Source organism: Natrix helvetica (genome assembly GCF_964273705.1).
Source record: "Natrix helvetica genome assembly, chromosome: W".
In the NCBI taxonomy this organism is placed as follows: Eukaryota; Metazoa; Chordata; class Lepidosauria; order Squamata; family Natricidae; genus Natrix; species Natrix helvetica.
In genome coordinates, this window is record NC_138555.1 from 39,610,069 (window position 1) to 39,754,247 (window position 144,179).

The 144,179-nt window shown below is 44.4% G+C and overlaps 1 protein-coding gene across 3 annotated transcripts; it reads left to right on the forward strand.

Annotated features, from left to right (window-relative positions):
• The first annotated feature begins 17,041 nt into the window (after window positions 1–17,041).
• LOC309400475 (histone acetyltransferase KAT7-like) lies at window positions 17,042–106,378 on the forward strand. 3 transcript variants are annotated; one of them, XM_081968993.1, is made up of 15 exons: window positions 17,043–17,343; window positions 28,324–28,471; window positions 31,072–31,248; window positions 31,716–31,955; window positions 32,055–32,137; window positions 32,437–32,526; window positions 33,248–33,346; window positions 36,779–36,889; window positions 58,448–58,639; window positions 78,808–78,897; window positions 81,248–81,388; window positions 89,195–89,288; window positions 90,069–90,215; window positions 91,570–91,676; window positions 103,283–106,378. In XM_081968993.1, the coding sequence occupies exons 1-15, from the start codon at window positions 17,329–17,331 to the stop codon at window positions 103,382–103,384; spliced, it is 1,836 nt and encodes a 611-aa protein (XP_081825119.1). In that variant the 5' UTR covers window positions 17,043–17,328; the 3' UTR covers window positions 103,385–106,378. The 3 variants fall into 3 exon arrangements, with proteins under 3 accessions (XP_081825121.1, XP_081825119.1, XP_081825120.1); XM_081968995.1 differs by lacking the exon at window positions 91,570–91,676 and having other exon boundaries at window positions 17,042–17,343; XM_081968994.1 differs by lacking the exon at window positions 58,448–58,639.
• The last annotated feature ends 37,801 nt before the right edge of the window (window positions 106,379–144,179 follow it).

Consider the following 144,179-nt stretch of genomic DNA (forward strand, 5'->3'; position numbering starts at 1 on the left):
GTAGGAAATTGTCAAAGGCTTCCACTATGCTTTTTAATACTGGAGAAATGTATTTCTTTAAAAAATAGATTGTTTTACCAATCCAAGGTTGTAATTTTTCTCATTCTAATATTGTTTTTGATATTTTTTTAAAAAAATCTGAGAAAAACTTGTGGGAGCAAAAAGAGACATGTCTAGATTTGTTTTTTTAATAAGTCCTGTTTGTCACTGAATTATACTGTTGGAAGAAATGTCCTTCTGGGTTCGGCTCCAAGTGGGGAAAAAGACACTGGAGACATGGAGGCTGCTTGGAAAGATGGTTTTAATGGTGGACAGGACCACATGGCTTGAGCCCTTAACAGAAAAGGTGATCACATGCTTCAATGTTGGTGGAGAAGAAGAGAAGGGAAGAGAAGGGGTGAAGAAGGGCTTGCAGGGATTTTTATAATCTGTTCGGCCCCACCTATCTGTTTCCTGTTCCTGTGTAAGAAATGTATTCTGATTGGTTGTCAGACTCACATGGGCCCATGCAGGGGCAACCCTCTAGGCTGGTTTGAATTCAGGTTTGATTGAGTTCAGCTGCCATGTGGTCAGTTGAGTAAAAGGCAATATTATCCTGCCTTAATCCCATCACAGCTGAAGAGGAGAACTCTTTATTATGTAAAGTGGACTAGCTTGGTCTTCTTAATGGCCCATTGACAAAGTGGGGATGGGCTGGAAGCTGCAGGAATTTACTTAGTTTTTTAAAACGTGTTTCTCCCTTTTTCACATCCAGGAAAATATAATATTCTGCCTTATCAATATTTCCTAGGATATTTCATTTTTCTGGGAGAGGGCTAGGTGATAACTTCCTACAATACGTACTTTATACAAGTGGCATAAATGGTGTTCATCAGTGTAGCCCAATGCTTATTTTCTGTGTTGCAGTTCTTTCTTGAAAGTTAGACTACCTGGATTCTTTGAACCTAAACCAATATGACTTCAAAACTTCAAATAACTTCAACTGTGAGGATGCAGATCTAAAAGCAGTAGAATTGCAACCCGATTTAAGACTTTTTTCCTAACTACATGAATTATGCAAAAGGAAGCAACTCTGCTATAATTAATAGCATTACTTCTAACCAAACATGAATGAGTGTAAATCCCACATTCAGCCATGGTTAGCTTCCTTGAATATTAGTAAAAGAATGAACTAAAAGTATAGCTGCATCTAGTTTAGTCTGCATAAAATTAATGTATAAGGTTTTCCATCAGGGAACAAATACCACTGAACATAGCACAATTTTTTTTGTCTGGAAAACATGCATAGATACCAGTGTGTTACATTGGTTCTTTAATCAGCATCAAATATAGATGATGCTATTAGACAATATTTGGATGATGCCATACATTTATTAACCTTCATAAGAAATACGTAGGGAGATGAGATACTTTTATCCATTGTTTTTAATGTACAGTAGAACCTCTGGTCATGAACGCTTCTGACCACGACCAAATCAGGGTTTTTTGTAAGCGCCAAATTTCCTGTTGTTTGTTTACAAACAGCAACCCACGTGTGGCCGCTGCATTAATTTTGCATTAATTTTGGTTAGGTTCAGGTCACGACCAAATCTGGTTTCGACCAAAGTTATGGAATTAACTATGGTTGTGATCAGAGGTTCTACTGTATAAGACAATATCAAGTGTTACACTCCAGGACCTACTCTAACAGATGAAGTGTCTCTTAAGAGAAAGCAAATAACAATGCTGTTTCAGAGAATCAAAAGCCACTTGCCGTTCTCTAAATACAGATAGTCCTTGACTTACAACCATTTGTTTAGTGGCTGTTTGAAGTTACAATGGCACTCAAAAAAGTGAGTTACAACCATTCCTTGTGTAAGAAACTGATGGAGACAGTGTTTTTCCCCAAAAAAATCATGTATTGTTTTGAGAAATGTGTGCTTAGAAGTTCAATAGAGCATTGGAATACTAGGGAAGAGGTCAAGATTAGGGAAAAAATACCCAGAAAAGGTCTGCGGTTCTGATAAGCAAGTCAGCTTGTGCACAGACTAGCCAACAGTTTTAACCACACAGTCTGGCACATAGTAGAGAAATTAACCACTTGCCTCAATTTATTATGCTTATGCTGCTAAGATAATGAATCAGGAAACTGTAGTTTAAGAAATCAATTTAAAAAGGGAAAAAGGTAGTCTAGGAAAAAGGGGAACTGGGCAAAAGTTGGGGAGACAGATAAAAATGGGGAAGTTCATGGAGAGGGGTATAGGTGTTCCGAGAAGATAGTGACCTTGTAGTCTTTGTCAAAGGGGGCTGCAAGGGAGGTACTTGTGCTTTGGGTTGAGGGAGTAAAAAGCTGATGAAATCTATTCTTGGGTGTGTCTGCTTCGCTAGCCACCCACTCTTGCAAGAACATATTTTACATACAATAAACTGCTTGCTGCTTCACTTAATGACTCTGTCAAATTTCTGACTGGTGAGTCTGTTTCTCACACTTGCACTTAATACTTTCATAGCACCCCCATAATCATGTAATCAACATCTGGGCACTTGGCAGCCAGCATGTATTTTACAACAGTTGCAGCATCCCATGCTCTTAAAGACAGAAAGCAGACTCAGACTTTCTTAATAGCCCCCAAGCAGAAACTGAGGAGGCCAGCTTTTAGAAATTTAGATTTGGTAATCCATTCAAGACAGGATATTTTGAAACTCCTTGCAGCAAAGCTAACAAAGGCAGAATGATGGGATTAGAAAGCAGCCCCTTACCCAAGATCCAACAGAGGATGAAAGCCATTAGCCACAATAGGAATTGCCAAACACCCTTTCAGAACACAAGCCCCTTCATTGCATGACCTCCAGAGCAGTTCAAACTTCAAAGTCACAGAAATCTGGGAGCTGAGATAAACAATAAACCAGAGGTTGACCAGATTAGCTCAGACAAACACCTAGGACAGCGATAGCGAACCTTTTTTGGCTCGCGTGCCATAAGTAGGGGAAGCGCAGGGGGTCGTGTGTGGGCGTGCCGCACCCATAAAGCAATGCACGACCCCCCCCCCAGTGCGCATGCGCACACTACAGGCAAGACCCCCCATTTTTTGCATGCTTTTTTCACGCTCCCCAGGCTCCAGAGGCTTTATAGGAGCCTGGGGAGGGTGAAAACAGCCTCCCCCGCCCCCCGGAAGCCCTCCGAAGTCTTCAGGGACCTTCAGGATGTTTCCCTGAATCCTCCAGAGCAGTCAAAATGAACCTCCAAGCAAACCGGAAGTCAGTTCCGGTTTGCTCGGAGGGTCGTTTTGAGCGCTCTGAAGGCTTCAGAGACCTTCAGGATGCTTCCCTGAAGTCTCCGGAGCAGTGAAAATGAACCTCCGAGCAAACCGGAAGTCAGTTCCAGTTTGCTCAGAGGGTCATTTTAAGCGCTCCGAAGGCTTCAGAGACCTTCAGGACGCTTCCCTGAAGTCTCCGGAGCAGTCAAAATGAACCTCAGAGCAAACCGGAAGTCACTTCCGGTTTGCTCGGAGGGTCGTTTTGAGCGCTCTGAAGGCTTCAGAGACCTTCAGGACGCTTCCCTGAAGCCTCCGGAGCAGTCAAAACAAACCTCCGAGCAAACCGGAACTCTGTTCCCGAATTTCCGTTTTGCCCATAGGGCTGGTTTTTTGCACTCCGGAGGCTTCAGGGAAGCTCCCCTCCGGGGAGGGGCAGGGGAGGCTCTTTTCGCCCTCCCCAGGCTTCTATGAAGCCTCTGGAGCCTGGGGAGGGCGAAAAATGGCTTTAAAAAAGGGTGAACTCAGCTGGCCAGCTGACAGGCCAGGGCCTCGCGTGCCCTGACAAATGGCTCCAAGTGCCACCTGTGGCACGCGTGCCATAGGTTCGCCATCACTGACCTAGGATTTGCATTTCCTCTTTTGCCTATAGAGCAGGGATGTCAAACTCAAAGTTGTCACATCATCATGTGACATATCGTGACTTCCCCCCCCCTTTGCTAAACTGGAGGTGGGCATGGCCAGCGCTTGATGCATCCAGGCTGCGGGCCGTGAGTTTGACACCCATGCTATAGAGCCAGCTATGACCCCTACATGACCCCCATAGGAATCTGACAAGTCAATGGAATATTAGACATTTTCTTGCACAGGAACAGGAAGCTCAAATACAAAGCCCAAATAAGGTATAAAATCCCACCCACTCTCAACTCCATTTTGTCAGCTGCCCAGAATCACATGTGGTTCTGCTTCATCAATAAACCATCTTTCCATTCAGCCTCCATGTTTCCAGTGTCTTTCTTCCAGCTTGGAACGTAACCAGATGAATATTTCTTCCCACAGGGGGAAACCTGATTTGCTTTGTTGGAAGAAATGTCCTTCTGGGTGCAGCTCCAAGTGGGGGAAAAGACACTGGAGACATGGAGGCTGCTTGGAAAGATGGTTTATTGGTGGAACAAATGTCTATTAAATGACAAGTTTCTACTTCATATGATGATACTCATTACCTTTTTTAAAAATTACTTTTTTTTAAATTACTGTACCCCTTCATTTTTCTCCCTTTTTCTCAAACGATAGAATTATTTCTATCATGATGAATGAGGGGTGCATATTTAGCAGGGATAGTTTGGAGGACCATGATATTTGCAGGCTTATTATGAGGGGTGGCAGGCACCAGAGGATGCACCGAGTGCCATCTCAGAGGACTTTCTACATATTGTAATTTCTAACTCATCTCTGTAATAATTCCAAACAGGACAGCAACTTGTATTGCAAACAAACAAAAATATCATAGAGTAGAGCACCTTGACTCATAAGCATTTAAAAATGCACTCAGGCGTAAAAGAGGGAGGGAACAACAGCTTCAAAAAAATAAAATAAAACTACCGTGTTTCCCCGAAAATACAACCTGTCCCGAAACTAAAGCCTTGCCACATTTTTCGCGTGGGCAAAAATATAAGCCCACACCCGAAAATAAACCCCCTGGACAACCCCCCCCTCCGGCCAGGCAGAGCACCGCTCACTGACCTAGCGTTATCCTGAAAGCGCCAAGTCGCAGGAGCCGGGGGGAGGGGAGCGCTCACGTTGCTTGCCACCTTCGGGATACCGCTAGGTTGGGGAGTGGCGTTCTGCCTGGCCAGAGGGGAGAGTTGCCGGGCAGCTGCTCCCTTGTGAACTGGCTCCCGAAGAGCCGGGCACAGCCTCAGGGGCGAAGCAGCCATGAGGTAACCATGCTCACGAGCAGCCGCCCGGCAAATCCCCTCTCCAGCCGGGCAGAGCGCCATTCACTGACCTAGGGGGTATCCCTAAGGTGCCAAGCCATGTGGTGCTCTGCCCGCCCCCCAGCTCCCGCTGCTTGGCACATTCGGGATACCCCCTAGGTCAGTGCATGGAGCTCTGCCCGGCTGGAGAAGGGGGTTGCGCGAGCGCCTGTTCCGCCCGCAGCCTCACCAAGCCCTTGCACAGCTCTCCCAGGCCACTGCCGCTGGCCGCTGCTGCCCGCTGCCGCCCCACTCCGAGCATAAAAATCAAAATTGTATTCAGGGCAGAAAAGGAAATGTAACTGCATAGCTTTTATATGCAGATGACAAAGATCACAACAGTGAAAAGTAAAGGTGCAGGAGCAGGTCACCCATTTACCCCGAATTCCTCAGAAGAGAGAGAGAGAGAGAGAGAGAGAGAGAGAGAGAGAGAGAGAGAGAGAGAGAGAGAGAGAGAGAGAGAGAGAGAGAGAGAGAGAGAAGTGGTTAAAGTGAGCAGAAAAACTGCAGCCCCCTTTAATGACCCAAAAGGAAGGAGGGAAAGAACGGGGGGGGGGGGGGGGGGGGAGAATACACACAGGCAATCACAGGTCTCTGGATCCCTTCCACTTATCACTCCCTTGGGCATCAGGGACACACATTCACATTCATACTGCAATCAGACCTTCATGCTTACTCATGCCAACCAATCATTATAAGTATTCCAGGGAGCTTTTTCACAAGCCAATGAGCTCCATTTTGTATTATTAGAGGCGCTCACCCTCCCTTCATGTTTGGAAATGATAACACACATACACACACACATACCATTAAACAACCTTGCAACTTACTGTTTCTTTATATGAAAGGGAATCAAAGTACATTAACACCAACTTTTACCATCAACATACTCACATTTGCACTGCAATCAGACTGCTTGTGTAAATTAATTTCACATACAAAAATCCCATTTCATTCTTTCTTCATGCAAAGCAATTATTACAATTATTTCAGGGAGCTGTACATAAGCCAAGGAGCTCCATTTTCTATTATTAAAGGACCTAAACTTCCCTCCAGGTCTGGAAATGATTACACACATACACATACATGCACAAATACCATGGAACAACACGTTCAGACCTGGGGGAGGCTCTGTCCCCTTAAATCTTCAATTTTTCTTTCCTTGGGGAACCTGTGGCTCATTCTCAAAGCAGTGGGAAAACTCAGAGAGCAGTTTAAATCCTAACTACTCTCCCGTTCCCCACAGCTTCAAGCCCAAGCTGAGAAGCTTACTTATTTTGCCAGCTGGTCAAACATCACAATCAATTCAATACTATTCAATTCTATATGCTATTAGTATAGATGCACACTTAAGAATTTTAACAGAAATCACATCAAATTAATCAAGTCCAATTACCTAGGTCTTCCCATTCAGACAGGCTTTACCTTTTTTTTTTCTCTACTAAATTTTCTTACTTTTGCTCAAAGTTACAACCATTGTTCTCTCTCCTTAAGCACTAGATCAGTGGTTCCCAAACTTTTTCAGTCCACCACCCCCTTGGTGCTACAAACTGATCCTCAGTGCCCCCCACCCAGTGTTGGAATTCAAATTTTTTTACTACTGCTTCTGTGGGTGTGCCTGGGGGGGGGGGGGTCATGTGACTGGGCAGTTTGCACAACAGAAGGAAGATAGTAACAGTAAAATTCAAAACTGTAACAATTAATTGCACATTTATTCAAAATACAATTTAAAAACCTTTTTAGTTAATGTTAATTCAACAAAATTGTTGAACATGATCCAGTGATACCAGGTTTTCAAAGTCTGATAGTCATTTATCAAGAACCTTAGTAACTAGTAACTTAGTAAACTCAGTAAAATTTAGTAACTACTTCACTGTTCAGTAAATTCTTAATGTGATGGATGGGCTTGATGAAGTGATACCAGTTTCTCAATGTCTGGTTATAAGTCACTTAGCAGGAGTCTTAAATCACCACGTTCAGTAATCTGGAGTCAATTTCTTTGCTTGAAGAGAAGTTGGATGACCACACTGAAGCCACGTTCCACCAAATATGATGTTGGAAATGCAACAAGGAGCTTCTTAACCACTGTCCATAGTGCAGGATAGCGATCAGAAATTTCTTTCTGTAACCAAAACTCTTGGTACGATTTCTTAAACTTTGGCTTCAGCTCAATGTCATTTTGCAGCTCTATGAGTTGTTCCTCCACTACCCCATCTTCCTCAGTATCTGAAAATGGATTTATGACCCAATCTGGAATTTCCATCAAAAGAAGATTCTGATATCGCTCAGACATACCTTTATGCAGCATGTCCAAATGGTCACAAAAAACTTGAAGGTCATCATCTTGTATCCCACCTTTCTCTTCTAGCTCAAGACAAGCTCGGAAATTGGTATAGCTCGCGATGGCCTATATTGCGCTTGAATAGAGTTAACTTTGAAATAAACGTAAAGATGACAGATTTGGCCTTAATAAGATTGACATCATTTCCTTGCAACTGCAAATTCACTTCATTGAACGTTGCAAATAGTTCTGATAAATAAGCAATGTCATGCCTGATCTCTTTGCGTTCACCACTGAGCAAAGCATTCTTGTCTTCAAAAAACTCCACAACAGTGTCAAAAAGATTGTAAAAGTGTCTCACACAGTTGCCTTTTGATAGCCAACGAACTTCTGTATGAAGCAGCAAACGATCAAAATCTTCATCATTCTCAACACAGAGCTCTCTGAATAGTCGATCATTGAGAGCATGTACTTTAATTTTGTTAACTGCAGTAATGACAGTGTGTAATGACTTGTGCAAGCGATCACTGAGGTTTTTTGCAACCAGATGTTGACGATGAATGACACAGTGAATGGTAAAGACATTTGGCACTGCTTTTTTCAAGTAAGCAACGCACCCACGGTAGCGACCAGTCATTGATGGTGCTCCATCAGTTGCACAAGCTAGTATGTTGGTAAGTGGAATTTCCTTGTCTTTGAAAAACTGCTCAACAACATGAAATATTGACTCCCCTTTAGTATCTGTTTTTAGTTGCCTCGCAAATTACAACTCGAGTCAAACTTTCATCTTTAATAAAGCGCACATAAGCAAGAAGCAAAGATTCATTGCCTGCCAAAGTTGATTCATCCAGCTGTAATGCAAAGTCTATTGTCCGTAGTATGCTGCACAATACATCTTCCACATTCTCAGCCATTTCATCTATGCGTCTTTGCACCGAATTGTTGCTGAGAGGAATTGTTTTAATTATATCATGTGGTGACTTATGCAAAACAGTACTCAGAACCTCACTAATGGCTGGTAGGATGAGTTCTTCGCCAATAGTATGTGGCTTTCCAGACTTAGCAATCAGAAATGAAATGTTGTATGATGCATGCAAACCATCAGTGTTTTGTTAGGAAGCATTGTAAAACATGCGTGACAGTGTTGGGTGCTTTTGCAAGTTGTCACAAAGTGATTGAAAAAAAGTTAGGTTCTTGTCTGCCTTGTCAGGATGTGCCTTCTTCAAATGTTCATTCAGTCTGGAAGGCTTCATTGCCTCATTAGAAAATACTTTTTCACATAGTAGGCACCATGGCAGCTGCTGGTTTGATGGTGCTGGTATAAATCCATACTTCAGATATTCCACACTATATTGTCTACATTTCTTCTTTGACTTTTCTGCTTCTGCCATTTCTGCTCTGAAAATCAGAATACTTACAATATGTGTGTGTTCACATCTGGCTTAAGGCTTTGCTAAGTGAATAAATAAACCCTACCAACTCCCTGCCTGCCTTCTCTGTGCAAATAAACCAGGATGTTGCTCTTTACTCTGTAGCAAAGCAAGGATTCTGAAGCATGAGGAGATGACCAATTAAATAAAGTTTCGTTTTACAAAGTCATTGTGGGCACATTGTTTGCATTGGTGTAATTAAGAAAGCACAAACATTTGCTTGAATTATTTGATGACATTATTGCATGGTACCTAGGGATTCCCAATATGGAAAGTGAGAATGGGAACATTTTAACAGATCTATATGTTCTTGGGTTATAATTTTCACTAAAGAACCATGGGGATGGAAAGGGAAATATAGACAATGGAGTCCAATCCCCTTCCTCAACAAATTGGAAGCAAAGAATAACTCTAGCAAAATGTAGCATTTTACCTGTCTGGGGAATCATTTTCTTTTTTTAATTATGATTTTTTTTCCCAATACAACTCATGCAAAGGGTCATCCACATGTACATTACATTTTCCACACTTTTAACTTACATATTTGTGATTCCTTATAACTTCTTTAAGCTAAACATTTTAGTACAAATCAACATATTGACATATATATCACTAATGCAGTTTCTTATCTGTTCCATTGACATAATTAGCACCTTTTCATAAGTGAAGTTCAGTTGTCTCTCTCTCACCTCTCTTCCTCCCTCTCTTCCCCTTCTCTCTCCCTCTTTCTCCTTTCCTCTCTTCCTCTCTTTCTCTTCCTCCCTTCTTCCCCCTTTCTCTCCCTATCTCCTTCCCACTCTCCTTTCTTACTCTCCTCTCTCTCACTTTCTTTCTCCCTCCTCCCCTCTCTCACTTCTTTCCTCTTTCCCTCTCACTTCCTTCCTCCTTTTCTTCCTCTCTCTCTCTGACTTCCTCCTTTCCTCTCTCCTTCTCTTTCTCTCCCTCCCTCTCTGCCTCCCTCCCTCCCTCCCTCTCTCCTCCTCTCCTTGTGAAAAAAGAAATAGCTTGGCAAAAAAGAAAAACTTTTTCCCCTTCTCCTGGCTGCGCTGTTGCCCCCCTCCCCCACCCTGCATTTTAAACTGAATGCTAGGCTCAGCTCTGCAAGGGAGAGCCCAGACGGAGGGAAATAGCTTGGGAAAACAATAGATAACTTGGCTGGGGCGTGGGGGAGGTAGCTAGAATAGAAGGAAAGGAAGACTCACCGGGTAGAGATCTGCTGGGCTGTGTGGTTGAGATCAGCGAGGGAACCAGGGACCACCAGCAGCAGCACCTGTGCCTCTAGGCAGGCGAGGTACGAAAAGGAGTGAGTAGGAGGGGCGGGAGGTGAGGGCGGAGCCAGTCATTGGTGCATTTTAACGGTTCTCTGAACTGCCCATAATTTGTCCTACTGTTCAGGAGAACCAGTCAGAACCGGCTGAATTTCACCCCTGCTGGAAATGCTGACTGGCGGCCAACAGAGCCCCAGGCAGAATTGCACCCTGCGAGGGGGCGACCTCCAGCACTCCTCTGCCACCTCCCTTGCCTCTTAGCTCCCCCTGCCACACCCCCTTGCCTCTAAGCACCCCCCTAAGTCATCCCTCCGCCCCCCTAGCGGGCGGTACCACCCATTTTGGGAACCACTGCACTAGATTGTTAATAACTGTCTCTGCCCTGGGGTGGTCAGTGTCCTCTCTTTCTAGTTTGGATCTACGAGCAGGCGCTGGCTGATTTTTTAAAAGATCCAAACCTTTCTATATCTATCTTAGATCTCCCAGCAAGCACTGGCATATTTTTAAAGATCAAGATGTATAGAGACGATGTATAGAGACGTTCACACATTGTTTGCATTCGGCCAGGTTTCTAGGTTGGATCTTCCAGCAGGCACTGGCTGAGTTTTAAAGAGCCAAACTCTTATCTTAGATCTCCCAGCAATCGCTGGCATATTTTTAAAGATCAAGATGTATGGAGACCTTCATTAACACACCGTTTGCATCTGGGTAGGGCTCTTGAGCTCTACTTTTCTTTTTAAAGACAATGCCCTGTTTAGGGTGACCCACTCCTTACTTAACCAAGGAACTGGGGAAGACCCCTTGCAGGGTAGGGCTGAAGAATTTGTTCAGTATCTGCAGGATAAAATCGCTCAGATCCGGACAGGCTTGGACTCTGACTGGGTAGATTCGGGCGAGCCGACGGGGATGAATCTTGAGGAGACAATCTGGGATGGGTTTGACCCTGTGACCCCCGAAGGCATGGACAGGATTATGGGGAGACTCAGTGCTGCCACTTGTGTGCTGGACCCGTGTCCCTCTTGGTTAGTTTTGGCTTCCCGGGAGGTGACACGAGGCTGGCTCCAGGCGATTACCAACGCTTCATTGAGAGAGGGGTTCTTTCCCACTGCCTTGAAGGAGGCGGTGGTGAGACCCCTCCTTAAGAAGCCTTCCCTGGACCCAGCTTCTTTAGCCAACTATCGTCCGGTCTCCAACCTTTGCTTTGTAGCAAAGGTTGTCGAGAGTGTGGTAGCATGTCAGCTTCCCCAGTACCTGGATGAAGCTGTCTACCTGGATCCGTTCCAGTCGGGTTTCAGGCCCGGGTACAGCACGGAGACGGCATTGGTCGCGTTGGTCGATGATCTCTGGCGGGCCTGGGACAGGGGCTGCTCTTCTGTCCTGGTCCTATTAGACCTCTCGGCGGCTTTCGATACCATCGACCATGGTATCCTACTACGACGACTCGGGGGGTTGGGAGTGGGGGGCACCGTTTTACGGTGGTTCTCCTACCTGTCGGAACGGTCGCAGTTTGTGTTGACTGGAGGGCAGAGATCGACCCCCAGGCGTGTCATTTGTGGGGTGACCCAGGGGTCGGTTCTCTCACCCCTCCTGTTCAACATATACATGAAACCGTGGGTGAGATCATCCATGGTTTTGGGGTACGGTATCATCAATATGCTGATGATACCCAACTTTTCATCTCTACCCCAAACCACCCAAATGATGCCCTCGACGTGATGTCCCGATGCCTGGAGGCTGTGCGGATCTGGATGGGGAGGAACAGGCTCAAGCTCAATCCCTCCAAGACTGAGTGGCTGTGGTTTCCGTCATCCCGATTTGTACATCTTGTCCCATCTTTGATGATAGGGGGAGAAATTTTAGCCCCCTCAGAGAAGGCTCGCAATCTGGAAGTCCTCCTGGATACGCGGTTTGTTTAGAAGAACACCTGATGGCCGTGACCAGGGGGGCCTTTTGCCAGGTTCGCCTGGTACGTCAGTTGCACCCCTTCCTGGATCGGGATGCTCTGTGCACAGTCACTCATGCCCTCATCCTTTCTCGCCTGGACTACTGCAATGCTCTCTACATGGGGCTGCCCTTGAAGAGCACCCGGAGGCTTCAGCTGGTCCAGAATGCGGCTGCGCGGGTTGTCATGGGGGTACCTAGGTGCTCCCATGTTACACCCCTTTTAGGCGGCCTGCACTGGTTGCCGGTTGTTTTCCGGGTGCGATTCAAGGTATTAATTATGACCTTTAAAGTGGTCCATGGCTTAGGCCCAGGGTACCTGCGAGACCACCTACTGCCATCAGTAGCCTCCCACCATCCAGTACAATCCCACAGAGTTGGCCTCCTCAGGGTGCCGTCGGCCAGACAGTGTCGGCTGGTGACCCCCAGGGGGAGAGCCTTCTCTGTGGGAGCGCCTTCCCTCTGGAATGAGCTGCCCCTGGAGCTTCGCATAATCCCTGACCTCCGGTCCTTCCGACATGCCCTAAAAAGTTGGCTTTTCCAGCAAGCCGGACTGGCCTGTTAATTTTAACTTATTTTAAATGTATTGTCTTTTAAATTCGGTTGTTTTTTTGGATATGTATATAATTTTTTTTACTTTGGGATGTGTGTTTTTTTAATGTTGTACGCCGCCCTGAGTTCTTTTGGAGAAGGGCGGCATATAAATCCAAATAAACAAAAACAGAAACAGATTACTGCTGCAACAACTTTTTAACGTATCCCTGTGGGCTCCTCAGTCACTTTGGGGAGCTTTCCCCCCTTTTTTGAAAGTGACAAGGGGATAAATTTTAGAAGAGCGTCTGGGAGTTAGCCCAAATGCTTTCTGAATGTCTGGGCAACAAAGGAGATTGGAGAAGAAACTTCAGTTTGTCTGATGGTGGCCAGAAAATCAGTAAATTTCTTGACAAAAATCTAAATCAAAACTGCCTTCTGGAGGCCAGACCTTAGGACCAATGGAGTAGGTTGGCCAGATAGATGTGCAGAGGGTTTTTAGCTTCACTTTTGTAAGGACAATAGGTTCTGCAATAGGTTTTATGTCCCAATGAGCTAGCACGCTGTCAAGAGGTGAACACGGCTCTGTTTTTCTTACAAGGTTACTTGTTCTAAAAAGGCTGCCAGTATGGTTGCCTATTGCTGCAACAGCCTTTAACATGTCCCTGTGGGCTATCCGCTCTGGCAGATTGGAAAAAAACAGATTGGATCTCCTCACTCAGGTCGAAGGCAAACCTCTAGTAGGAATTTCCTTCATCTCATACATGCACACGCAAGGCAACAAAAAAAAAAAAAATTCTACTGGTTCCGGTTCCGGTGGCTGACGGCGACGGGCAACTCGTTTGCTCGCTCCGGCTCCCCGGTGGGCTTCCCCACTCCTTGGGGGGCACAGGATGCCCCGAAGAGGCGTCCTGCCGGAGGGGCGGCATCGCGGGGGATCCCTGCATCGGCGGCGGCTGGTGGGGGGCCCCCCGCCTCGCTCCAGGCACCAGGGAGCAGTATCGGAGGGCACGTAAAGCGTCTTCGCAACAGGCTGATCGGAGAATGAAAAAGCAGAAGGAAGCAGCGGCGGTGTGGTGAGGCGCATACCCCCCTTCACTCCCTTTGTTGATTTGAAGAACCTTTCAGCATTTTAAAACTTTTACTTTTGGCTAACTTTGGAGGCGCGGCTGGAGGGAGGGGGATTTCCCCCCCCCCTCGGACAGGCGGCTTGGAACAATTCTGCTCTCAGCCCCAGGGGAAGGAGGAGGGGGGAGAGCCAACCAATGATGCCACACCCTTGCTTAAAGTGACTTTCATTGAATTTAACTCCATAATTTACTGATGATCTGAGGACTTTGGGAGTTTTTGAAAACTTTGTTATGCCTCCGAGCCCGAAGCTGGCAGGGCAAGATGGCACACTTCTGTTGTCTTCATGAACTGTGAAACCTGACTCCACCTTGAAAAATTCAGGGTTCCGGTCTTTGTCTCCGTGCCAACCAGAAGAATCTCTTGTGGATTGTTATTCTTTGAACTCTCTGGGGTGAAAAATTCTACTCTATTGCCAGGCTGACTAGAGAAATTCTCTCCTGCTTGGACCTTCTGCCTCCTGGACTCATCTAGCTGCTCTGCTGCTCCAGCTGTCCATTCTCTACACTGACTGAACTCTTTATTCTATAAACTATGTCTCCTAAAAGACCACCCCCTGGAAAGCCTGGCTTTGCTACCTCTGCCCCGACATCAGCAACATCCAGTCCTGCTACACAATCAAAGATTACAGACCTGATGCAACCTAAAAGTACAGAGATGGATTGGCAACAAATGTTTCAGCAACTATTACAGGGACAAGAGGAAATTAAGAAACAATTAAAGGAAATGAAAGAAGAAATTAAAGAGAACCAAGTCCAAATTTATAAGAACTCACAGAGACTGGACCTTGTGGAGGGTGGGGTGGCGGAGGTGAGGGGGGGGGTAGAGGCGGTGCAGAAGGGAAACAAAGAACTTGATAACCAACAAATGAAAACAGAATTTGAGAGAATGTCCTTTTTTCTTAGATTTCAAAACGTGATGGAAGCAGATGATGAAAACATAAGGGACATCATGATAAACATTTTGGCTGAATATACACACAAAGAAAAACAACAGATGGAATGGGAGATAGATCTGGTCTATAGAGTGAATTCAGCCTATGCCAGAACACACAATGTACCCAGGGAGGTTCATATTAAATTTCTTAGAAAAAGCACAAGAGACGAAATTCTGGGTGTACAAAGAGGGCAGGCCCTGACATACCATGATAGGGAAATAACTATCTTGAAGCAGATCCCCAAGAAAATTAGGGAAAAAAGGAAAAATTATTCGCAACTAGCGAATAAATTATACCAGAAGGGGGTGTGGTTTAGATGGTTGATGCCTGAAGGTATGTTGATATTCTGGGAGGAGACAAGAATTAGAATTAACACACCCATAGAGGCACAGGCCTTTATGGAAAAAAACAAAATACACCTAGAAAAAACAGAAGATCCTACAACGGATATGCAGGACACGGGAGGGGCCGGAGCTCTGCCAGCGGGGGGAGAAGGGGCAATACCAAGAAAGCTCAGATCACAAAAATGAATAAGAAAATCTTGTTGATATAAACTGACCGAAAGTAGTAATGGAATTAACATGTGGATCATATATTACTATGTATTAAATTGATTGAAAGTACCAATAGAACTAATATGCTGATTATATATGACTATGTATTAATGATTTATACTCAGATGTATACTGTGAGTTTGGAGGGAGAGGGCGTCTACCACACTTTGCAACTGCCAAAATTTGTACACCTTTCCACTACCTTTTTCCTTGTAAATTTTAAAAAAACCAATAAAACTTTGTTTTTTTTTTAAAAAAAAATTCTACTCACCTCAGAGAGTACAATCTTCCCCACTACCTAATTCAAGCCTCTTTGGCATTCAGGACCAGATGGATTCAGGATCTGCTGGCGTCCGGCCAAGCCCATGTCACTGGTCCAAACTCACTGGGAGCACTCTTTGACATCGTGTCAGTGTTCCAAATACCATGCACAAGTAAATCAGAGTCCAGAACAGAATCATCCTTAAAGTTCCAATTTAATAATACACATCGTCTGTGGCCCACGCCAGCTTCTCCAGTCCACCATGTTGAAGGCCTGCCGAACCTCAAAGGGGTTCAGCTCTATGGGAAGCCAGATGTGGCTACCTTGAAGGAAAATGGGGCCTCCAAGTTCCATTCACGTTTGAGAATGGAAGGTTTGAGAATAAGTTGAGACCCATAGAAGTTTGAGAACACATCCAAATCACAATGAGCCAAACATGAGATTTAAACGGAGGCTTATGGAAGGTCCCCTCCCCTACAGAGAAGGCATTGTTGGAGGATTAGAGGTAAGGGGGGCTTGCAGACAGAGCTTGAAAAAAAAACCCCATCAGTATTGCAGTTACTAAACAGATAAACTGGTAACAATATGGGGATATTACAGATGAGAAATGGGGTCTGGATTCACATGCTTCAGGAAAGAAATGAACAGGTAAAATCATTTAAACACACAATGGATGAAACTTTTCTTGTAAATGAACTTAAAACCTTCCCTCATAACCTCAGGTTGATACTTTTAAGGTACAGGGAGGGAAGGAAGAATGAATACTTCTCTTTACTCTGTTTTTGTTGGCCAAACAAACACAAAGTAGAGGCTCCCCCCCTTTCACTCAGTTTTCTTGGGAGAAAATAAGAGGGGGTGGGGAGAGAACATCCAGGGAAATATAATATTCTTTTCAATATTTCCTAGCATATTTCATTTTTCTAGGAGAGAGCTGGGTGCTAACTTTCTACAGCTTAATGACCACAATTAACTTAACTGCATTGATTTGCTTAACAACCATGGTCACAAAGGTCACAAAGTTGGGCATGACTCAAGCACCTTGCTTAGCAACTGAAATTTTGGTCTCAATTGTGGTCATAACTCGAGGGCTACTTACTACTTTTTTAAAAAAATATTTTTTTTTCAGTTGGTCAAGACCATTTTTCTAATCAGAAATAAATTGTTCTTCACTTATCTGACCTATTGTCAACACGTAGCTTTGGTTCATAAATAATTCAATTCTTCCCTAACAGAACTATTTTTCTTATTATAAGATAATAATGTACCCTTTCGGTACAAACTGGGACACTGCAACCGTCTTTCTCTCCCAGATATAGTTTTTGATCACAAAAGCCAGCTGAGTCCCAAAACAAAGATGGTGAATCAAGACGTCAATGAGAATCGCTTTACGGCTGTAGTCTCGCTGCACCAGCGATTCCTATTACAGGAGACTATTTGCCCGACAAAAATATGGCCGCTTTCCCTATTCATACATAGGGCTGAAGCCCACAGTGAAAATGGCCATTACACGTCACCGGCTAGATTCGCTAGGAGCTCCTCCCGATTCCAAGACAGAAAAGTGTCGTTGGCGTGAGGGTGAGAGTTGTCTGTGTCACGTGATACTCAAGACCCCCGTCGTGAAGGGAGTCGACTGAAGGGTAACATCTTACAGGAAAGGGAAAATAAAGCGGCGCGATTAGCGCTGGAGAACCTGTCTCACGTCAGTCACCACGAATTCATCCGTAGCCAACACAGCCGGGGCACAGCCACCTTCACTGTTGTTGTTGCTGCCGCCACCTCCATCAAGAATGTCGCGCAGAAAGGTAAGTGCCGAATGAACCAACCTTTCCCCCTTTTTACGAGCTGAGACCGTCAGGCTTGAAAACCAGTTAAAAGCGTAGGCCTTCAAGCCCCCGTTTCATCTTGCGGTGTGATTGGCTATTCCTGCCTTCCGCAGCATCTTCGCCATAAATTAAGCGCAACTCCTTCCCTCAATGGTTATTTGTTTCCCTCCACCCGTTCCATGATTGTTGTAGCCCACCTCCTTTCGTTTTTAATTGATTCGCATCTGAACTGGTTGGTTTCCTTATCGTTTCCTACTGGCGCGGTTTTTCCCCCTCCTGTATCCATACATGGCTGTATGCTTTGGCAGTGGATGTTGAGGGAGACATTGATTCTGAATCGGTGTCCCTGAAATCCCGTCTTGCAACTGTTTCTCATTGGGGAAGAGAGTGTTACAAAAGTCAGACCCTCTCTCTGAAAGGATTGGAGGCGAGAGAAAATGTTAGAAATGATTCAAAATATGGTAGACAAGGGTGAATATCGTGAAATGCTGGGCTAGATGAATCACAAGCCGGAATTAAAAGTTTGCTGGGAGAAATATCAACAACCTCAGATATGCAGATGATACCACTCTAATGGCAGAAAGTGAAGAGGAACTAAATAGCCTCTTAATGAGGGTGAAAGGGGAGAGTACAAACGTTGGCTTGAAACTCAACATTAAAAAAACTAAGATCATGGCATCCGGTCCCATCACTTCCTGGAAAATAAAAGGTGAAGAAATGGAAGCAGTGACAGATTTTATTTTCTTGGGCTCCAAGATCACTGTGGATGGTGACTGCAGCCATGAAATTAAAAGATGCTTGCTCCTTGGGAGGAAAGCTATGGCAAACCTAGACAGCATATTAAAAAGCAGAAACATTACCTTGGCAACAAAGGTCCATATAATCAAAGCTATGGTTTTTCCTGTAGTAATGTATGGCTGTGAGAGTTGGACCATAAGGAAGGCTGAGCTCAAGTCAGTCAGTCCTAAAGGAAATCAACCCTGATGGTTCTTTGGACCGACAGATACTGAAGTTGAAGCTCAAATACTTTGGCCACCTAATGAGAAGAGGACTCATTGGAAAAGACCCTGGTTTGGGGAAAGATTGAAGGCAAAAGGAGAAGGGGATGGCAGAGGATGAGCTGGTTAGATAGTGTCATCATCACAATGAACATGAAGTTGGGCAAACTACGGAAGACAGTTATGGTCCATGGGGTTGTGAAGAGTCAGACACAACTTAGCAACTGAACAAGAACAATAAGATTGAATGGGCAATAGGTTGGTTGTTGGGTCATTCTAATTTTATTTGCATGTCTGCTGGAAGTCAATTGGGTTTGCCTGTAAGTTAAATCTGTTTAGAATGGAACTGCATTTTTTAATATGCCAAACGTTTTGTGAGATTTTAAAACATCCAAAATTTATACTCACTAATTTGACAGACAACTCTGATGTACAAACAAAGAAGGTTTATTGAATTGTGTTTGCAAAGGCAGGCCTCCACGTCCCTTCCCAAGTTGGATTGAGATCGTGAAGCGTGCTCTTCAAGTTTCACACAAGGCATTTATACATTTCCACAATATACATGTTCCATACAATATACGTCACGCTTAAGATCCCTTACATTCTGTGTTCATGACAAATGTAATTACCCCTGCCTAGTTACAACAGGATCTACCTTATCTTGTCTTTTACAATTTGTCTGGAGTGTGGGCTTATTTCCTTGAACATTCAGATCCTGCTGACACACAGTGACCAGCTCTTTATCATTTGTGGTTTTTATTTGGCCTTGCTACTGAGGCTTGCAGTAAGAGTCATTGACTTAAAGTATTTTATAATTCTTCTGATACATTTTATAAAAGAGTAACTTTCCATCCATTCTCACAGTTTTAATGAGCTATAAAACCAGGTTTTTGTAAGAAATTTCTAGTTCTACTGAACAACATGCAAATTGGATAGGAGTTTTTCTGGCAGTCATCCCTGCAAGAATGAGTATCATGATACTTAATTTAAAGGCTAGCAAATTTAATTTGGCTTACATTTTTGTAAAATTGTCACTAGCTTTGCCAGCTCTGTGAAGAATTATTCATGTTTAGTTGAGAGTTTTAAATATAGAATCTTTGTACAATACAATACAATACAATAGTAGAGTTGGAAGGGACCTTGGAGGTCTTCAAGTCCAACCCCCTGCCTAGGCAGGAAACCTATACCGTTTCAGACAGATGGCTATCCAACATCTTCTTAAAGACTTCCAGTGTTGGGGCATTCACAACTTCTGGAGGCAAGCTGTTCCACTGATTAATTGTTCTAACTGTCAGGAAGTTTCTCCTCAGTTCTAAGTTGCTTCTCTCCTTGATTAGTTTCCACCCATTGCTTCTTGTTCTACCCTCAGGTGCCTTGGAGAATAGTTTGACTCCCCTCTGGTAGTTCCCCGGTGTTCCAGGATCTCTGAAAGATATAATTCAGTGGTTCTGAGATCTCGTCTGCTAGTTCCTTCAGAACCCTGGGGTGTAATCCATCCGGTCCTGGTGATTTGAACTTGTCTAGGGTAGACAGGTGCTCACTTACCATTTTCTTCCCTATTTCAGTTTGTGTTCCTAATCTGATTTTTGTGGTGCTGCTTTTGATAGGTTGGACTGTTTTATCCCTTTGTGTAAAGACAGATGCAAAACATGAGTTAAATAGTTCTGCTTTCTCCCTGTTGCTTGTCACCTTCTTGCCACTTTCTCCTAGCAACGGACCAAGTTTGGGTTGGACCAAGTACAGTTTGGGTTGCTTTATTTACCATCCCTTCCTCCTTTTGTAACACCTCCTTGTTTTCCCTTTCTTTTCTCCCTCCCTCCCTTCTCTACTTTCTTCCTTCCTCCTCTCCTTCCCCTTCCTTCTTCCCTTACCTTTCTCCTACTCCTGCTCTTCCTCTTCCCCTTCCTACCCTCTCTCCTTCTCTTTTTCTCCCTTCCATCCTCCTCTCCTTACCTCTTTCTTCTTCCCCCCGTTTTCCTTTCATTCTCTCCTCCTCTCTCCCTTTCTTTTTCTATTATTGTTGGTTTATATGTCAAAACTCAGTTTATGTTTCCTTGGGATGGTATTTCCGCCAACCCAAATATAATTTAGTATCATTTCTTATTCCCTTACCTTTGCTAGTCTACCCTAGTTATGTTGCCCCCCTTTATTTCTCGCTCTTGAATATATACTTAAATATTTAATATTTTCTTTTCTGTTTTCCCCTTCTCCCCCCCCCCCTTTCCATTTAATAGTGCGTCATCTGGGTACTTTATCTTCTCCCTACTTTCTTTTCTAGTTTGCTTTCTCTAGCCAGTCATAGTACCTTCCCCATGCCTTGAAGTACTCCGATTCCTCTTTATCCTTTACTTTCATTGTCAACCTATTCATCTCTGCACAATCTAATATCTTTTTTATTATCTCTTCGTCTGTTGGTAGCTTATTTAATTTCCAATTTTGGGCAAATACAATTCTCGCTGCTGTAGTTACATGTATAATCAAATAAGTGTCCTCTTTCTTGAATTTCTCTGGGATAATAACTAGTAAAAATATCTCTGGCCTAAATTCTATTTCTTGTTGTAACATTTTCTTTAACCATACTTTTATTTTAGCCCAATATTTCCTTGCTTCTGCACATGTCCACCACATATGATAGTATGAACCTATTGCTTGTTGACATTTCCAAGATTTTGCTGACTTGTCTTTAAACATCTTTGTTAGTTTTCTCGGTGACATGTGCCATCTGTAAAACATTTTGTATAAGTTTTCTTTGTAAGCTGTTGAAATGGTTAATTTATAATTCCTTTCCCATAGTTGTTGCCACTTTTCTAGTTCAATCGTATGGCCAAAATTCTTTGCCCAAGTTAACATTGTATCTTTAACCACTTCTTCTTCTAGCATAATTCTTAATAGGTAGCTATATAGTTCCTTGATTATTCTTTCTTCCGTTCCCATAAGTATTTTATCCAACTCCGAACTTCCTATGTTAAAACCATATTCCCTTTTTTCTTTTTCATATCTTGATTGCATTTGCAATTCTGAAAACCAACCTATATCAATCCCTTGTTTTTCTAATTCTTGTTTTTGTTTTAGTTCCCCCCTTTCTGTTAAGATATCTTTGTATCTAATAATATTTTTCATACTACTAATATTTGGATGTGTCAATGCTTCCATTGTTGAAAGCCACATTGGTATTTCTAAATAATGTTTCCCTTTTACTCTTTCCCATATTGTTAATAATCCATACCTTACATAATGTCTTTGAAAAAAGCCCTGTGCCTTACTTTTATCATACCACAAAAAAGCATGCCAACCCAATTGCAAATCATGACCCTCCAGTGTCAATAATCTTGTATTTCTCAATAAACTCCATTCTTTCATCCAAGCTAGTCCCGCTGCTTGATAATACAATTCCCAGTTTGGTAATCCAAATCCACCTTGAATCCTTGCATCTTGCAACATTTTTATATTAATTCTTGCTTTTACCCCCTGCCATATATATTTCCCCACTATTTTATTCATGCTTTCAAAGAATTTTTTCTCTAGTTTTATCAGTATTGTTTGGAATAAGTATAGCAATCTTGGTAATATATTCATCTTTACTACTGCTATTCTGCCCATCAATGATTATTGTAGGGTTTTCCATTTTTCCAAATCTATTTCTTTTTGTTTTCTCACCGTATAATAGTTATCCTCCTTTAGTGTTACACACCTTGATGTCAATTGAATACCCAAATATTTCACTTTTTTCACCACCTGTATGTCCAGTTTCCCTATCAACTTTCTTTTCTGTTTTTCTGTCATATTTTTCACCAGAATCTTTGTTTTATCTTTATTAATCTTCAAGCCCGCTACTTCTCCATATTCTTCTATTATTTTAACTAAATTTGGCCCTGTTTCTCTTGGATCCTCCATAATAAACACCAAATCATCTGCAAACGCTTGTAATTTATATTCTTCTTTCTTGACCCTCATACCTTTTACCTCTTTATTTTGTCGTATTTCTCTATTCAAAATCTCTAGTGTCAGTATAAATAATAATGGTGATAGTGGACATCCTTGTCTAGTTCCCTTTGTAATTGCTATCTTTCCTGTCATACCACCATTTATCATTACCTTTGCCGATTGGTTATTATATATGTTGTTTTAATCATATTTATAAATCCCTCACCAAATCCCATCATTTGAAGTTGCATTATCATGACTTGCCAGTTCACATTATCAGAGGCCTTTTGAGTGTCCAGAAACAACAATGCCATTTGCTTTTCTGGGTGGGCTTCATAGGACTTTAGCGTGTTCAATACAATTCACATATTGTCTCTTATCTGCCTCTTGGAGAGAAATCCATTTTGGTCTATGTGTATAAATTCATTTAAAAGGCTCTTCATTCTTTCTACCATTATTGATGCAAAAATTTTATAATCCACATTTAATAGTGAAATAGGTCTATAGTTCTTTACTTGTGAATCTGACTCTTCTTTTAGTATAAGCATTATACATGCCTCCGTCAGTGGTGGGTTTTGGATCCTGTTGCAACAGGTATGGTGCAATGGGGCTGGGCGTCCACATGAAGGCGCGCAGCACGCGTACTAATTGCCCGTGATGCTTCACGACACCTCTACGACGCTCCAGCTGCTCGGCGGAGCATCACACAGGCGCCGTACGTTCCGTGCGTGCGCGCGGCAGCCCCAAACAGCTCAAATACCGGTAAGGAGAGCAGGCGGGTCGGAACAGTACCTGGTGCTCCCAGCAGGCACTGGTACGCCCGTACTGGGGCGTACTGCCTGCAACCCACCATTGGCCTCCGTCCATGTTTCTGGCATTTTTGCCTCCCTTAATAAGTCATTGAATAGTTTCAACATTACCTTGCTTAATACTTCTTGTAATGTTTGGTATAGTTCTGCCGGTAATCCATCTGGTCCTGGTGTTCTTTTGCCTTTTGATGTTACCTCCATCATTGTGATTCTTTCTTCTAGTGCCTTCTTACATTTTTCTGGGATTTTGGTTATTCTAGTTTTCTCTAAATATTGTCTTATTTTCCCTTGTGGAACCCTCTCATGTTGATACAACTTATTGTAGAAGTTCTCAATTATTTTTCTCTTTTTTCATTTAAACGTATATTCCCTTCTCCATCCACCAATTGGTTTATCAGCCTTTTTTCAGCTTTTTTTTAATCAGCCTTTTATCAGCCTTTTTCATCTTGTAAGCCAGCCAACATCCTGGCTTATTTGCATTTTCAAAAAAGTTTTGTTTTGCCAATTTGATTTTATTTGCCAAGTCCTCATTTTCTATCAGGTTCAATTTATGTTTTTGCAGTTCCATCATATTTTTTACTTTTTTATTTTGTGGGTTTTTCTGCAGCTCCATCTCCAAATTTTTGTACTCTTGATTCCAATTTATTTTGAGTTTGTCTGTTCTGTCTATTCTTTTTCCCTAAGTATGTCATTGCAAGGCCTCTGATATATGCATACATTCTGTAATGATGTGTCTTCGTTTCTATTTTCCTGGAAGAAATATGTCAATTCTTTTTCCATATATTGCTAGTAACTTTTTTCTTTCAATATTCTTGAATTTAAAGTCCATCTCCCCTTTTTCCTCTGTCCCTTCCAAGTCATTGTTATTGGATTATGATCTGCCCATGTGCTTATATCTATGTCTATCTTAATTGTTTTGAGTGTTAACTCTGTTGACATCCACATCATATCAATTCTTGACCATGACAAATGTCTGTTTGAGTAGAATGTATATTGTCTTTCTTTCGGGTGTTCTTATTCTCCAAACATCTTGCAAATTTAATTCTTCCACCATTGTGAAAAATGTTTTGGGTAGGATTTTTCTCAGCTTCTTGTTCATCTTTGTGGATTTATAATTATTCCATTATTTACGATTGCATTAAAGTCTCCTAATATACATATATCTTCATAGTCATATTTGATTATCTTTTTGTGTAGTTTCCCAAAGAATTCTTCTTGTTTGTCGTTTGGGGCGTATATTGCCACTAATAATATCTTTCTCATGTTCATCATTATTTCCACCATCAGTATTCTCCCCTCTCCATCTTCAAAAATTTTATTTGATTGTATTGTCTTTCTAATATATAATGCTATTCCCTTTTTGCTTTGGTCAGCCAGAGTCGTATATAAATTACCTAGTTTTGCCTGTTCCAAAAATTTTCTGTGTTGCTTTCTAATATGTACTTCCTGTAAACATATAATGTTCAATTACAATTTCTCTAATTTGTTGAATGTTCTTCTTTTTCTTGCCAATTTTAATTTAATTTTAAGTTTAATCCATTTATGTTAATGGAGATTACTTTCATTTCTTCCTCCATGTCATTGGTTTATAGGTTTAGTTGATCTAGTCATTCTTAGCTCCCTCTGCACCTTTGTCTCTTTGGCCCTTGCTCCTTCTCTTAGCGCTTTCTCTTCCTGTTCTTCCTCCATCTCCCTTTGATCTTTCCCCTTAGCTTCCTGGTGTTTAGCTCCTTCCTCTTCTCTTACCAGCATTCCCTCCTGTGTTGCTATATGTTGTTCATAAAATAATTCTGCTTTCTCTAGTGTGTCTAGTCTGTACCTTTGTTTGTGCCAGTTTACCAAAATCCCTTCTGGGACAAGCCATCTAAAACTCACCCCTCTTTTGATCAGACTCTTAGTCAGAAAGTGGTATTCCTTTCTTATTTCGCTGACCTTCCTTGGGACTTGCTTCAATACCACTATCTCTCTAGACTTGTATTTTATTGTGGTACTTCTTGCTGCTTGCAATATTTCATTTTTTAGAGGTTTTTTTTTTGACAAATCTTACATGTACCTCTCTGGGCAAGTTGTTTCTCATTGCATATCTTTTATATACTCTGAAAGTCTCATCCATTCTGCCTAGGATATATTCCTTACTCATTTCTGTAGCCGCTGAGAGAATTTCTGCGATCTTCTCTGCTATGTTCTCTCCTTTCTCCTCTTTTATGTTCTGGAGTCTTAGATAGAATTTGGATCTTTCCATCTCCCACAAAACACTGGCTCCATCTTGCTTTTTATCAATTGCTGTCAGCCTATAATCCATCTCCTCCATTTTTTTTCTGTTATCTCTGTCTTTTCTTCCACCTTCTGCAGTCTCTGCTCATTTTCCCCCATCATTTCCTTGACTTCTTTCAGTTCATCTTCCACTTTGACCACTTTCTCTTCTACTCTGTTTGTATGCTCCTTGATATCCACATGCGTGTCTTGCAGCATACTTTTTAGTTTCGAAATAGCTTTGTCTTGTTGTGTTCCTGTGCCTGCTCCTTTCTGTGTCATTGAACTGGGCAGGGTGGCTGTTGCAGACGCATATGATGTTATTTTCTTCATCTTGGTATTTGGTTATGACATTATTGTATTTAAATTGTAATCAAGTTTTGTAATCCAAAGAATAGATTAGTAGATTAATTGTAATCCTGGAGTCGCTCACACCGGCCCAAACACTGGCCTCCAATAAACCGACCCCTATTCTTGGGCTCTGTCTTCAGGTTCTTGCTACCTTAATCCATTCGCTTTATAATGTCCACGTGAAGTAAAAAAAAAAAGGAGAAAAAAAATAGGAAATAAGGAGAAAAAAGAAAAAAATAAATGCATAAAAGAAAATTGGTCAAAAAGCACTCACCCCCACATTTGTACTAATGTTTTATACATAGATGTATCTTATGAGTTTGGAGGGAGGGGGCGTCTGCCATACTTGCAACTGCCAAAATTTGTATACCATTCCACCTACCCTTTTCCTTATAAATGTTTTAAAAAACCAATAAAAATTTTTGGAAAAAAAAAAAGCACTCACCCCCTCCAGGAGAGAGAAAAAAAGCAGGGGGGGGGCAAAATTAATTCCACAATGGTAATCCACACCTCATTGCAAGAGGTAAAAAAAAGGAGATTTAAAAAAAAGAAGGAAAAAGATAAAAATTGAGTACGTAAAAAATGACCCAAAGTAACCAAATGAACAGGGGGAAAAAAGGAACCTTTAGTATGAGTTGTCTGGGTTATCCAAATCCCCCCCCCCCCCCCCCAATAGGAAAAAGGGGGAAAGACACACTATCAGGAAGACATTCTCAGCAGCCAATTATAATGTAGCCAGGGAAGGCAAGACAGTGTTTACACAGCTGGTCTTATTTCTTTCTTCTAGAGGACTTTTATCAGTTCGTTATCCACAATGGTTCAAGGTGAACTCTTCTTAGGCAGCTTTTACTAGGCACCATTTACTACTAGACAGCAGTGCAGACAATTAATTCAACATATTTTCTTTTAAGTTCCTGGCTTCGAAAGCAAATCTCAGCGATTCTCAAAAGTTACCAAGAAAATAAAAGGCATAGAGTGAACGTTAAATACCGAGAGCTTCTGATTTGCTTTCTAAAATCATTAAGCAGTTCTCAAGATCTATCACTTCCTTTCTTCTATCTATTGGCTCTGTCCATTTGCTGCTGGCCCGAGGGAGGGAGAGTTTTGTAATGTCCGCTCCCCCTCTTTCTTTTGCCACTCTCTTTAAAAAGCTTTAACCACAGGAATGTTGCACTTTCAAGCACTCTTATTATCTCACCGAGACGTTCATCACGTTGATTCCCGTGCTCTGTCTGGCCTTCCAGCTGCGGTAGCTCGCATTGGCTACCTTTCCTGTTTTGGGTCCAAAGGCAAATTCAGGTATTTTAGGGGAGTTGCAGGTTCCCCAACCACACCTACTTGCACCCCCCTCTTCACTGTCCCCCCAGGACAGCTATGGTAGGGTTAAAAAATAACCCCTCCCCTGGTACAGCAGGAATCTGACGGTTCTTCAGAGAGCCCTCCGGAGAGCACGTCCTGTTGCTGGGATTCAGGCCACACCCCATTATAACTTATTAAATGAAATAATAAATGTATAAGAATGATAAATGTAAAGAAGAATAACAATTATGTGAATGTATACTTAAAAGGGTGTGTAAGACAATAAAAAAATAAAAACTTCTTTGGAAAAAAAAGATATAGAATCTTTTTTTAAAAAGAACATTGGTATTTCCCTTAATAAGATGGTTCATGTGATCTGCCAGTCTAAATTAGAGGGAACTACCAGTAGGTCTCATATATAATATCCATGGTGACCTAGAGGTAGAGCTCTTGCCTCACAATCAGGAAGCTGTAAGTTCAATCCTAGGTAGCGGCAGATGTTTCTCTGGGCACAAAGAGAAAATATCTGGTATGAACTCTGCATAGGCATCAGGAAAGGCATCCTGCCAGTTAATGCTCAGCTCCATTCAGTCGCCATGACTCCACCCCAATGCAAGGGATTACAGGGTCATTAAAAGAAAAAATATAATATCCATGGCAAATTGACTTAGGGGTTCCTTTATGGTATATTGTTGCAATCTTCAAAATTAAATGAAATGGCATACAAAGGTTGGATACAAAGATGACAGAGAACTCTGAAATTCACCTAGGCTTTAGCCAGAACTAAATGTCTGTTAGGCACGTGAGCATTATTTTAAATTTATAACATGTATTAAATATAGTGTATCCTAATTTTTGAGACGAGACCTGGTTTGGTGTAGTGTATAAGGCACCAAGCTCCAAACATGGAGACTGGGCCTTCTACTCCAACTTTAGGCACAAAGCCAGCTGGGTGACCTTGAGCCAGTTTCTCTCTCTCAAACCTAGGAAGGAGCCAATGGCAAACCACTTCCAAAAAACCTTGCCAAGAATACTGCAGGGACTGGTCCAGGCAGTTACCAGGATTTATTTAGCGTATGGCACGTGTTAGCCAGGGATCACCAAGGTGACTGGCTGCCTCTGTGAAAGGATTTTTGTGTGTGCAGTGTTATCTTTACCCACAGGACGCTGACCTCAGCAGTGCGCAGGCCCAGCGTCTTACCACGTGAGCCACCATGGCCCCAGTCACCAGGAGTCAAAAGCTGACTCAAAAGCGCACACACACACCCAAAAGGTTGAGCAGATCTGCATTAAAGAATTTGCCTTATGTGTTGTTGGCCTTTCAGAGAAATGCAGGAAGCAGTTCAGATGGAACAGAAGACTCAGATTTCTCTACAGACCCAGAACATACATACAGTTCAGAAAGTGATGGTGCATCACGCCGGTCTGCCCGTGTGACACGATCTTCTGCTAGGCTGAGCCAGAGTTCACAAGGTATATCTAGATGTTTCAGAATTCTTCATTTTGGATCTTAAAGTTCTGCTTTTGGGGAAAGGATGCCTGCAATGATTAGAGGTTTTCTCCTAAGCTTTGTCCAAATGAGAGGAGCTGCATCATATGCCAATGAATCTCCACCCACCCTTCATGGAGTGATGTTTTGAAGGGCTTTAGTTGTCTTGTGTGCTATGCTGATTCCATGTGGTTGTAGTAGTCTGTTGGTGGTTCCTGAGATGTTCTTGATGTACATCTTGGCATTTTGATGCCTACTAAAGTCCTTCAAAACATCCTAAGCAAACCAAAAGACCCAGCAACTCCAGAAGAAAAAGCAGTGTAATGACTGCAACAGCCACTACATAGGACCAACAGGCAGAAGACTAGGAAAATGCATCAATGAACACCAACTAGCAGTCAGAAGTCATGATGAAAACTCTTTAATTTCACAATATATGGACAGACTTTACCATAGTTTCAACTGGGAAAGTGTGACCATTCTAGACCAAGCCAAGTCCAAAAATGCTAAGGAATTTCTAGAAACTTGGCACGCTGACAAAATAGCTATCAATAGACACAGGCGTAAACAACATCTATATACTATGCAAAAGAGACAATCAAAAAGCCAAAAAGGGAACAAAAAGACCAAAACACCTCCCCATCAATCAGCACCCAGATGAGCATAGATTATAACTCCAAGATCAGACCAACAGTCAAAAAGTAAACAATACCCCAATCAAGGAACTGCCAAACAAGCCATCAGTGAGCAGCCCAACCAAAGAACCTCTAAGACCACCCTGACCAACACTGACAGTGCAAGCCACTAGAATATAAACTGAAAGCAAACCACACTCCTTACTAACACTGCTGATGTTCCCTAGTTTGGGTAATGAAAAGAAAACAGCCAAGCTCAAAGAGTACCAAGGACCCCTCAATTCAAACCTGAGCTACAAATATTCTCCTTTATTGGTGCCAGTTGCTTCTTCGGTGAGCCAATAGCTCAGTTAGTTCATGGGCTAGTCTTAAGTCTTGAGCTGCCCAGCCACTTTCCTGGTCCACGGCACTCACCTAGCTGCTGCCACTACTTGACTGCTGCTGGTGACTGAAGTTCCGCCTGGTCTCTCGCTGGCTGGTTCGTCAGCAGGGTTCCAGGTTGGTTTTGGGCCTCGAACTGCTCCGTTTTTCTCCTGCTCTGCCACCTCCTGTTCTGTTGCAGCCCAGCTGATTGTTGTCTTGGCTGCAGCCACCCAGCTGTTTCAGACAGCTTAGATATTTACCGGCATTTTGGTGCTTGCCAATGTCACAGCTGTAGGCTTGCCAGTCAGGCTCTGCAGGATCTGAAATTCCATGGGTCGGGTGGCCAGGTTTTTTGTCTGCTCCCCTTGCTGCGCCACCGCTCACCTGACCACCCTAGCCATTATTCAGCTGCTCCAGGTGGCTTGATGATTTCTTGGCATCTGCCAGCAGGGCATAACAAAGCAGGTCTATCACTTCAGGGGAGCCTCCAGGGAGCAAGAGAGCTCCCTCCGTGGGGTGGCAGGCAACCCCCTGCAAAGTAAACAGCTTTACTCCCACTCATCCTTGTGGCAATTTATATGTGAATTGGTTCAAACTCTGTTCCTTGGATAAATACAAAAAGACAGTTTATAACAGAACATCCTCTGAATCGTAACACGTTTGCACAAATTTTGGTGTTATTTAAACATACTGTTGGTTGTCAACATTTCAGGACAGGAAAATTCAGGTTATCAAAGTGACGAACCTATATGCATTTTGGAAAATACACCTTTTGATAAACAAGCATTTAGGCAAATTAAGATAGCAGAGTAAAAAACAGTTTCCATATATATTCTGTATTCCTCTATTCTAGGGGTGTCAAACTCGATTTCATTGAGGGCCGCATCAGGGTTGTGTTTGACCTTGGGGGCGGGGAGCGTGGCCAGGGTGGGTGTGACCAGCACAACGTCACTCATGTCGGGGACGCATGTGGTGGACCGAGCACTCTGCCAGTGAAAACGGGCTCCTGAGCTCCGTTTCGGCTACGACGGCCTCCTGCAACCCTCTGCCAGTGAAAACGGAGCTTGGGAGTGCCACTCGCAGCCCTTGCAAGTTCCGTTTTTGGCTGTGATGGCATCCTGCAATCCTCTGCCAGCAAAAATAGAGGTCAGGAGGGCCGCACACAGCCCTCCCAAGCTCCGTTTTTGCTGGCAGAGCAATTGTGGGCCGGTCCTTCGCTGTTTTCCAGGGTGGCCCAGTGGCCCAGATCTAAGCACCCTGCGGGCCAGATTTGGCCCCCGGGCCTTGAGTTTGACACCTCTGCTGTATTCCAATACCATGATGAACTGAAGATTTATATTATAAACTGATTTACATTGTCTTTTAAACTTAATTTAGATATGCAATAATGCAAGGAAGTAGGTTATAATCAGATGAAAACTGTGTAAAACATGCCCATTTTAATAGCTTCTAAAAGAATAGCCATGTTAATAATCTACAGTAAGAATCACAAATAATATGGCAACACTTAATGTGGGCTCTGCAATGATGTTTCCTAAAATGAGATGCTAGGTTTGCCCCTTAAAATCCCTCCCAATCCTTCATAGATTCCAGCCCAGTTCGCAGTCCACCATCATTTGGAGCAGAAGAACCTCTTTATTCTACTCGCAGAGTAACCCGCAGTCAGCAGCAGCCCACACCTGTAACTCCAAAGAAATATCCACTGCGACAGACTCGTTCATCAGGCTCAGAAACAGAGCAAGTGGTTGATTTTTCTGATAGAGGTTTGTACATTTGAATGGTTGGGGAGGACACTCCTAATAACTTACAATATGGGGAGATGGAGAATTCATTCATACAGTAGTATTTGCTCAGCTTCCTTTGTAGAATGTTTTAGTCGTAATATACTAGGTTAAAAGCAATATCTTTGCTAAGACTGCGTTCGACATCCAATGTAGGCATTGCTTGATCCCATAATATGTGTGAGAGAGATGGAGATAAAGAACAACAGTGTGGTGGTGTCCATTTTAAGTCACCCTTAATTACAACTTAACTTTGGCTGACTGATTTTCTTGTTCAACTCCAGAGCATCCTCGGTGACTGGCTAGGAAGGAAACAATATATCTCTGGCATTGTGTTCCATTTTTTGTGTAATGGTGACATACAGAAATGATTCTGGAAGTATTTATTCTTTGTATATTTTCTAACTTAGCAACTTGTACACTATCCTAATTTTCTCCCTTCTCAACAGACACAAAAAATGCAGGTGACTGTGATGAGTCTCCACCTCGCACTCCAACTGGGAATGCTCCTTCATCAGAGTCTGATATTGATATCTCTAGTCCCAACATGTCACATGATGAAAGTATTGCCAAGGATATGTCCATGAAAGATTCAGGGAGTGATCTTTCCCATCGCCCCAAACGACGGCGTTTCCATGAAAGCTATAATTTCAACATGAAATGTCCCACCCCTGGCTGCAACTCATTAGGTACAGTGGAATGAGTTTTAATTAGGATTTTCTATTGCCAAAACTTCCCATATGTTCTTTTTGGCAAGCCATAAACTACATTTCTTTGGCTTTTCACAGGACATCTGACAGGAAAACATGAGCGACACTTCTCTATATCTGGGTGCCCCCTGTATCATAATCTTTCAGCTGATGAATGCAAGGTAACTTATTCCCCCAGGATGTGTGTAATGAAGGAAAGCAAATGGAGAATGGAGCAAGAGTTCAAATGCTTCAACACATCTTTGCAAATTACAACTTCTGAAAGACAGTACTTTTTATACATTGTACCAAGACATGGGTCATTTTAACCATAACTTGAGGCTTGGTGGCCCCAGGAAAATGCTGTCATTTCCAGCAGTTTCTAGGTTCAAGACCAACATTGCTGCAGGTTCTTCATATTGTTCCTTTAAAATGCATGATGTGGGAAGGGGATTTATATAATATTTCTCTGGATTTCAAGGTGAGAGCTCAAAGCCGAGACAAACAATTGGAGGAGCGGATGCTTTCTCACCAAGAGGATGACAACAGTAGACATGCTACCAGACACCAGGTAGTTTTTAAAATTTTTTATATGTATTGTTCAAGTATGTGCTGGCTTTAGAACCCCAGCTGGCAATTGTCTTTCATAGTGGTCATTGTACATCAAACTGTTTTCAAACATTAAAGTAATTTTGTGATGAATAAGATTCTGTCTGAATATATGACCTCTTAATTTGAAATGCATGCATCTTTTTATTCAATTATTTATTTGTTAAATATATTTTGTTCTTTTGTGACTACTGCACACACCTTTTTGTGTGTTTGTTTGCTCAGAAAGAGGGAAGGGAGATGATTCCATGTGTGCTTATTACTTAAGAGTTGCCACATGGCACTATGACAGCCATGGACATATAAATAATATTTCCAGCTCATAATTTCATGCTGTAGTGCAGCATTATAAAGAGCTGCTCTACTGATAAACTGGGGGGAAATGTATAAAACAGGTGCCATACAGTATTGGAGAACCCATGGAACATTGGTGAAACAAGATACTGAACTTCATACAATATGGTGCAATAATTAATGGTCCTGTTGTACCATGTTGTGCGAACTTCAATGTTCCAGCAATGCTGCAACTTGAAGGGCATGGTTATGCACCTAAGTTTCACAGATACCTCCCAAAATGTAACAGAGCCATGTAGCTGGTGTCAGGCAGATTTAAAAATAGTCCCTAGGTTTGTCTGTGTGTGTCCCTCTACTAAGCAAATGTTTTGTTTCTTATTCCCTGCAAGGCACCAACTGAAAGACAATTGAGATACAAAGAGAAAGTTGCAGAGGAGAGAAAGAAGAGGAATTCAGGCTTAACCAAGGAGCAGAAGGAAAAATACCTGGTACAGAAACCTCATTTCTTTTCCTTAGAGAGCTGAGCATGGGAGATTGAGTCAAACATACATAATGTCAGGGTTCCAAATAACATCCAAAATTAAATCAGAGTCCAAGGCAAAGTATTGTTCAAAGTTCCAATTTATTAAGAGAGTCATGTTGGCACATCTGTGGAAACCCAAATCTGAGCTTCCTGGGGTTTCCCCACCCAGTTGAAAGTTCATGATCTTGCCCCATACCCACAAGTCCATTACATGGTCCAATCTTCCACTGCCACGCTGGCAGTTCCACCCATCCAGTTCCGGTCAGGCTCAGAGGTGTAGAAACAAAAGATGACCTTGGCTTCTAGAAAGGAATTTTATTTTGACAACAACACATTCTACTCCTTACTATTCCCCCTCCCAATTCCCCACTAATGAAACAGCATAGTAGAAAAGAATATTAGTGTGGCAGGCCAAAGATCCCAAAATTAACCGCCTGCAGGCCTGACACATACAGGTGAAACTCGAAAAATTAGAATATTGTGCAAAAGTTCATTTATTTCAGTAATGCAACTTAAAAGGTAAACTAATATATGAGCTAGACTCATTACATGCAAAGCAAGATAGTTCAAGTCATGATTTGTCATAATTGTGATGATTATGGCTTACAGCTCATGAAAACCCCAAATCCACCATCTCAGAAAATTAGAATATTCCATGCAATCAATAAAACAAGGATTGTACATAGAACAATATTGGACCTCTGAAAAGTATAAGCATGCATATGTACTCAGTACTTGGTTTGGGCTCCTTTTGCAGCAATTACTGCCTCAATGCGGCGTGGCATGAAAGCTATCAGCCTGTGGCACTGCTCAGGATGCTTCAATAGCGGCCTTCAGCTCTTCTGCATTGTTCGGTCTCATGTCTCTCATCTTTGTCTTGGCAATGCCCCATAGATTCTCTATGGGGTTCAGGTCAGGCGAGTTTGCTGGCCAATCAAGCACAGTAATCCCACGGTCATTGAACCAGGTTTTGGTGCTTTGAGCAGTGTGGGCAGGTGCCATGTCCTGCTGGAAAATGAAGTCAGCATCCCCATAAAGCTCGTCTGCAGAAGGAAGCATGAAGTGTTCCAAAATCTCCTCGTTAGACGGCTGCATTGACCCTGGACTTAATGAAGCACAGTGGACCAAAACCAGCAGATGACATGGCTCCCCAAATCAACACAGACTGTGGGAACTTTACACTGAACTTCAAGCATCTTGCAGTGGTGCCTCTCCATTCTTCCTCCATACTCTGGGTCCTTGGTTTCCAAATGAGATGCAAAAGTCGCTCTCAACAGGAAAGAGGACTTTGGACCACTGAGCAACAGACCAGGTCTATTTTTCTTTAGCCCAGGTAAGAAGCTTCTGACGTTGTTTGTTGTTCAGGAGTGGCTTGACAAGAGGAATACGACATTTGAAGCCCATGTACAGGATCCGTCTGTGTGTGGTGGCTCTTGATGCACTGACTCCAGCCTCAGTCCATTCCTTGTGAAAGTCCCCAACACTTTTGAATGGCCTTTTCCTGACAATCCTCTCCAGGCTGCGGTCATCCCTGCTGCTTGTGCACCTTTTTCTTCCACACTTTTCCCTTCCACATAACTTTCTATTAATGTGATTTGATACAGAACTTTGGGAACATCCAACGTCTTTTGCAATTACCTTTTGAGGCTTTCCCTCCTTATGGAGGGTGTCAATGATGGTTTTCTGCACAACTGTCAGGTCAGCAGTCTTTCCCATGATTGTGATTCCTACTGAACCAGACTGAGAGACTATTTAAAGGCTCAGGAACCCTTTGCAGGTGTTATGGCTTAATTAGCTGATTAGAGTGGGACACTTTGAGCCTAGAATATTGCACCTTTTCACAATATTCTAATTTTCTGAGATTGTGGATTTGGGGTTTTCATGAGCTGTAAGCCATAATCATCACAATTATGACAAATCACGGCTTCAACTATCTTGCTTTGCATGTAATGAGTCTCTCTCATATATTAGTTTCACCTTTTAAGTTGCATTACTGAAATAAATGAACTTTTGCACAATATTCTAATTTTTCGAGTTTCACCTGTACATCTTTCTCAGTCTGGTCCCTCCAGATGTGTCATCACTGTCCTTAAGCACAATCTGTGGTAGGTTAGAGAAATTGTAGCTAAAGCATAATGCACCTTTAATGCCATGGATTCGCAAAGAACAGTTCTGTATGCAACAAGCTTCGAGATGGAGAATGGTGGCTGAAATGTATAATAGCGATCTGGAGCTAAAGTTATAATTTAAACATTGAGCTGAAGTGTTAACTCTATTATTTAAAATCCATATGTGAATTTCACCCTTGTTGTTATAGCCCTTTTTTCCCATAGGATACTGTCCTCCCTGACCTGTATCTCATCTGAGATCGCAGAAGTGGAGATAGTTTTAGAAGTTGTCTAGTCCTGGCCTCCATTTGAGGCATGAGAAATAGAGCATTTATTAAATGGACTGTTGAGTGTTTAAGCCTGATGCTTAAAAGGTCTTCAGCCAAAGAGAAAAAAAGTTTTTCTAAGTTCATAGTTCTATCCTTAAACTGCTCATACCGTTTAGATGTTTCTACCATGTTTAAGCAAATGCTAGTGTCCATTAACTTAAGTCTGTTAAGATATTCTGAGGCATCAGAAAACCTTTCTGTGATGAAAAGGAGCAAGTGGGACTGTAGTCTTCTCTCAAGGAACCATGTCAACATTCCCTGTACATTTTTTTCTCATTATCCAGTCACCTGAATGTTCTTTTAAACACATTTTAATTAATTTACATTTTTCAGCAACGTTTTTCCTAAAAGCCTTTCAGTTCTCTGAAAGTAACAGGGAATATAGTGTCACTACTGAAAGGAGTGGGGCTGAATTTTTAGTCCAGTTTTTTATGGCAAGAAAGTTTATAGAAAACAGGTTAATTTTTCAGTGTCTTTCATGTACTATTTACAGCTTATTTTAAAAATGGAAAGATTGTACTACTGAGAAATAGTGGTTTACCAAGCAATCTTCACAATAGAGTCTTGGTGGTTTGGGGGTGCTGCATAGATCTGAATGGGCATATAGCAATAGCACTTAGACTTATATACTGCTTTACAGCCCTCTCTAAGTTGTTTACAGAGTTGTTTATTAATAACAACTTATCTTCATTCCTTTCCTGCTTCCTTGCTTCCTCATTTTCAGCATACTTCCCTGTCCATAGATCCTATCTGTAGTTTATCTTCCCTCCCCTCCTTTACCCCAGCCAGCCCAACTTTTCTTTTTCTCAGAGCAATGTTGCTAATCTTTCTTATGGCTGATTAGCCATCCACACTTACCCTCTAAAGAAATAGGATGGTGGCTACCAGGAGCTGATTCCCCAAGGCCAGAGGAATTTCTTTCTGTGTGTTTATGAGATATTTCTTCTGTTGTTGCTTCAGGAACAGAGAAAAACCTACGGCAACACTAGAGAGCCCCTTCTAGAGAATCTGACCAGTGAATATGACCTAGAACTATTCCGACGAGCCCAAGCAAGAGCGTCTGAAGATCTAGTAAGTAGGGCTGAGCTAATTTCATTTCATGTTGCAGCTGTGAAGTAATAAGCCACTTATACTTACTTCCCTGTAATGTATGCAAATTCCTGTAAATTGATAAAACCAAACTGATAGAAGGAAGCAAAGCTAAAAGGTTGATTGTACACTTCATAGCAGAGCTCAACTTTTTGAAGGTTAAAGTTTGGTCTTGTCCTATTATATTGAGGATACACACTCCAAAAGTAGACAGGAACAGAACCCTAGATGGCGAACCTATGGCACGGGTGCCACAGGTGGCATGTAGAGCTGTCTGCGGGCACGCGAGCTGTCGCCCCAGCTCAGCTGCACTGCGGATGCGTGCACGCCTCCTGGTGGCCACCTGGTTTTCGGGTCTCTGCTGTACACGCACGGGGGGCGGGGGGCATGTGGGAGATGTGCGCATGCACGGGGGGTGGGGCACACGGGTCACGCACGCATGTGTGGGGGCAGGGGAACGCGGGGGTTTGTGTGCTCGGGGGCGGGGGAGCATGGGGGGGCAGGGCACATGGGGGGGGTCGCATGTGCATTGCATTATGGGTGCGTGTGCATGCGCACACTTTCGGCATGCAACAAAAAAAAGGTTAGCCATCACTGCCCTACTATGTGTTTACATTTTATTACATTCAATGTAATTAAATATTACTCTCAGGGTATTTATCTCTTTGGTTATTTAAAAAAATAACCAAAGGGACGCCCGATCTGGCCGTGGATGCACGTCAGTGTCGCGGGCTGGAGCCATGCAAGTAGCCCGCTCTGGTGGGGGGGAGGGAAGCCCTTGCCCGTCCTTGCCGCTGTTTTCTGGAGCGCCTGAGCCGGCAAGGCACTTTGGATCAAAGATGAGCCAAGGGCTGGCGGGCTGGGGCCACGCAAGAAGCCCACTCGGGCGGGGAGGGAGGGAAGCCCTGACCACAGCTCTGCTGTGCTAAGAAGCGATGGCCGGGAGCCCCTCTCCACGTCTTTTGGCACTCTCTGCCGTTGCTCTTCCTGTTGCTGGTTTTTGCATGTGCATGCGCTCCAGGAACCAGATCACCAAATGGCCGACGCGCATGTGCACCCTGGAAACCAAAAGATCATTTTCTTGGCATGCACATGCGCACCGGGCGGCTTCTCTTCTGCTTTGTGGCACACCAATACGTGTGAATACCAGGTGGCTGCTGCGCCCAAACCCGGAAGAGCAACTGGTGATGGCTACGCGTGCCAAGAGAAATGACTCTGTGTGCCACTTCTGGCACGTGTGCCATAGGTTCGCCATCACGGACCTATAGGATTATGGCTAATTTTAAATTAGAAATGCATTAGAAAAACCATAAAGAACAGATGAGTCTATAAATGAATCACCTCATGTGCTGGTGACCTTTTCTGGTCTGATGGCTGTGATAAATGGTTGGCCTACCTAAATAACATTTTTGCCAGTCAGACTTGCATATGATGAACCTGCAACTACTGAGCGGCAGGACCTGGTTAGCTCCTGAAGCTAATGCACTGTATATAGTCATCTGAAGTGCAAAGGTCAATCAGAATAGAATATTTGATTGCTGAATAAAGAAGGGCAGTGCAGGTCTACCCAATTCCTGAGATCTAGAAAGCTAAGCCAAGCCATATTTTCAAGTTTCAGGACTCAACAGGTTACTATTAACAAAAGGACAGCAATGCTTGGTTTTATATTTGCAAGTCATACTGTTTTGCATTTGTTGGCTTCAGCCAGGTTCGCTTTAGTAGTTGATACATACAACATTACTACTGATAAGGCCTGCTGCAAAAGATCCCTCTTGATCTACTCATGGTTATCAATCAATCAGAATAGAGCTGGAAGGGAGCAAGTGACGTCCTGGCATCTACCAGCAGCAGGGGAACGAAGCTTCCTTGTTCCTTGCCTTGGTCGTAGGCTTTGAAAAAAGCCACCCCCCACCAAGAGGGGGGGGGGGTGAAGCTAAGGGGAAGCGTCCTGTGAGGTTCCCGGAGAGATAACAACTCTCCTGCAGAGCTTTTTTCCTTTTTGCCACGTCGAGAGAAGAGACAGCCTAAGATGGGTTCACAAAGCCGGCGACAGCTTAACATCCAAGAAAATTGCTGGTAAGGATTTGGTGAACAGTGTTCGGAACTGGGTGAGAAGAATCCTTTTTAATTCAAAGTATAACCCCAAAAGAATATTCAGGAGAGATAATTATTTTTAAATTGGCTGCGTTCTAGCTATTTTGAGTAAAAGTTTAGAACTTTGAAACGGAAGTCAAAAGAATTAAAGGAAGAAAATAAAAAAAATGTTAAACTATAGAAGATTGGGTTTTTAAATTGGACAGGAGTTGACGTTGGATAGGCATTTTAAAATGCTGGAACTATTTATATAAAAAGCTAATACCACATTTAAATATTGGAGTATTACAGTAAAATTGTATAAAGAAGAATAAGATTGAAATCCGATTTAAGAGTGCCACTCTTCAAGGAAGGAAGGAACAACATACCCCCAAAATCCTGGAAAGACTTGGCTTGTGGAAATTCAAGTGTGAGATCAAGAAAACTTAATTACTAAAAAGACCTCTAAAAGCATCAAAGTAAGATTGAATTGGCAAAGGGAGTTATGAAGGTTCATTGTTGGACTAACTCAGTGCTTCTCAATTATTTTCTGTCATGCCCCCCCTAGGAAGAAGAAAACATTTTGCGCCCCCCGCGCGACTGTAAATAGTATCATTTGTCTATAAAATTGTTATAAGTACACCTCTGTATAACACTGTATCCTTATTAACGTATAAGAGAATAAAAAAAGAAAGAAATGTGGATCAATTTACAACAAAGAATAGCTTTATTAACTGTAGCAGAAAAGATTTAAAGGAGCACAGGATTTAAAGGAACACAATATTAAAAAAAACTTTAACCTGCAAAACAAAAATATATAAAATAATTTGAGCTGAGCCCCCCTTTACGGAGCCTCGCGCCCCCCCTGGGGGGCCCGCCCCACTATTTGAGAAGCACTGGACTAACTAGAGCAACCGATTGATTAATTTAATTTCGAGATACAAAGACTCTTGGACATTGGATATCGAATCATTTGAGAAGTGGCTTTAGGTTTGAAAATAAGATTGTTGGACTGTTGGACAAAAAGAAACAAAATAAATAAAAATAAAAAATAAAAATGAGTGGAACCTGGGAAGAAATTGCATCGTTAATCCAGGGTATTAAAGACACCTTGACAAGAGGATGTGAGGAGATTATGAATAAAATGCAGAGCATAGATGAAAAGCCGGAAACTATAACACAAAAGACAAGGAGAAACCAGGACACTCAGGAAGAAGATGAGTCAACTGAAAGAGCAGCTGGGAAAACAGAACAGACAAAACAACAAGCAAGAAGACAAGACAAAAAGGCGATAAAAATAAAAATAAGAATGATTGATGAAATAAACCAAGGGGAGAGTATTTTAAGGGAAGTTAAACAGAAACTGGAAATACAAGAAGAATTTTTTGGGAGAGAAATAGGGGCAAGAGTAGATAATTTGAAACTTAGACAATGGAATAAGGTAGAGAAGGGAGAAAGATTTAAGAGGATTGCCCAAGCAGTGCAAGCAGATAGAGAAGACCCAAGACAGGAATATGGGAGACAAGCTAAGAAATGGAAAATTAAAGCCTTAAAGCGGGTGAGAGATGATGGATAAAACAAAGGGAGTATTTCTTAAAAATAACAGTGAGATAAGTTAAAATAGGGCTGGAAGTTAGAGAAAGGAGGATTAATGTACTATATATTTTTCAGGTGGATTAATAAGAAGGGAATCTAGGCTTTCAGTGATGAAAATTTAGAATATGTTTGAATAAAAGAGTGATGGCTATAAAAATAACATAGAAATATTGAATAAGCAAAAGATTGAAGATTATAACAATATAAATATGTGTATTATTAGTATAACTATAAATTTGTCAAAATATAACAAATATGATTATCAACATTTTATGCGTAGTAAAAGGAATGATAGGTAGAATGTGTATTATTATTAGAATTATAGAACTTGTCAAATATAACTAAGATGAACATTGTTTTATTTGTTTTAAAATGTGATTGGAAAGGGGATATTTTTTAAATATAACAGTGGCATAACTAAAAATTAGAAAGGGGAACAAGGGAAGATTATGATTCAATATAAATCTGTGTATTACTATTAGAATTATATAAGTCTGTTAAACATAAATATGATTATTGATATTTTATTTGTAGTAAAAGGAGTAATATCAAGAATATGGAGATTGGCATTAAATATAATGAAATTTGCACATTTTCTGGAAGACAAAATTGCTCGACTTCGTTCCCAGTTAGATGCCGGCTTGGTTGCTGGTCCAGTGGAGGTCCCTGAGGCACGTTTTTTCCCTGCTATCTGGGAATGTTTTGACCCTGTTATGCCTGAGGAAGTGGGCAGGATCCTAGGGAGTATGCGTGCAAGCACCTGTGTTTTAGACCCATGTTCCTCTTGGCTTGTGAAAGCTTCCCACTGTTCTGACCTAGGGTTCCTGGGAAAACATAAATCACAAACTTAGTCACAAAAACCCTCTTTTTATTTAAACGGCTGTGAATTTTGTTCATTCACAGCCCATAATGATTCATAAACAGTCTGTAAAGAGTCTAACGGATGTCTGCTTGAGTTGCCGCAGTCTTTTCAGGGCAATGTTGATAAGCACCCACCTTTATCTCCCTTGAAATGGTGCCAGAGACCTAATTGCCAATTAGTTTTGCAAGGCCAAACGGAGCACAGAATCAAACAGGACTTCTCAGAGCTTGAACAAACTAGATGAACTAATTGCTTCCTGCAAAGGCTCATGTCCAGTTCACTTCTCTTTTATGTCTTATGGGAGGGGCCAATCATCTCCAAGCCTTACTCCCGAGTCACCCTTTTTGTCTTAACTGTTCTTGCCTTCTGGCATCTCTGCGCATGTGCACACTGAGAACAGGCTCACACTGTTCTTCTGCCTCACTGATGTCAGGCTCCGGAGACAGCACGTAACTACCAGATGGCCCTGGCCCCCTCTCTGCCTCTGACGCAGAGCCCTCGTCTGAGCCTTTCCCAGACTCCAAGACTGGCCCATGTTCCTCCCCAACTGCCTCACTGTCTGACTCTGCTGCCAGCTCCGCAGGCTGCTGGCAGACCACAACACCCGGGAGGTGACAGGCGGGTGGACTCTGGCAGTGATTAATGCTTCTCTACAGGAGGGGTAGTGCCCCAGCACTTTAAGGAGACTGTGTTCCGCCCTCTTCTCAAGAAGCCATTGCTGGATTCCACCTTGTTGGATAATTTCTGACCTGTGTCCAATGTTCCCTTTTTGGGGAAGGTGGTTGAGGTGGTGGTTGCATGGCAGTTCCAGAGGTTTCTGGATGAAACAGATTATCTAGACCCCTACCAGTCAGTATTCAGGCCTGGATGTGGGACAGAAGCAGCATTGGTTGCGCTTTTTGATGATCTCTGGCAGGAGTGGGATGGGGGTAGTGCATCCATCCTTGCTCTACTTGACCTCTACTTTCGATATTGACCATGGTATCCTTCTGGAGTGGCTTCGGGGATGGGGGTGGGGGGCTCTGTGCAATCCTGGTTCACTTGCTTCCTCTGTAGCCGCTCTCAGTCAGTGTTCATAGAAAGGGTCCAGCCCTTGCCCACTGCTTTGCGGGGTCCCACAGGGCTCAGTACTCTCTCTGCTCCTATTTAACATTTACATGAAGCCGTTGGGTGAGATCATCCATCACCATGGACTGAGATATGTATCATCAGTTACTCAGCTGTATGTCTCAGCCCGTGGTGAGTTAAGCGATGCCATGACCTCCCTCTCTCTTTTTTTTTTTATTTTGTTTGTACAAACTTCACATCTTTGCAACACTTTACATTTTTTTTACATATCTGTTGTGATTCTTTTGTTTATACAAATAAATCTTTTATAACTATAACTTTATATATTTGTGCATTTATATTATTTCATACATTTTTTTCATTCTATATATAATATTCTATATATTCTATATATAACAGTCTTTACTACATTTACGTCATTTTGTTTAATATTTATTTGCTACAATCTATCTCATATTTCTATCTTTTAATCATTTTCCGGTTTTGTAGTTCTCTATTGATTTGTTGATCTTTCTTCCTTTCTTTTTCGCTTTCCTGCTTCCCCCACCCCCCTTTCCTCTAGCCAATTAAACAATAAATCCCATACGGAGTAATATTCAGATTCTTCTTTCTCTTTTAGTTCTTTCGTGAGCCTATCTAACTCTGCTCATTCCAATATTTTTTTTTATTACATTTTCTTCTGTTGGTGTATAATTATTTTTCCAATTTTGTGCGAATGTAATTCTCGCTGCCGTAATTATGTGTAGAATTAAGTATCTAATATTTTTTTCATAATTTCCTTTTATAATTCCTAACAAAAATAATTCAGGTTTTAGTGCAATTTTGTGTGTAGTAATCTCCGCTAGCCAATCTTTTATTTTTTTCCAATATTTTTTTGCAGATGTGCATGTCCACCACATATGGTAGTATGTTCCATGTTGTTGGTTGTATTTCCAACAGATAGGTGAGCACTCCGGGAACATTTTCACAATTCTTGCTGGTCAAAGATGCCATCTGTAGAACATCTTGTACATGTTCTCTCTATATGCCGTTGCCATCGTTAGTTTGTAATTTATTTCCCAATTTTTTTCCCATTCCGCCAATTCTATGCTATACAAAAAATTTATCGCCCATACAATACAATACAATAGTAGAGTTAGAAGGGACCTTGGAGGTCTTCTAGTCCAACCCCCTGCCTAGGCAGGAAACCCTATACCGTTTCAGACAAATGGCTATCCAACATCTTCTTAAAGACTTCCAGTGTTGGGGCATTCACAACTTCTAGAGGCAAGCTGTTCCACTGATTAATTGTTCTAACTGTCAGGAAATTTCCCCTCAGTTCTAAGTTGCTTCTCTCCTTGATTAGTTTCCACCCATTGCTTCTTGTTCTACCCTCAGGTGCCTTGGAGAATAGTTTGACTCCCTCTTCTTTGTGGCAACCTCTGAGATATTGGAACACTGCTATCATGTCTCCCCTAGTCCTTCTTTTTCTTAAGCTAAACATACCCAGTTTCTGCAACCGTTCTTCATATGTTTTAGTCTCCAGTCCCCTAATCATCTTTGTTGCTCTTCTCTGCACTCTTTCTAGAGTCTCCACATCTTTTTTACATCGTGGCGACCAGAACTGAATGCAGTATTCCAAGTGTGGCCTTACCAAGGCATTATAAAGTGGTATTAACACTTCACGTGCTCTTGATTCTATCCCTCTGTTGATGCAGCCTAGGACTGTGTTGGCTTTTTTGGCAGCTGCTGCACACTGCTGGCTCATATTTAAATGGTTGTCCACTAGGACTCCAAGATCCCTTTCACAGTTACTAATACTGAGCAAGGTATCACCTATACTGTACCTGTGCATTCCATTTTTGTTGCCTAAATGTAGAACCTTACTCTTTTCACCATTGAATTTCATTTTATTAGATAGTGCCCAATGTTCAAGTTTGTCAAGATCCTTCTGTATCTTAAGCCTATCTTCTGGAGTGTTGGCTATTCCTGCCAGCTTGGTGTCATCTGCAAATTTGATGAGTTCCCCATTTATTCCCTCATCCAAATCATTGATGAAGATGTTGAAGAGTACTGGGCCTAAAACAGAGCCTTGGGGTACTCCACTGCATACTTCCCTCCATGCAGATGCAGTTCCATTCAGAACTACACGCTGAGTGCGGTTGGTCAGCCAGTTACGAATCCATCTGGTGGTGATGCTGCCTAACCCACATTCTTCTACTTTATCTAGTAGTAGGTTATGGTCTACCTTATCAAAAGCCTTACTGAAGTCCAAGTAAACTATATCAAGGGCATTCTTCTGGTCCACTAATTTTGTCACATTATCAAAGAATGCAATAAGATTAGTCTGGCATGATCTGTTTTTGACAAATCCATGTCAAAAACATGGACATGGACAAATCCATGTCAAAAACCATGTTATCATAGTTTCTTTCACGTTTTCTTCTTCCATTTTAAATTTTAATAGATAGTGATATATTTTTAATCAATTTTTCTTCGGTTCCCTGTAGAATTTTATCCAGCTCTTGCGGCTCCTTATAGAATCCATCCCTTTCCCTGTCTTTTTTATACCTTGCCTGTATTTGTAAGTAGGGCCACCAGCCTATATCTATTCCCTCGTCTTTCAATTCTTGCCTTGTTTTTAGTCTTTCTTGGTTGTCTAATATGTCTTTATATCTTATATCAGAGCTTCCATGGTGGATAGCCAGATTGGGATTTTGTTGTAGTGTTTTTTTTTATTTTTAACCATATTTGTAGTAGAGCTTTTCTAATTAAATGTTTTTAGAAATAGCTATGGGTTTTGTCTTTCCCATCCCAGATAAAGGCGTGCCAACCCAGTTCCAAATTATAACCTTCTATTGTTAGTAATCTTCTGTTTTTTAGATTGATCCAGTCCCTTATCCAGGTGAGAGCTGCTGCTTGGTAATAAAGCTCCCAATCGGGAAGTCCAAATCCTCCTCTTTCTCTACTATCTTGTAACTCAGCTGTATGTCTCAGCCCATGGTGAGTTAAGCAATGCCGCGACCTCCCTCTCATAGTACCTGGAGGCTGTTAGGGGCTGGATGGGGAGCAATCGGTTGAAATTAAACCCTTGCAAGACCGAGAGTCTCTGGGTTTGGGGTTCTTTGGCCCATGGAGAATTGCCACCTTTGGCCTTGGATGGGGTGGCACTGCCCCAAACAGACACTATGTGTAATATGGGGGTTCTCCTGTGCGCTGCTTGGGGAATCCAAGCATGGGTTAACTTTGTCCATGAGCCTAGAGACTGAGTTATGTAAATTAGATGACCACGCCTCCTCTGCCTGGAAGATTCAGTTAACTCAGTCCAGGCTGAAGAGACGCAATTCTAATCTCTCTAGACTAATTGACAAAGGTAACTAAAAATTTGGATTCCTCCAAGCCTGGATTTACTCTTAGATCCCTTGGAAATAGAACGGAGCGTGCATTCAGCAGCCCAGCACAAGACGCTCGCCGTTTGATCTTACCGGCAAAGTTCGCACAGCAAGAAAACGCTGTTAACTCCTCCGGCTGTAATAGAGGCTGGTTCGCCGCCTCTTTAGCCGCATTGCCGCGCCCAGGGGTCGGTTCGCCGCTCCGTGCCGCGCCTTTACGGGAGCGATCCACTTTGCGAAGTGAGATCTTTCTCCCGAGCCCGTTGCCATCGTTGCCTGGTGAATTTCGCTGCTCTCCGCTTCTGTTTACAGAGCGCTGCAGTCAAGCCGCATATTTAAAAGTCCCGCCTAAGTAGCGGGCGCCATTTTGTTTGCCTTCTTCGTGCGCTTTTACAGGGGGAAAGGAAGGCGGAGCCTCCTTTCCCGCCTAATAAGCGACGCTGCGTCAACGGCTCTCTCCCATTTCTCTCACTTGCCTGGTTCGCTCGGCTAGAGATAGATCGTTGCAGCTGCTTCTCAGTACTACTACTTGCCTTCGCTAAGGTTTTTTGTGAGGAGATTGAGCCTTTCATTTCATTCGGCTTTAGTATGGCAGAATCCACTAATTCGGGAGGTATTGTAAACACCACCAATGTGGCCCGATCTGAATCCGAGGCGGATGTTCCCTCCAGGGTGGGTAGAGCCACAACCAGGGCCTCCACCCATGCTTCCTGGGCCTCATCTGCGGCCCCGGACAGGGCCTATAGGCGCAGGGACACCCTAGGACAACATCCAGGGTCCCCAGGGTGGTCAATGCCTCGCCTCCGATGCTAGCCCCTCAGGGGCCTACCTCGCGCTCCCCCCCGCATTCGCCTGGCAATCGGGGCTGGTCTCCGGACCTCCCCTTACCACAGGCCCTGGCATCTGAGGAGGGGGAATTGGGGGCCCATTCTCCCCCGATTTTACCAGAAGAGGGCATGGCTTCGGCCCAATCCAGCGCTGGGCCTTCTGCAACCTTTACACCCACGGCTGCAGGCCTCAGGCCTGCGGAGGGCCAGGAACTGGGCCTTCCCCCAGATCTTTACCGTATGATTTCTGATGCCATCTCAAAAGGTGTGGATGCAGAGTTGCATCGTAGAACCAACACCCCCAGGGTTCCAATAGCGCCTAGGGATTTTTCTACTTCCCAGGCCCAACCCTCCTCGCCCTTACCCTCCGACTACAGTGAGGAATTGGCCTTGGTGGAGGAGGGCGAGGTGTTGGATATTGAATTATCCGATGATGAGGGCATACCATTGGACCAACCTTCCTCAAGGTTATTTCGCCCAACCTTGTTTAAATCTTTATTATTTAAGGCCAAGGCTACCACTAACATGGGTGGCCCCACCACCCAGGATAGTACAGCTGTGGGATTGGATGCCACTAAGCGCCTGTTTGCAGAACAGGTCTCGGAACAGGAAGTCATTCCCTTTCCCAAACTCTTTAGCGACGTTATTCAGAAGCAGTGGGCGCAACCTACGGCTGTAGCCCCCCCTAGCAATGGGGACAAAAAATTATACATCTCCACCCCGGAATTGGAAAAGATCCTTCAATTTCCTTCCGTGGATGCACCCATTGCGGTTCTGGCTTCCCCAGCACTCATTCCTTCAGAGATTTCTGAGGGATTGAAAGCTGAGGACCGCAAGGCCGAAATGGTCATTCGTAAAACACATCAAGCCGCGGCCTGGGCCCTACGCGCCGCTTCTGCAGCGTCTTTCTTCAACCAAACATCTTTGGTCTGGCTCAGGCAGTTGCAGGCTAGGCTTGCCCCTGAAGACATGAGACTGCACCAGGACGTCACAAAATTAATGGCGGCCCTGGAATTTTCAGCAGATGCCACTCTCAATGCGGCCAAATTTGCATCCCGAGCCGTAGTTTCTAATGTAGCATCTCGTCGCCTACTATGGCTTCGTCATTGGCAGGCGGACGTACGTTCGAAGTGGCGCCTGGCTTCCACGCCTTTCAAGGGTGAGGCCCTGTTTGGTTCAGTCCTTGACCCTATCCTTATCGAGACTAGGGACAAGCGTAAGGTCCTCCCTTCCACTGCCAGACGCAATGACAGGAGACAGCAACCATATAATAGACGCCAAAGCTTCAGGGCAGGGGACTCCGGTTTTACGACCACTCCATACGTTCCCCAGTATAACAGGAATTTTAACCAATCTCAGGATAGGAGCCAGGACCGTTTCGGATCTAGGGATAGAGGCCGCCAGCAGTCCCAACCACAGGCTCAGACCAGGCGGCCATTTCGTGGGGGCGGCAACCGGTCCTTTTGGAGGTACCGGTGACTCCCACAGGGAAGGGGCCATAGGCGCTCGGCTTCTGGCCTACGCTCATCAATGGGCGGAGACCACATCCGACGCCTGGGCCCTTCAAGTAGTGAGGCAGGGCCTCACTCTGGAGTTTCTGTCCCTCCCCCCAAGACGCTTTATCCGTTGCCCTGTACCCAGGTGTCAGGAGAAAAGACGTCTCATGGACGCAGAAATACAACACCTCCTATCCATCGAGGCAATAGAACAGGTTCCAAAAGGGCAGGAGGGGCTAGGATTTTATTCCATCTTGTTTCTAGTCCCCAAAAGCTCAGGAGGATGGCGGGCCATCCTCGACTTGAAACGGCTCAATCTGTTCATAAAATACCAAAAATTCAAGATGCAATCCCTCAAGAGCATCTTAGCATCCATACGCCGGGGCGACCTGATGACATCGGTCGATATAAAGGAAGCGTACCTCCATGTCCCGATCCATCAGGCCCACAGGAGGTTTCTACGTTTCCACTATGCAGGCCGCCATTTCCAATATCGGGCCCTGCCCTTCGGCCTATCATCGGCCCCTCGCACGTTTACCAAACTCCTCGCAGTTGTGGCGGCCTCGCTTCGTACAGTTCCCATACGGGTCAACTGTTATCTGGACGATATCCTGCTTCTTTCAACAACGCATGCCCAGGCGGTACAGGACCTGGAGGTCACGATGGACACTCTGCGATGCCACGGGTTTAATAATAATAATAATAATAAATTTGGATTTATTAGCCGCTCCCTTTCCAGGTAGGACTCGGGGCGGCGTACAATGGAGCATAAAACAACAACACCAAACGTACATACATATACAACACACATACATACACGGAGGAGGAAACAAATTACATCAATAGACAGTTAAAAATCAGCTTTAAAATACCCCAATTGTAAAAACCCAAAAAATTAATATTTACGGACAGTTTAAAAACAGTTTGGAGGAATGGGAAGATTACGATTGCGATTGAGCCAGGCCGGATAATTGAAAGAGGTGGGTCTTCAGCTGTACACGGAAGGAGCGGAGGTCGGAAGTAATCCTGATGTCGCGGGGGAGGTCATTCCACAGGGCTGGGCCCATCACAGAGAAGGCTCTGCTCCTGGGTGTCGCCCCCCGACACTGTTTGGCGGACGGCACCCGGAGAAGTCCCTCTCTGTGTGCGCGAATTGGTCGTAGGGATGTGTGGGGCAGGATGCGATCCTGCATATAACTAGGCCCTGTGCCATGGAGCGCTTTAAAGATCATAATCAAAACCTTGAAACGCACTCGGTAGACCACAGGCAGCCAGTGCAGCTCGCGCAGGAGAGGTGTTACAGGGGAGTATCTAGTCCTCCCCATAATCACCCGCGCGGCCGCGTTCTGGACCAACTGTAGTCTCCGAGTGCATCTCAAGGGAAGCCCCATGTAGAGAGCATTGCAGTAATCCAGGCGAGACGTCACTAGCGCATGGGTGACTGTGCGTAGGGCATCCCGGTCCAATAAGGGGCGCAATTGGCGCATCAGGCGGACCTGATGGAACGCCCCCCTTGCCACGGCTGTTACATGGTTGTCCATGGACAGCCGGGCATCCAGGAGGACGCCCAAATTGCGCACCTGTTCCATGGGGGCTAGTTGGACGCCCCCGATGGCCAGAGATGGAAGCACCTGGTTGAACCGGGAGGCCGGAAGCCACAGCCACTCCGTCTTGGAAGGGTTGAGTTTTAGTCAGTTGCCATCCATCCAGACCCGTACGGCCTCCAGACACCGGGACATCATTTCGACGGCCTCATTGGGGTGGTTCGGAGTGGAAATGTATAGCTGAGTGTCATCAGCATACAGATGATATCCCACTCCAAAACCACGGATGATCTCGCCCAACGGTTTCATATATGTGTTGAACAGGAGAGGCGAGAGCACCGATCCCTGTGGCACTCCACATGTGAGTGGCCTCCGGGTCGAACTCTGCTCCCCTGTCAACACACGTTGCGTCCGACCAGAGAGGTAGGAGCCAAACCACCGTAAAACGGTGCCCCTGACTCCCAGCCCCTCTAGCCGGTGCAACAGGATACCATGGTCGATGGTATCGAACGCCGCCGAGAGATCTAATAGGACCAGGATAGAGGAACAACCCCTATCTCTGGCCCTCCAGAGATCATCAACCAATGCGACCAAGGCCGTCTCCGTGCTGTGCCCGGGTCGGAAGCCGGACTGGCGCGGGTCTAGATAATCATTTTCCTCCAGGTGACGTGGGAACTGCTGTGCTACCACACTCTCTACAACCTTCGCTAAAAAAGGAAGGTTGGAGACTGGACGATAATTGACTAGGTCCGTTGGGTCCAGGGAAGGCTTCTTGAGCAGGGGCCTCACCACCGCCTCTTTCAAGGCGGCCGGTAGAGACCCCTCACCCAACGAGGCGTTCACCAGGCCCAGGAGCCAGTCGTGCGTAACCTCCCAGGATGCCAGTACAAGCCAGGAGGGACACGGGTCCAATAAACATGTGGTGGGTCGCAGACGTCCACGCAACCTGTCCAAATCCTCGATGGCAACCGAGTCAAACTCCTCCCAAAGCGGTCCCTCAAGACTCGCAGCGGACGTCTCTACTGAACCACTGAAAGGGGTCCATCCCATCCGGATTTGAGCGACTTTGTCCTGTAGATAATTCCCAAACTCCTCTGCTCTGCCCTGCAGTGGGGCTTCCCGTGGTCTCTCAAACAAGAGGGAACGGGTCACCCGAAACAGGGCGGCAGGGCGGTTATCTGCAGACGCAATAAGAGCGGCGCAATGTTGACGTTTGGCCGCTCTTAATGCCACAAGGTACGTCTTCAAATAGGCTCGTGCCTGTGCTCGGTCAAATTCGGAACGGGAGGATCTCCAACGACTCTCTAGGCGTCTCTTGTGGCGTTTCATCACCCTTAGCTCCTCGTTAAACCAAGGTGCCAGGGTGGTTCGTCGCCGCAGGAGAGGCCGCAAAGGCGCCACCCGGTCTAGGGCCCCGGTAGTCGCGCTATTCCATGCGACTACCAGGTCCTCCACTCAGGGGCGGGTCAGGTCCGCAGGAGGTGGCCCAAGCTCCGTCTGGAACCTATCCGGTTCCATCAGGCGCTTGGGGCGGAACCATCTAATACCTTCCAGTTCCGCCTCCTCGCGGCGGGGGGTAGCACCAGGGAAGTCCAGCCGGAGAAGTGAGTGATCCGACCATGACAGGGGAATAGTGTCTAGATCCCCTATTCCCAGATCACTCGTCCACTGGCCAGAGACAAAAACAAGGTCCAGGGTGTGGCCTCCCTCGTGAGTAGGGCCCTGAATTAACTGGGTCAGGTCCATGGCTGTCATGGAAGCCATGAACTCCCGAACCCCCTCAGACGCTTCTCCCATCGACGGCAGGTTAAAATCCCCCATCACTAAAAGTTTGGGGGTCTCAACCGCCACCGATGAGATCAGCTCAAGGAGTTCGGGCAGGGCCGCTGAAGTATAGCGAGGAGCCAGGTATACTATCAGCAGGCCCAACTGCCTCCCTGGGCCCCATCTCACGACGAGGGACTCACACCCGGATGTCTGCGGCACAGTGAACTCTCTCGGCTCTAAGTCTTCCCGGATAATCACTGCTACCCCACCGCCCCTTCCCTGGGCCCGAGGCTGGTGAAATGCTCGATAACCTGGAGGGCACATTTCCACAAGGGGTAGACCTCCCTCGTGGCCCAACCAGGTCTCGGTTATTCCGGCGAGGTCCGGGTCCCCCTCCAAAATTAGATCGTGAATGAGGGGGGCCTTATTGACAACGGACCTCGCATTGCATAACAGCAGTCTCAGGCCTTGGGTCTGTCGATCCTGACCACCTAGTATGCAGGGGTTGGTACAAACGACCGGGAGTGACCAAAAACCCCGGTCTCCCAACCGACTACGTGCTCTTAAACTGTCCTCGCACCTGCCCCTCCCCACGACCGTTGGTATTAAGGTGCCCTGCACAGGAATGCTTTCTTCCCTCTCCTCCCCCACTCCGCTCCCTCCTCTTTCGACCACACCTAGGTGCCTGGCTCTTCCATCCCTCCTAACCAGTTCCCCCCCCCATCCCTACAACCCCTCCCCCCCCATCCTTATAACCCCTTACAACTTTTAAAAAACATTTAATTAAAAAGCCCCTCAGCCTCCGTTTCTTCCACCTCTCGGGGTTCGCAAACCCGTCATCAAGGCAGGCCCTTGAGAGAGCCAAGGGCCACACCTGCGAGAGAGGGGCCTCCCGCAGGCGGAGCAGGTCCAACCTCGAATAAATAGTTCGTTAAAAGTCCAATGGAATCAGGATGCTAATAAAGGTTGATAGAAAGTTGTTAAAAGTTAATAAAAGTTGATGGCTAATGAGTCGGGGTCTTAGAGGGAGGAAGGAGATGTTAAAAATATCTAGATAGAGAAGAAGGGGGTGGGAATGATCGAATACCCTTAATTTCATAAAATTGTATAAAACGACGAAAATGACCACAAGGTGAGAGATTGTTCAAGGTGTTCAAGATGTTCCATGGCAGGATGACCCAGAAGTGGGAAACTGTTCGAACTGGTTCAGGATGGTTCCTTCCTAGAGGTCCACAGAAATTTATAGTTCGAATTTGGTGTCCCCTGCTGGCGTTGGCAGGGCCTGGGGGGGGGCATAGGAACGTTGGGAGCAGCCAGAGTATGATAGAAAAAGCAGAAGTCCAGGAAATGGCGACCTTCCTTTCCCTCACCCGTCGCCATAGCCGCCTCCAATTGGTCTCTCCTGGCTAACTCACCAACTCCTAGCCATATCTTGGTCTCTTTATTCTCCTCCCCGGTCTTAGGCCAGTTGCCAGCAGCGATGCAAATCTCTTGCGCCTCAAGCCTCACACCCATCCGTCCTTTTTTAGTTGTTATTATTTTGTTGTTATTCTCCCCAGCGCTATTCATGCCAGTATCTTTTTCACCTTGCATCATTCGCCCTGGGGCAACCCGCAGTCCACCACGCTGCGTTCCGCTCCGAGCTGCTGTTCCGCTCCGTGCTGCTGTTATCGCTGCTATCGCTGTTGCCGCCATTGCAGCCCCGCCTTCTCCTCGCTCTAAACAGCCTTCCTTCCGCGCTCTCCGCACTCTCCGCCAGACTCCGGACTACTCCGACCACCCTGGCAGCCCAAAACGGGCTCAAAACAAGCCAGGGTGGACAGGCTATCAGACCCTCGGGCCTCCGATGACATGAGGCCCGGTAGCAGTCCTAACCCATCGGGGAGCTCCGCGGCGTTCTCCGGAGCTCAGGAGGTGACCGCCATCACCGGAAGCTCCTCCTCCTCCTGAACCTCGCCAAAAGCCACCTGCAACCAACCACGTCGTTGCTTCACCTGGGCACGATCATCAACTCCAGGACGTGCGAAGTGTTCCTGTCCCAGGACAGACGGCAGAGTATCCACGCTCTGGTGAGTCGCATATCATCTCAAAGACTCATACCTCTGGCCACTCTCTCCCAATTACTTGGGAAGATGATATCGTGCATCGATGTGGTCCCCTGGGCCCGATTCCACTCTCGCCCTCTCCAGTGGTTCCTGCTACCCTTCCAGAGAGCTCACACAAGTCACACCCAGACCAAGGTGCGCTTACCACCCAAGCCACTCCGGTCCCTCCGGTGGTGGACTTCCTCCAAACTCCTCAGGGGGAGTCCATTCAAGGAGCCAGACCGCATCCAGGTGACAACAGATGCCAGTCTTTATGGGTGGGGAGCTCATGTCTTGGATCGTGTAGCGCAGGGCCGATGGTCGAGCCAGGAACTCAACAACAGCATCAACTGGCTAGAGTTGCGGGCCATTCGGTTAGTCCTACTGGAATTCAGGGACATTGTGTCACACAACCACATACTAGTCCTGACGGACAATGCGGCCTCCAAGGCCCACATAAATCGCCAGGGGGGCACCCGCTCCAAGGCCCTCATGATGGAGGCGGAGAGGTTACATCATTGGGCGGAAGCCAGACTACTGTCACTGAAGGCGGAGCACATTTCGGGCGACTCCAATACGCAGGCGGATTGGTTGAGCCGATCAACGGTCGACCAGGCAGAATGGCAGCTACACCCCACCCTCTTCCGGGAGCTAGCTCACCGATTCGGCACACCGGAGGTGGATCTTTTTGCCCAGCCCTGCAATGCCCAGACATCTCGCTTCTACACCAGGTTCCGGACTCAGGGGGCAGAGGGCACGGATGCTCTACGCAGCCCCTGGCTGCCCGGTCTCCTGTACGCATTCCCGCCTCTACCGATTCTTCCACTGGTCATCCAGAAAATAATCTCGGAACAAGCGGAAGTCCTACTAGTGGCGCCGATGTGGCCTCGCCGTCCCTGGTACGCCGATCTCGTCCATCTGTCAATCGGCCGCCCCTGGCGCATCCCAGACAACCAGATCCAGCTCAACCAGGGGGCTCTCATCCATCCGCACCCCCAGCTGTTGCAGTTAGCTGTGTGGCACGTGAGCAGGCTATGTTAACCGGCCTTCATTTCTCCAACAGAGTTATCGACACCATTCAAGCGGCCCGCAGGCCTTCCACCACTCGTATTTACGAGGCCACATGGCAGGCCTTCTGCAGGTGGTGCCGTGGCAATTCCATCACTCCGGTCAGAGCGTTGGTTCCACAGGTACTTGAATTCTTGCAAACGGGCCTAGAGAAGGGATTGGCACCCAACACTCTACGCCGTCAGGTCGCCGCCCTGTCCACAGTCCTTAGTGGCGGTCGGGCCCGCTCTTTGACTCAACACGCACGGGTCAAGGCCTTTCTCAAGGGCGCTGCAAACATTCGGCCTCAGACTGTCCACCGTTATTTTACCTGGGACCTCCCGTTGGTGCTCAGGGCGCTTACATCCTCACCCTTTGAGCCCATCCGCTCTATCAGCCTCCGCCTACTCACACTTAAGACGGCATTCCTGGTGGCCATTACGTCTGCCAGGAGAGTCTCAGAACTAGCCGCTCTCTCAATTCGGCCTGACCTATGCATTTTCCACCCCAACAGAGTGGTCCTCCGTTTGGATCCGTCCTTCCTGCCCAAGGTCAATACCTTGTTTCACAGGGCACAGGAGCTTATTCTCCCAGACTTTTGTCCGCATCCCTCCCATCCACAGGAGCGGCAGTGGCATCACCTGGATGTTCGGAGAACCCTTCGCCGCTATGTGAAGCGCACGGCAGTATTTCGCAAGTCAGAGGCACTTTTTGTCTCTTTCCAACCTTCCTCCATGGGACAGAAAGTCTCGCCCAACACCATCGGGCATTGGCTAAAGGCATGCATTGCGCTCGCTTATGACTCTCAATCCCGGCCGGCTCCCAGGCGTATTACTCCTCACTCCACCAGGAGCGCAGCTACAACAGCGGCCTGGGCCACTCAGGCTTCGGTTGAGGACATTTGCAGAGCGGCCACTTGGTCGTCACCATCTCCATTCATTAGACACTACAAAGTGGACTCATACGCTTCAGCCGAAGCATCCTTTGGGCGGCGTGTGCTGCAACAGGTGCTCGCCTCCTCTGCGGGCCCTGACCAGCCTGCTTCCCGCCCTTAGGTCTACTGCTCTGGCATGTCCCATGCTTGGATTCCCCAAGCAGCGCACAGGAGAACAACCGTTGACTTACCTGAACGGTCCTTCTATGTGCGCTGCGAGGGGAATCCAATCCCACCCGCAGTTTGGGCTGGTCCGGGTCTTCCTTGAACTCTGATTCCTGACTACTCTTATTCTGGACGTGACTTTATTCTGGACGTGACTTATTGATACCTACTGACTGCAGTCGTGATTGACCTTGACTCGCATCTCCAACGGCTGTCCTTCGTACAAAACTGAATCTTCCAGGCAGAGGAGGCGTGGTCATCTAATTTACATAACTCAGTCTCTAGGCTAATGAACAAAGTTAACCCATGCTTGGATTCCCCTCGCAGCGCACATAGAAGGACCGTTCAGGTAAGTCAACGGTCGTTCTCCTGGACTCGTGACTCCTGCTCAAAGAGCAGGTGGCAGTCATGGCCAGGAGGGCCTTTGCGCAACTGCGGGTTGTGCACCAGTTATGCCCTTTGCTGGACCAGCAATCCCTTCTCACGGTCACTCATGCCCTAGCAAAATGCAGCGGCCCACATGGTTTTGTGCAGACCTCAGTATGGACATGTTTCACCTCTCCTGCGGGAACTGCATTGGTTGCCAGTTTGCTTCCGGGTACAATTCAAGATGCTGGTTGTCACCTTTAAAGCCCTTCATGGCTTGGGTCCAAGTTATCTGAGGGACCGTCTATTGCCGGTCACATCTGCCCTACCCACTAGATGGGGAAGGCAAGGAATGTTGCGGGTCCCATCTGGTGGGACCAAGAAGAAGGACCTTCTCCATGGTGGCTCCCTCTCTCTGGAACATCATTTCCCAGTCTCAAAGGTCTGAGCTTCAGACCCAAACCAAAATCAGGACGCCACTAGCTGTGTTTTCCCCATTGGTTTATTGAGCCGGAATCTCAGCACACAGTGAGTTCCATTGCAATGAGTACAGGAAAAAAGTTAGTGCTGGGAGCCTCCGCCTCTCAGCGCCCTTTGAAGGCTGGAACCCCACCCTTCTGCCACTGGATCAGCCAACCATCCAGTCATCTCGATCAACTGTTCTTCGACCAGCCTGCAGGCATCCATGATCAGCTGATTGTCGGCCTCAGGCAGGTGGAATCAGCTGTTCATTGGCTGATTGTTGGCTCTGCCGTGCTTGTGCTGCTCACCGCCTCCGACGTCCATGATGCGTGCACCCCACCACCTACCTTCCAAGCTAGGGGTCCCTCCCCCACAGGTATGGCAACCCTGAGATGGTGTTTGATGATGTCACCGTTTCGGGGGGTTATCACCCAGAGATTAGATTGGCCCCCACTCTAACACTTTTCCAGAAGGCGCTGAAGACATGGTTCTGCCAGTGGACCTGGGGAACCCAGAGCAGGAAGGAGCCCATTAAATGACTTGTATGAATATGTGTTGTTGCCAGGATGGGGGTGGGGGCTACTATTTTATTAATTTATTAGTTTTCCTTATTTTCTTATTTTATTTTTATATGATGTTTTTATATTCGTGTAAGCCACCTTGAGTTGCCATGGGCGAATAGGTGGCAATATACATTTTCCAAAATAAATAAATAAAATAAATAACATCAGACTACCTACATCTAATGAATAATAAATAGGGCAAAACTGGTCCTTGCCTCTTCCATATAACTGCATATGATCAGTGAAGCCTAGGCACATTGGCATAATGTCCCACTATTTATTGTGTGTTAATACAATACACATACACTGTTTGTGTTTATTGTGTGTAAGTTGTATATAATTTTATCTTTTTAATATTATAAGCCACCCAGAGTTACCCTGTGGTAAGATGGGTGGTCAATAAATAAATGGTTCATTGAATATGATAGCATTGTGCTGTGCTGAGCTGCAAACTCATAAACCATGTTTAAATTAATGCAGCTTGTAATTCTGTGTTCGTCTGATACGATTGCATGTTAGTTGTTACCTCAATCCCACATTTCAATAGGACCAAAATTTTCTGGAGCAATCCTAATAGGTTCACTTTTCTCTTGATTATAAAACAGGAAGTCTATCAATCAATTTCTATTACAGTCACAGACCACCATTACAAATAAAAACAATAATAATAAAATAAAAATAAAAAACAGACAAAGTAATATATTACAATTAATGGTGAATTATCAGTGGGCAGTGAGAGTCTGCCTAATTTTGCATACTATATAACAACATTTGGCTACGTTCAAAGAAACTGCTTCATACTGATCTGATAACAGCAGTTGTACATAGAAGAGATCAGTGTTTCCTGGGTATTTTATCAGGTGAGGTGTTATAAAGTGGGTCCATGAGTCCTTATAGAAGACACATGAGCTGTATTTTTGATAGCCCCTTGTCCACAGGGGCACAATCTCAGCTCATATGGTATTTTTTTGTATCAGTCCTCCAAAACCACTGTGGGAAGTGCATTGCAGTGCGTTAAACTTAATGCCCTTTGGATTTTGGGGACAGTTACACAATATAAGTGTCTCGCTGCTTTAAAAAAAAGGGAGGAGGGGGGTTGACTGCTCAAACATTCTTGGGAAGAGATAAAACCAGAAGTTTGTATATCTAATGGCAATGTAAAATAAGCAGTTACCTAGGAAGTATCTTACTACAGCTTTTCTGAGGGTTTAATATGAACTGTAGTGAATTTTCTGGCATAATTATAAGATTTTACAGTGGCTTAAATAATTTTATCTTTTCTTTTCAATAAACGAGCCATTATTTCTGTAACTAGGAAAAGTTGCGACTTCAGGGCCAAATCACTGAAGGCAGTAACATGATCAAAACAATTGCTTTCGGCCGCTATGAACTGGACACCTGGTACCATTCTCCCTACCCAGAGGAGTATGCCCGGCTTGGGCGCCTCTACATGTGTGAATTCTGCCTCAAATATATGAAGAGTCAAACAATACTTCGTAGACACATGGTAAGTTTTTAACTTAAACGTGTAAAACAGAAAATTATTTCTTTTTTCAAATTTGTTACAGCTACCCAAACTCCAATGCACTCTGGATAGTATACAGAACCCAAAAAATCTAAAAACAGATAAAACATAAAAGCACACCGACTAAAACAGTCTAAAAATAACTCTGATAAATAATAAAATAAACCTGCAAACTCTTTTCCAAACTCTCCCCTTTTTTTCTTTGTTTCTCCTTTCTGCCTCCCACCCAGTGGTGGGATGCAACATTTTTTACTACTGGTTGTGTGGGCGTGGCTTGGTGGGCGTGATGTGGCTTGGTGGGCGTGGCAGGGGAAGGATACTGTAAAATCTCCATTCACACCCCACTCCAGGGGAAGGATACTATAAAATCTCCATTCCCTCCCCACTCCAAGGTAAGGTTACTGCAAAATCCCAATTCCCTCCCGATCAGCTGGGACTCGGGAGGCAGAGAATAGATGGGGGCGGGGCCAGTCAGAGGTAGTATTTACCGGTTCTCCGAACTGCTCAAAATTTCCACTACCGGTTCTCCAGAACTGGTCAGAAACTGCTGAATACCACCTCTGCTCCCCGCACCTCTCCTGTTGCAAACTCTTTCACCGTTTCCCTCTGCTGTCCTTGCTTCCCCCCGCCCCCCTCACTTGCATATGTAAACTAGACCAGCCCCAGGCTAATGTGTAACTAAAACATGGCTATGTTTCCGCTGCCGAACTAGCCTTTTAATTTTAACAGGAAAAAAACAGTGAAAATTCCTCACCTAAAATAAGTTCATCTAGGAAGCAGGAGGTAACAAACCACAGATATCCCATCCTCTTTACAATGGAATCCTTAGCAACTTTGCTTTACAATAGAAAAATACATTTTCCTTTGTTTCAACAATTATCTCACTTGCTCAAAATATGTCCACAAATCAGCTCCTTCACATTTCTTGTCCCTCAATCCCAAAATATACAAAAATCTCTGTTTTTTTATTGTTCAGGGTCCCTCTTTCTTGAAAAGCAGGCACCCAATGATCATTGAATAAAGTTTGGCTATTTTTCCTCAGTGTTGTGCTCCTTTGTTTGATGAAAATTCCATGACATAACACAAATAAAATAAAACAGGGACTCCAATAATACATTAATATATTTTGTATTGTATTCGGAAACTACAGCTGGTGTAGACTATGGCGGCGTGGGCAGTTCTTGGAGCCTCAAGAATGGTCCATTTAACAGCACTGCTCCGTGAGCTGTACTGGCTGCCTGGTACAATTCAAAGTGTTGGTAATCTCCTTTAAAGCCCTTCATGGCATGGATCCAGGCTACTTGAGAGACCGTCACATCCCACTGGGATTGATCCATCCCACCTGTGATGGCAGAGGAGGCATGCTGCAGGCCCCGTCAGCCCAATTATTCCAGCTAGTGGGGTCCAGGAGAAGGGCCTTCACTTCTGTTGCACCTGCCCTCTGGAACATCTTGTCCCCCGATGTGAGGTTGGCCCCAACCCTCCTATCCTTTCGTAAGGGCCTAAAGACCTGGCTCTGCCAGTTTGGAATGGGACAACTTGCCACAGCCAACTTGCTGCAGCCAACTCGCCATGGCCATCTTGCCATGGTCAATCCATTGCAGCCAACTCGCCATGGCCAACTCACAAGACAACTCTCCACAGGACAATTCAGCAATTCAATTTAATTATTTTAATTTTTGTCATTCACATTTCATTTTGCTCCTCCTTTGGCATGCTTTTTAAATTTATTCTAAAATTGTCCTGCAGTGAGTTTTCCTGCGACGAATTGGCCATGGCGAGTTGGCCGTGGTGAGTTGGCCATGGCAAGTTGACTGGTGAGTTGTCTGCAGCAAGTTGTCCTAGGCCTCTTCCAGTTGACTTGGGGCCCCAATGGGGGAGCAACACAGTGGAGTTGGTTGATTGAGTAAAACAGATCCCACCTCCACCCACCTTAGATATTTTTTATAATTGTAAGCCACCCAGAGTTACCCTGTGGTAAGATGACCAGCCAATAAACTTTATAAATAAATAAATTTGTATTAATGTATTATATATATATATATATATATATATATATATATATATGTGTGTGTGTGTGTGTGTGTGTGTGTGTGTGTGTGTGTGTGTGTGTGTGTGTGTGTGTGTGTGTGTGTGTATATATATATATATATATATATGTGTGTGTATATATATATATATATATATATATATATATATATATATATATATATATATATATATATATATATATATATATATATATATATATATATATGTTTTCTGAGGTTTTCGCGGGTGTTTGTATGTATGTCTTTGGTTGTTCGGGTTTTCTCCCGCGTAGAATTGGAAGTATCTTCACAACGTTTCGATGAAGTCTCATTCATCATCTTCAGGCTGGTGCTTCCGGCTTGGTGCTTCTGGCTTGGTGCTTCCAGGAGCAATGTGAGATCTCAGCCGGTTCCTCCTTTTAACTGCCAGTGGGGGTTTGTGCTGATTGGGTGGGAGCTTGGCTGCATTCAGATTGGTTGGAGGTGTATTTTGATTGGTAGGGGGCTTGGCTGTGCTCTGATTGGATGGGAGTTTGGCTGTGCTCTGATTGGATGGGGGCGTGTTCTGTTTGGGTGGGGGCCTGGTTGTGCTTGTGTTAGTCTGAGTTGCAGAGGGATTTGAGCTGGTGAGCTGCTTTACTGTTGTTTGGCTTCGCGTTTGTGGTCGTGCCACATCTCCGTGGTGGGCATCAGTTTGCTTCATGTATGGATTGGAGGGGTTTAAAGTGGCTAATAATGCAGCTGTGGTCTGGCTTCTGGTGTTAGGGTTCTAAATACCATGCAGAAATAAATCATTGTCCAAGGCAAAACATCCTTAATGGTGCAATTTATTCCACAGGCATGTTAGTACTGCTATGGAAATTTCAACTCTGGAAGTACATTCTCTAAGTTCAACCAGTTGAAAGTTCATGATCTCTCCCCACACCCACAAATCCATCACATGTTCCAATCATCATCTTCCACGCTGGCATGTACACCCATCTTCTTCCGGCCAGGTGTCGAGATGCGAAGACAAAAGATGACCTTGGCTTCTACAAAAGAATGTCAACAATCCATTCTACAATCCTACTCCTTTCTATTCCCCCCTCCCAACTACTACACTAATGAAACAGCATAGAAAATTATAAGAAAGTGTGGCAGGCCAAAGATCCTAAAAAGAATATAATTACAGGCCTGACAGGCGGCCTCTCCTCAAAAGAAAAACGTTTCCTGCAAAGAGAATAACATAAAAGTTAACATAACAAAATTAACCACCTCTTCTCCACCCAGGGGAACCCCTTGACTTCTCGGGAAACTTCCCATTGAATTGCTTTACTAACTTCTCCACTTTCAGGTTCCCACTGTTCACCCAATTAGCTTCAGACCAAGGGTAACCCTTCCAATGCACTAAGTACTGTAAGCAACCCCTATTCAGCCTGAAATCTACAATTTTTTCCACCTCAGATTGTGTTTCCCCTTCTATCACTAAAGGAGGAGATTGAGCTTGGGTGGATGCTCTTCTGTTAGACCCAATTACTGGTTTCAACAAGCTACAATGAAATTCTGGGTCAATTTCCCCTAGACTTCTGGGTAGACTGAGTTGAACTGTAACTGAGTTAACTATCTTCACTATTGGGAATGGACCTAGAAATTTTGGACCCAATTCCTTGCTAAGCATTTCTAATCTTATGTATTTGGTAGATACAAAAACATTGTCCCCCACACGGTAGGGGTTTAGGAGTGAGCGACGTTGATCATCTTGCTTCTGGTAGGCTTCTGCCGCAACTGCTAGAGCCTTCTTCGTATTCTCCCATCCTTTCTTTAGCATGTCCATCCATTCACTCAAAGACATGAAAGAAGGAGGTTCTCTAGGCAACTCAGGCATGGCAACAACTTCCATGCCACTGGTAATCTGGAAACCCGCTAATCCTCTGCTGCTGTGGACCGCATCGTTGTACGCCACTTCGGCGAAGGGTAGCAAGTCCGACCAGTTGTCGTGCTGATAGTCCACAAAACACCTGATGTATTGTTCCACCACCGCATTGGCTCCCTCTGCTGCACCGTTCATGCTGGGATGAACCTCTGAGCTCAGTTCTTGTGTGGACCCAATAGATCTCAGGACCTCTCTCCAGAACTTGGCTATGAACTGGACTCCGCGGTCTGAAATGATCTTCTTGGGTACTCCATGCAGGCGATAAATGTGTTTCACAACCATTTTCGCTAATTCATTTGCGGATGGCAATCCTGAGCAAGCAATGAAGTGTGCCTGCTTTGAAACCAAATCAATAACCGTCCAAATTACTTTATGCCCACTGCTGTCTGGGAGTTCCATGATGAAGTCCATTGCGACCTCTTCCCAAGGCCGTTTCGGGCTCTCTGCTGCAGGTGCTGTAGGTTCTGGGCTCTTGGATTCAATCATCCACGGCTGGCCTTGTTCCTCCTCCGAGGCCTCCCCCTTGGTAGGACTCTTCATCACCTGAAGTTGGGGGTTCTCTTCCAGAGGTTGGTTGGGCATTTCCCCCTCCGAGGCCTCCCCCTTAGTTGGACTCTTTGTCACCTTCAGTTGGGGATCCTCCTCCGGAGATTGTTTGCCCTTTTCCTCTTCCAAGGCCTCCCTCTTGGTAGGACACTTTGTCACTTTAAGTTGGGGATCCTCTTCCAGAGGTTGTTGGCCCAGATGACTTTTCTGTGCAGGCATCTGGGGCCCTCTCTTAACCACCGTGGCAATTGGTACACACGTTTGTTCTTCGGCAATTCCCTCCTCCGAGGCCTCCCCCTTGGTAGGACTCTTCGCCACCTGAAGTTGGGGATCCTCTTCCAGAGGTCGTTTAGGCTTTTCCCCCTCCGAGGCCTCCCCCTTAGTTGGACTCTTTGTCACCTTAAGTTGGGGATCCTCCTCCGGAGATTGTCTGCCCTTTTCCTCTTCCGAGGCCTCCCCCTTGGTAGGACACTTCCTCACCTTAAGTTGGGGATCCTCTTCCAGAGGTTGTTGGCCCAGATGACTCTTCTGTGGTGGCATCTGGGACCCTCTCTTTACCGCCGTGGTGGTTGGTGCGCACGTTTGTGGCATTGGGGCTGGAGCCAAACACTCTGACGCTCTGTGGCCAAGTTGACAACAATGGTGGCATTTAATTGGCCCCCACGAGGAATGGAACCTAGTTACATCTCTAAACTTAGGAACCGTTTCATCACACTGCCTTGCTCTCCAACTTGCAGCTGCCCCCTTGGTAAACCCTTCTTCCATGGTGGAGATTGCTTCTCTGTAGGAAGGTGGAGTAAGAACCTTTTGGGGCATTGCAGATGCACCTTGTCCCGCTTCCCATCTTGCAGGCCTGGCTTTGGTAATCCCTTCTTCCATGTTGGTGATTGCTACTCTGTAGGAAGGTGGGGTAAGAACCACTTGGGGCCTTACAGGCGCACAATTTCCCGCCATCCATCCCGCAGGCCTCCCTTTGATAATACCTTCTTCCATGGAGATTTCTTCTCTGTAGGAAGGTCTGGTAAGAACCTTTTGGGGCCTTGCAGGGGAGACTGGAACCGGTGGGGAGGTCAATCCCTCGGTTGGCCACTGCCCAGCTTTCTGCCATGGTGCCATCTGCTGAGGGAGGGCAGGTGCCCACTGGCATCCCTCCCATCCATGACCTGGGGTTAAGACCCATCCCGGGGTTGCCTGCTTCACAGGTTGCAGCTCAACCAATGATGGCTGGCTAGGGGGTTTTACGTGCCAAGGACCCTCCTGCTGGCTTGGAGGAGTTATGGGCCAAGTAGGTGCCCTTTGCTGGCTTGGATGAGTTATGGGCCAAGTAGGTGCCCTCTGCTGGCTTGGAGCATTTCCCCATGCTGATGGCAAAGGAGTTTGTAAGTAGCATCTTTTCCATCCAAGTCCTGGGAGGAAAGCCCAATTTACTGCCCAATTTGCTTCATTTACTGGTTGCAGCCCCATTTGTGGTGGCTTGCAAGTGACAGATGCTGGAAAAATTCCTTCTTCCTGCCTCCTTTGAAATTCCCATTTTGAAAGGGAATCTCTCTCCCATCTAGTTGCAGGGTGATATGCCATTTCATTTATTGCCGTCTGGAAGGAGCCCAAACCTCCGTTCTAAGGGTGTTTTTTTTTTCCAATCTTGCTTCTAAGCTGGGGGGGAAGGAGGGGGAGCATGCACTCACAATTTTGCTGAAGAAGTCCGTCTGAGATTTCCTTCGTCTTGTCGCGTCTCCTCCTGCATTCCTCCAGATGCAATTAAACTGGAAACAGCATTCCATTGCCTTTGAAGTTCCGTACTCCTCTTCTTATCACCAAAAGCTTCTCATTAATTCTTCGCTGATATTTACGCTGTCTCGGTCAGCATTGAGAATGCCGAGACCTCATCACCAGATCTTTCATCACCAGCCCTTCCCCCTTGATAGGGGGAGGGAGCTAGTGAAAAAATTTTAAAGTAGAGAGTTGAAATAATGTTAGGGTTCTAAATACCATGCAGAAATAAATCATTGTCCAAGGCAAAACATCCTTAATGGTGCAATTTATTCCACAGGCATGTTAGTACTGCTATGGAAATTTCAACTCTGGAAGTACATTCTCTAAGTTCAACCAGTTGAAAGTTCATGATCTCTCCCCACACCCACAAATCCATCACATGTTCCAATCATCATCTTCCACGCTGGCATGTACACCCATCTTCTTCCGGCCAGGTGTCGAGATGCGAAGACAAAAGATGACCTTGGCTTCTACAAAAGAATGTCAACAATCCATTCTACAATCCTACTCCTTTCTATTCCCCCCTCCCAACTACTACACTAATGAAACAGCATAGAAAATTATAAGAAAGTGTGGCAGGCCAAAGATCCTAAAAAGAATATAATTACAGGCCTGACATCTGGTTTGTGGTCCGGCTTCTGGTTTGTGGTCATTATCGGTGTGGGTTTGGGCTTGCTTTTTGCGTGGATGTGTGATAGTGACATCCTGTGTGGTTTTCATGAGTGTGGGTCTGGTATCATTCTTTGTGTTAGGGACTCGTTTGTCAGTGAGGGCGGGTTTCCAAATGGCTGGTAGGCGGGAGGTATCATCTCGTTTATTCATGCTGTGTGGTCGTTTTTCTATCTCAATAGCTTCTCTGATTATTCTGTTGTTAAAGTGTTCAATTTTGGCAATAGTTCTGGTCTTTTTAAAGTCTATATCATGTCCTGTGGCTTTGAGGTGTTGGACCAGGGAAGAAGTTGGTTCCTCCTTTCTGACTGAGTTTTTGTGTTCTTCAATGCGTGCCTTTATTCTTCTGTTGGTTTGTCCGATGTATGTGGTGGGGCAGGTGGTGCATGGGATTTCATATACTCCTTGATTTTCTAACTCTATTTTGTCTTTGGGGTTTCTCAGGATGGTGGATATTTTTCGGTTTGTGTAGAATGCTGTCTTGATGTTGTGTTTGTGGAGGATCTTGCTGATTCTGTCTGTGGTGCCTTTTATGTATGGGAGGAGGGCTTTGCCGTTTTCTTGTTCACTGTCTTGGGTTTTAGTGGGGTTTTCTTTTTGGATTAGGTTAGTGATATTGTTTCTTTGGAATCCGTTGGATGTTAGTACGTTGGTGAGAGTGTGTAGTTCGGTTTTGAGGTGTTGTTCGTCAGCTAAGCGTTTTGTTCTGGAGATGAGTGTCTTGGCTACAGAGTTGATCTGTGCTGGGTGGTGGTGTGAGAGTGCGTGCAAATAGCGGTTTGTGTGTGTTTTCTTCTGGTAGATGGTGTGTCCTAGGGATCCATTGGATTTCTTATAGACTAAGACATCCAGGAAGGGGAGTTGGTTATTGGCTTCTGTTTCCATGGTGAACTGTATTTTGGGGTGTAGGCTGTTGAGGTGTGTGAGGAAGTTGTCCAGTTTATCTTTCCCGTGTGGCCAGATTATGAAGGTGTTGTCTACGTATCTGAGCCAGAGTTTGGGTTTGTGATCGGATTTTTCTAGAGCTTGGGTTTCAAAGTGTTCCATGAAGAGGTTAGCAATGACAGGTGAGAGGGGTGATCCCATGGGTGTTCCTTCTATTTGTTTGTATTTTTGTCCGTTATAGATGAAGTATGTGTTGGATAGGCAGTGGTAGGTCAGATCTAGGATATGTTTGGGGGGGTTGTATTTGTTTTGGATAGCTGTCAAGGCTTCTTTGATTGGTACTTGGGTGAAGAGGGATATGACATTGAAGCTCACGAGTAGGTCGCTGGGCTGTAAGTTTTGTTTCTTTATGATCTCTATGAACTGGAATGAGTTTTTTACGTATGAGGTGATGGATTCTGCATAGGGCTGTAGTTGTTTGGCGAGAAATTTGGCTAGGTTTTGTAGAGGTGAGCCTATGGAGCTGACTATGGGTCTGAGTGGGGTTCCTTCTTTGTGTATCTTGGGGAGACCATAGAGCTTAGGGCATCTGGATGATTTTTCTCTGGGAATGATTCTTTGCTGGATCTCTTCACTGATGGGGGAGGCTTTTATTTTGGATCTGGTGGTTTTTTCTAAGTAGGTGGTGGGATCCGTGCTTAGGGGTTTGTAAGTGGAGTCTTGGAGTAGGTTGGTTAATTTGGTTTGGTAGTCAGATGTGTTCATGACCACCGTGGCGTTCCCCTTGTCTGCTGGAAGGATTATTATGCTAGTGTCTTCTTTTAGGTTAAGTAGTGCTGTCTGTTCCTCTTTGGGTAAGTTGCTTTTGTGGGGCTTGCTGGTGCAGAGGATGTTGGTGATTTCGAGTCTGATTCTGTTAGCGTCATCGGGGTTGATTTTGGTCAGGCTGGTTTCAACTCCGCATATAATGGTTTCAGTGGGGATGTGTTTGGGAGCGACCCCAAAAGCAACTTACCCAAAGAGGAACAGACAGCACTACTGGGAGAATGATTACCCAGCAGACAAAGGAAATGCCACAGTGGTGATGAACACATCTGACTACCAAGCCAAACTATCCAACCTACTCCAAGACCCTGCTTACAAACCTATAAACACAGACCCCACCACCTACCTGGAAAAAACCACCAAATCCAAAATAAAAGCCTCGCCCTCCTCCCTTATATCAAAGGCACCACAGATAAAATCAGCAAAATTCTCCACAAGCACAATATCAGGACAGCCTTCACCACTGACCAAAAAATAGCCAACATCTTAAGAAACCCCAAAGACAAAATCCAGCTAGAAAACCAAGGAGTCTACAAAATACCATGCAAAATCTGCCCAGCAATATACATAGGACAAACAAACAGAAGGATAAATGCACGCATCACAGAACACAAGAACGCAGTAAGAAAAAAAGAAAAAACTTCCTCCCTTTTCCAGCACCTTAAAGCTACAGGACATGAAATCAACTTTGAAGGAGCCAGGTTAATCTCCAAAACAGAACACCTCCACAAGAGAATAATCATGGAAGCCATCGAAATAGAGAAACACCCCCACAACATGAACAAACGTGATGATACCTCCCGCCTACCAAACATCTGGAAACCAGCCCTAGCCAACAAACGAACACCACCCACCACCCAAGCCGTTAAAATACAAAACAACAATGCACACACAGCCTGCACCAATCAGCACCAATCTACCAATCATGATACAACCACACAACCAATCATTCCACTTACTGAAACAAAGCCAGCACCCCATCCCCTCCCACCAAGACTTACAGAAAGACGGCAGCTCCGATCACATTTTAAGCCCACAGCTTGAAGATGGCAGGTGAGATCCTGCCGAAACGTTGCAAAGACAATCTCAACCTTACACGGGAAAAGACCCGAATACAACAAAACCAGCATATATATATGCTGGTTTTGTTGTATTCGGGTCTTTTCCCGTGTAAAGTTGAGATTGTCTTTGCAACGTTTCGGCAGGATCTCACCTGCCATCTTCAAGCGTGGGCTCAAAATGTGGGCTTAAAATGGGAACGGAGCTGCCGTCTTTCTGTAAGTCTTGGTGGGAGGGGATGGGGTGCTGGCTTTGTTTCAGTAAGTGGAATGATTGGTTGTGTGGTTGTATCATGATTGGTAGATTGGTGCTGATTGGTGCAGGCTAGAAAACCAAGGAGTCTACGAAATACCATGCAAAATCTGCCCAGCACCCCATCCCCTCCCACCAAGACTTACAGAAAGACGGCAGCTCTGTTCCCATTTTAAGCCCACATTTTGAGCCCACGCTTGAAGATGGCAGGTGAGATCCTGCCGAAACGTTGCAAAGACAATCTCAACTTTACACGGGAAAAGACCCGAATACAACAAAACCAGCATACCTACACCCGTGAAAATCTACGAAAATATATATATGTGTGTGTGTGTGTGTGTGTGTGTGTGTGTGTGTGTGTATATATGTGTGTGTGTGTGTGTGTGTGTGTGTGTTGTAATTGTACTGATAAATAAATAAAGGGAGACTAGGATAGATCTATTTTGAGCTAATTAGCTCTCATCAGCTAGCCATACCCTTACTGGGATTAGAACCCGGGCTGTATATATCTTAGGCAGGAGTCTTAACCACTAAGCCACGGGTTCTCTTCCTTATCAGTTGAGCCAGGGAAATAGGTATGTATTTGTGTTACAACCCCTGGTATGACTAAATATGGGAGGAAGGTCACTACTCCCTCTTTCTGTCCTTCGGCTTATCACAGAAGACCATGCAGGCAGAAAACCATATTTTTATTTTTACTGTTGCCTTTTTATGTTTGCGTTGTAATTGTACTGATAAATAAATAAAGGGAGACTAGGATAGATCTATTTCGAGCTAATTAGCTCTCATCAGCTAGCCATACCCTTACTGGGATTAGAGAAATAGCTCGAAATAGATCTATCCTAGTCTCCCTTTATTTATTTATCAGTACAATTACAACACAAATATAAAAAGGCAACAGTAAAAATAAAAATATGGTTTTCTGCCTGCATGGTCTTCTGTGATAAGCCGAAGGACAGAAAGAGGGAGTAGTGACCTTCCTCCCATATTTAGTCATACCAGGGGTTGTAACACAAATACATATATATATATAAGTGTGTGTGTGTGTGTATGTGTGTGTATGTGTGTATATATATATATATATATATATATATATATATATATATATATATATATATATATATATATATATATATATATATATATATATATATATATATATATATATATATATATATATATATATATATATATATATATATATATATATATATATATATATATATATATATATATATATATATATATATATATATATATATATATATATATATAAATATGCATTAAACAAAATATTTTTTAAAGTCTTGAAACAAATATCAACAGCAAATCGTATCTCTCTGATGTCATCTCCTGGTGATCTTGATTTTTGCAGCCCAAATCTGGTAGCTTTCATTCTAGCCCTTTTTGTATTTAGACCCACTTTTTGCTCTGGTGATATACTGTAATTGAAAATAATACAAGGAGAGACAGGCTTGCTCTGTGTTTTTGATCTCTTACATAAGATAGGACCTTTTCACTTTCTTCTACCCGGGTAGGAGGATGTCCTGGTAGAAAATACTAAATTAATTCCATTAAGGCAGGGGTGACATTCAATTTTTTCCCTACCGGTTCTGTGGGCGTGGCTTGGTGGTGGTAGGTCCTGTGACTGAGTGGGCATGGCCAACTCGATGTCACGCTCACGCCCACTCAGTCACAGGACACCACCTCCACCACCACCCGCAAGCCGTGCCCACAGAACCCGGTAGGAAAAAATGTGTGTATGAGCACAAGAAGGGCTCATAGTGAATGCTGTGGCAGCAAGAAGCCGAACTTTTCTCCCTCCATTCACAGCAGAGCTGCTGCTCCCTTTATGGCCCGCTCCCTCCCGGGGGTAAAAGTACCTTAAAGGGACAGGCTTCAGCAGCTCCGCTGTGAACGGAGGGAGAAAAGTTTGGATACTCTATGTCACAGAATTCAATGGTAAATGCAGCAGGCAGAATCCAAACCTTTCTCCCTCCATTCACAGCGGAGCTGCTACTCCCTTTATGGTCCCCCCAGCCCCCTCCCTCCCAGGGACTACCTTAAAGGGAAAGGCTGCAGCAGCTCCGCTGTGAATGGAGGGAGAAACATTCGGATTGGGTGGGTGGGTTCGAGCGGCCGGAAGGACCGAGCGAGCGGCCGGAAGAGTTGAGTGTCAACCAGGCAGGTATGGGCAGGGCCAACCAGGGGTGATTTCTACCAGTTCGGGGAACTGATTCAAATCGTCCCTACTGGTTCGCCCGATCCGATTTGATCTGGTCGAATTTCACCCTTGCATTAAGGGATTGCTTCATTTCAGCAAGGGGTTACTTTATTCATGTGTTATTATAGAATTCTTCTAAATCTATGTTGTCTACAGTATATCTAAACATAATTTTCCATATAGTCAGGAACATGCTGTCTGCTTCCAATGCTTTGGAAATTTAGTCTTGTTTTTAAATGTGACTGTAAAAATGCAGTTTGTACCTGCCTGTGAATTCTCTTGGAAAATATGGGAAATGCTGCCAACAAATTAATTCTGAAGAATCAGGCCATGACCCCATCTTGAATAATCATCTCCAGCAGCAGAGTAGCTATTTTGGCTCTTCTACCTCTTTTTCCAATGCTTAATTGTGGCTACCTTACTACTTTAGAGAAGAATGCCTCTTGGAATGAGGTTTATGGCAACTGAATTAGTGCTACTGATTGGACTAGCTTAGTATGGAATCACCTGTTAGAATCTATACTGAGTTGGTCAGAAGGCTCTGTCCTTCCAAGCAGCTTCACATTCATCTTCTAATATGACTGGCAATGTCTCCTGTGGCTGGCAGTCATAGCTGAAGTAGAAATCATAAGGTTTGTGATAGTGGGTGGGGAGTCCAAGTCACTTGTTAAGCTTTTCAAGCTTAGAAGACAGTACATGTTTACCATCGCCTTAAATTTAGCTGAACCCAGATCAGTAATTGATTGATTGATTACATGCCATCAAGTTGGTGTTGACATTTAGTGACCACATAGATAGTTTTTCTCCATGACAATCTGAAAACTTGGTTTTTCAAGATCAGTGATTAGATTCTAATTATTAAATATCTCTGTATTTTTTTCAAATTCTGCCCATTGTGAGCAAGAACCTAAAATCATAGTAGTTAATGTATGATAATTTTTGTTGAGCATAGACAGTATTTTGTGCCTGCGAATGTATACATGTACACTGTTAGAATGACCAGCTCCTATTAAAATGAGCGTTGTTGTGGTAGAAAAACTTCAGGAGACCTATTTTGTCTGATTAAAAGGAAGGAAGGAAACACTTTTCAAAAGGCCCATGTAATGTAAATCAGAAGCATTATGCAAAATGAACAGAAGCAGAATTTGAAAAACAAATCTGGATCATTGTCTAGTCAAAGATTTAAATTTATAATTTGTTATTGCTATTAGAGGTATTTAGATACACCTTTTTTCTTTGTTTTGTCTTTATTATTATTACATGTAATGTTAATATGGTTTATACAGTTGTAGCTATGCATGCTTTCTTTTAATTAATTTCATATGATGAAATACTTTAAAACAGCTTACCCAGAGAGACCAGTTGGTGTCACAGCGGGAACAGCTGGAAAATAGTGGAGTTCCGCCGAGCTCCATGAAAACCAGCCAGTATCTGCTTGCCGGGAGACCCTACGGGGTCAAAGCCACCCTGAAGGGGTGGTGAAGAAAGGAGAGGTGCTTCTTCGATCACAAGGAAACTGCAATTTCCTCATTGATCCAAAGAAAGCTCTCCCGAACAGGCAGCAGAGATTTTTGGCAAGTCAGAAGCTGGGACAACTGGGACAATAAGATTTGTGTTGGAGCAGTTCGTGGACAGAGCATTGAAACTGGGTGAGATAACTCAGTTTAAAGATTAAAGACTCTAATGGAAGCTTTAAAACATAGAAAGCCTGGAAAAGATTTAATAACACCTTGAAAAGTGACTATTGGGAGAAACTGCTTTTCTTATTTTTCTTATTAAACTCCCCCCCCCCCCCCAATCTGTTGACAAACAGCTGTTTGATTTTTGCCCGCTGTTTAGTGTTGGAATTTAGAGTAGGGGAGCCATCTACTGGAGGAAGAAGATTACTGCAGTGTGGGAAACTCAAGTGAAGGTGATAATTGTTTAATATAAACAAAGGAAAGGAGGGAAAGTAAATAACACCTGGAAGGCCACTTGACCTTGATTCTATTTCAGTAGGCAATTTGTTTGCGATGTTTGAAAATATCTAGTGAGCTTCTTGAAGATCTTTAAGACAAACTGAATTGCAAATAACTAAAACTCTATTGAAACTGTTAACTGGAAGGTGGATTTGGAAGATTTGAGGAAATTTGGTGGGCTAATTTGGATTTGGATTACTAATGCTTCTTGATATAACATCCTATGAGGCAAAAGAAGAAAGGTGATAGAAGAAAAAAAAGAAAAAAGAAAAGATAAATAAGACTTTAAAATTTGGACAATTGGGAAGGTGTCAACTGGAAAATTATAAAGACTTTAAATTATCAATTTAAAGCTTTTAAGGACTAAATTTAGGGGACTTGGAGGTATAATTCTGGGACTGACTAAATTGTATTAATAATTGGCTTCTTTGGAGTTTTTAGATATTTGGACACTGGAATCCTAGTGATATATTGAGTAATTTTTAATATATTAAACTATTACAAAATGACTCAACAGGAGACAATAAAGGTGTATGAAGAAATGTTAGTGATGCTTGAAAGTATTTATGAATACTTTCGGGCAGCAATTCTGGGAGGAACCCACCCCTGATTCAGTTTGTATAAAAATGTTAGAGATATAAGATTCCAAGAGAGAAATATAAAAGAGTTATCAAAAAGTCAATAAATGATGAAATTTTAAAAAGGCTGATGATGGATAGAGATAAAATATCTTGTAATATGGTGACTGTATTAAAAACTAATAGAAAAAAGTAGAAAGTACAAATTGGGAAAATAGTACACATATTGACATATAATAGAATTTATTATGACCATAAGCATATTAAGGTTAGAATCATGACAATGATTATGTATACTTAATTGTATTATTATTATTAACAGTATTGAAATGTATTGAAACTTATAGCTAAGAACTATAAATTCAGGGGGCTTAGAGATATAATCCTGGGACTGATTAAAACATATTAATAATTGTCCTTATTGGTGTTTCTAGAAAATTGAGATATTGAAATGGTGGAATATTGAGTAATTTTAAAAATATTAAAATATTAGTGATTCAGCAGGGGACAACAAACACATTGCATGAAGAAATGTTATTGATGCTTAAATGTAGTTATGGAGAAAGTGATAAAGAATCATAAAGAGAGGAGGGAGCGTCTTGACGTCGCTACGACACGACATGCAATCTTGGGGCTCCAGGATTGCTGTCGATATCTCTGTTGCTGGACAATCCTTTTTGGATCTAAACCGTTCTGAAGAAACTGTGATACTGAAGGGCATGTCCTGCTGATCTCAGGAGCATCTCAAAGCCCGTGATTGATCCAGGAAAAAGCTCTTTTTGCCGGCTACAAGAGAAGCAGCCAATATGGCTGCTGAAGGTTGGGACAAGCCCCTGAAACGGAAGCAGTACAGGAGAGACAGTGTGCCGAAATGGTGAGAAAAATCTTTATTATTAGAGAAGAAAACCCAAAAGACTCAGAGTTAAAATAAAATTGAAGACAGACGGAAATAAGCAGTGAATTTACCCTGGTTTAAAACTATTGTGTTATCTTTTCCACTTTAAATTTGTTTGTTTTCTATGGATGGACTTTTTACAAATGCCTCTTTCTTTTAAACTGGACTGGTCTTTTTTCCCCGCTTCCTCCTCTATACTTTTCTCATTTTTTGTGGTTGTGGATTAAAAGCCTCTTTCCTCGCAAGGCTCAGCCAGATCGTAACACTGCCATCTAGAGGCTTGGCAACATCTGATATTACAAAGCTATCGGCTTTGTTTACTGAAAGGATTAGTGGGAAAAACTTCACTGAATTTGTTTGAAATCTAGCAAAAGCCTTGGATGTCTTAGAGGCAGTGTTTATAACTTGGAAAAATGGCACAATATGAAGAAGAAAAGGAACTAACATTGCAAAAAATTATGTTAGAAATTCAAAAACTCTTAACTACAGAGAGAATTGAAAAGAGTTTTGAATTTATAGATCAAAACACAAAATATCAAAATACAGAAAGTACGGAGGGAAGAGTTGAGAATACTTATAAAACAACGATGAAATTTGAGGAGAGTTCAAAAAATTACAGAGACACATGAAAGTGATAAGAAAATTCTTGAAATTGACAGCAAATCGAGTGCAGAGGGAAATGATAAGTGCAAAATACGGAAAGGAGAGATCGATGAACTGGAACTCTTATCTCAGATGTCAAAACATAGATGAAGAAAGGGGAGAAAATTTGGCAGAAACAATGAGTGTAATTTCGGCAGAAGCACCAGTGATAACAAAAGTCAAGCAGATGAAAGGAACAGATGGAGGGTTTCGAATTCTTATAAGATATCCAATGAACAACAAGTTGTCAAGAGAAGTCCACATAAGACTTATCAAGAAAACACTTAGAATACAGATTCTACAAATGGCAAGAGATATTGGACTGCACTATTTCTGGAAGGATACAGGATGATGAAATGTAATGTCACAATAAAATTTAGTTAAATGTAGTTAAACTTTGAGTACTATGTATAAGACAAAGTAATAATAGCTATAGTCAAATAAATGATTAATAATGATAATAAAGCATTCATATATACTAGATTGATAATATGAAATTCTATATAAACTGTAAGTGAGGACGATGGAGATGATGTTGAAAATCCTTTTTATAAAAGATAAATAATTCTATATAGAATAGAATATAAAGATGTAATATCATTGGATGATTTCAGGATGATGTAATGAAATGCCATAATATAAATTTACCTCAAATTTAATATGCCCCATATAAAAAGGATGTAATAATAGCTATGCTTAATGGATGTTTAACAATTATAATAATTTGTATAAATGTATCTTAGATTGATGATACTAATAATGGAAAAAACATGGAATTGAAAATTATTAGAGAATGTTATTAATGCTAAAATAATAGAATGATTTAGAATAGGATACAAAAAATTCTTTATTATTGGATATATTGAAGATGATATAATGAATCATTATAACACAAATGGATACATATTTAGAATACCTTGTTTAAAATGGTGAAACAATAGTGATAATTAAACAAATGAAGTACAATAATAATGTATACAAAGATATTTGATTGACAATATGTGATTTTTGATAAAGCTCAAGTGATGACTATGGAAAGGACGCAGAAAGATCTTATAACCAATTGACACACTGTATGTAGTTGAAGAGGTTTTTATGTTATATGTTCTGTGTGTTTATGTTTGTTTGAAAATAGAAATTTTATTTTTAAAAAAATCATAAAGAGAGAATAGTATTGTTTAAAAACAAAATGTGAATGTAGAGCCCCCCATCCCCCCAGGAGCACTCTGCAAGCCCCCCCAAGGCTATTCATGCCTTTTATTTGAAAAAGAAAAACGGGGCCGTTTTGGGGAGGTTTGCAGAGTGCAAAAACTTTTTTTTTTCTTTTGGAAAGCTCTTTCATGAAAATTACATTGATCAAGTGCTGTGCCAGCAGAAACAAAATCTTAAGGTTTGTCAGCGATTTCCTTCTCCAGCACATGGATAAATACACCTGGAAACATCTACCTACCTACCTACCCTCTCTCTCCCTACCTACCTACTGTATTTCTCCCTATCTCTCTATCCCTCTTATCTACCTACCTACCTACCTACTCTCTCCCTACCTATTTACTGTATTTCTCTCTCTCTCTACTTCTCTCTCTCTATCCCTCTACCTCCCTCCCTACCTACTTACCTACTCTCTCTCCCTACCTATCTACTGTATTTCTCTCTATATATATATCCCTCTACCTACCTACCTTCTCTCTCTCTCTCTCTCTCCCTACCTATCTACTGTATTTCTCTCTCTCTCTTTCTATTTCTCTCTCTCTATCCCTCTACCTACCTACCTACACACTCTCTCTCTCTCCCTACCTATCTACTGTATTTCTCTCGCTCTATCCCTCTATCTACCTACCTACCTACCTACCTACTCTATCTACCTACCTATCTACTGTATTTCTCTCTCTCTATCGCTCTACCACCCTCCCTCCCTACCTACCTATTTACTCTCTCTCTCTCTCCCTCCCTACCTATCTACTGTATTTCTCTCTCTCTCTATCCCTCTACCTACCTACCTACTCTCTCTCTCCCTACCTATCTACTGTATTTCTCTCTCTCTCTCTATCCCTCTACCTACCTACCTACCTACTCTCTCTCTCCCTACCTATCTACTATATTTCTCTATCTGTATCTCTTTTTATTTCTCTCTCTATCCCTCTACCTACCTACCTACACACTCTCTCTCCCTACCTACCTACTGTATTTCTCTATCTCTCTATCTCTATTTCTCTTTCTCTCTATCCCTTTATCTACCTACCTACCTACTCTCTCTACCTACCTACCTACTGTATTTCTCTTTCTTTCTCTCCCTTTCTATCCACCTACCTACTTTTTTTTAATTTGCCTCTTCAAAACCTAGGTGTGTCTTATACTCCAGTGTATTTTATTTATTTATTTATTTATTTCTTAGTTTTTTAGACCGCCCCTCTCCCAAAAAGGGACTCGGGGCGGTGTACAGTCAATACAAATAAAACCAGTCATAATGATAAAATACATTTAAGATACATTTGGAGGGGGAGATAGGCTGTACTAAGAAATAAATATATTCTAATCCTAAAAACATCACAATTAAAACCCCAAACCCAATTAAAATAAAATAAATCCCCGGGAGGTAAAACTAAGAAAGTGCCAGGCCAGCTGATTGAAATAGGTGAGTCTTTAACTTTTGCCGGAAGGAACGGAGGTCGGTGGTAGTTCGAATGTCCGGGGGGAGGTCATTCCAGAGGGTTGGGCCCATCACAGAGAAGGATCTACTCCTAGGTGTCGCCCGCTGGCATTGCCTAGCAGACGGCACCAGGAGGAGCCCCTCCCTGTGTGAGCGGATAGGTCGCAGGGACGTGTGTGGTAGGATGCGATCCTGCAGATAACTAGGTCCTATGCCATGGAGCGCTTTAAAGATGGTGATCAATACCTTGAAACGTACCCGAAAGGCCACAGGTAGCCAGTGCAGCTCGCGCAGGAGAGGTGTTACGTGGGAGTAACGAGTACTTCCCATAATAACCCGCGCGGCTGCGTTCTGAACTAGCTGCAGTCTCCGGATGCGTCCCAAGGGAAGCCCCATGTAGAGGGCATTGCAGTAGTCCAGGCGAGACGTCACCAGCGCATGAGTGACCGTGCGCAGGGCACTCCGGTCCAGTAGGGGGCGCAATTGGCGCACCAGGCGAACCTGGTGGAACGCCCCCCTTGCCACGGCTGCCACATGGTCCTCCATTGACAGCCGGGCATCGAGGAGGACGCCCAAATTGCGCGCCCGCTCCACGGGGGACAGTTGTTCGCCCCCTATGGCCAGCGATGGGGTCAGCTGGCTGAACCGAGGTGCCGGTACCCACAGCCACTCGGTCTTGGAGGGGTTGAGTTTGAGTCTGTTGTCCCCCATCCAGACCCCGACGGCTTCCAAACACCGGGACATCACTTCGACAGCCTCGTTGGGGTGGTTTGGGGTTGAAATGTAGAGCTGAGTATCATCAGCGTAAAGATGGTATTCAACCCCAAAACCACGGATGATCTCACCCAGCGGCTTCACATATGCGTTGAACAGGAGAGGCGAGAGGACCGACCCCTGTGGCACCCCACAAGTGGGTGGCCTCAGGGACGACCTCTGCCCCCCTGTCAACACACATTGCTTCCGGTCAGAGAGGTAGGAGCCGAACCACCGCAAAACGGTGCCTTTGTGTGTCTTATACTCCGAAAAATACGGTATGTATGGTTGTTAAAGGAAAATTACAAATGATACATATATTTAAAAAAAACAGCTTACCCAGTGCACATTGGTCAATAGCCGATACCAAATACCAGCTTAATTTTGTTTTCTGAATAGAATAGGCCTTATTGCTTCTGAGTGCAAAGCAATTATATTTTTCTCTTTGGTGTTATATTTTAAAACAATTGTCACAGTAAAGCTTGTATATTATTCTTCATAGGCAAAATGTGTCTGGAAGCATCCTCCAGGAGATGAAATCTACCGCAAAGGCCCAATCTCAGTATTTGAAGTAGATGGGAAAAAGAACAAGGTAACTCTATTTATATGGAGTAGTTTTCTGGGAGGAAGAGAGCTTGTGCCTTTTGTGGGCCATTTGTAAGCCATACAGTGGCTTTACTAGAAATTTTTCTTCACTGTTGCTAATTAGCCAGAATCATGTAAGACATTTAAACTGGTTTAGCATCCTAAATGTGTTGTCTTCCCAGTATGTTGGCTGCTAATTCCATCTTTCTTATTTAGCATTGGTTTTGCTGATTGGGTGAAGAAGTCCAAAAAGATTGCAAGTTGTGATGTGGCCCAGGACAGGCTTCTTTGTGCTACTGCTGTCTCAACTCTTTTATAAAGAGTAGATTCATTCCAAAAAGTTTTGTTTTCAGAGTGTGGGTTCAAAGAAGTGTAATTTAGGGAAAGAAGGAAGGAACTCTTTCAAGTTATATGGAGAAGAGGGAGATAAAGAAACATACCACAGTATTTCAATTTTGCCAATGTCCCGGATGTGTGTTTCAGTTTTTTTAGATTCCTGCTCAGACAGCCCTTTTCCCTGACTAGTTTGGAAACACTTCCCTCATAGACAATTTCAGTGGCTTTTTTTGTAGTTGTATGGGCTCCAGGTCATCCCTCCAAACTACAGTCTTCTTATCAAGAAATCTCCCTGTCCTCTGCTGTAAAAACCTTGTGACCGTTCCTTAAAGGTTAGATTTATTGATGGCATAGTATGAGATGGCAGAGCCATGACATGAGAAAATAGGTCCTAACTTTGGACTGTAAGTGAAGGAATTATTCTTTTTGAGTGCTTCCCTACATAAATATTGCAAATGTTGCAATATTGCAAATGCTGCAATATTTGGGGCAAATACTGTATTGAACTGTCTCAGTAGGAAAAGGATTGGTCAAGGATGTGTCCGTCCGATGAACCCTAACTCTTAATTGGGGAAGTAATCAAAAACTCTTTTCCTACCTGGGTGAAATGATAAAATCTATTCACTCATCTTCACAATCTCTCACTCCACTCTGCTGTCCATAAAGGTTTAGAGCAAAATTAAATAGATAAATAAGATGATGACAGTCTTAGATTGTACCAATTTGTTGCAGAATTCATGTCAAGTTCTTGTTTACTGTTTCCAAGCTAAAAAGGTACTTCAGAGCATTTGGGGACACTCACATAACATCTATGCAAATCCTTAAATCACCTACATCTTTTTCCAGGGCCATGCAGCTGCTCTCTGTAGTTACAGGTAGTCCTCAAGATATGACTGGTCACTTAACAGCTGTTCAAAGTTACAACAGACCCGCACCACCACCACCCAAGCAACATGTGACCCTGTTTCCAAGTTACGGTGGTTGCAGAGCCTCCCATGGCCATTCGTCCTTATGACTGACCATGGGGACGCTGCACTGCCCCCCCCTCTTCCCCCCCCCATCTGGCCCCAGCAGGATCCCACAGCACTTGGCCTGCTCCTCATGCCTCCTAGAAGCAGCTACCATTTTCAGTTTCCAACAATTCCTTGCGAAAAATGGTGGTTCCTTTCAGAGCTTTCTGCCCTGATTAGCTGGCCTTCGGGAGACTGCAAACATCTCCTGGCTCTTGCTAGACTTTGGGAAAGCAAACTGCCTGCATGCAAAGTCGACAGCTTCAGGACCAGCTTCCCAAAAGTACCCTTCCAGCTTTTTTTGTTTTCTTTATTGAAGAAATGTGAGTCTAGCAAGAGCTTAGCAAGAGCCAGGAGAGGTTTGCAGTCTCTTGAAGGCCAGCTGATCAGGACAGAGGACCAGCCTCCATGGAGGCTTGTTTGGAAGCCTCTTTGGGATTGGAACGTGGTGCTGGACCCTAATGTAGGTAGGCTCTTCTCCACTGCTGGGCTGTTGCAAAACTTTTTGCTGCTTGTCAGCCTCCTTTATGAACCAAGCTGGGTGTCGGGCCTCCCAGGACCTCCCCCAATCATGACGTACCCCACGCTTGATGAATGACCTGCACATCTGTTTAACAGTAGCATCAGGAAGAGCAGGGGGTGGGGGTCATTAAGTGATGCTGTCTCACTTAATGGTTGTCACCACTTGCAAACATAATGGGCAGGCTCCATTACAGTCGTAGGTCGAGGACTACCTGTACAGCACAATCCTGGGACAATAGACATTTGGAACTGCTACTCACCAACTATTAACAAATGGGGGGAGGAATAGGGATTCTGGCTCGGTATTGCTTTGTCTGGAACAATCTTCATTGGAATACTAAGATAGCTTTACCTATTGGCTATTCATAGATTTTATGGTTCAGTTTGTAGGAACTCTTATCTTGTGTTAAGTACTGGGAGGGTAGATCATCTCCTGGTAAGCATTCTTGTAAGTTATTAATATCTTGATGCTCTTTCTGATTTTTCCAGATATATTGTCAAAACTTGTGCCTTCTGGCAAAGCTCTTCTTGGACCATAAGACTCTGTATTACGATGTTGAACCATTTCTTTTCTACGTCATGACAGAAGCTGATAACACAGGATGCCACCTAATAGGCTATTTTTCCAAGGTTAGTAATAACAACCTGGGATCTGTTCCATCAGCAGGGCTTTGTGCATCAAAACAGTATGATGATGGGTACACTACCCTAGTTTAACATCTGGAAATCAGCTGAGAAGTAGAATACTTGCTAAAAGAAAAAATTGTTCAAGCTAGGATTGAAAATTGCAAAATATTGGCACAATTGGGAGGGAGAGGGGGGGATATATAATTTTTTGCATGTACAGTCACTTTTATTATAACATAAAATTTATTACAGGTAGTCCTTGACTTATGACCACAATTGGGACCGGAATTTGTGTCACTAAGCAATGCAGTCATTAAGCAAGTCATCCAATGACAGGACCCAATTGATGAGCATTTTACCACAGTTAAGTGAATAATGTGGTTAAGTACTGTACTTTTCGGAGTATAAGATGCACTTTTTCCCCCCTTAAAAGAGGGTGGAGAGGTGCATCTTATACACCGAATATGGCCATTTTTGGCCTCCCGAAACCATGCCCCGTGCATCCATTTTCGGCAAAAACAGGGCATGCAGAGGGTTTGGAAGGCCTGCAGAGTGCTCCTGGGGGCTGGGGAGAGCAAAAATGACACGCTTGGGGGGATTGGGGGGCCAAAAACGGGCTAATTTTTCACAAAAAATGGGCCGCACAGAGAGTTTGGGAAGCCTGCAGAGTCTCCTGGGGGCTGCAGAGAGCAAAAACTGGACGTGTGGAGGCCAAAACCTATTTTTTTCCCTTGTTTTTCTCTTCAAAATCTTGGTGCGTCTTATACTCCAGTGTGTCTTATAGTCCGAAAAATACAGTAAATCTGTCATCTGTCACTTAACCTCCAAATAGAAATGATCCTTGACTCCATTTGTTGAGAAAGGTATAGTTTTATTAGAGATCAAGTGGATTGCACTAATGTATAGCCGGAACTGAGATTCGTGCGCCAAAATCCCAAATGTTATACTTTACACTTTCTGACTCCTTGATTGGTTTTCATTTCCCACCCCAAGGTATCCAATTAAAATCTAGAAAGCTGTTTACCTAATGGTCAGTTCAGGCGTACTCTGGTATGCCACCTCCTCCTTCCATTTGGGCGACCTTGAAGCAGTTTCTTGAGAAGGCACATCATGTTTTGGTTTCCCAAGTATTCTCCCTTCTGCCCCCCTCTTCCAAAGTTCATGGCAGACTGTCGCTACATATCAGCGAAGCCCAAGCAAGCATGGGGTGGCAGCTAACAGAATCACATGGTTGTTAAGCAAATCTGACTTCCCCAATTGATTTTGCTTCTCATAAGCCAGCTGGGAAGGTCTCAAATCAAGATCATGTGATCATTGTAAATGTGAGCCAGTTGCCAAGTGCCCAAATTGCTATCATGTGACTGTAAGTTTGGTAAGGCTGTTGTAACTTCAAGGATAGGTCATAAGTCACTTTTTCTGAAGCTGACATAACTCTTGCTAAATCTATGGTCATAAATCAAGGACTACCTGTATGTGTAACAGTGGTGGGTTGCAGGTGATACGCCCCGGTACGGGCGTACCGGTGCCTGCTCGGAGCACCCGGTACTGTTCCAGTACGGTGCTCTGGAGGGCCTGCCCGCCCGCCCGCGCACCTTACCTGTATTTGAGCTCTTCGGTGCTTCTGTGCACACGCACGGAGCGTACGGCGCCTGCGCAACGCTCCGCTGAGTAGCAGAGGTAAGGCCACATGTGTGCGTGTGTGCTGCGTGTATGCATGTGGGGGTCGCCAGGCCCCGTTGCACCTTACCAGTTACCACTATGTGTAACTTCATTTCCTTATGAAAATCTACTTATATAAAATGCAATAGTTTAATTTATTTAGACAATGATAAATATATTGGTTAAGTTTACTTGAAAATGTTGTTAATGTTGTTACAACTGGAGTGAAAAGCTACTGAACTGTAAAGGATGTAGCTTCTCTTTTGTTCCTTGAAATCTAATCAGACAAGCTTATATGCCGTTTTACATGTTTATTTCTTGATTTTTGTTTCTTTCTAAACAGACCAGTTTCTTCTGTATATGAACATTTTAATGTATCTTTGAAAATGTAAAACTCCTGGTAGTCCTCGACTTACACCCACAATAGAGCCCAAAATTTTTGTTGCTAAACAAGACATTTGTTAAGTGAACTTTGCCGCATTTTACGACCTTTCCTGCCACAGCTGTTAAGTGAATCACTGTAGTTGTTAAATTAGTGACACGATTGTTAAGTGAATCTGGCTTCCCTGTTGACTTTGCTTGTCAGAAGGTCGCAAAAGGTGATCACATGACCCCAGGACACTGCAACCATCATAAATATGAGTCAGTTGCCAAGCGTCTGAATTTTGATCACTTAACTATGGGGATTCTGCAACAGTTGTGTGAAAAATGGTTATAATTCACTTTTTTCAGTGCCATTGTAACTTTGAACGGTCACTAAAGGAACTTTTGTAAGTCGAGGATGACCTGTATTAGGAAATTTTTCAGAAATACTAGTTTTGGAAACAAACTGTGGGAAATGAACTAGCAGAGCCTGAGGGTTGAGTGAAAAGCTCTCAGGAGGGGATATTTGAACATTAAAGAGGGCTCAACACCATCTCCATCAATCTATGTTGCCTTGACCCTAACCTACAGGTAGGACGAAAGGTTTGCAGCAGTAGTGGATTCGGGGGCAACAGCCAACTTTATGGACTTCACAACTGTTAAAGCACTATAGATCCCTATAGTCTCACTGAGGACTCCGATGCACTTAGAAACAATAGATGGCCAACCGTTGAAAGCGGGTCTGATTATACACACCATGACCCCGCTACAATGACTGTCATCCAACATACCGAGCTGTTAACCCTGTATGTCATGAGACACCTCCACTTTCCACTTGTATTGGGATCAGAGTGGCTTCATCAACCTGCAATGCATTAGGAAGCAAGAACCGTCCCCTACTGCCTCAGCTTGCCATCATCACCATTTCCAGACAGCAAACCATTTACACCAGCTGGCAGTAAGCCCCAAGGAAGGAAATACCAAGCTACCCAGCAATTATGCAGATTTCACAGATGTATTTGGGGAGGAAGAAGCAGCAGTCCTTCCCCCACATGGTCTGCGACTGTGCTATAGACCTGGTCCTGGGGGCTAAAATACCTGCTAAGAGACAGTATCCTATGTCAGCTAAGGAGCTATCAATTTTGAAGCAGTATCTGGACTCTAACTTGCAGAAAGCCTTTATTAGACCTTCAAAATCACTGGCTTCAGCACCACAAACCCAAACGGTGAAGTTTTCCTGAGGACTGTTCACAGCTACAAGTCCCTTAATGCTGTGATGGTGAGGGACCATGTCAAATTTTTCAACTTTCAATTTCCAGACATTACAGGTGCTAAAAGGTTGTGACATTCCTTGGGGATTGCTATGTTGGTTACTTTAATATAATTTTGATGTGCTTGGTAAGTAACTACATAAATATCATAACTTTTCAGACCAGTAATTCCCCAGCAAACAGTTCAGACCAGCAGTTCCCCAATACCATCAAAGAAGAACATTATTTTGTGTACAGTGAGCTGGGTGGAAGATACCTTTATCATTTCACTCCAGAGAAAGGCTCAAAAACAGGAAAACCTGCTCAAGTGATTGCAGATAATGTGTATTTCATGAAGAAGAAAGGCATTGACAAAGGTTTGAAGGCCATTGGAGGAGATTCTACAAATGTTAATACTGGCTGTGAAGGTGGTGCCATGCACTGGGTAGAAGTCAAGCTTGACCGGATGTTTATCTGGTTGGTGTGTGCACTCCACACAAATGAGTTACCCTTACAACACTTAATCACAAAATTGGATAGGAAGACTTTGTCTAACAACAAATGGGTATGTAAAATTGGCAACATGCTAGACACTGCAACAGAACTTGTCATTGATCCTTCATTCACCAGAGTTTCAATTGGTGAGCCTCTCATTTCACTGAATGACAGTGTTGTAAAGAATCTCTCTACTGATCCAAGCGTATGGATATAGCATCACACAGTCAATAGGACAGGACAACTTCCCTTTCTTCTGGAAATTGGCCCCATAAGCCGGTTGACAACTGCAAATAGGCTTTGTCGAATATGGGTTTCAAAACATGGCTTTAAAGGCAAAACTCTCCAACACTTAAGAATGATAGCGGAATACATAAATGGTGTGTACTACCCTTGCTGGTTCAACATCAAAGTAAAACATTCCTGGATTAAAGGCCCGTGTCATGGGTTGTTCTAGCTGCAGCAAGTCAGACTGCAAAAGAAGGCTGTAGTAGACAATGACGGGCTGGGAGATTTTTCTGTATGTGGAAGAAAAATGCCGTTAATCAACGCATGATCATCCACTCTGCTGGAGCTGATTGACTGGTCTGAAGGTGTATATGAGGCACCTTTGACGTGCAAACTGACTACAGCAGAAATAAAGAAATTCATTAACGAACCAATGGGTTGTTCCATGTCAGGTGGTCTGATTTCAGAAAAGTGCCCTGCTTGACCATCACAGATTTCAATGAAATTTGGTGTGAACATGCACACACATCCCCAATGAACATTGGTAAAGTGTTACATTTGCCGAGGCAATACTTGCGAAGATATAGCCATTTGTTTGACCCCATACCGCAGCCTTCTACAGTATGACTCTGAGGTTTCAGCAACTTTGAGACATAGGGTATCTTCAGCCCACTTTTACAAAAAAAAAGACCTTCTGGAAACTCTGTTAAATCATTTTCATTAGAAACAGCATGTTTCAACCCCCCCCTAAAAAGTAAGGTTGGTGTTTCATCGCTGACGTATAAAGCCCTAAAAATAGGGACAAAATTGAGGAGTGTGCTATGGCAACGTCACATGCATTCCATTATTGTTTCGTCTTTTTGTTTTATATAGACATCATTGCTACTATTATATTGCATTGGTCCATGGTAACATTGTCGCTACCAGTTCAGGCACTTGACCCAGCAACCCAATCACCATAGGGGACACGCACGATACTTGTGCAATACCAGTCACGGGTGTGTTTCTTGGTTCAGGATCCCAAGCCTGTAGTTTGGTTTCTTCCTCAATGTTCCAAAGCCTTGTGTGGGTATCTGTCTGGTTCCCAAGCTGACGATTGGGCAGCTTATCCTAGGTTCCCAAGCCTAAATTAGGTATCTTATATGGTTCCCAAGCCAAAGTCCATACTGTTCATATAAACTGCCAAATTCCAACTTATTAGATAAGATTGCTTATTTATTATTGAATTTACATGCCACGTTCTTTAGTGTCGCTTCTGGGAATTGATACTGTCGACCTGACGATCTAACTGAAGGCACTGGAAGCACGCAAATAAGATGTGGTTCAGGAACCCAACAAACATCTTGTCTTTCAGGCCAATAAAATGAATGAGCAGGGCCTCATGGATGCATAAATGTTACCAATGCATCATTTTGTTCGATCAAAATTTCCATGACGTTGCCTACCCAGCATTTTTTGTCATAAACACAGGCAACATAACAACCGGGAAATATGTCGGCCAATTTTAAATTCGGATCAACGGTATTGGACAGTTTGTCCACAAAGTTAATTGTGTCATTTGAAACTTTGTAACCTAAAGACTGCTTTATACATCAGTGATGAAACACCAACCCTACTTTTTGGGTTTTTTTGAAACATTCTGTTTCTAATGAGAATGATATTATGTCTCAAAGTTGCTGAAACCTTAGAGTCATACTGTAGAAGGCTGCGGCATGGGGTCAAACAAATGGCTATATCTCCACAAGTATTGCATCGGCAAATGTAACACTTTACCAACAAATTTCATCGAAATCCATGATGGTCGAGCAGGAAGCCCCAGACCACTTGACATGGAATGACCCCAATGCAAGTACCACAGTGGCCCTGTCAGGCCCAATCAATAGAGATATGTGTGAAACAGGTCACAGAGGCAGCAAGCAGAGTGTATACACATGAGAAATGTGAGGGTTGTATCAGAGGCCAAGAAGCAAGTCGGCAGCTGATGTCGAAGAACAAATTAAAACAAGACTTGATGAAACTCACTTAAACATTTTTGTAACTCAGATAATAGCCTTCTGATGTTAGTTTATGATTGCATGGATTATTTTTTGCTTAGCTAGATAAGATTCATGCAGAAAAAACCTTTAATTTTGTAGCACAAGGTGTAATTTTTAGAAGATAAAGTTAACAGTATTTGGGTTACAAGAGACTTTCTTGGGGTATATGATCAGACATGGATTTACAATACCAAGCTAAACATTGTGCAATTGCAAAAATAACAACAGATTTGAATTCTTGGTTTAAAAACACATATTATTAGAACCCCTCAGTGAAAAAAATTGCAAAAATTAATTTTCACCCCATTAAATGACATGCCCTAAGTCAATCTCATTAGAGTCAAGGTGTGATGACCCGGGACAAGGCATGAAGGTCACACAGCCAGCTGAGAGTTCAAACTCCCCTTTAATGCTCCAAATTTCCCCCCCAAACGCTCCCATGTTCTTGGGAAGTCCCAGAGCAAAGTGTGCGCACGCACGCGCGCACACACATACACAGCAGCCTCTGGCTGTGCCCAGTCCATCAAAGCAAAGGAACAAGGAAATGAGTCCACAAACCAAGGAACAAACAATGAGTCCACAAAGTAAGGAAGAAGCAAACAGTCCTGCAAATTTCAGATGTCTGTACCGGCATACCAAACTCTACTAATTCAGCGTTTGTTCCCGACAAACGCCCCTCCCCACAGCGTCTCCTTAAATCTCAGTCCCCATGTGTGCCTTGTGAAGAGGAGCGGGGCGCTCTCCTCCCGAGTTGTCAGGTCGGCCTGCGCTGTTCCCACCTTCTCTCCACTCTCCGTGCTTGGGGATCAGGAGGGATCCTTGCTCATCACCTGAGCTCCATCGCTCCTCATATCCTCTGCTTGCCCTCTCTTGGCCATCCTGCCCCCGTTCCTCCCTGCTAACAAGCCGTCGCAATCCTGAGGGGCCCTGGGCTGCTTCAGCCTGCTCCTCCCCACATTCCTCTGAAGCCAATGAAGCTGCCCCCTCAATCTCTGTTGGCTCCAGCTCCAACTCATCCTCCTCTGCAGATTCAGGCTCCGATGGGGGCATGACACAAGGAAGGCCATGAATGTTTAACTGCATTCAATACCAGGTATGGCAAGGTTGAACACACCATCATGCCATTCTAACTCTTTAACTGAGGGACAATGTTTTCAACGTTTATGAACCAGTTTTTTTCTGATATGATTGACAAATGTGTGGTATTTTATCTGAATGACATCCTAATCTACTCTGAAGATGAATCTCAGCACAACCACCAGTTGTGGAAGGTCTTGAGTAAACTGAGGGAAAATCACCCTTCGGCTAAATTACAAAAATGTTATTTTGACTTGAAACAGCTAGATTTCTTAGGTTACTACATTTCCACAGATGGAGTTCAAATGTACCTTCAGAAAGTCCAAGCAGGACTTGACTGGCAAAATCCCGGCACAGCAAAGAGTTTATTAGGCTTTGCAAACTTTTATAGAAAGTGTATCCCATGCTTTGCGCGTAATCTTAAACCACTAACAGCAAACAAAGAAAACTTTGATTTGTCTCACTGTGAGCTGAGGTTCAGAAAACATTAATTGGCATACCAAGACATAATGGAGGTGAATATCTCATAATCATAGGCCTAATGGCTTTTGAGTAGACAGACCAAATTTGCTTCAATGGGAATATCTTGGTTTTGTTCAGCCACCTTGTTTTGCTCAGATTTGAGCCAGTATGTTATTAACTTTATTTTAACATTATTCTTATGAAACATGAGCCTGAAGTGCTATCTTATTCAATTTCAGGAGAAGAACTCATTTCTCAACTATAATGTTTCTTGCATACTGACAATGCCTCAGTACATGAGGCAGGGTTATGGTAAAATGCTTATCGATTTCAGTAAGTATATATATTTATATGTGTGTTGACAGTAGATAATAATTGTAGCCAATGACAAATAATAAACTTACAGGTAGTCCTCAACCTAGAACCATTCGTCCAGTGAGTAGAGTCCTTGTGATTGCGATCTGGGGATTTTGCAGCCCTTTCGCACTTACATTTGCAACCTTCCCTGCTGGCTTCTCAGAAAGTCAATGGGGAAGCTAACAGGGAAGGTTGCAAGTTGCTGAGGTAAGTCTTCCCTGCCAGCACACCCTTTCTTAGTCTCTCTGTGCTTGCTTAGGCCACTTATGCGCCCTCCCCAAACAGCATGGTGCCTCTTGTGCCCCATGCTCTCACTGACCCACATGGTTCCTCTTGCACACCCTTGTGCGCCCTCCCTGATTTGTTTCAAGCTCAGATCAAATACTGATATTGTAGTACAGCTCCCATCCTGATAAATTGGATAGCAATATCTGTACTGTCTGGGGTAGTGGGAGGGGGGGGGTGGCCTATGTATCTGGGGGACCTTGAGATACAAAGGTTTCTAACTTTTCCCAGGCAATGTTATCTTTTGAACCAACTTAAAATTTGCCCTGCACGGCTGCATTTTAGCTGCATTTATTTCATATGTGCACTAAATCCAAGAAGTGAATGCACTTTGGAGACGTTTGCCCACCACAAAGTATTTGAGCTCTCAGATGATGGTGGGCTTATGGAGCCATGTATGGAACTGTGGTGGAAATATTCTAAAAATATATTGAAGACCAAATTGCAAGAGTATGTGTGCTCCCTAAACAGGCTATTTACTCTCCAAAGTGGAAGAGAAAGTTGGATCTCCAGAAAGGCCCCTCTCAGACTTGGGACTTATTAGCTACCGTAGTTACTGGAAGGAGGTTCTTCTCCGTTATCTGCATAATTTCCAAGGCAAAGAAATCTCCATCAAAGGTGGGTTCTACTTCTCTCCATCACTCCATCTTTCTGTTCTCCATCTCTCTCTCTCTTTAAATTCTACCCTCACTTCACTGTGGATATTTGGAGCAGCTTTTCTCAATTTGATAGAAAATGGGGACATTTAAAAATTCCCCCATAGTCTAAATCTAATATGGGCATCTCATTTTTCTTACCCTTGTACTACCTATACCCGTGATGGTGAACCTATGGCACGCGTGCCACAGGTGGCACACGGACCCATATCGGTGGGCATGCGAGCTCAGCTCCAGCGCCCATGTGCGCACTGGCCAGCTGATTTTTGGGCCTTCTTGGCCCACCAGAAGTTGGGAAACAAGCAAAAACAGGCCTTCCAGGCCGACTGGGAGTCAGCAAACAGGCTGTTTTCACCCTCCCCAGGCTCCTAGAAAGGGTCTGGGGAGGATGAAAAACTGGTCCACTGTGCCATCGCATGCCAAAAGCGAGGGGAGCATGGCAAGGGGGGGGCGCATGTATGCATGGGGGAGGGCGCATAGAATTATGGGTGTGGGCACACTCACACACAACCCCACATGCTCCCCCCGCTTTTGGCACGCGATAGGAAAAAGGTTAGCCATCACTGCCAGATAGCATACTCTTCTTACCATGTTGCAAGAAATGCGGTATTTTAAAATGAATAAAACCTAAAAACCTGTTGAGGAATAGGTCAAGGTGTCCAGAGATTAAAAAGTCTGATAATTTCTCATTTATCTTTCATGGTTGCTTTTCCCCAGAAGCTTTTTTTCCCCATTCTTAATCCTTAATCTACTTTATGACTGTCCTTCCCTTGGAGCTTGACAATGAATTCCAAAATTTTCAAATAATTTGGCATCTCAGTGGAGAATAAATAAATGCATGCTAATAGACAAATGCTTTGAAACAACTCCAGCCCGTTAGTTCAATCTATTTTTCTTCCAATAGGAGGAGAAAAGCTTGATAGTATCATGCCTCCAAATAACATTAAGTTTAATATTATCCTCTTTGTTCTGTCTTCCAGTACCAGAGAAGACATAGTATCTCATAACTGCTGAATTTGTATTTGTTGGACTTTTAATGGCAAAGTGTTAGGCAAGGAAGTAAATCCTTGACTGGACAACATCACTTTCAGTCTTTTGCCTTATATTCTGACAGGCATGCTTTCAGTCTACCTTTGAAATGATAAATTCAGAGAATGGTGTATTCTGTGCTTTTACAAAGCCATGAGAACTTTCTGCTTTTGGCTTCCAGTCTTTGTGTGACTGGGCAGGAAACAGTGTTTTTTCAGTAGATCATCTCATGTATTTGTTTCATTACCACCCGTCTAATATAATAGACTTGTATCACTTTATTCCAGAGATCAGCCAAGAGACAGCTGTCAATCCTGTCGACATTGTTAGCACTCTGCAAGCCCTTCAGATGCTCAAGTACTGGAAAGGCAAACACCTGGTCCTAAAAAGACAGGTAAGAGTTTGCCTTGCAACTCTACATCTTTGTTTGGGATCTTTGTGGGTATTGACTATATCAGTGGTGGGTTGCAGGTGGTACGCCCCGGTACGGGTGTACCGGTGCCTGCTGGGAGCACCTGGTACCGTTCCGGTACGGTGCTCTGGAGGGCCCGCCCGCCCTCGTTCCTTACCTGTATTTGAAGGAAACGGGCCATCTGCGCACACATGCGCAGCGTACGGCACCTGCACAATGCTCCGCTGAGCAGCTGGAGCGTCGTGGAGCATCGCAGGAGGTAAGGATGCATGTACGTGCGCGCTGCGTGTGTTCATGTGATGGCCGTCAGGCCACGTTCCACCGTACCAGTTGCAACGGGATCTGGAACCCACCACTGGACTATATGCTCTGAATTTTGGGGGAGAAATTGATCTCCTCCCCTAGATATGCTGTATTGGAAAACAGGAGTTTGTATTCATCACCTAAGCACAGAAATCTCTTGAAGGACCCTTCAGTTTTCAGGGTAACCCATAACTGTCTGAATATTGTTGGGAGACCAGAACTTTCCATTCCATCCTCACTGTAAACATTTTGTAAAACAAAACCAGTTGGTTGCAGTATTTTTGGATGGCTGCAGAAAACAATATTTACATACTGCCCCTGTTTCACTTTTGATCCCTTAAATGTCTATGGAGATTCTCCGTTATCCAGGTCATGGTTGTCCCAAAGGTGTTTTTTCAAGAGGCAACTGGATTTTCTGGTTTTTATTTGAAGATGTTTTGCTTCTCATCCAAGAAGCTTCTTCATCTCTGACTGGATGGTGGGGAATGGAAGGATTTATACTCCTTGCAGACAGCTGTTCATTTGCATTATTTTAGTGAGTCTCTGAGGCCACCTGGAGGTTTATCTGTGTCATCTGAGTGGTGCAAATGGGTGTGGAACCTTCTTGGAACTGTTGAAATGACTGTATTGTAGACTGGAGATAGATGATGTCATATCCCCCCTCCTCTGTTGAGAGAGGGCTATTCAATTTTGACATAGATGGCCTCTTTGACCCCTCTTTCAAACCATCGGTCCTCTTTGTCCAAATTGTGAACTTTGCTGTCTTCAAAAGAGTGGCCTTTGTCTTTTAAATGCAGATGGACTGCTGAATCTAGTCCTGATGTGTTTGTTCTCCTGTGTTGTGCCATGTGCTTATGAAGTCGTTGTTTGGTTTCCCCAATGTACAGATCAGCACATGGCTCACTGCATTGTACTCCATATACCACGTTGCTCCATTTGTGTCTGGTTGTTTTATGCTTGGGGTGGACAAGCTTCTGCCTTAATGTATTCTTGGGTTTGAAGTGTACATGTATGTTGTGTTGGCCGAAGAGCTTTTCCGATATTCCTGCAACATATGGAATGACAACATTGCATCGTTTATTGTTCTCTTCGTTTACTGTTATAGAGGAACTCCTGTAGTGTCTTTTTTGAGATTTGATGAAGGCCCACTTGGGATAGCCACACGTTCTGAGGGCTTCCTTGATGTATTTTTGTTTTTGTTTTTCTTTCCCATCTTTGCTTGTAGGCAGGCCTTCAGCTCGGTGGTGTAGGGTTCTGATGACTCCCATTTTGTGCTCCAGTGGCTGGTGGGAATCAAAATGTAAATATTGTTAGCCTCCGTCCATGATAACGGTGTCTTCGCCTCTTTCAACACAGCGTTGTAGACTTCCACCAACGTTGGGACAAGTATATCCTGGAATTCTTTATAAATTTCCGCTGGCAACCCATCTGGCCCTGCAGCTTTATTATTATTTTGTCTTTGTATGGCCTCGGTTATCTCTGATGTTTTAATGTCTTCATTGAACATGTCCTTAATCTCCTCTGGTACCTTTGGCAGATCTGACTTTTCCAAATACTGTAATATTCCTTCCTTTGTATAGTCTCGGTTTTCTTTATATAATTGATCATAAAACTCTTGGATAATCTTTTTCTTTTCCTCTATTTGGTAGCAGATCTCGCCTTTTTCATCTTGTAGTTTATTGATCCAGTTCTCTTGTTTTTGCTTCCTCAACCTATAGGATAGCCATTGCCCCGGTTTATTTGCATTCTCAAAGAAGTTTTGTTTTGCTTTTTTTATAGATTGTGCCAATTTTGCTTTTTCAAATATAGCCAATTCATGTTTAATATTTCCTTTTATACTTCTGTTCTGCGGTTTCTTTTGCAGTTCACTTTCTAAATTTCTATACCTTTCTTTCAGCTCTCTTATTTTTAGATTCTCAGTTTTTTTCTTCCTGGCTGTAGCTGATATTGTGACCCCTCTTATAAATGCCTTAGTCGTATCCCATAGGTATCCATTCTGTATGGATGTGTCTCCTGGTCCGTTTTCTTTGAAGAAGAATCTTAATTCTTGGTTGACTCTTTTAATATATTCCTGGTCTTTTAGAATTGACCTATTGAGTAACCAACGATAACTGCCCTTTTGTTTTTTCCAAATAATCCTCATGGGATTGTGGTCAGCCCATAGATTGGGTTCTATATCTATCTCCTTCACTTCTGAGATTAGCTCCATCGGCAGCCAGACCATGTCTATCCTTGACCAGGATTCGTGTCTATTCGAGTAGAAGGTATATTGCTTACCCTCTGGACATCTTTCTCGCCATACATCAAACAGATTAAGTTCTTCAGCCATTTGGAAGAATGACCTTGGCAATGTTCTCCTAGCTCCTTTTCTCTTCTTTCCACTTTTATAGTCCCGTTTCGGGTCAACTATAGCATTGAAATCACCCAGTAAACAAACATTTTCGCTTCCCATCTCTCGAATAATGCTATGTAGTCTATGATAGAAATTTTCCTGGCCTTCATTAGGTGCATATATTACAACCAGTGACACCTTTTTTTGGTTTAACATTATTTCCACGATTAGTATTCTCCCTTCCTCATCATGATAAATTAGTTTAGTCTGAATTGTGTCTTTGACATATAGTGCTATTCCTCTTTTCTTTTGGTCAGCCAGTGCCGCGTAAAGTTTACCCAATCTAGGACATTCTAAAATCTGGATCTGTCTTTTAGTCATGTGGACCTCTTGCATTGCAATTATATCGTAGTTCAAATGTTTTAATTTATTAAATATTGTTTTCCTCTTCTGGGGTGAGTTTAGACCATTAATATTCAATGATAGGATCTTGATTTCTCCTGACATACTTCTATGTGTATTTGGTTCGTGTGCTTCTTGTTGCCCTTATTTCTCTCACTTCCTTTGGTTCTTCCCCTTTTTCGTCTAGAACGACTTCTTTCTCCTTTCGTATCTCCACTGGTTCCTTTTCTCTTCTTATCTGTACCCTGGATCCTTGCCTCCTTGCTCCCGCCTGTTCTCCTCCGTCTTTCTCCTCCTCCTGCCCAACTAGGGTATTGTAAAAGACTTCCGCTTGTTCTATTGTGTCTATTCTAAATCTTCTATCTCTCCAGGTTACCAGTACACCCTCCGGCATCAGCCATCTAAAGTTAATTTCAAATTTGTTCAGGACAGATGTTAAAAATTGGTAGGGCCTTCTTAATTCTCTGATTCTCCTCGGTACCTGTTTTAGAACTGTTAGTTGTCGTTGGTTGTAAATTATCAGGTTGTCTCTAGTTCTATTCAGCACCTTGTCACGTATTGATTTTTTAACAAACTTTACATGGACTTCTCTTGGTAGATTATTCTTTTTTGCGTAATTTGTCTGTATTCTGTACGTCTCGTCGATCTCACTTGCCATCTCATCCTTTTCTATTCCCAAAGCCTTTGCCATTAGGTCTGCCATCGTGTCTGGTAAATCCTCGCCTTTTTCTTCCTTTACGTTCTGGAACCGTAGGAATTGGGCTGCTTTCTCCGATTCTAACGCGAGGACCGTTAACTCAAGTTCCTTGTTTGCCTGGATCAGCCTAGCACTCAGCTGCTCCATTTTTTCATCCTCCTTTTCCAACCTTCCTTCTATTACATTTATTCTTTGTTCGTGTTTATCGATCTGTTCCTGGAACTTCTCAAATTTATCGTCCGTCTTCTGCATTCTCTCCTTTAATTCTACCGTATCACTCCTTATTTCTTTAATATCCTTTTTAAGTTCTTCGTGATTTTTAGCCATTGCCTCTTGCATGGACTGTAGCGTCATCTGCAATTCCTTAGTTGAGTTGGATCTTTCTCTCTGAGGCATATCCTCCGAAGATCTTTGGTTCGAGGGACTGGCAGCCGCTAGGGATGGCTGGGATGCTGGCTTCCTCCCCGTGCCAATTTTCGTAAAATTTGTACTACTTGTCATTTTTTGGAGGAATTGGATCCCTACTTTAATTTTTTCCCAGAATTCCCACTTACTTCTCTCCCACGTGACTTTCTCCAGTCCCCCTTCTTTCTTTCTTTCTTTCTTTCTTTCTTTCTTTCTTTCTTTCTTTCTTTCTTTCATCTTCCTTCCTTCCTCCCTCCCTTCCTCCCTCCCTCCCTCCCTCCCTCCCACCCTCCTTCCTTCCTTCTTTCTTCCTTCCTTCCTTCCTTCCTTCCTTCCTATCTACCTTCCTACCTTTCTTCTTCTCCCTCTCCTCTTCCCCCTACCTCTACTCAAATATCAATTTTAAATAGTGATAGGGGGTAGTAAAATCTATATATCGATTAGTTTGTGTGTTATATAGGAACACCTGTCATAGGATAGTGAGATAGTGTGAGAGACTTATCGGTTAATCACTGTATATATATGTGTGTATGTCACATTTATAATACTCCTAACTTTCTATTAATCTAATAATCTATTTTAATAACTTAATAAAATCTAAGGGTAGAATGCTTATCGTTATTACTTATATTATCCTAGATTAATCAGTACTAGTGCCAATAATATCGAAAGAAGTTAGGGTTAGTAATCTTACAACAATAACAATAGCAAAAACAATATATTCCTTTGATGGTAGTATTATCACATTAATTCCTAGGTTTTAAGTTCAACCTTAGATGCGTCCCTCCTGTGTTGGATAATTATATGAAAATGTTCTGAGTTCCCCTTATTATTATTATTATTATTTATTGTTATTTTATTAGACTTATAAGCCGCTCCCTCTCCTCGAAGGGACTCAGGGCGGCGTACAATAAAAAACATATCACATGTTGCACGGAGGAGGTATAAAAAACTCACAACATCAATTATTACAATTCATAAAATAACACAGTAATAATAGAGTTAAAAAACATTAAAATACCCTAAAATTTAAAATTGCCAGGGGGATTAGAAGATAGAGCTATAGTTGAGCCAGGCCGGCTAGTTGGAACAGGTGGGTCTTGAGTTTCTTGCGGAAGGAGCGGAGATCAGTAGCAGTCCTAATGTCGGGGGGGAGGTCATTCCAGAGGGCTGGGCCCATCACAGAGAAGGCCCTGCTCCTGGGCGCCGCCCTCTGGCACTGCTTAGTGGACGGCACCCGGAGGAGTCCCTCTCTGTGAGAGCGGAGTCCCCTGCTCCGATAGATCTTCTTTCTCTCTCTCCAAATAGTAGTATCCAAAGGTTGTCCAGAGAATATAGTCAGCAAAAATCCTGTTTTCTCTTAGGGTATTAAGAGGGGGGGAAATTCCAGATTTCGCCAGTAGATGTCGCTCTTCCACTTGTCCAAACGCTGACCAACTGCAATCACTCCACCTATATATGTTGCTAAAATATATTTTTCCCTTCGAGCCTTCCAGACTTGTATAATTAACTCAAAACCCCCTGAAGGAATCTGTATAGTCAGAGTTATTTACAGCCGGCTTTGTTACGTTAACAGATTAGGTTTAGGTTCAGCTTATCAGACAGTTCAGAGAGTAAAAAGATAAAGTCTCCATTTTTCACTCAGCATATTACTTCTCACCGCTGTGATAATGGAGGGAAAGCAGCCCCCGCCAGTTCTTCTTGGAGCCCTTAATCTCTTGAGCTGTTTTGGGATAGAATTACCTTCTCCAAGATCCGGAAGCTGTTAGGTCACTCGCAACTCCGACAGCTCTCTGTAATAAATCCTCGCTTGCTTTGAACTCTTGTCAGCATTTTGGGACGGCCATTACTGTCGCCCTCTTCCACGTCCGGGGATATGAAGGAGATTTCAAGCACAGACCATGGATTGCCGTCCTATGGTCGTGTCAAACCAACCTTCTCTCTTCAGTCTTCCCTCCAGGAAGGCTAGGCTTATCAAAATCTTTTCAGCAAACCTCCTCCGGACATTAGATTTGGCTGCTACTAACAGAACTCTCTGTCCGAGCAGCCATTCATGCTGGCAGCAAGTCCCGCCCCCCTATTACCTAAGGCGGACACAGACCAGGTGCTTATACAAAACTACAGACCAATATCACTGCTAAATGCAGACTACAAAATCTTTGCCTCAATAATAGCAGAAAGGCTGAAAAAATTTCTTACATCGTTCATCCATACAGATCAAAACGGATTCCTCCCCAGAAGACAAATTAAAAACAATATGAGAATTATGTTGGACATTCTTGAATATTATGAAGTGCACAATGACAAACAGGTTGCACTAATCTTTCTCGATGCCCAAAAGGCATTTGATAATGTCACCTGGGAATTTTTGCACCAACAATTAGAATATATGGATTGTGGGGATAAATTTATAAACACGATCAGAGCAATTTATACAAACCAAAAAGCCAAAGTAATAATCAATGGTGAACTAACACAAAGCATTGTAATCCAGAAGGGTACAAGACAAGGTTGCCCCCTATCCCCCCAGTTGTTTATACTAACCCTAGAAGTACTAGCCAGGAATATACGTAAAGAGGTACAGATAAAGGGACTAGAAATTAAAAAGGAGCAATTTAAGTTACAGGCCTTTGCGGACGATCTAGTGTTTGTGCTAGAAGACCCTATGAAGTCTGGTACGAAACTCATTGAGGAACTGACAGAGTATGGGAAAATAGCGGGTCTAAAGATAAATATGACAAAGACCAAAATGCTGACTAAAAATATGAAATCAAACGCAAAAGAGGAGTTAACGAAGAAATTGGGTATCCAAATTGTCAAAAAAGTTAAATATCTTGGTATACATTTATCTGCGAGGTGTGTGACCATCAAAGAAGACAATTATACCAATCTAATTAATAAAACTAAGAAGGATCTAGAAAGATGGAAAAACCTACAACTGTCCCTGATGGGCAGGATTGCAGTTATAAAAATGAATATATTACCAAAATTTCTTTTCCTATTTCAGAATATACCCATTAAATTGGAAAAAGGTGTCTTCAAAGATTTGAACCAATTGGTTTCGAAATTTATCTGGCAGGGAAGAAAACCAAGAATAAAACTTAAGGCTATGCAAGACACTAAGGAAAAGGGAGGATTTGGCGTACCAGATTGGGAACTCTATTATACTGTGGCCATATTAACATGGCTAAGGGAATGGATAATGCTGAGAAATAAAAGATTACTCAAATTGGAAGGTCATGACCTCCAAGCAGGCTGGCATGCCTTCCTCTGGTATGAAAAAGGATCTGCACACAAATATTTTAGTAGACATTACATTAGACAATCTCTGTTAATCATATGGAACAAAATTAAACATGACCACTATACCAAAATACCTATTTGGCTATCTACGATGGAAGCATACATACACCCAAATTTAATTAACGTGGAAAATATAGTCACATATAAAGAGCTATTGAACAGGCAGGGGGAGATCAAAACTAGATCAGAATTGACATCACAAGGAATACAAGTAGAATGGTGGTCTTATTTACAGATACAATCAAGGTATGCACAGGATAGGCATAATACCGGAGGGGTTTAAGAAAGATACACTCTATCTAATTATACATATACTGACTGCAGCGCGCATAACCTATGCACAGCATTGGAAAAAAGAAAATACACCATCAGAGCTAGATATAATCAGAAAAGTGTTGGCCTGTGCAGAAGCAGATAGGCTCACTTTGGAACTTAAAAATAAAGGGGAATCAGAATATTTTGAGGTATTGAATAGATTTTATGACTGGTATAAGTTAAGATGACAAGACTGGAACAAATGTATATATTGTGATCGAACAGAAGGACAGACAATGTATTAAGTAGAATAACTGTTAATGGTTGAAACTAGCTGTACATAATGTGAATATATGATCACCCCGACTCCGCAGCATTGCATTGTTTTAAATGTAAAAACAATGAATATATATATATATATAAAATGTAAATATTGATCTGGGGGGGGGGGTTTCTGTAAACAGAAATCCCTTTGATCCCTTAAATTTTTCTCCCTATGCTTGTAGTGATAGCTACTGGTTCCAGTTGTTTTGTTTGCTTAAAAAAACAAGAGGAGTACACATTAGAAAACAACATCTGACATCTGACTCGAATAGCCATGACACTACAAATAGAAAAACTGAAATATAGATAGTCCCACGTAAAGGTAGGATGTTTCTGTTAGGACAAGTTGTATATTCTTTCTTAGGCTGAGAGTTGCCCTTGGCCTTTGAGTGGCATATTAGGGACCAAATTTGAAAGATACAGTGGGGCAAAAAAGTATTTAGTCAGCCACCAATTGTGCAAGTTCTCCCACTTAAAAAGATGAGAGAGGCCTGTAATTGGCATCGTAGGTAGACCTCAACTATGAGAGACAAAATGTAAAAAAAAAACCAAACAATCACATTGGCTGATTTGGAAAGAATTTATTTGCAAATTATGGTGGAAAATAAGTATTTGGTCAATATCAAAAGTTCCTCTCAATACTGTGTTATATATCCTTTGTTGGCAATGACAGAGGTCAAACGTTTACTGTAAGTCTTCACAAGGTTGGCACACACTGTTGCTGGTATGTTGGCCCATTCCTCCATGCAGATCTCCTCTAGAGCAGTGATGTTTTGGGGCTGTCGCTGGGCAACACGGACTTTCAACTCCCTCCAAAGGTTTTCTACGGGGTTGAGATCTGGAGACTGGCTAGGCCACTCCAGGACCTTGAAATGCTTCTTACGAAGCCACTCTTTCGTTGCCCGGGCGGTATGTTTGGGATCATTGTCATGTTGAAAGACCCAGCTACGTTTCATCTTCAATGCCCTTGCTGATGGAAGGAGGTTTGCACTCAAAATCTCACGATACATGGCCCCATTCATTCTGTCCTGTACACGGATCAGTCGTCCTGGTCCCTTTGCAGAGAAACAGCCCCAAAGCATGATGTTGCCACCCCCATGCTTCACAGTAGGTATGGTGTTCTTTGGATGCAACTCAGCATTCTCTCTCCTCCAAACATGACGAGTTGTGTTTCTACCAAACAGTTGTATTTTGGTTTCATCTGACCATATGACATTCTCCCAATCCTCTTCTGGATCATCCAAATGCTCTCTAGCAAACTTCAGACAGGCCCGGACATGTACTGGCTTAAGCAGGGGGACACGTCTGGCACTGCAGGATCTGAGTCCCTGGCGGCGTAGTGTGTTACTGATGGTAGCCTTTGTTACGTTGGTCCCAGCTTTTTGCAGGTCATTCTCTAGGTCCCCCCGTGTGGTCCTGGGATTTTTGCTCACCGTTCTTGTGATCATTTTGACCCCATGGGGTGAGATCTTGCATGGAGCCCCAGATCGAGGGAGATTATCAGTCGTCTTGTATGTCTTCCATTTTCTAATTACTGCTCCCACAGTTGATTTGTTCACACCAAGCTGTTTGCCTATTGCAGATTCAGTCTTCCCAGCCTGGTGCAGGTCTACAATTTTGTTTCTGGTGTCCTTCGACAGCTCTTTGGTCTTCACCATAGTGGAGTTTGGAGTGTGACTGTTTGAGGTTGTGGACAGGTGTCTTTTATACTGATAACAAGTTCAAACAGTTGCCATTGATACAGGTAATGAGTGCAGGACAGAGGAGCCTCTTAAAGAAGAAGGTACAGGTCTGTGAGAGCCAGAAATCTTGCTTGTTTGTAGGTGACCAAATACTTATTTTCCACCATAATTTGCAAATAAATTCTTTCCAAATCAGCCAATGTGATTGTTTGGGATTTTTTTTTACATTTTGTCTCTCATAGTTGAGGTCTACCTATGATGCCAATTACAGGCCTCTCTCATCTTTTTAAGTGGGAGAACTTGCACAATTGGCGGCTGACTAAATACTTTTTTGTCCCACTGTAAATTGGATCTTATTAAACAGTCATTATTGTCTGTTAATAACTTTATGTGTACAGAGCAATCCTATAAGAAAGTAAATCTCATTGTGTTAAGTAATATTAATCCTTCAGCAATTCTTGTTTACATTTGTGACTGCAACATTAATTGGCTAGCGCAGAAGCTAAACTGTGAGCAGAAGCTACCTCTTGTTTTATTGTTAATTCTCTGGGTGATTTGGAGGAATTGCTCCGGTTTCTCACAGAGTTGCTCAGTGCTCAGACACTCACAAAGTCTAATAATAGCAACCAAAGCACCCTTCCCCCATCATACTGATGAACTTTTAAAAAATTAAGTATGCCAGAAATGAATTTGTGTGTGGAAAATCTGTTAGCATTGTTCAGTTCTGATGCTCAGAACAAATTCTTGAGTTATAAAATCTTAAAAGTACAGGTAGTCCTCAACGTACGACCACAATTGAGCCCCAAATTTATGTTGTTAAGTGAGAAATTTGTTAAGTGAATTTGCCCCATTTTACAACTTTTCACGCCACATTTCTTAAGTGAATCACTGCAGTTCTTAAATTAGTAACACAGTTGTTAGGTGAATCTGTTTTCCCCATTGACTTTGCTTGTCAGAAGGTCACAAAAGAGGATCACATAATTCCAGGACACGGCAACTGTCATAAATATGAGTCAGTTGTCAAGCATCCGAATGTAAATCACTTGACCATAGAGATGCTGCAACGGTCGTAAGTGTGAGAAATTGTCATAAGTCACTTTTTTCAGTGCCATTGTAACTTTGAACAGTCACTAAATGAACTGTTGTAAGTCGAGGACTACCTATACAGTATATCCAATTTTTGTACAAGGGTCCTAGTGGTGGATGTTTAAGTTCTGTTTGTTTTTTTTAAAGCTGTTCTCACTCTGGACTAAGGCATTCTGACTTAAGAACAAAATGATCATTTCAACAAATCCATGGTGACTGTGGTCCTTTTTGTAGGCATACAGTGAACAGTAGAAATGAATTAAGACAAAATCAATACAATCAAACACATTGTTTCCTAAATCTTTCCTTTATTCTGTTTTCTTTTTCTTTTTTTATCCATTTAAGTTATTACAGCCTCACTCTCTAAAACAGTAAGCCTGAAATACTGGCGTATCAGTTTTCAACCTGTAGCAAAAATACGGGAAAATGGGATTCTTTTGAAATTAATCAGAGGCCTTTTTTGAACCTACACATAGAGGATCTTACTTAAGAAAGCAGGACTGTTAAAATTGTTTGTGACATACAACTATGCATGTTTTTATTTAGGCCTAAAGGTCACTCTAATCACAGATGATGCTAAGCAGCATTCATTTTTCGAAGGTTTTCTTAAACACTAGCAGGGTTGGTGCTGATCTGACCTCAGGTAAGAGCACTGTGCCAAAGGAGAGGGGCAATAACAAAACTGTTTTAGCTATCTTAGCTTGAAATTTCTGCCAATACTAGTTATAGTTCTACCTTTTGTAGATATTTTTTTCAAGCTTTTAACCTGCCTCTCTCTTTTTCCCCTACCTCTTCTCAGGATCTTATTGATGAATGGATAGCCAAAGAGGCGAAAAGGTCCAATAGCAATAAAATCATGGATCCCAGCTGTTTGAAATGGAGCCCTCCCAAGGGCACTTAATTAACCAGTCTCTCCAAAAAGTGTGAACATCCCATCACCATGCTGCCATCATCACCACTCTGGATACTTTTTCTTTGTCCATAGCTAGAAACATCCTTTCAGGATATGTGTTTGCTCTTGGTACCAGATCTCCCTTTTCAGATGTTCCTGCAGTGTTTCACTTTTTTTAGAACCTTTTTGACCAGATGCCTTGTCCATGAGGCAAGATTGAAAAGCTGAAAGAGTTCTGGACAATATTAATGTGGCCTCAAGAAAGTGTAGTAAGATTTACTAAATTTATGTTTGGGTTGCTTCTCATATTTTTCGTTTTGTAACTTGCTGGTTCTATTGTAGCCCTCAGATGTAGCCCACCTATGCAATACAGTGGGATTGCAAATGTGATGGATAGGATCATACTGCTTTATCTTACAGATGGGGGAGCGGGGGCAGGAAAAGATCAATTTTAAATTTCTCTGTTAAAGGAAAGCTAGTGGGGCCAGGGACAGAGGTTCTCATCAGTCCCATTCCTACACTAGTTTTCATTTGCACATTTTTAATAGATAAGAGACCACTCAAAAAAACAACAGTCCTTTGCCTTTTTTTCTGAAATGTTCCACTCCATTCTATTTGCCCTACACTTCCCTGTCATTCTGCTGCATGTTTATATACAGTTGAAATGTAACTCCATGAGACTATTTCCCAAACACTTGATGACAAGGTACAAGTAAAAAATGATCCAACACTTCCTGGAATCCCGATTTACTTTTGGATGAGCAAATTTCTCACATTTATTTGCAGACCCCAATACATCTTTGATCTTGGCACCTCTGTATGCCAGCATTCTCCCCACAATATATTTCCCCCTTCAGTCCACCATAGGAGTTGACGGGCAAGGAAATCTCCAAAGTGACTTTGATTTCTGAGAATAGTAATAGTACTTATAATTCTGGACACATGGTAGCAGAAGCAGTGAATCAGCCCTCTATGAATTGACTTGATGGATTTTGGTCAGGTGACCCTGATGGCAGCTTTTGAACAGACTCAGACTGCTAGTACACTTCTAAGAGTTAATGAACTTTGTGGAAGAAAGATTGCCAGATCAAGATTCTAGCCTTGGCATAGCATTATCTTACTAATTTGGGATACCTCATCATTTTGGATTTGCTGTTTCAAGGCTCCTATGCTTGGAGCCCAAGGAATATACATAGGAACACATTCCATCAGCTGGGGTGGGGAGAGGATGCTCCTTTTGCCAAGTTGTTCATTTGCAATAGATCACTATGTACATTTGGAAATTTTGCCATTTATGATTCAATTTGTAAAGCTGCTGGATGTTCTGGTACCAGGCCTTGGGGGAATTTGTTGCAGTTGACTTAATGTAGTCTTCATGATGACTTGTGTTTTTTGGTCATACATTGGCAATTTCTAGATTTTCCCTGCGAATGAGACTTGAAAGTTGAGAGCCATTGAGGGCAGGTGGACAGTTGTGGGCATTTTTGAAATAATGGCTTGTTGTTTTGAAAATGAAAAAAATAAAATCCACTACACAAGGTTACCCAAAGATACATTTTTATCTCATTTTAAGATTTGGTACCTGGATGCTTGTCATAAAATGACTCCAACAGTTTGAAATTGTGAAAAATTAAAAATAAAACTTCAACTGTGGTAGACCTCCAGCCTCAGTTCCATAGTAAGTGTGCCCCTTTTCAAATGAGAGTGCTCTTATCTTTTAAATAAAGCCTCAGAATTAAAGGGGATCCTCTACTAGTAATAGATAATACCTGATGAAGGAAGATTTGTAAGCTGTTTAGATGAAAACGCTTGACCATTGTAAGTCAGGTGCTATAGGGTGCCTTAATTTGCCCATCTCTAAAACCTCAATGTTCCTAAAGTACAAAAAGAGGAAGAGGAAAACTCTGGCCAGTCTGCTACACTATTTTCTACTGGTTCCACTTTTGTATAGATGGAAATCTATACATAAAGAATTGGACTTCTGACTGTCTTTGCAAGGCTTCTCTCCCTTTCACATGTATTATGAGTGACAGGTTATGTCTTTGAAAACATTCAGCTCCTGGATTGTGTCTCTGCACTCTGTGCTATATTAAGTTGCTCTACTGGCCAATCTTTTGGCCACAGGTTTTCATGATATTATGCAGTAATATTCCAGTATTTGAGATGGGAACCTACTCCTAAATGCTGAGATGGTGGTGTACAAACCAGTGCAACACCAGTATTCAAATCATAGACACACAGTAATCTGGAACTGGGAGTACACTTACATGCAGGAAATTAAAGTGCCCACAATGGAGATTAATGAACGGCTGTGTGCACCCCAGCTCGCTGTCTGGACATTTATATCATGGATTTGATCTTAAGATAGCTTCTTGTCCTTAGGCATTTTTTTTCTTCCTGACATTGTGGACTATGCAAAGAGACAGTATATTTTATCTGTTTCAGGGGTTTGAAAAATGGGCTGGTGCATTTTGCACTCCTAACTACAATTTCCACAAAAAGGAGGAATAAGGAGTATAGTTTTTAATGGTAATGCTTGGTGATATACTTCTGGATGAAGCATCCTGGAGATATAATTGTCCATATGCTATGCCTTTCACTTCTGCCTAGTGTGCAATTGTCAACAGTAGACATCTGCATGACATACAACCTGTTTTCAACTGGATGTTATTTAAAAATATATTGTCCTCTTGTCTCTCATCTTGGGGAAAAAATGAAAAGACACTTCATCTCCAGCAAGGATTCCTACACAAGAATTCCTGTCTGCTCCAGTGTTTGGTTTTGCCTTTTTATTGCTATCCTCAATCTGTCACAATTTCTGTTTCTCTGCACATTTTCTGGCAATTGTCCTCAGGTTCTAGATTATTGCAAATGGGATGATGCTCTCTTTTGTACCAAAAGGAGGCTGGCTGTTCTTGTACAGAAGCAAAACAGTTTTCCTGGATATTTTAGAATATGTTACCAGTGTATCAACTTCTCAATAAAGCATGTTCTCTGTTCTCACTTTCTTCTCATAAGTATTATTCTGAAATGATTGCTTGGTGTGTATTGACCTCTAAGCAAGATTTTCTAGAAAGTACTCCTCCTTGGAACCACAACCACAACAAAAACCATGAACAGAGGACAGCAATCATGAATCTTTTAGGTGTACTCAGAGTGCATATTTCACTAATTTCAGGAATCATAAACATCCACTGCTCTCCAACTGTGTTTTTACCTGTGAAAAAAATCTACAATATCACCGATGCCTCCACCCTTTTATTTTTACCTAAAGGTTTCTCTTTGTTATGTGGGCATAAGGCTCATACTCATGTCCCAGCCTACAGTTTAGGGAAGAGGTGTCATGTGCCATTGGGTGCTTGACCTCTATATGCCCTGCTTCCTGTGCAAGTAACCCTATCAACCCAACTTAAGTGAGAACTATCATAATCTTGCTATTTGTATCATTTTACTTTATGTTAATTTCTTCAATCTTTAATGTGTTAAAATGTAACTCAGGTCGATTAAGTCACCTTTTTTATTCATCTATTGCATATTCTACAGTGCAAACCCAAAGGACCAAAAGGGAGACCACTTGGGAAGACTCATTGCCTGGTTTTCAAGCACAGGGTTTGCATGTAGAAGTGTTGGTGTGCAAACTCCTTAAAACTCCAGTTGGAAAGATGAGGAAATAAGTCAGATAAGATCCTCTCTAGTAATTTGCTGAATGGATCAGTTGTTGACCAGTGGATTAGCTCAGAGAATCCTTGGTCAATGCAGCTTGTATCTTTTCCCCCAGGAAGAAACAAGAAGTAGGCAACACTGCAGCAGCTATAAAAGGTCTTGGGAAACTCCAGGGAATATCAGCTGATCACAGAAGTGTTACTTAATACTCTATAATGAAAATGTTTGTAATGTCCTTCCTGAAGGGAAGAGGTTAATCTCATCCCTAGATGGGTGATTGATGGGTTTCCTGGGTGTTTCCCTGCCCTAATCCTGTCAAATTCTGTTGTTTATTGACTTTATTTAAGTCATGTATGGCTGCATTCCAGCTGAATCTAAGTAGCCTGTTAAGTGGTTCTTGGCTGTCTGCCTGGAGCTATTAACTGAAGGGTGAAGGAAAAAAAAACCCCGCTTGCGCTTTATTTTCAGCCTGTTCTCCGAACTGCACATGCAATTAACTAACGGTTCGGGCGAACCTGCTGAATACCACCACTGGTTGACTCCCGCTTCTTTGTGGCAGCCGCTCAAATATTGGAACACTTTAACTTAACTTTATTGGATTTCTAGACCGCCCCACTCTCAAAAGAGACTCGGGGCGGTGTACAGTCATATTAAAATAGTTGAACAGTAAATTTACATGTTATAAGTATACAATAAATAAATTAAACATAGGACTGGAGGAGGTAGTAGAAGTTCCCTGTACAATTTAGTTAAGTTAGATTAAAAAAATTTAAAAAAATTTTAAAAAGTTAAAAACATTAACCTTAAAAGCTATCCCAAATAAAATATCCGCCAGGAGGTAAGAGTAGAACTATAAGTGGGCCAGGCCGGCTAGTCGGAACAGGTGAGTCTTAAGTTTTTGTCAGAAGGAGCGGAAGTCGGTAGTAGTTCTAATATCGGGGGGGAGGTCATTCCAGAGGGTTGGGCCCATCACAGAGAAGGCTCTACTCCTAGGCGCCGCCCGTTGGCATTGCTTGGTGGACGGCACCCGGAGGAGTCCCTCCCTGTGTGAGCGAATTGGTCGCAGGGATGTATGTGGTAGAATGCGATCCCGCAGGTAACTAGGCCCTGTGCCATGGAGCGCTTTGAAGATGGTGATCAACACCTTGAAACGCACCCAAAAAACCACAGGTAGCCAGTGCAGCTCGCGCAGGAAAGGTGTTATGTGGGAGTACCTAGTCTGAGTACACTGAGTACACCTAGTACACTGCTATCATGTCGCCCCTAGTCCTTCTATTAACTAGACATATCCAATTCCTGTAACCATCATATGTTTTAGCCTCCAGCCCTCTAATCATCTTTGTTGCTCTTCTCTGCACTCTTTCTAGAATCTCAACATCTTTTTTACATTGTGGTGACCAAAACTGAATGCAATATTCCAAGTGTGGTCTTAATAAGGCATTATAAAGTGGTACTAACACTTCATGTGATCTTGATTCTATCCCTCTGTTAATGCGGGCCTAGGACTGTGTTGGGGTTTTTTGGTGGCTCCAGCACACTGCTGACTGATATTTAAGTGACGGTCTACTAAGACTCCAAGATCCCGCTTGCAGTTCCTGCTATTGAGCCACGTTTTACCTAATCTGAACCTGTACATTTCATTTTTCTTCCTTAAGTGTAAACCCTCACTTTTTTCTCCATTGAATTTCATTTTGGTATATAGGACCAGTGGTGGGATTCAAATAATTTAACCAGTTCTCTGCCCTAATGACTGCTTGGTGGGCGTGGCTGGGTGGTCATGTGACTGGGTGGGTGTGGCTAACTCAATGTCACTCACATCTAGGGGCGCCTGGCCTGGCCTCTCCTCTCTTCACCCGTCCCCTCCCAGCCAGTCTTCTCCTCGTCTTGCATGTTATGGTGAGAGAGGAAGCTTTTTCAAAGTAATCTTCCCCTTGATACTAGCCAATGAGATGAGATTTTGCTATCATAAGACCTGATGTACGTTTCCAAGTATTGTTTATCACCATTCTCTTGGTAAGACTGAATGGAGAGGTTTATAAAGAATAATAGAGTTGGAAGGGACCTTGGAGGTTTTCTAGTCCAACCCCTGCTCAAGCATGAGACCCTATACCCATAATGGCAAACATATGGCACACGTGCCACAGGTGGCACGTGGAGCCATTTCTTAGGGCACATGAGGCATTGCCCTGTCAGCTCCAGCATGCATGCATGCTCTGGCCAGCTGATTTTGACCTTCATTTTCGGCTGTTTTTCAGCCGCTTCAGCTGAAGCTTCCGGAGGGAGTAAAATGGCCCTATGGGCAACACAGAAGTCCATTCCCGAACTTCCGGTTTGTGCGTTGGGCCGTTTTTTGCCCTCCCCAGGCTCCAGAGGCTTTCTATGAGGCTGGGGAGGGTGAAAACAGGCTCCGCTGCCCCCCCCCCCCCCAAGGCACTCCAGTGGGCAAAAAACGGCCCAACGCACAAACCGGAAGTCGGAAAATGGGCCATTTCTGGTCTCTGGAGTGCCTCCGGTGGGGGGGGGGGCAGCGGAGGCTGTTTTCCCCTCCCCAGCCTCCTAGAAAGCCTCTGGAGCCTGGGGAGGGCAAAAAAAGGACCTACCGGACCCACCAGAAGTTGAAAAACAGGCCGTTTCCAGCCTCTGGAGGGCCTCTGCCCTAATGACCAGCTGTCTAGGTGTGGCTCGGTCATGTGACTGGGTGGGCGTGGCCAACTCAACATCACTCACGTCGATGGGCGCTTCGCCTTAGCTGTTACACTGTAATAAGGGTTAACTGGAGAAGCAGTTTCTGTAAGCAGAGCAATAAAGATTAGGCTAGAAACAACCCCAGTGTCAGCGTTCCAAATACCATGCAAAAGTAAATCAGAGTCCAAGGCAGAATCATCCTTAAAGTTCCAATTTAATAATACAGGGGTGTTGGCACATCTATGAAATTCCAACTCTGATTTGCTTCCTTGAATTCCACCCAGTTGAAAGTTCATAATCTTATGCCCACTCCCATAATCCATCACATGGTCCAATCTTCTTCTTCGACCCCGACAACTCCACCTCGTTCCGGTCAGGTGTCAAGCTGTGGAGACAAAAGATGACCTTGGGCTTCTAGAAAGAATGACAACACATTCCACAAATCTACTCCTTTATATTCCCCCCTCCCAACTACTACACAAATGAAACAGCATAGGAAAATAATAGAAAGTGTGGCAGGCCAAAGATCCTAAAAGAAACATAACTACAGGCCTGACAGGCGGCCTCTCCTCAGAAGAAAAATGTTTCCTGTAAAGAGAATACCATAAAAGTTAACATACAAAATTTAACCACCTCTCTCCCCCCCCCCCCCGGGGGACCCTTTGGCTTATCAGGGAATTTCTCATGGAATTGTTTCACTAAGTTATCCGCTTTCAGATCCCAACTATACAACCCACGTAGCTTCAGACAAAGGGTACCCCTTCCAATGCACTAAATATTGTAAGCGACTCCTATACAGCCTGGAATCTAAGATTTTTTTCACCTCATAATGCGTTTCCCCTTCTACCACTACAGGAGGAGGTGGAGCTTGGGTGGATGGCCTTATGGTAGACCCCATTACTGGCTTCAATAAGCTACAATGGAATACCGGGTAAATTTTCCCTAGGAGTCTGGGTAGGCTGAGTCGAACTGTAACTGGGTTAATTATCTTTTCTATTGGGAAAGGACCTAGAAATTTTGGACCTAATTTCTTACTAGGCATCCTTAATCTTATGTATTTAGTAGACACAAAAACTTTGTCCCCCACTCGAAAGGGGGGTTGTAGGGAGCGATGTTTATCAGCTTGCTTCTTGTAGGCTTCTGCCGCATCTGCTAGCGCCTTTTTCGCATTTTCCCATCCCTTCTTTAGTACCTCCAGCCATTCGTTCAGAGACAGGGAGGAGGGGGGCTCTTTAGGTAGTTCAGGCATGGGAACAAATTCCATGCCACTGGTAATCTGGAAAGGAGTTAATCCTGTACTGCTGTGGACCACATTATTATATGCTACTTCGGCGAAGGGTAGTAATTCTGACCAATTGTCTTGCTGATAGTCCACATAACACCGGATGTACTGTTCCACCATCGCATTGGCCGTCTCTGCTGCCCCATTAGTGCTGGGATGAAATGCTGAGCTGAGTCCCTGTGTGGACCCGATCGATTTTTGGAATTCTCTCGGAGAACTTGGCGGTGAATTGAACTCCGTGATCTGAAATGATCCTTTTTGGTACCCCATGTAGGCGATAAATGTGTTTCACAAACATTTTCGCTAATTTCTTTGCGGATGGTAGGCCTGAACAAGCGATAGAGTGTGCTTGCTTGGAAAACAAATCAATAACTGTCCATATTACTTTATTACCATTGCTATCTGGAAGCTCGACGATGAAGTCCATTGCTATCTCTTCCCAGAGAGAAGGGTTGGCCACTTGTTGTAGTAGTCCAGGGGGCTTTCCCGGCCGGGTTTTCATTGTGGCACAAGTAGCACAGCTTTTTACATAATCTTCCACCTCCGACCTCATCTTCAGCCACCAAAATTGACGCCTGGCGAGGTGGAGAGTTTTCAGGAATCCGAAATGACCTCCTAGTTTCGCATCATGACTCCGCTAAAGCACTTGCAGTCTCATCTCTGCAGGGACGTACAGTTTGGACCCCTTCCAGGCTACGCCATCATTCATCGTTAGGATGTCCTTGTTGTTGTTGAACCACGGGTCTGTCCGGAGGGCTGCTTTCAGCTCGGTCGGCTGCTTTCAGCTTATCTTGGCTTTGAGTGGTGACTTGAGCTGCCTTTTGGTGAGAAGGAGATATGATGGGGTGGACAACTTCTTCCTTCTTACTGTCAAACTGTGGTTTTCTCGACAGCGCATCTGCTAACAAGTTCTTTCCTGCGGGGATGTGTTTAATTTCAAATTTGAACCTTTGGAAATATTGGGCCCAACGAACTTGTTTGGGGGATAACTTCCAATGGGCAAGGAGAGCTTCAAGGTTTTTATGATCAGTCCATACCTCGAATGGTATATCCCCCCCCTTCCAGGAGATGTCTCCAGGTGAGCATGCTCCACCTGATCGCGAATGCCTCCTTCTCCCAAATGGGCCACCTTCTTTCCGTAGTGGTGAGTGTCTTGGAGATGTAAGCGCATGGTAAGAGGTGGCCTTCTTTATTCTTTTGCAGTAGCACCGCGGCTATCATGACAACACTGGCATCCGTTTGGATTATGAAAGGTCGCTCTGGATCGGGGTGTTGCAATATGGGTTCTTGGGCAAAGAGCCGTTTTAATTTCTCAAAAGCCTTTTGACAATCCATTGTCCATTTTAATGGTTGGTTTGCTTTCGGTTTAGTTGGGGAAGGCCCCGTTTTTAATAGCTCAGTCAATGGTAGGGTAATTTCAGCGAATGTTGGAATAAACTGCCTATAAAAGTTTGCAAATCCAAGGAAGCTTTGTAATTGTTTGCGAGTGCTTGGAGGTTTCCAATCTAACACCGCTTTCACTTTTCCTGGATCCATTTCTACTCCTTCATTGGAGATACGATACCCCAGGTAATCTAGCGAGGTCTTGTGGAACTCACACTTTGACAATTTTGCGTATAGTTTGGCAGCTAGAAGTTTTTTCAGGACTTGCCGTACCAGTTTCACATTTTCTTCCAGGGTCTCAGAGAAGATCAAGATGTCATCTAAATAGACGAGTACTCCATGGTACAGGTGGTCATGTAGCACTTCATTTATGTACTGCATGAATACTGTGGGTGCTCCTTGTAGTCCAAAAGGCATGACTTTATATTGGAAGCTGCCCAGGGGAGTGTTAAAAGCGGTCTTCCACTCATCCCGTTTCCGGATTCGTATACGGTAATACGCCTCTCTCAAGTCCAGCTTGGTGAAGATCTTGCCTTTAGCCAAGTGGTTCAAAATATCTTTCATGAGAGGGAGGTGATAGGTATTCTTTTCGCATACCGCATTCAACGCTCGTAAGTCCACACAGAGGCGAACTCCCCCATCTTTCTTTTTTCTGAAGAGCACTGGGGCCGCTACTTTCGATTTTGCTGGTTCAATAAAACCTCTTTTCAAATTGGTGTCAATGTACTTCCTCAATTCTATCATCTCCTTAGGAGTCATAGAGTACATTTTTGGCTTTGGTAAGGTTGCCCCATGTTTGAACTCTATTGCACAGTCTGTGGGGTGGTGAGGTGGAAGGTAGTTTCCGTCTTCCTCACTGAACACCTCCGCCAGATCTTTGGGACTCATTGGATTCCCGGAGGTTTAGTGTCTGCTGCGGTTGCTGCAGGTTCTGGATAGGTTGGGCTGTTGGGTTCAATCGTTCCTGGGTGGCCTTTTGGTTCCACCGGTGGTAACGGGCCAACCCCAATAATCACCTTTCTTTTTTTTTTTTTAAACAAAGTTTTATTGGTTTTTTGGTGTTTTACAAAAGGAAAAGGTATGGGGAAAGTTACAAATTGCGGCAGCCGCAAACTGCAGTAGGCATACCCCCCCTCCAGACTCATGGTGTACATTTGCGTAGCATTCAAATATTACATAATAACATATAGTCAGTGTGGTAAATTCATAAGTAATTTCAATCAGTTTGTGTCATGTGGATTTTCTTACTTATTTGTGTGATCTGAGCTTTCTTGATGTCGCCCCATCTCCCCCTGTTGGCAGTGCTCCGACCCCTCCCGTGTCTTGTGCATCTACTGGGATGTCTTCTGGTTTTTCTAGGAGTAATTTATTTTTTTCCATAAAGGCCTGCGCCTCTATGGGTGTATTAATTCTGACCCTTGTCTCCTCCCAGAATATTAACATACCTTCAGGCAGCAACCAACGAAACCACACCCCCTTCTGGTATAATTTATTCGCCAATTGCTAATAATATTTTCTTTTCTCCCTCACTTTCTTGGGGATCTGTTTCAGTATGGTTATCTCCTTATCTTTGTATATCAGGGCTTGTCCCCTTTGTGTATTCAGAATTTCATCTCTTGTGCTTTTCCTAAGAAATTTAATATGTACCTCCCTGGGGACATTGTGTGTTCTAGCATATGCGGAGTTCACTCTATAAACCAGGTCTATTTCCCACCCCATCTGTTGTTTTTCTTTCTGGGTATACTCAGCCAAGATAGTTGTCATGATGTCCCTAATGTTTTCATCATCTGTCTCCATCACATTCTGAAACCTAAGATAAAAGGACATTCTCTCAAACTCTATTTTCATTTGTTGGGTGTCAAGCTCTTTGTTTCCCTTTTGCACGCCCACCCCCACCCCCCTCATCTCAGCCACCCCCTGCTCCAAGAGATCCAGTCTCTGTGAGTTCTTATTAATTTTTTCCTGGTTCCTTCTAATTTCTTCTTTCATCTCCTTCAGTTGTTTCTTTATTTCCTCTTGTCCCTGTAGAATTTGCTGAAACATTTGATGAAACTCCAAGTCCGTAGTTTTAACTTGTTTGAAGGCTGTCAATGTTGATTGTGTGCTCGGACTTGAGGTTGCAGATGTCGGGGCAGAGGCAGCAAAGCCAGCCTTTCCAGGAGGTGGTCTTTTAGATGTCATTGTTAGTAATAAAGAGTCCAGTCAGTATAGAGAAGAATCAGTCAGAGTGGTAGAGCAGCCAAGGGAGTCCAGGGGGTAGAGAGACCAGGCACAAGGGAACTCTCTAATCACCCTGGCAGGGAACAGACGTTTTTCACTCCAGAAAGTTCAAGAACAAATAATCCACAAGAGAATTATCCAAATAACACGGAGACAAAGACCGGAAGCCTGAAGCTAAGAGGTGGAGTCAAGTTCACCTTTCCTGAAGACAACGGAAGTGTGCCATCTTGCCCTGCCAACTTCGGGTACTGAGGCAACAAATAAAGTTTTCAAAATTCAAAGTTCCCAAGGCTTCCAGATCCCATTGTCTTAAAACCTAAAGGTTTAAATCTGAAGATCCATTTAGTTGGAGTGTGACCTCTTTGGTTTGGCTCTCCCCCTCCTCCTTCCCTTGGGGCTATGAGCACGTTTGTTTCTAGCCGCTTGTCCGAGGGGGGTGGGGAAATCCCCCTCCCCTCCAGCCGCACCTCTCCAAATTAGCCAAAAGTTCCAATTAGACACAACTGACGAGTTTTAGAGTTGGTGATAGGTATGAAAGGAGTCTACACCTCACCGCATTGCTGCCGCATCCTTCAACTTTCTTTTTTTCTTCCGGACAGCCTCACAGCGAAGACGCTTCAGCGCGTCTCCCCTTCGCGCTCCTCGGTGCCTGGAGCGAAGCGAGAGCCCCCCGATGGCCGCCGCCGATGCAGGGGTCCTCCTGCTACGCCGCTCCTCTGGCAGAACGCCTCTCCGGGGCGTCCTGTGCCCCCCAAGGGGTGGGGAGCCCACCGGGGATGCGCGGGGCGAGCAGTCTCTGCCCGTCGCCGTCAGCCGCCGGAACCGGAAGTCCCCAATAATCACCTTTCTAACGCCGTCCTCCCACTTTATAGTAGGTACCCACTTGTCCAACCATGCAAGTCCTAGGATAATTGACTCCTGCATCCCAGGGGCCACGATGAATCTGAGGAACTCATAGTGGCGGCCTATCACCAGCTTTACTAACTCAGTGATCTTTGTAGCCAGAGCTCCCCCAATTAGCGTTCCATCTACTTGCTCAAACGGAATGGGATGTTTTAGGGGTCTTGTGCGTATACCTAGTTGCTCCACTATTGACATGCTGATTAAGCATCGGGTGTAGCCGGTATCTATAATCACCCCAACTTCTCCTTCTACCCCCGTTTTTGGTATTTGGAGTTTGGCTTTTATCTGGAAGGGGCGGATAGGTGCACTCACCATTGGGTCATCTTCGAGATTTCCCTCCTCCTCCTCCTCCGAGGTGGCAGGGGCGTTTTCATTGGCATTGCTCTCCGCCTCCGTTGGCTGTTGTACTAGATGACTCTTTTCTGGTGGTTTTCTGGTGGTTTTCTTGATTGTGCCAGCAGATGGTTGGCGCGGTTGTGGAACCGGGGCTGGAGCCCGGCATTTTGATGCCCGGTGGCCAAGCTGACCACATCGGTAGCACTTTATTTTGGGGTCCCAGGAACGAGGGGTTGGTGGGGCCCCTTCAGTTTGCTGCCTTTGCGTTCGGTGGGCCAAAGGGTTTTTGGCAGGGGTTCTGGTACCAGGTTTTGGATAGGTGTTAATCTCATGGTCCAGTATGATTGCAGTGGTGTACCAATCTTGGAGACGATCTGGGGTCCCCCTTACGGCACAAGCTTCTTTCAGTTTGAGATCTAAGGCCTTTTTGAACGTATAGACCAAGAGTCTTTCTGGCCAGTATCGTAGTCTCCCAGCTATTCTCCGGAACTCCCAAACTAATTCTTTTACAGGACGACCACCCTGTCGTAATTCCTGGATCTGGTCTTCAGCATCCACATGTTGGGCCACATCATAAAATCGGGCACGCATCAGTTGGATGAACCCCGTCACATCATCTAATTCAGGAGCTACTTCTTCATGGAGCTCCGCTATCCATTGTGCAGCCTCTCCTTCATTCATCCCCCCGGCTATTTCTTGGATCAACTCTTGATCCGACGGGTATTGTGGGCCTACTTGGTCAACGTATGCCAATACTCAATTCATGAAATGAGCTAGAGTGTCTGGGGTCCCATCGAACGTTGCACGAAAACGTGGGGGTGTTGGAGGAGGGTTTGCTGGTGGTTGAATCAGAGCAGCTTGTTGGCCTGCTGCCTGCGGTGGCAAGGCCCTTTGTTGGGCCACACCCATTGGTTGGGCAAGAGCCTGTTAAGGCATTGCTGGGTGGGCTAGACGCGGTGGTGGTCCCAGTCCCTGGTTCTGCCTAGGGGCAGTGATCTGGGATGGTGCCATCTGCTGGGAGGGAGCAGGCATCCACTGACATTGAGCCCATCCATGACCCGGGAAGAAAGCCCACCCTGGGGTTGCTTGATTCATGGATTCAGAGCCACCACTTTGCAGAGGGAGGGAGGTGAATGTGTTCCAGGCCCCTTTTTGCTGGCTGGCTTTAACTTCCCAATTTTTTTGCACTCCAGGAGGAGGGGGTGCTGATTCGGGTGGAATTCCAGGAAGCAAATCAGAGTTGGAATAATGTCAGCGTTCCAAATACCATGCAAAAGTAAATCAGAGTCCAAGGCAGAATCATCCTTAAAGTTCCAATTTAATAATACAGGCATGTTGGCACATCTATGGAATTCCAACTCTGATTTGCTTCCTGGAACTTGGGCTTCTAGAAAGAATGACAACACATTCCACAAATCTACTCCTTTCTATTCCCCCCCTCCCAACTACTACACTAATGAAACAGCATAAGAAAATAATAGAAAGTGTGGCAGGCCAAAGATCCTAAAAGAAACATAACTACAGGCCTGACACCCAGAATGTTTCCTTCCTGCTTTCCTTACAGGATTAGCCCTGTAAAGTGGAAAAGAACAAAAGGAGATTTCTTCCAACAACCGATCTCCCGAATAGGTGCAAACTGGCTGAATCCCACCACTGTTTACAGCCCTCTGTAAGCGGTTTTACAGAGTCAGTAGATTGCCCCCAACAATCTGGGTCCTCATTTTACCGACCTCGGAAGGATGGAAGGCTGAGTCAACCTTGAGCCTGGTGAGATTCGAACTGCCAAATTGCAAGCAGCCGACAGTCAGCAGAAGTGGCCTGCAGTACTGCACTCTAACCACTGCGCCACCATGGTGCCTTGTTGTCACTGTCAGGAAATTCTTCTTATTTCTAGGTTGGATCTGTTTGATAAGTTTCCATCTCACAGATCCGTCTCACAGTTACTTCCAGTTGAGCCAGGCACCACCTATTCCAGTGTTGGCGAACCTTTTCGGCACCGAGTACCTAAACGGGAGAGCACGCACGTGCGCAGCAGCACCGGAAACCGGAAGAGCAGTTCCCCAGTGCGTAAGCTGAGCTTCCGGTTTCCTGGTCTTCCGGTTTCTGGCGTGCATGCGCACATAAAGACCAGCTGGCCGGTGCGTATGCACGTGTCAGAAACCGGAAGTTCAGCTTCCCGGTGCGCGCATGCCCACTTCTGGCACATAGGTTGGCCATCATGGACCTATTCTATATCTGTGCATTTGGTTTTTTTCTTGCCTAAGTGTAAAATCTTACTTTACTCTCCATTTAATTGCATATAGGTGTCAGCATTCCAGATAGCATCCAAAATTAAATTAGAGTCCAAGGCAACGTGCTGCTCGAAGTTCCAATTTATTAAGAGAGCCACATCTGGGAGAAAACCCGAATCTAAAGCTTCTTCTGTTTCCACCCCACCCCCCCAAGTTAAAGTTCATGATCTTGCCCCCACACCCACAAGTCCATCACATGGTCCAATCTTCCACTGCCATGCTGGCAGTTCCACCCATCCAGTTCCGGTCAGGTGCAGAGGTGCCAAGGCAAAGGATGGCCTTGGCAATCTAAAAGGAATTTTATTTTGGTTACATCACATTCTACTGTTTCCTGAAAAGAGAATAACATAAAAGTTAACACAATTAACCACCTCTTCCCCCCATAGGGGGACCCTTTGGCTTATCGGAAAACTTCTCATGGAATTGTTTTACTAACTTATCCGCTTTTAGGTCCCAGCTTTTCACCCAAGTAGCTTCGGACAAAGGGTACCCCTTCCAATGCACTAAATACTGTAAGCAACCCTTATACAGCCTGGAGTCTAAGATTTTTTTCACCTCATAATGTGTTTCCCCTTCTACCACTACAGGAGGAGGGGGAGCTTGGGTGGACAGTCTTATGCTGGACCCAATTACTGGATTCAATAAGCTACAATGAAATACTGGGTAAATTTTCCCTAGAATTCTGGGTAGACTGAGTTGAACTGTAACTGGGTTAATTATCTTTTTTTATTAAAGAATTTTTTTTTATTTTAATTGAACAAAAAAACACACAAAAAAAGAATCATCCTTCAATACATCTTGTAGAAAGCATGTCGATTGGTTACAAGTAACTTTTGTGCATTTCTTCCATAGTCATTACTTGTAGTTCATAATAGATTATACACTTTAAATCAAAGATCTTTACATATCTTACCATCAATATATCATAATCTATATCCAGATTTCTTTTACTAGTTTAACAGTACATAGTATATATCATTAAGTTGTATCCATTATCATTTCATTATTGTTAATTATAGTTATTTAATTGCTGATGAATAAACATTTAATAACAATCTAAAACAATCTAAAAATTACTAAATTCCTACTTATTGCTCAACCAAGATTAATTAATTTTTTATTCTCAACTTTCATTGTCAACCTGTATCTTTCCAATAACAAAACAGTCTTATCTCTCTTGACAATTGCGGTGTCAGTCTTCTTTTTATCTCCTTTATAAGGTTTTTATAGATTTCTCTCCGCACTTGGTTGCTTGAAGGATCTCTCAGGTAATCTCGTTGCCCTCCAATTATTTTTAAAGTTAGCTTATTTTTGGTTATCAACCGTGTTTCTGAAAGAGTTTCTCTTCTTAAATCCATCATCATTACCCTTTTTTCTTCTTCTGTATCTTGAAATCTGGGGTAGAGCTCCAATTCGTCGAAATCCCTCTTCCATGTTCCCTTCATTCCACTTTCACCCACATTTGCTCCATTAATAAATTCATCTCTTGTCTTGTCTTTATCTTCTATATCTTCATTCTCCCCTTTAGTTTTTGGGGCTCCAACCCATTCATCTTTTGATGTGAGGAATACTAGTTTTTCCAACTTCTTCTCAATTCTCCCATATCCTTCCAATAAATTTTGAATTCCAGTCAAAATATTTTGAAATTTTAAGGTTTCCTCCTCTGAATATTGATCCATGTTTCCAAAAAAGAAGAAAAAAAAGAAAAAAAAACCTAATAGCCACTGCCACTCTAGCCTTCCAAGCCTCTTTTATTTTTTAATTTTAGATTGATTTAAGCACAAGTTTTTTTTTGTGCTCTTCAAAAGAGAAGGGTTCTGTTTTATTTTGTTTTTCCCCCTTTCTCTCCCCTGCCAAAATAGTTCTCACAGGCACCTGCAAAAACAATTTGTGCCATTCGCTCTTCATCAGTGTCAGGGCAGCCTCCATCAGTAACCAAGAAAGAAACCACTCAACTCCATTTTTCCCGCATGGCAGGATGATCCTAGTATGAGAGGCCGATCCATTCCTGGGGGAACAATAAAACGTATAGTTTCTTGGTGAGTTCCCATCCACATGTCTATTGGCTCAGTTACAAAATGGGCAGGGCTCCCCCCAGCTATTGAGCCGTCCAGCTGGCAAAAAGCAATGGGGACTTTTAAAGTTCTCAATTTCAGCCCCAGTTTTTCCAGCACCTCAGGACTAACGATGCAACGTGTGCATCCTGAATCTAAGAGGGCCAGCATTTTTTCTTGCGCTCCAGTAGAGGGCACATTTAGTTCTACTGGGATAGTCATGGGGCCCGATCGGGAACTTACCAGACGTTCGTCGTCAGATTCGGTTTCACTTTCTTCCGATGAGGATGATGGTTCCCCCTCCCTTAGGGTGGGATGGAACTGCGTAGTCAGCTCCACCCCTTTCATGGCGGTTTCCCTTCCTTTCCCGGGTTGTTTGTCTGGTTTTCTCTCTCCCTCAGTAGTAGGTTTTGGTCCCATCTTGTTGCGGCAGTTTGCTGCGATGTGCCCCTCTTTCCCACAAAGGAAACAGGTGATGACTCGGGGCTTGCTAGTAGATCAACGTTTCCCTCCTTTTGGAACTCTTTGGAGGGCCTTAGGGGGGGCGAAGTAGCCTTCTCTTTTTCACTGTCATCACGGTACTTGTCTCGGGCGAAATCAATTTCTACATCCGCTGCCAATTCATACCAGTGCTGCAATGTGCGCCCCCCCCTGTTTACACAGTTCTGGTATATATCTTTGTTTAAACCATCCATGAAGCCATCCAACAGGGCTTGTTCGGACCAACCCCTCATATAAAGAGACAATTCACGAAATTCTTGTGTATATTCAGCAACTTGCCTGTTTCCCTGGGTGAGGGTTTTAAATTTAGTTCTGACTTTTCGCTCTGTGAGAGGATCATCAAAGCGTTTCCTCAGGGCAGCCATAAACCGATTGTAATCTCTCAGTAGGGGGGAATTAGCGTTATTATTATTATTTCTTGGATTTCTAGACCGCCCCCTCTCCCAAAAAGGGACTCGGGGCGGTGTACAGTCAATGCAGATAAAAATACAATCATAAAACAATTAAATACATTTGGATGGAGGAGATAGGCTGTACAAGAAATAAATATATTCTAAAACCCTAAAAAAAATAAAAATCCCCAATTAAAACCCAAACCCAATTAAAATAAATCCCCGGGAGATAAAACTAAGAGAGTGCCAGGCCAGCTGATTGAAATAGGTGAGTCTTTAATTTTTGACGGAAGGAACGGAGGTCGGTGGTAGTTCGAATGTCGGGGGGGAGGTCATTCCAGAGGGTTGGGCCCATCACAGAGAAGGACCTACTCCTAGGTGTCGCCCGCTGGCATTGCCTAGCGGACGGCACCAGGAGGAGTCCCTCCCTGTGTGAGCGGATAGGTCGCAGGGACGTGTGTGGTAGCATGCGATCCTGCAGATAACTAGGTCCTATGCCATGGAGCGCTTTAAAGATGGTAATCAATACCTTGAAACGCACCCGAAAGGCCACAGGTAGCCAGTGCAGCTCGCGCAGGAGAGGTGTTACGTGGGAGTAACGTGTACTCCCCATGATAACCCGCGCGGCTGCGTTCTGAACTAGCTGCAGTCTCCGGATGCGTCCCAAGGGAAGCCCCATGTAGAGGGCATTGCAGTAGTCCAGGCGAGACGTCACCAGTGCATGAGTGACCGTGCGCAGGGCACTCCGGTCCAGTAGGGGGCGCAATTGGCGCACCAGGCGAACCTGGTGGAACGCCCCCCTTGCCACGGCTGCCACATGGTCCTCCATTGACAGCCGGGCATCAAGGAGGACGCCCAAGTTGCGCGCCCGCTCCACAGGGGACAGTTGTTCGCCCCCTATGGCCAGCGATGGTGTCAGCTGGCTGAACCGAGGTGCCGGTACCCACAGCCACTCGGTCTTGGAGGGGTTGAGTTTGAGTCTGTTGTCCCCCATCCAGACCCCGACGGCTTCCAAACACCGGGACATCACTTCGACAGCCTCGTTGGGGTGGTTTGGGGTTGAAATGTACAGCTGAGTGTCATCAGCGTACAGGTGGTACTCAACCCCAAAACCACGGATGATCTCACCCAGCGGCTTCACATATGCGTTGAACAGGAGAGGCGAGAGGACCGACCCCTGTGGCACCCCACAAGTGGGTGGCCTCAGGGACGACCTCTGCCCCCCTGTCAACACACATTGCTTCCGGTCGGAGAGGTAGGAGCCGAACCACCGCAAAACGGTGCCTCCGACTCCCATCCCCTCCAACCGGCGCAATAGGATACCATGGTCGATGGTATCAAAAGCCGCCGAGAGGTCTAATAGGAACAGGATAGAGGAACAACCCCTATCTCTGGCCCTCCAGAGATCATCAACCAACGCGACCAAGGCTGTCTCAGTGCTGTGCCCGGGTCGGAAGCCGGACTGGCGTGGGTCTAGATAGTCGGATTCGTCCAGGTGTCATGGAAACTGCTGCGCCACCACATTCTCAACAACCTTCGCCAAGAAGGGGAGGTTGGAGACTGGACGGTAATTAGCTAGCTCCATTGGGTCGAGCGAAGGTCTCTTGAGCAAGGGTCTCACCACCGCCTCTTTCAAGGCGGTTGGTAAGTATCCCTCACCCAATGAGGCGTTCACCAGGCCCAGAAGCCAGCCTCGTGTCACCTCCCAGGCTGCCAGTACCAGCCAGGAGGGGCACGGGTCCATTGAACATGTGGTGGGTCGCAGCCGTCCACGCAACCTGTCCAAATCCTCGGGGGCAACAGAGTCAAACTCCTCCCAGAATGGTCTCTCAAGACTCGCTGTTGACGGCTCGTCTGGTCCACTGACGAAGGTCCATCCGCTCCGGATCTGATCGATTTTGTCCTGAATATATTCCCCAAACTCCTCTGCTCTTCCCTGTAAGGGTGTCTCCCGCATCCCCTGCGATAAAAGGGAGCGGGTCACCCAAAACAGGGCGGCAGGGCGGTTATCCGCGGACGCAATAAGGGCGGCACAATGTCTACGTTTGGCCGCTCTTATTGCCACAAGGTAAGTCCGCAAATAGGCTCTTACCTGTGTTCGGTCAGATTCGGAGCGTGAGGACCTCCACCTGCTCTCTAGACGTCTCCTGTGGCGCTTCATCACCCTTAGCTCCTCAGTGAACCAAGGAGCCCAGGTGGGTCGATGCCGCAGGAGAGGTCGCAAAGGCGCAACCCGGTCCAAGGCCCCAGTCGTCGCCCTATTCCAGGCAGTCACTAGGTCCTCGGAGAGGGAGCGGGACAAGGCTACAGGTATTGGCCCAAGCTCCGTCTGGAATCTATCCGATTCCATCAGGTGCCTGGGGCGGTACCAGCTTGTAGAGTCTGGTTCCGCCTCCTCACGGTGGGGGATAGCGCCAGGGAAGTCCAGCCGGAGGGATGAGTGGTCTGACCATGACAGGGGCGTGATGACTAAGTCCCCTATTCCCAGATCACTCGTCCACTGTTCAGATACAAAAATGAGGTCCAGTGTGTGGCCCCCTTCGTGAGTGGGGCCCTGAACTAATTGGGTCAGGTCCATGGCCGTCATGGAAGCCATGAACTCCCGAGCCACCTCGGAAGCCGCTCCCGTTGACGGCAAGTTGAAGTCCCCCATGACCAAAAGTCTGGGAGTCTCAACTGCCATCGCTGAGATTAGCTCGAGGAGCTCGGGCAGGGCTGCTGATGCATTGCGAGGAGCCAAGTATACAATCAGCAAGCCCCACTGCCTCCCTGGGCCCCAGTTCACACCAAGGGACTCACACCCGGGTATCTGAGGGACAGTGAACTCCCTCGGCTCTAAACATTCCCGAATAACCACCGCCACCCCACCACCCTTACCCAGGGCCCGGGGCTGATGGAATGCCCGGAAACCTGGTGGGCACATTTCCACGAGGGGTAAACCACCCTCGTGGCCCAACCAGGTCTCCGTTATCCCTGCAAGGTCTAGCTCCCCCTCTGAGATCAACTCATTAATGAGGGGGGCCTTGTTGGTAACAGACCTTGCGTTGCAAAGCATCAGCCGTAGGCCCTGGCTCTGTAGCACCTGTCCACCTAGACTGCAGGGGTTGGTACAAGCAACCGGGCGTAACCAGCAGCCACGGTCTCCCAACCGACCTTGGGATCTTATCCTGTCCTCGCATCCCCTCCTCCCCACGACCGATGTAATAGGACAACCCTCTGCTCGAGTGACCTTTATTTTCCCCCCCTCCACCGCATCCCCGTCCTTCCTGGACTCACCTGTTTGTCCGGCACTGGCTCTCCTCCCGGTCTGATTGGCCCTCCCCCCCACCCTGGAACCCCCTAAAAAAGATAATTTTTTTTTTACTAAAAATCCCCTTAGCTTCCGGTTCCTGCACCTCTCGGGGTCCACGAACCCGTCCTTGAGGCGGGCCCTTGAAAGAGCCAAGGGCCAAACCTGCGAGAGAGGGGCCTCCCGCAGGCGGAGCAAGTCTAACCTCGAATAGGTTATTATCAAAATTCCAGTAGGGGTTAAGGTGCTGTAGATGGTAAAAATAAGTCAGTATGGGGGGGAGGTAGAAGGCATTAGTCCCATAAGTCAGTGTGGGGGGTAAGAGGCATTGTCCTGGATAATTCTTCAGTAAAGAGTGGGGGGGGGGGGGAGCAGATGTCCAGATGATAAGATTAGACGGATGTGGCGATGATGGTAAAAATGGTAGAAAAATGGGTGATAGCCCCAGCTGTAAAGTTGGTGATAACCCTCCGTGGTCTTAAGTGGTCCTAGGTGGGGATAAGCTCAGGAACAGAGATTCAGGGTCCTTGGTGGGTGGGGGGAGGCAGTCTTGGCCCAGGTATCCAGATAACCATAATCCCAGGCAGCCTTCCAGCCTCTCCATGGTCATAGGCCCAGTCCATGGCCCTAGGCCAGATCTTCCAGAGGCCTCAGATGATCCAGGCCCCCCCAACCACCATAACCACCATCCTATCCCACTCTGTCCTGGCTCCCACCTGAAGGGTCCAATAATCCAGGCTCTCACCCAGCGCTCACCCAGCGTTCCTATGTTCCAGGCGTTGGTCTTCCGGCGTCTTCCCAACAGCGCCGGCCTCCAGGAGTCACCGGGAGCCGCCAGAGGATGACGAGAAGCCTCAGCGAAAAGCCTCGGCAAGGCCCTTGGCAGAGGCATTTTTACAAGCAGGTCTTCTTTCAGCCTTTCCTAATCGGCTGCCTCGCCTCTCTACCGGCCGCTCTGTCGCTCCACTTGTCTCCTCTGCCGGCGCGCACACCAAACGCCGAACGCTGTTGTGCTGCCGCCATTCCTCTCCTGCTCGCACTCCCCAGCCTCTTCCTGCCTTTTGTCGATCTTCTGTGACCTCCCCTCGATCACCGCGACCACCCTGGCGGACCAAAATACGTCCAAAACCAGCCTGGGTGGTCTATGAGTCCGACTCTCGGCCCTCCGATGGAACGAGGGCCGGGAACAGCACCCATTGCCCCCTTGGAGCTCTGTAGCGTCTCCCGGAGCTCAAGAGGCGACCGCCATTGCCGGAAACTCCTCCTCCCTTCTGCAGAGCAACCATCCAAGTAGCCGCTCTATCTTCTAAGGCCAGGGTAATAATTCTTACCTTGGCTTCTTCTGTAGGCACTCACCAAACTGACGCATGTAATTCCACACTTGAACTAGAAAAAATCCTAAATCTTTTGCCTCCCCACCAAATTTCATTCCAAGTGGAGGAACTTTGGCCATCCAGCATCTGCGGGGACCCCCTCCCCCCCTTGGGATGGGTCTGGCGGCCGCTGCTACTGGGGTTGGGGCTCGTTCATCCTGCTCATCACCCCCATCCGCGGCCCCAGTCTCTCTCGGGCAGAACAGACCCTCTGCAGTTCTCTTTCAGGACCACTCTCACGTAAACGTCGTCTCTCCCATGCCTCTTTGAAGAGTTTCATGGCCTGAGACATCATAAGGTTCTCCTCCTCGACCTCCTGCCACTCAGCGGCTGGTCGCCTCTGTCTCCTTGTGGTGACCCCAAACGGAGTTTCCTCGGGATCATACTTCTGCCCCACTCCCAATGTCCATCTGGGGCGAATGGATTGTTCTTCCAAGTGTAGTCCATCCATTCGCTCCGTTTCCACAGGGCAAGAGGATGCAGTTGCTCCCACGTCTTCCTCCTGGTCGCTGCCTGGGTGGGACATTCTTTTGAAGTTTGAGATTTTATTGCACTCCCCTCGGAAGGTGTTAACTCTGGGTTGAATGCGAAACTGAGATCTTGCTTAATGTCAGGGCAGCCTCCATCAGTAACCAAGAAAGAAACCACTCGACTCCATTTTTCAGAATTAAGACTACTTTTACTGGGTATGAGTAGAAAGCAGCTAGCAAAGCAAGATCTGAGGCAAAAGTGCGCGTAATGATAGATATCAATATGTGACCCAACTCCCTCCCCCTAGTAACCCCAACCCCCAGTCCAATCCGCACACCCCCAGGTGTCATGTGGGCTGCAGCTTCAAAACCCATCATCAGGTTGGTATGCCGGACGGTTGGCCTTGGCGGCTATTCCACTATCTGCAGCATGCGCAGTAGATGGTGAGAAAATCACTCCCTTCTTCATTCACTCCTGTGCTTAAGCTTCCCCTCCCAAATACCATATTATCTCCCCCCCTCCCCATTTCAATTGCAGCCGAAAGCAAGCAGCAAAGCAGAGGCTGACAATCAGTTTGTATAAACACAAACCCTTAAACTAGAAAGTCAGTGAAAACAAAGAGAAAAAAAACAAGATATACATTGTTTCCAAAACTCCAGCTTTCGACTTCTGAGTGGCAATGTTGCTATTTCACTTTCACTATCTCAGGCTTTAAATGGAATAAAGTTAAGTTAAGGTTGATCCGTTCACTTTAAGAGAAGAAACGAAAAAACTTTACGAGCACTTCAATCCACAAAATATGGTTACAAAGAAAAAAAGCTTTCCAATGCAATCCAGTATTAATTAATTTTGCAGCTTAATTCTTGCTTGAGGATCTAATTTGGCTTTTTTTTTTTAAAAAAAAAGGTTTCTTTGGGCAGTCTTTCCCAAAATAGAAAAAAAGATCTCACCAGATGGACTCACTTTCTCTTTTCACTTCCTCCCTTCCGGAGCCATCCCAACTTCATCAGCCTGGGGCTGCCTGTTTACCGCCGGCTTGAAGAACTTCCCTTGGGTCAATCAGGGACTTTGCAAGGTTTTGTCTTCATGGTCACAGTCTCTATGGGACGGTTTAGGTCCAACTGGACCGTCCAGTGGCAAAAGTGTCAACGGCAGTCTCTGAGTGTCAAGACCGCACGTTGTGTCATCGTGACGTGGCTCCTCCTTCCAGCAGTTAATTATCTTCACTATTGGGAATGGACCTAGAAATTTTGGGCCAAATTTCTTGCTAGGCATTCTTAATCTTATGTATTTGGTAGATAAGAAAACTTTGTCCCCCACACAAAAGGGGGGTTGGAGCGAGCAGTGTTTATCAGCTTGCTTCTTGTATGCTTCTGCCACTTCCGCTAGAGCTTTTTTCATTTTCCCACCCTTTCTTTAGAGTGTCCATGCATTCAGTCAGAGACATAGAAGAGGGAGGTTCCCTAGGCAGCTCAGGCATGGGAACAAATTTCATGCCACTGGTAATTTGGAAAGGAGTTAATCCAGTGCTGCTGTGGACCGCATTGTTGTACACCACTTTGGCGAAGGGTAGCCAGTCCAACCAGTTTTCTTGTTGATAGTCCACATAACACTGGATGTATTGTTCCACAATCACATTGGTCCTTTCTGCTGCTCCGTTCGTGCTTGGATGAAATGCTGAGCTCAGTCCTTGTGTGGACCCAATGGATCTCAGGAACTCCCTCCAGAACGTGGCGGTGAACTGAACTCCACGGTCTGAAATGATCCTCCTGGGCACTCTGTGCAGGCGGTAAATGTGTTTGACAAACATTTTTGCTAACTTCTTTGTGGATGGTAATCCTGAGCAAGCAATGAAATGTGCATGCTTGGAAAACAAATCAATAACTGTCCAGATTACTTTATTCCCGCTGCTGTCTGGGACCTCGACAATGAAGTCCATTGCAATCTTTTCCCATGGTCAGCTAGGGCTGGCCACCCATTGTAGTAGTCCAGGGGCCTTCCCTGGCCACATTTTCATGGTCACGCAAGTGGCACATCTCTTTACGTAATCTTCCTCTTCCGATTTCATTTTTGGCCACCAAAATTGTTGCCTGGCGAGATGGAGCGTTTTTAGGAATCCAAAGTGACCTCCTAGTTTCGCATCATGACTACACTGTAGAACCGGTTCGGCCAAACCAGTAGCGGAAATTGCGTGTGGCCCTGCCCACCCGCCCCGGCTCTATGGCATCCCATTTAGGCCCTTTTTTCACCAAAAGCACATGTGCGGAAGGCTATGCTCATATTTGAGCATAACCGGCAGGGAAGGTAAGTCAATGCCGCCCGGGTATATGATGGTTCTACTCTTAGTTTTTTGGTGCTAATAATGTTCTGGAGACGAGATCCCTATTTACTGAAGGATAAGACAGAAACGTTTCAACATTTCTTTAATTGGTTAAGATTTGCTGAAAGAAAAATGAAATCTAACATGATTACTGTTGTAACTGATAACGGAACTGAGTTTACAAACGTTAAGTTTCAAACAATGTTGAGATCAGCTGGTATTGAGCATAAATGTTCTGCTCCTTATAGGCCACAACATAACTCGTTTATAGAACGAAGGGGGCAAACATTACAAGCCATGGTTCGAACCATGTTAGTTGAGTCAGGATTGCCTGAAACACTGTGGGGTGAAGCTATGATGTGTAGTAACCATGTTTTGAATAATGTGGTTAATACAACAACTGGTGAATTACCATTCACTCATTGGCATGGTAGAAAACCTGATTTAAGCTATCTTCACACATTTGGAGCTCCGGCATGGGTGCATATTCCTTCACAAGTAAGACTGAAGGGACAACATAGAGCTAGGCAATTATTTTTCGTAGGTTATGAAGCCAATCATAGATCGTTTAGATTTTGGGAAAAAGGCACTACGAAAGTACACTGTAGCGCGAGTGCTCGATTTATTGAATCCTTTGGTTGGGATAAACTGGAATATAACAATGATGTAGTTATTGACACCCAGGTATTTCCTAGTGGTAAAACAGAAAGACCAGCTATAAAAATTACGGAGGAAGTGCAAAGCCAGGAGGAAGTGCAAAGTCAGGAGGAGTTAGAAGAACGTGAGCAGACGCAACAGGTGAGTCCACTGGTGAGCCCTGAGTTGCCTAGGCGTTCTACCTGTGTAACAAGACCACCTGACAGATATCAAGCTAGTATAGCATGTCAAGTAGATAAAGTTCCTGCTACGTATCATGAACTATCCACGTATCCTAAAGAGGAGCAAATAGTTTGGAAAACAGCAATGAATAGGGAACTGAAATCTTTACAAGATCTGGAGGTATATGAGAATGTGAGGTTACCACCAGGTAAAAATGTAATAGAATGTAAATGGATTTACAAGATTAAAACTAGTGTAGACGGGACTGTTACCCATAAAGCTAGATTAGTAGCACAAGGTTTCAACCAGTCAGCAAATGACTATGATGAAGTATTTGCACCTAGTTTAAAAGCTACAACATTACGTGCATCATTAGTTTGGGCAGCTAAGCATGGATATGTAGTGAATCATTTAGATGTTGAGACAGCATATCTCCATGCACTGTTGCAACACACTATATATTTAAAGAAACCTGAAGGGTTAAACACTGATAGCAACACTGATAGTTGGAAGTTAAAAAAGAGTCTTTATGGTTTAAAACAATCAGGCTACGAGTGGAATCAATGCATAGTGAAGGAATTAGCAAGGATAGGGTTTAAAGCTGGAATAGCTGATCCTTGTTTATTTAAGCAAGAAAGCGATGGTATGATTTCATTGCTATTGTTTACAGATGATATAGCATTGAATACTAAAACAGAGCAAAAGGCTATTGAGATTATTACACTATTTTAAAAAAGCGGTTTAAAATAAAATACCTTGGTGAAATAAAGAAATATCTTGGTTTAAAGATAGATAAGACTAGGGGAGGATATAAAATATCACAAACTGAGAAGATCAATCAGTTACTCAGGACTTTCAAAATGGAACTGTGTAAACTGGCTAAAACTCCGATGAGTCAAGAATTTAGCCATGATGATATAAAAAGCCCAGTTTTTGATAAGGGTATTTATCAATCCCAAATTGGTAGTTTATCTTATCTTAGCAATTGGTCTAGGCCAGATATTGCATATAGTGTTAATCAATTGGCCAGGTTTAATGCTGAACCTACTGAACGGCACTGGCAAGCTGCTAAACGTGTATTGAGATTTCTTAAACAGACAATACACTATGCCTTATATTTAGAGCCTAAGGATGAACTAAGATTGACTGCATACGCTGATGCAAGTTTTGCAACTGACGTGTCTACACGTAAATCCACATCAGGTATTGCAATATTCTTAGGAAAGGCGTTAATTAGATAGCGGTCTATTCGTCAAAAGCATTTAAGTTTATCAACAATGGAGGCTGAATTTTCATGTTTATCTTTGTTATGTACCGATCTAATTTGTTACAAGCAACTCCTGATAGATATGGGAATTAATGTACGGGAGCCTATTGTTGTATACGAAGACAACCAAGCAGCGATCCAGATGACATCAAATCTCGCAGACAAGGACAAAGCATACTGACTTAAGATATATGAATGTACGGCAAAGTGTTAGTAGTAAAATGATTACACTAGAGTATTGTATGTCTGAAGAAAACATTGCTGATCATTTTACCAAAGCTCAAGGTACGGTAAAACATAAACATTGTTGTGATGATTATGGATTGAGAATCTGAAGTTATGTGTAAATACATTGACAACCCAAGAGGGGAGAATGTTAGGGATGTAACCCTAGTCTTGGCTTGGCAATGTGTTCTGACCCCCCCCCCCCCCCGTCCACACCAAAACACTCCGAGCCAAAGATACTTTACAAGATTTATTGACAGACAGACAGGTCCTTGGCAGTGAACCAACACAGATAAGCCTTAGCAACAACCAGGCACTGATAAGCAATAGCAGCAATCCAGCCTGCCACGCTCACAAGACTGTTCTCTCACATTAGTTCATGCGTTGACGTCTGCAAAAGGGCGTGTGCACAAGCAGTCCTTTTATAGTCTGGAGAGGAGTCTAATTACCATCAGCTGAGTGCAATTACCTCCTGTAACTGCGCAACTGTTCCTGACGCCTATTAGCTCTACGGTGACGAGCATCCAACAACAACTCACTGCTGATGTCTGACTCATCCTCCCTTGTCTCCTCCCCACTGCTCCAAGGCATGACATCAGGAGCACACTCCCTTTGGCTTTCACCACTGCTCCATGCCTCAGGCGCCTCCTGGTGGCCAACCAGCCTCTCTGATCCCTGCTCGGAGTCGGAACCCTTTCCAGGGTCCTCCACATCCTCCAGAGCCGACTCATAGGGACCCTCGCTGTCGGAGTCTGGTGGCAGCTCCAACGGCTCCTACTGGGCCACAACAGCAATGTATATAAGCCATGATTGTAACAAATGTATCTGTTACTTTAAATGCTAGAGAGATGTAATTGGTTGCCGTTACCTCAAGCAGACATAAGAGGGAGCCAGAATGACTGTTAGCTCTCTGTTTGTTAGACGCTGATCAGTGTATTGTGAGGTACTGTGTTTTGCTACTGTTAGCTGCTTTGTGTGCTAAACTGATTATTTGATAACTGACGGACTGAACCATGTATGACTTGGACTGTAAATTGGACTCTGAATACCTCTATATTTCCACATAGTAAACTACTATATTTTATACTATTCAGTGTCCCTGTATGCTGGCTTGTGCGTGTTCTTGCATACCACTCTCATTACGCTTCTCTGCACACTCGCTCTCCTAACGGGGAGATTACTTACTTAACAGTGCGCACGCACGTGGTGTGGTTTATCTTAATTACCAATGTAGCTATAAAAGGTGGTGGGAAGCACAGGGTGGCAGCTCTGACAATTTATTCATTGCCTTAGTGCAGTGGTTCCCAAACTCTTTCAGTCCACCACCCCCTTGGTGCTACAAACTGATCCTCAGTGCCCCCCACCCAGTGGTGGAATTCAAATTTTTTTACTACCGGTTCTGTGGGCGTGGCTTGGTGGGCATGGCTGGGGGGTCATGTGACTGGGCGGTTTGCACGACAGAAGGAAGATAGTAACAGTAACATTCAAAACTGTAACAATTAATTGCACATTTATTCAAAATCCAATTTAAAAACCTTTTTAGTTAATGTCGATTTCTTTGCTTGGAGAGAAGTTGGATGACCACACTGAAGCCACGTTCCACCAAATATGATGTTGGAAATGCAACAAGGAGCTTCTTAACCACTGTCCATAGTGCAGGATAGCGATCAGAAATTTCTTTCTGTAACCAAAACTCTTGGTATGATTTCTTAAACTTTGGCTTCAGCTCAATGTCATTTTGCAGCTCTATGAGTTGTTCCTCCAATCTGGAATTTCCATCAAAAGAAGATTCTGATATCGCTCAGACATACCTTTATGCAGCATGTCCAAATGGTCACAAAAAACTTGAAGATCATCATCTTGTATCCCACCTTTCTCTTCTAGCTCAGACAAGCTCGGAAATTGGTATAGCTCGCGATGGCCTATATTGCGCTTGAATAGAGTTAACTTTGAAATAAACGTAGAGATGACAGATTTGGCCTTAATAAGACTGACCTCATTTCCTTGCAACTGCAAATTCACTTCATTGAACTTTGCAAATAGTTCTGATAAATAAGCAATGTCATGCCTGATCTCTTTCCGTTCACCACTGAGCAAAGCATTCTTGTCTTCAAAAAACTCCACAACAGTGTCAAAAAGATTGTAAAAGTGTCTCACACAGTTGCCTTTTGATAGCCAACGAACGTCTGTATGAAGCAGCAAACGATCAAAATCTTCATCATTCTCAACACAGAGCTCTCTGAATAGTCGATCATTGAGAGCATGTACTTTAATTTTGTTAACTGCAGTAATGACAGTGTGTAATGACTTGTGCAAGCAATCACTGAGGTTTTTTGCAACCAGATGTTGACGATGAATGACACAGTGAATGGTAAAGACATTTGGCACTGCTTTTTTCAAGTAAGCAACGCACCCACGGTAGCGACCAGTCATTGATGGTGCTCCATCAGTTGCACAAGCTAGTATGTTGGTAAGTGGAATTTCCTTGTCTTTGAAAAACTGCTCAACAACATGAAATATTGACTCCCCTTTAGTATCTGTTTTTAGTTGCCTCGCAAATTACAACTCGAGTCAAACTTTCATCTTTAATAAAGCGCACATAAGCAAGAAGCAAAGATTCATTGCCTGCCAAAGTTGATTCATCCAGCTGTAATGCAAAGTCTATTGTCCGTAGTATGCTGCACAATACATCTTCCACATTCTCAGCCATTTCATCTATGCGTCTTTGCACTGAATTGTTGCTGAGAGGAATTGTTTTAATTATATCATGTGGTGACTTATGCAAAACAGTACTCAGAACCTCACTAATGGCTGGTAGGATGAGTTCTTCGCCAATAGTATGTGGCTTTCCAGACTTAGCAATCAGAAATGAAATGTTGTATGATGCATGCAAACCATCAGTGTTTTGTTAGGAAGCATTGTAAAACATGCGTGACAGTGTTGGGTGCTTTTGCAAGTTGTCACAAAGTGATTGAAAAAAAGTTAGGTTCTTGTCTGCCTTGTCAGGATGTGCCTTCTTCAAATGTTCATTCAGTCTGGAAGGCTTCATTGCCTCATTAGAAAATACTTTTTCACATAGTAGGCACCATGGCAGCTGCTGGTTTGATGGTGCTGGTATAAATCCATACTTCAGATATTCCACACTATATTGTCTACATTTCTTCTTTGACTTTTCTGCTTCTGCCATTTCTGCTCTGAAAATCAGAATACTTACAATATGTGTGTGTTCACATCTGGCTTAAGGCTTTGCTAAGTGAATAAATAAACCCTACCAACTCCCTGCCTGCCTTCTCTGTGCAAATAAACCAGGATGTTGCTCTTTACTCTGTAGCAAAGCAAGGATTCTGAAGCATGAGGAGATGACCAATTAAATAAAGTTTCGTTTTACAAAGTCATTGTGGGCACATTGTTTGCATTGGTGTAATTAAGAAAGCACAAACATTTGCTTGAATTATTTGATGACATTATTGCATGGTACCTAGGGATTCCTGTTAGATATTAACACTAGCTACCAGAGTTTCCACTCTGGTCCTCTGTTCCGGTGGGAACAGAGGTTTAACCTGATTGGCTAAGAGGTCTCACAGCTCCCTATAAAAGGGTTGCTGTCAGACCGAACAGTTGCTGGATTGTACATACCTGTCTGTCTGAATAAAGAGCTGTTGTTGCATTAAGCCAGTGTCTGCCTTCTCATTGCCCGATCTAACACTGGCAACAAGGGTGGGATTGAGAGGCAGATAGGCGAAGAAACGAACAACGAGATATCCAGCAAGTAAATCCAGCCCCGAGCTTTTGCGCAGCATCGAGCTACCAATATGAGCCGCAAATTCGAATCGCCTCATCCAAGAATGGCCATGCACGCCCCGCCAACTCCGTATGACCCGGGAATTGTATATGTTACGGTTTGAATGCTTCCTCGAGGCAAACGACCTTATGGGCGTCCCCGACACCCACAAAAAGAACCTCTTCCTGGGATACTGCGGCAGAGAGGTCTTTGAAACCGCGAAGGACTTATCGGAGCCAACTCCGATCCAAGCGGTTCCTTCGGCAGCGTTACAACAGACTCTGAAAACTCACTACGCGCCCAAACCATCAAGGCACGTTCGCCTCCATGAATTCAACGTGCGAAATCAACAGGAGGGAGAATCCATCAACCAATATTTTATTTATTTATTTATTTATTTATTCAATTTATAGGCCGCACCCTCTCCACAAAGGGACTCGGGGCGGCGTACAACTCAATATACAAATAAATGACAAGTAGGAGGTAATCAAAACATTGTACAATTCATAAATAAATAATCATAAGTTAAAAACAACACAACAAAATTTAAAACAATTAAAATACCCCAAAAATCAGTTAGTTTAGATTTAAAATTGTCCAGAGGGGATTCGAAAATGTAGTTGTAATTCAAGCCAGGCCAGCTAGTTGGAACAGGTGGGTCTTGAGTTTCGTGCGGAAGGAGCGGAGATCGGTAGTTGTCCTAATGTCAGGGGGGAGGTCATTCCAGAGGGCTGGGCCCATCACAGAGAAGGCCCTTCCCCTCGGCGCCGCCCTCTGGCATTGCTTAGTGGATGGCACCTGGAGGAGTCCCTCTCTGTGAGAGCGAATTGGTCGCAGGGATGTATGGGGCAGGATACGATCCCGCAAATAACTAGGTCCCGTGCCATGGAGCGCTTTAAAGATGGTGATCAACACCTTGAAACGCACCCGGAAGGCTACAGGAAGCCAGTGCAGCTCGCGCAGGAGAGGTGTCACATGGGAGTACCTCGTACTCCCCATAACTGCCCGCGCGGCCGCGTTCTGGACCAACTGCAGTCTCCGGGTGCATCTCAAGGGCAGCCCCATGTAGAGAGCATTACAGTAATCCAGACGGGACGTCACCAGTGCATGAGTGACTGTGCGAAGGGCATCCCGGTCCAATAAAGGACGGCGGCTCCGAGGCGATTTTTAAGGAGTTCGAGGACGTCTTCGGCTCCGGTCTCAGTAAGTATGTGGGGATGCCAATCTCTTTTAGCTTGGACCCCAACATAGCGCCTATCAGGCTCAAACTCAGGAGAGTACCTTTTGCTCTCCGCCCTAAAATCGATAGGGAAATTGATAAGCTGGTGAGGCAGAGGATCCTAGAGCCAGTCGACCATGCACGCTGGGAGACCCCTATAGTTACCCCGGTCAAGCCAGATGGGTCAGTCTACATCTGCGCAGACTATAAATGCACAATAAACAACGTGCTACAACAAAGCGCCTACCCTGTACCCATTGTATTTTATTTATTTATTATTTATTTATTAATCCATTTTATATGCCGCACCCTCTCCACCAAGGGACTCGGGGCGGCGTACAATTTACTACATAACAAATAAATAACAAGGAGGAGATATACAAAAAGCATTATACAACACATAATAAATAAATAATCAATTAATTAAAAACAGCAAAAAGCAATTAAGAAACAATTAAAACACCCAAAGTCAAACCTAATTTAAAATTTTATCCAGAGGGATTAGAATAGCTATAATTCAGGCCAGGCCGGCTAGTTGGAACAGGTCCTGTGCCATGGAGCGCTTTAAAGATAGTAATCAAAACCTTGAAACGCACCCGAAAGACTACAGGGAGCCAGTGCAGCTCGCGCAGGAGAGGTGTCACATGGGAGTACCTCGTACTCCCCATCACTGCCCGCGCGGCCACGTTCTGGACCAACTGCAGTCCTCGGGTGCATCTCAAGGGAAGCCCCATGTAAAGAGCATTGCAGTAATCCAGACGAGACGTCACCAGCGCATGAGTGACTGTGCGAAGGGCATCCCGGTCCAATAGGGGGCGCAATTGGCGTACCAGGCGAACCTGGTGGAACGCCCCCCTTGCCACGGCTGCCACATGGTCATCCATAGACAGCCGGGCATCTAGGAGGACGCCCAAATTGCGTGCCCGTTCCACGGGGGCCAGTTGGTTGCCCCCAATGGCCAGCGATGGGGTCAGCTGGTTGAACCGAGAGGCCGGTAGCCACAGCCACTCCGTCTTGGAGGGGTTGAGTTTAAGTCTGTTGTCTCCCATCCAGACCCGTACGGCTTCCAGACACCGGGACATCACGTCAATGGCCTCGTTGGGGTGGTTCGGGGTGGAAATGTACAGCTGAGTATCATCAGCGTACAGATGGTATCCCACCCCAAAACCATGGATGATCTCACCCAGCGGTTTCATATATGTGTTGAACAGGAGAGGCGAGAGGACCGACCCCTGTGGCACCCCACAAGTGAGTGGCCTCAGGGTCGACCGCTGCTCCCCTGCCAACACACATTGCGCCCGGTCGGAGAGGTAGGAGCAGAACCACCGTAAAACGGTGCCCCTTACTCCCAGCCCCTCCAGCCGGCGCAATAGGATACCATGGTCGATGGTATCGAAAGCCGCTGAGAGGTCTAACAGAACCAGGATAGAGGAACAACCCCTATCCTTGGCTCTCCAGAGATCATCAACCAACGCGACCAAGGCCGTCTCCGTGCTGTGCCCGGGTCGGAAACCGGACTGGCGCGGGTCTAGATAGTCATTTTCCTCCAGGTGGCGTGGGAACTGCGTAGCCACCACACTCTCTACAACCTTCGCTAAAAAGGGAAGGTTGGAGACCGGACGATAATTAGCTAGCTCAGTTGGGTCCAGCGAAGGCTTCTTGAGTAAGGGCCTCACAACCGCCTCTTTCAAGGCTGTTGGTAGGAACCCCTCACTCAACGAAGCGTTCACCATTCCCAAGAGCCAGCCTCGTGTGACCTCCCAGGATGCCAGTACAAGCCAGGAGGGACATGGTTCCAATAAATATGTGGTGGCTCGCAGTCGCCCACGCAACCTGGCCAAATCATCGGGGGCAACAGAGTCAAACTCCTCCCAGAATGGTCTCTCAAGACTGGCCTCGGACGTCTCCCCTGGAACACTGAGGGAGATCCATTCCCTCGGGATCTGAGCGATTTTATCCTGCAGATATTCCCCAAATTCCTCTGCCCTGCCCTGTAGAGGGGCTTCCCGCGGCCTCTGTGATAGAATAATAATAATAATAATAATAATAATAATAATAATAATAATAATAATAATAATAATAATAATAACAACAACAACAACAACAATAACTTTTATTTCTAGACCGCACCCTTTCCTAGGCAGGACTCGGGGCGGTGTACAGTCATGTTAAAACCATATACAAATACATAGAGATGAACATAGACATAGACATAGACATAGACGGAGGAGGTAAAAAATATACTGTACAATTCTTAGTTAAAATACAAATATTAAAATTCCCTTAAAAAGTCCCCAATAAAATGTTTGCCAGGAGGTGGAAGATGGAACTGTCAATCAGCTAAGCCAGCTAGTCGGAACAGGTGAGTCTTGAGCTTCTGTCGGAAGGAGCGGAGGTCATTGGTAATTCTAATATCGGGAGGGAGGTCATTCCAGAGGGTTGGGCCCATCACAGAGAAGGCTCTACTCCTAGGCGTCACCCGCTGGCACTGCTTGGCGGATGGCACCTGGAGGAGTCCCTCCCTGTGAGAGCGGATAGGTCGTAGGGATGTATGAGGTGAGATGCGGTCCCGCAGGTAACTAGGTCCCATGCCATGGAGCGCTTTGAAGATAGTAACCAACACCTTGAAACGCACCCGAAAAACCACAGGCAGCCAGTGCAGCTCGTGCAGGAATGGTGTTATGTGGGAGTATCTTGATCTGACCATGACAGGGGTGTGATGGCTAAATCCCCTATTCCCAAATCACTCGCCCACTGGCCAGAGACAAAAACAAGATCCAGAGTGTGACCTCCCTCGTGTGTGGGGCCCTGAATTACTTGAGTCAGGTCCATGGCTGTCATGGAAGCCATGAACTCCCGAACCGCCTCGGATGCTTCTCCCATCGACGGCAAGTTGAAATCCCCCATAACTAACAGTCTGGGGGTCTCAACTGCCATCTCTGCGATCAACTCGAGGAGTTCGGGCAGGGCCGCTGATGTATAGCGAGGAGCCAAGTATACAATCAGCAGGCCCAACTGTCTCCCTGGGCCCCACCTCACACTCAGAGACTCGCACCCGGATGTCTGTGGCACAGTGAGTTCTCTCGGTTCCAGACTCTCCCGTATGATCACCGCTACCCCACCACCCCTCCCCTGGGCCCGTGCCTGGTGGAATACACGGTAGCCTGGTGGGCACATTTCCACAAGGGGCAAGCCACCCTCGTGGCCCAACCAGGTCTCCGTTATTCCTGCGAGGTCAGGCTCCCCCTCAGAAATCAGGTCTTTTATGAGGGGGGCCTTATTAACAACAGACCTCGCATTACACAGCATCAGCCTTAGGCCCGGGCTCTGTCGATCCTGGCCACCTAGTTTGCGGGGGTTGGTACAAATGACCGGGCGTGTCCAACAACCACGGTCTCCCAACCGACTGCAGGTATTATGTCTGTCCTCGCACCTACCCCTCCCTACGACCGTTGGTATAACACAGCCCTCTGTAGGAATGTTATTTCCCCCCCTCTCCCTCGCTCCGCTCACTCCCCTCTTGACCACACCTGTTCGCCTGGCACTAATCCCATTCCTGGTCGGTTCAACCCTCCCCTCCCCCTTGGAACCCCTTAAAGCTATTAAAAAACTTTTGATTAAAAAAACCCTGAGCTTCCGTTTCCTCCACCTCTCTGGGTTAACAAACCCGTCATTAAGGTGGGCCCTCGAAAGGGGGGACTCTCGCAGCCGCAGTAGATCTAACCTCGAATAAATATTGTCTTGTTATACACAGGGCCGCATGTGTTTTCAGGTGCTGAAGTTGTTTTCTGTAGTTGTCTCTTCTGATGTTTTGTAAAGCCGGATTTCCTACAAAAGGGGGGAAGTTGACCATCCCTGATGGAAAGGATGGGGTGTTGGATTGCCAGCTGGTCTGTAGATGGCGCTAAGATGTAATTTATGGTAGGCGGTAGAAGTGAGCCCAGAGTCAGGATGGTCTGGTTAATGGCTCGGAGTAAATCAGTGGAAGAGGCAAGGGGCAAGTTGTCAAAATAGCAAAGCACAGATCATACCCAAAGCTGTGTTCCAAGGTCCGTAGGATTGTCTCAATCTTCTCCACAATCTTCCTAAGGTCTTCCGGCGCCATTCTGCGCCTCGGGCCTCATAATCCCTTTCGCGCGCGCGCCTCCGCTGGTCTGGCAATTATGGCGACTAAGGAGTTCGGTGCTCGCCATCTCCAACCGCCTCCGTCACCGCTGCCTCCATGCCGTCGCCTTAGGGCCGCTCGGGTTATCAGGGTCGTCCCAATGCTGTTATTCCCCCGCCATTCCTCCATTTCGCGCCGTCCTCCGTCCCCCACCACCTCACGCGAAGCCGTTCAAAAGCGCTCCAAACGCGCCAAACGCCAGCTCCAGCCGGCCATTTTCCTACTCCCGTCCGGCTATCCGACCCCCCCGATGCGCCAACCTGGATCCAGGATGACGCCAGGGGTGGTCGCCAACAGACTCCCCCGACCCTCGAGATGAAAACAGGGCCGGCAGCATCCCTACTCCTCAAAAAGCCCCCGCGGTCCTGCGGAGCTTAGAGGCAAGCCACCATTCCCTCCCGGAAGCTCCTCCTCCTTAAGCACTTACTACGTTCACTAGGCCCAGGAAAAGTTTTTGCAAAATTAGATATGGGGCAGGCATACCAGCAGTTGCCTGTAGATGGCGCCACAGCGGAGGCTCAAACCATCGTGACGCACAGGGGTGCATTCAAATGCCACCACCTGCAATTCGGAGTTAGTATCGCCCCTGGACTGTTCCAAAGCGTCATGGAACGGCTTTTGCAGGGGATACCAGGAGTCGTCCCCTATTTCGATGACATCTTGGTATCGGCTGCAAACGAGGCGCAACTTTTAAAAAGAGAGCTGTTTTGACCAGAATTCGCAAAAAAGGCCTCCGGCTCAAAAAAGAAGAATGCAAAATTAACGTGCCAAGGGTTGAGTTTCTGGGGTACATGATTGATGGCTCTGGGATTCACCCGACATCACAAAAAGTAAAAGCTATCCAGGAAGCCCCTACACCTTGCAATCAGGCCGAGCTGCAGGCAGTCCTCGGGCTCCTTAACTTCTACAGCGTCTTTCTCAAACAGAAAGCCACTGTCGCTGAGCCTTTGCATCGTCTCCTGTCCAAGAACGCCAAATGGTCCTGGGGCCGAGCCGAGGCCGCTGCATTTGCCGCGGTCAAGCGCCTTCTGATTGCTGACTCCCTGCTGGTCCAGTACAGCCAGACCCTGCCGCTGGTGTTAACTTGCTACGCATCCCCTTTTGGCATCGGCGCTGTTCTCAGCCACCGCATGCCCAACGGCACGGAAGCCCCCATTGCTTTCTACTCGCGAACCTTATCTTCTGCTGAAAGAAACTACAGCCAAATGAACCGAGAGGCTTTGGCTGCAGTAGCGGGAGTCAAAAGGTTCCATGAGTACCTTTAGGGCCGAGACTTTGAACTTGTGACGGATCACAAACCATTGTTGGGGCTACTGGCTGGGGACCGACCTACCCCGGTATCTTTGTCTCCGCGCATGACCAGGTGGACTGTTTTCCTGGCTGCTTACTCCTGCAAACTGGTTCACCGCCCTGGTTTCACGTTGGGACATGCTGACGCTTTGAGCGGCTGTCCCCTACCTGAACTGCTGGTCGATCCCACTCCCGAGACACCGGTCCTACTTATTGACTGCCTGGACTCTGGACCTGTCTCGTCCAATGACGTTGCCCATTTTTCTGCTAAGGACTCCACTATCAAGCAGATTTTGAACTGGGTATGGAGAGGGTGGCCCAAGGGGCCTGTTGGGGCCGAATTTAATATGTTTTTTAACTAAACGTGATGAGTTGTCGGTAATCAAGGGCTGTTTACTGTGGGGGGGACCGGGTGGTTGTTCCAAGTTAACTGCGAAAGGCAGTATTGGAGGCATTACATGTGGGGCATCCTGGCATTGTCAGGATGAAATTGATGTAGGAAGAGGGAAGGACACAGCCAAGCACTCTAGTGTAGGAAACAGTTTTATTATGCATAATAAAGGACTGAACAAAGAGAAAACAACTTGTCCGGACCCCAAATGATTATCATAAACAGGGTTTTATACCCCACATTACGTATACAGTTGCTGATTGCTACATTTGACATATATGGTCCTAAGAGGAACTGGAAAATGCTTCATACAGATATTTGGTTACAGTTAATGACAGAAAAGAGAGTTACACGCATCTCAAGAATTTTGCAAACCTTATCACATTCTAACTATTGCATTTGGGGAGGAAAGCAGAAGTGAATAACATCCGTCTGGGTCAGCTTGCCTTACTGCAGATAAAAATAAACATTAGTCATATCAGCAATTCTTACAAGAAAGGAAATAAAGCTTTTGGACTTGATCAGACTTTTACAGGCCTGGGCCTGTAGCCTGATTTTTAGGCCTGAACCAAAGTTTTAGGCTGTCTCAAAATCCTTGGCTAGGAGCTACGTCTGGTGGCCTAACATGGACAGGGAGATAGAAGAGTGGGTGTATACCTGCACTCCGTGCCAGGAATCCAGACCAGCTCCCCCAGAGGCGCCCGCTAAGGAGTGGGAGTGCCCTCAGGCACCTTGGTCTAGGGTGCACATTGATTTTGCTGGCCCCGTTCATGGCCGAACGTTCCTCATAGTTGTGGACGCATATTCGAAATGGTTAGAGGTAGCCCTAATGACCTCTACCACAGCAGAGGCTGTCATCAAGGGGCTGTCATTTTCTCCACACACGGCCTGCCCGACGTCTTGGTCTCAGACAATGGACCCCAATTCACGGCCATGCAGTTTGAGACCTATTTAGCAAGTCAGGGAATCAGACATGCCCTGGTCGCGCCATTCCATCTGGCTTCCAACGGTCAGGCGGAGAGAATGGTGCGATTGGCTAAAGAGGCTCTCGCCAGAATGGGCCCGGGTGATTGGCAAACACGGGTTGATCACTATTTGCTAATCCAACATATCACGCCAAGTGCCACCAGTGGGAGAAGCCCCTCTGAGCTTCTCATGGGTCGCCTACTAAGGTCCCATTTAGACCAGCTACACCCAAACTACTCTGCCACATCGCCCCCAGACTCCACAAGCAAGATTCGAAACTTTAGCGTAGGGGATTCAGTATACGCCCATAACTACGCCGGGGGGACTCTGTGGATTCCTGCTATGGTGATAGGCATCACCGGGCCTCGCTCTTATCTATTAGAGCTAGAGGATGGTAGAAATTGGAGGAGGCATGTTGACCAACTCCGTGGTCGCCTCTCCCACTCCAATCTTAGAACACCAGACGAAAATCCGGAACAAATCAGCCAAGGCCCTACCCAAAAGGAGCAAACACTCACTCCTTCCACAGCCAGCTCAAACCCGAGGGTACCTTAAAACTTATCTGAGTTTGTTGCAGGCCCACAGCGAGCTCCAAGCGAGCAAATCCAGGGAACTCCAGCCGTTCCAGGAGGTTCCACAGAGCGGAGTTGGAGAGCAGACAGGTCCGTCCAACCTGCCTGAAGAACCAGTTCCAAATGAACTGCGCAGGTCTGGTAGAGCGAAACAAAGACCCGCCTACCTCAAAGATTATGTGACCAATAGGAACATCCCAACCAAGAGGGGAGGGGTGTTAGATATTAACACTAGCTACCAGAGTTTCCACTCTGGTCCTCTGTTCCGGCGGGAACAGAGGTTTAATCTGATTGGCTAAGAGGTGTAGGGTTAATTGATTAATCAGTTGTTGGCAAACTACTATTGATTAAATCAGTCAAAATCCACATTCCCTCCTCTCTTAATCCTTTGGCGCTTAATCTCTTATGCTTACAAAAAGAGACAATGGAATGTACACATAGACATCACATTCCATGCAGCAAAATATTAACTAGTAGAGAGTCATGAAGTGCCCATGAAGTGATCATGAGGTGTCCATGAGGAAAGCATGCATTTGTAAACCAATAGTTGCCAAGTGTATTTTCTGTCCAATGAGCTTTTACTATTCTGAGAAGTTTGACAATAAAAGGGAGCCCCGAACAATGTTCTGGGTTGGTGCCCTTTGGGGTACCTTCCATCGGGTGGCCTTCCCAGCACAACCTTACTCCTGTCTGCGTCTGCTTTTCTACGACACCAACAAAGAGGTCTGACAGCTCCCTATAAAAGGGTTACTGTCAGACCGAACAGTTGCTGGATTGTACATACTTGTCTGTCTGAATAAAGAGCTGTTGTTGCGTTAAGCCAGTGTCTGCCTTCTCATTGCCCGATCTAACAATTCCCAATATGGAAAGTGAGAATGGGAACATTTTAACAGATCTATATGTTCTTGGGTTATAATTTTCACTAAAGAACCATGGGGATGGAAAG

Excerpts from the sequence above, each read along its gene's own strand:
- LOC309400475 (XM_081968993.1), top strand. Across the intron at positions 32,138-32,436 it reads TTTCAGCTGATGAATGCAAG|GTGAGAGCTCAAAGCCGAGA; the intron begins GTAACTTATTCC and ends CTGGATTTCAAG. Across the intron at positions 89,289-90,068 it reads TAAAATGCTTATCGATTTCA|GCTATTTACTCTCCAAAGTG; the intron begins GTAAGTATATAT and ends CTCCCTAAACAG.